General features: G+C 33.4%; 9 protein-coding genes, 2 long non-coding RNA genes and 4 pseudogenes across 15 annotated transcripts in view; 11 read left to right on the forward strand and 4 right to left on the reverse strand.

Annotated features, from left to right (window-relative positions):
- The window catches only part of LOC115992836, a 12,024-nt pseudogene extending 3,210 nt beyond the window's left edge, over positions 1-8,814 (forward strand). Inside the window, exon 3 of the transcript XR_004092683.1 lies at positions 8,491-8,814. The product of XR_004092683.1 is annotated as a cytochrome P450 76T24-like (transcript). The remainder of the gene's footprint in view (positions 1-8,490) is intronic.
- Positions 8,815-13,345: 4,531 nt separating this feature from the next.
- LOC115992636 lies at positions 13,346-16,584 on the forward strand (annotated as a pseudogene). The gene is made up of 2 exons (XR_004092583.1): positions 13,346-14,256; positions 15,818-16,584. The product of XR_004092583.1 is annotated as a cytochrome P450 76T24-like (transcript).
- Positions 16,585-19,406: 2,822 nt separating this feature from the next.
- LOC115992635 lies at positions 19,407-21,779 on the forward strand (annotated as a pseudogene).
- Positions 21,780-28,039: 6,260 nt separating this feature from the next.
- Positions 28,040-30,523, forward strand: LOC115991277 (annotated as a pseudogene).
- A 4,255-nt stretch (positions 30,524-34,778) lies between these two features.
- LOC115989112 (cytochrome P450 76T24-like) lies at positions 34,779-39,966 on the forward strand. The gene is made up of 2 exons (XM_031112777.1): positions 34,779-35,666; positions 39,358-39,966. The coding sequence occupies exons 1-2, from the start codon at positions 34,779-34,781 to the stop codon at positions 39,964-39,966; spliced, it is 1,497 nt and encodes a 498-aa protein (XP_030968637.1).
- Positions 39,967-43,834: 3,868 nt separating this feature from the next.
- LOC115989125 (cytochrome P450 76T24-like) lies at positions 43,835-48,270 on the forward strand. The gene is made up of 2 exons (XM_031112793.1): positions 43,835-44,751; positions 47,455-48,270. The coding sequence occupies exons 1-2, from the start codon at positions 43,867-43,869 to the stop codon at positions 48,061-48,063; spliced, it is 1,494 nt and encodes a 497-aa protein (XP_030968653.1). The 5' UTR covers positions 43,835-43,866; the 3' UTR covers positions 48,064-48,270.
- Positions 48,271-54,560: 6,290 nt separating this feature from the next.
- Positions 54,561-55,254, forward strand: LOC115991278 (cytochrome P450 76T24-like; the record flags this gene model as incomplete). Its single annotated transcript, XM_031114990.1, has 1 exon — positions 54,561-55,254. A coding segment is annotated over exon 1 (465 nt), but the record flags the coding sequence as incomplete, so codon positions are not given.
- Positions 55,255-57,134, reverse strand: LOC115992756. The gene is made up of 3 exons (XR_004092646.1): positions 56,842-57,134; positions 55,661-55,750; positions 55,255-55,362 (listed from the first exon to the last, which is right to left on the reverse strand). It is a non-coding gene; the product is annotated as an uncharacterized LOC115992756 (long non-coding RNA).
- A 4,556-nt stretch (positions 57,135-61,690) lies between these two features.
- LOC115991279 (cytochrome P450 76C4-like) lies at positions 61,691-62,050 on the forward strand. The gene has a single exon (XM_031114991.1). It carries the CDS (start codon positions 61,691-61,693, stop codon positions 62,048-62,050), a length of 360 nt encoding a protein of 119 aa, XP_030970851.1.
- A 7,230-nt stretch (positions 62,051-69,280) lies between these two features.
- LOC115991280 lies at positions 69,281-70,637 on the forward strand. The gene is made up of 3 exons (XM_031114992.1): positions 69,281-69,775; positions 69,855-70,080; positions 70,267-70,637. The coding sequence occupies exons 1-3, from the start codon at positions 69,281-69,283 to the stop codon at positions 70,635-70,637; spliced, it is 1,092 nt and encodes a 363-aa protein (XP_030970852.1).
- A 2,708-nt stretch (positions 70,638-73,345) lies between these two features.
- On the forward strand, positions 73,346-79,263 carry LOC115991591 (probable serine incorporator). Of its 2 annotated transcripts, none has more exons than XM_031115401.1 (7): positions 73,346-73,464; positions 73,978-74,219; positions 75,384-75,623; positions 77,627-77,738; positions 77,862-78,036; positions 78,274-78,514; positions 78,655-79,263. In XM_031115401.1, the coding sequence occupies exons 2-7, from the start codon at positions 74,036-74,038 to the stop codon at positions 78,945-78,947; spliced, it is 1,245 nt and encodes a 414-aa protein (XP_030971261.1). In that variant the 5' UTR covers positions 73,346-73,464; positions 73,978-74,035; the 3' UTR covers positions 78,948-79,263. The 2 variants fall into 2 exon arrangements, with proteins under 2 accessions (XP_030971261.1, XP_030971260.1); XM_031115400.1 differs by having other exon boundaries at positions 73,347-73,458; positions 73,974-74,219.
- An 8,018-nt stretch (positions 79,264-87,281) lies between these two features.
- Positions 87,282-87,917, reverse strand: LOC115988968. Its single transcript, XR_004091726.1, has 2 exons — positions 87,882-87,917; positions 87,282-87,331 (listed from the first exon to the last, which is right to left on the reverse strand). It is a non-coding gene; the product is annotated as an uncharacterized LOC115988968 (long non-coding RNA).
- Positions 87,918-90,749: 2,832 nt separating this feature from the next.
- Positions 90,750-95,198, reverse strand: LOC115991825 (ACT domain-containing protein ACR11). The gene is made up of 10 exons (XM_031115769.1): positions 94,878-95,198; positions 94,281-94,335; positions 94,056-94,193; positions 93,802-93,896; positions 93,229-93,313; positions 93,046-93,105; positions 92,164-92,219; positions 91,850-91,955; positions 91,679-91,747; positions 90,750-91,086 (listed from the first exon to the last, which is right to left on the reverse strand). Exons 1-10 carry the CDS (start codon positions 95,009-95,011, stop codon positions 91,024-91,026), a joined length of 861 nt encoding a protein of 286 aa, XP_030971629.1. The 5' UTR covers positions 95,012-95,198; the 3' UTR covers positions 90,750-91,023.
- A 5,237-nt stretch (positions 95,199-100,435) lies between these two features.
- LOC115991935 (ubiquitin receptor RAD23b-like) lies at positions 100,436-106,954 on the reverse strand. The gene is made up of 12 exons (XM_031115925.1): positions 106,749-106,954; positions 105,779-105,940; positions 104,167-104,205; positions 103,998-104,071; positions 103,868-103,912; positions 102,611-102,788; positions 102,405-102,536; positions 102,243-102,314; positions 101,666-101,713; positions 101,439-101,548; positions 100,834-100,912; positions 100,436-100,731 (listed from the first exon to the last, which is right to left on the reverse strand). The coding sequence occupies exons 1-12, from the start codon at positions 106,812-106,814 to the stop codon at positions 100,615-100,617; spliced, it is 1,122 nt and encodes a 373-aa protein (XP_030971785.1). The 5' UTR covers positions 106,815-106,954; the 3' UTR covers positions 100,436-100,614.
- A 9,809-nt stretch (positions 106,955-116,763) lies between these two features.
- LOC115992491 (serine/threonine-protein kinase dst1) lies at positions 116,764-131,381 on the forward strand. 2 transcript variants are annotated; one of them, XM_031116695.1, is made up of 21 exons: positions 116,764-117,287; positions 118,721-118,975; positions 119,950-120,074; positions 120,335-120,379; positions 120,488-120,569; positions 120,660-120,728; positions 120,822-120,992; positions 121,083-121,148; positions 122,191-122,259; positions 122,379-122,498; positions 122,656-122,726; positions 122,947-123,063; positions 124,533-124,645; positions 124,794-124,888; positions 124,956-124,997; positions 127,125-127,283; positions 127,362-127,410; positions 127,499-127,560; positions 130,846-130,907; positions 130,997-131,048; positions 131,123-131,381. In XM_031116695.1, exons 1-21 carry the CDS (start codon positions 117,129-117,131, stop codon positions 131,126-131,128), a joined length of 1,989 nt encoding a protein of 662 aa, XP_030972555.1. In that variant the 5' UTR covers positions 116,764-117,128; the 3' UTR covers positions 131,129-131,381. The 2 variants fall into 2 exon arrangements, with proteins under 2 accessions (XP_030972555.1, XP_030972554.1); XM_031116694.1 differs by having other exon boundaries at positions 130,997-131,381.
- The last annotated feature ends 12,798 nt before the right edge of the window (positions 131,382-144,179 follow it).

The raw sequence follows: 144,179 nt of genomic DNA on the forward strand, positions 1-144,179 counted from the left end.
AGAGCCTAACTGACTGACCAAAATATAAGGGAATTAGTTACAGCACGTGTAGAGATTAGTTACAACACACGTGTGATACAATATGAATTAAATTAACATCTAAAACTACATGTCGTTTAGCTACTGATCTAAATAAACTAGTAGCTTATCTGTTGTGTCGTTTAGCTCTTCTTTTCTTTCTTCTTATTCTCTGATCCTTTCTTCTTAACTGCCTGATACTCCCCCTTGATGTGAAATCCTTGAGGTAATTGCATATATACTTCTTCATGGAGATCACCATTAAGAAAAGCATTGTTCACATCAAGTTGAACTAAATGCCAACCTCTCACAGCAGAAATTGCAAGCAAAGTTTTGACAGTAGTGAGTTTAGCAACAGGAGAAAAAGTGTCAGTGAAGTCTAAACTAGCTTGTTAAGTGAAACCCTTGGCAACAAGCCTAGCTTTGTATCTGTCCAAAGAGCCATCAACATTATATTTAACCCTATAAACCCATTTACACCCAATGGCCCTTTTATGAAGAGGTAAAGGTGTAATGGACCAGGTCTGATTTGCTTCCAAAGCAACAATTTCAGATGCCATAGCATCCTGCCAATTATGATCTTTGACTACCTCATGGTAAGATGTAGGTTCAGGGATGGCAGATATGAGAGAGCAAAAATGTGCATAATTGGAGGATAATTTGGAGGAAGTGAGGTAATTAGACAAGGGAAAGGGTGTACCTGACTTGTTGGTAGAAAGAGAAGGGAGATTATCATTGACAACTGTGCTACATTTGAAGTCAGTTAAGTATGCAGGTGGTTTAGATATCCTGGAAGACTTTCTTAAGGGAACAAAAGATGGAATAGTGGAAGGAATGACAGGTTGGATAGATTGAGAGGGATTAGAAGTTGAAGAATCTACAGAATTTGCAACAAGTAAATCTGCAGAATTTTCAACAAGTAAATCTGCAGAGGCTGAAACAGAATTCTCAGTAGGTAAACTATCTAAAAGAGAAATGGGATCAGAAGGAACATCATGAGTGGAAAGGTTATCAGAAATAGGAACCTGTGGGACATAAGTAGGAGTACTAGAGGTGGGAAAATCAAATAAGGAGGTAGGTGGTTGAGCTACTGAAGGGAAAAGGTGAGATAAAGGAATATTTGTGTGAGGAGAAAAAGAATGGGAAGGTGAAATGAAAGGAAACACAGTCTCAAGAAAATGGACATCCCTTGATACAAAAAACCTTTTGGTAGTTAAATCAAGTAATTTGTAACCTTTAACTCCAAATGGGTAACCAAGAAAAACACAACGAGATGATCTAGGATCAAATTTTGATCTGTTATGGGATAAAGTGGAGGCAAAACAAAGGCAACCAAAAACTTTTAAATGAGCAAAGGAAAGAGGTTTGCCATAGAGTTTTTCAAAAGGAGTTTTCTAGTTCAGGATTTTGAAAGGTAATCTATTGATGATATGGACAACAGTCAACACACATTCACCCCAATAGGAAATAGGAACATTAGATTGAAATTTCAATGCCATTGCAATGCTTAAAATGTGCTGGTGTTTCCTCTCCATAACTGAGTTTTGTTGTGAAGTGGCAACACATGAATGTTGGTGAATAATTCCCTTATTTGCATAAAATTCTTATAAGAAAAATTCAAGGGCATTGTCAGTTCTAATGACCTTAATATTGGCATGAAATTGTGTATTTATCATGTTATAGAATGAAATCAGCAAAGGTCTAGTGTCAGCCTTTGATTTCATAAGATAAACCCAAGTGGATCTTGTGGCATCATCCACAATGGTAAGAAAGTATTTGAAACCATCATGAGTGAGCTTGGCAAATGGTCCCCAAACATCACAATGGATCAAATCAAAAGCATTATTTGAAATGTGATTAAAAGATGGAAATGGAAGTCTTTTCTGTTTTGCAATTGGACAAAGAACACAATTTTTATTAATATGAAAAGTTTGTACATCAGGGATATAACTGTGTAAAGCATGAAATTTATTATTAGAGGCATGTCCTAACCTCATGTGCCAAAGATAAGGCTTGGTAACACTAGGAATTGACATTGAATCAGACATAAAGTTAACAAAAGATTGAAAAACATACTCAAGAATTGAAGAATCTTCTGAAACAAATTTGCAAGATGATGCAGTGTGCAGTAGATACAAATTGTCATGTAATTCACCCACTCCAATCGTTTTCCAACAAGTAAGGTCTTGTATAAAGCACAAATTTGATAGAAAAAACAAAGCAACATGAAAGTGTTTTGGTTAATTGGCTGACAGAAATCAGGTTGAAAGTGAAAGAGGGAACACAGAGTACATTTTCAAGTTTCAAGGTTGAAGTAACATGAATTGTACCTATATGTGTAACAATGACCTTTTCACCATTAGGTAATTGAACAAATGTGGAAATGGAGCTAGTGATATGTGTAAACAAAGATAAGGAATGAACTATGTGGTCTGTGGCTCTGGTATCAAGGATCCATACATCAATACCATAAGCAGTTTTATTAACAGGATTAACAGCAAAACTGAATGATGCAAATCTAAGGAAACAAAATCTAACCAAGTGTTACACACATTACCTGAAAGAGCAGAATTGGCTGAGTGTAATGCATCATTAGCAGCACCAGATGTGGATGCATGATGAGAGCTGAGCATTGAGATTAGTTGTTGATACTGCTCTGAAGTGAAAGGAAAGGAATTGACTTGTTGAATACCAAAATTGCCTTGATCATCTTCAATCAAGACTTGATTGGCCATAGCCACTCTGCCTTTTTGCTTGTAACCTGGAGGAAATCCTACCAATTTGTAGCACTTTTCCATAACATGACCAAGCTTCCCACAGTGACTACACACAGGCCTTCTTTTTGCATTTATTCCTTTGGTGTTCTTGTTGTGTCCTGGATATGAATTTCCTTGATTGAATCCTTGATTCTTGACTGCAAGAGCAGTTGATTCAACCAAAGGAGCAACAGTAAATCCTGAATACCTTTGTTTCCTCTTGAATCAGTAAAGAAAATGCCTTATCAATGGAAAGACTAGGCTCCATCATGAGTATTTGTGTTCTGACTTGAGAATAAGAATCATTCAAGCCATTTAAGAACTGCATGAGGGAATCTTGATGTTGGAAGGTTGTGATTTTATCATTCACACCACATGTGCACTTTCCACATGAGCAACAAGGTGAAGGCCTAAAATTCAATAGTTGATCCCAGGCAGCTTGAAGATTAGTGAAGAAACCTGTTACCATAGCAGCACCTTGCATCATAGTTGAGATTTTTTTCTGAAGTTGAGAGATCCTTGGTCCATTTGCTTGAGAGAATCGTTTCTTGAGAGTATTCCACACTTCAAATGTAGTGTCTCTATAAATCACACTAGCAGTAAGGTGAGGAGAAACTGAATTCAAGATCCAAGAGGAGATCATTGAATTGCATTTGGACCAAGCTTGCTTCTCTAATGGTGTGATAGCCATTGATGCATTAACAGTACCATCAACGAATCCAAGTTTGTTTTTGGCATCCAAAGCCATTCTCATTGCTCTGGACCACATAGGATAGTTATCCTCAGTTAATGGTTGAGTAACCAGAATCGCACCTGGTGTTTCACCATGATGCAAGAAAAATGGACTTCGTGGATCTTCCATCGGAGTCAATTCTCGTTGAGAAGAGGAAGATGAACCAGTTTGAGTAGCCTGAGTATTTGATGCCATTGAAGAAGGCTCAAGCTCTGATACCATGTAACAAAATAGAGATGAAGGAAAGGAAAAGATGTATGAACACAAAGAGAGAAATTGAGAGAAAAGATGAGAAACTTTCTCTAATTGATGTAAATGAATGAACCTGTACACAATCTATGCTTATATACACCTCTGAACCTAAACACCCAAACAGAGCCTAACTAACTGACCAAAATATAAGAGAATTAGTTACAGCACATGTAGAGATTAGTTACAACACACGTGTGATACAATCTGAATTAAATTAACATCTAAAACTACATGTCATTTAGCTACTGATCTAAATAAACTTGTAACTTATCTGTTGTGTCGTTTAGCTATTCTTTTCTTTCTTCTTATTCTCTGATCCTTTCTTCTTAACTGCCTGATAGCCTTCACCGTATTTGCTAAGGCAGCACAATATCAATTTGTTGTTAGCTTTCACATGGTATCAGAGCTTTTTTTGACTAAGCTTGCACCCCCACAATCTATCACTAGCCAATCTTCAAATGGTGTAGCCACTATCACTACAAATCCTGAATTCCTTCAATGGCACCTTCAAGATCAACTTATCCTCAGTGCATTGACACCATCATTGTCAAAATCTATACTCACCCATGTGGTAAAATGCCTCACCTCTCGAGATGTTTGGCAAACTCTTGAACACATGTTCTCTTCTCAAGCTAGAGCACGTCTCATGCAAATTCATTATCAAATTGCCACACTGAAAAAGGGCAATCTCTCTGTTGCAGATTATTTTCAGAAATCCTCTAAATGATTATGAGTTGGTCTCATATTTTCTGTCCGATCTTGGCTCGGAGTATGATTCCTTTGTAACATCAGTTACAACACGAGTGGATCCAATGACTCTTGATGATCTTTATGGTCATCTTCTTGCTCATGAACTCAGGCTTGAGCAAAACCAACCTGCTATTGACTTAGCTCTTGCAAGTGCTAACATTGCAGCAAAGAAAGGATCATCATGAGGGGGTCGTGGTGGTCGGTCTCAACAATTTTTCTCATCTGGTAGAGGCCATAACACCAACAACAATAGCAACAGAAACTTCCATGGCAGGGGGCGTGGTCGTGGTTCGACCTCTTTTTTCTGGAGCTCCTCGCACCATCTGTCAAGTCTACCTCAAACCTAAACATGATGCACTGGCCTGTTATCATCAATTTGACAACTCTTATCAAAGGGATTCGAATCAAAACATGCAAGCTTATTTTGCTGCACCTCAACCCGTAACAGATCCTTCCTAGTATCTGGATTCTAGCACAACACATCACATAACTACTGATCTTGCCAATCTGAACATGCAAGCTAAAGAGTACACAAGTTCAGACCACATCAAGATGGGTAACGGTACTGGTAGATATTAAACAAATTGGCCAAACCAAAATTCTCACACCTACTACTTCTTTTCTTCTACATGATGTTTTGCATGTTCCTTTAATTAAAAAGAATTTATTGTCTGTTCACAAATTTACCAAAGACACCAACACTTATCTTGAATTTCATCCTTCTTGTTTCTTTGTGAAGGATCGAGCTACGGGGAATGTTCTGGTGCAAGGTCTAAGTAACCATGGGTTATATTCATTTCCATATTCTCTATTCCGTCATCGTGGTCCTTCTTCTCGTCTAGTTTCCTCTGCCTTTGTCAGTGAACGCGCCACACTCACACAGTGGCATTCTCTTCTTGGACATCCAACCTTGCGAGTCGTCTCTCATGTGGTTTCAAAGTTTGGTCTTCCAGTGTTTGCAAATAAAATGGACAGCTCTTGTCCAACATGTCTTAGTTCTAAGAGTCATGGATTAGTTTTTCCTTTATCTAATTCTCGTGTAGCAGCTCCTTTGGAATTGATTTACACTGATGTTTGGGGGTCGTCCCCTGTCTATTCTAGCATTGGAAATAAATATTATGTTTCTTTTGTGGATTCCTTTTAGTCGATACACATGGCTCTATCCAATGTCTTGCAAAAGTGATGTTTCTTCCATATTCCTTAAATTTTAAAAATATGTTGAACGATACTTTGATCTAAAAATAAAAACAATTCAATCTGATTGGGGTGGTGAATATTGCCCCCTCCACCAAATCCTTCAAAGTAATGGCATCTCACATCGGTTATCTTGTCCTCATACACCTCAACAAAATGGGGTCATTGAGCGTAAACACCGTCATTTAGTTGAAATTGGCCTTGCTTTAATGTCTCATGCTGGTGTTCCCTTAAAATTTTGGGATGATGCTTTTCAAACGACTTGCTATCTCATTAATCGATTGCCCACTCCACTTCTTCAAAATTCCTCTCCTTATGAAACACTCTTTTGTTCCCCTCCAGATTACTCTCTCTTACAAGTTTTTGGTTGTGAATGTTGGCCTAATCTTCGTCCTTATACTGCCCATAAACTTCAACTTTGTTCTCTTCCTTGTACATTTCTGGGCTATAGTTTGTTGCATAAGGGATACAAGTGTCTTCATTCTTCCACAAGCCGAATATATATCTCCAGAGATGTCATTTTAAGGAGACCCATTTTCCTTTTCTAAACTCTTCACCATCCAATCCAATTTCTTCTCAGTCCACTGAGTCTGTCATGCCTATGGTTACCAAGTCTGGGCCGGCCCATTCACCTATCTCTACAAGCCCGATTCCTTCACTCACCTTACCAACCCACTTCACCATACCTAGCCCAATCCTACAAAACTCAACACAATCTGCTCCAGATACCCTTCATCCTCCACCTGTAAACCCCATCTCTTCTTCCTTAGCTAACACCTAATCAGCTTCTTCTATAAGTGAACCAACTATCCAACCTCAAAGTGAACCAACTATGCAACCTCAACCCACTGTTTAGCCAACCCACCCAATGACTACAAGGTCCAAGAACAATATTTCCAAACCCAAAAACCACACCGATGGCACCATCCGTTATCCCATCCCCACAGCTCTCTTGGCTGAACATGATTTTAGTGATTCTGAACCTACTTGTTACTCTACAGCTTGTAAGTTTCCAGAATGGCGAGAGGCTATGAACAAGGAGTTTGATGCTTTGCTCAAAAACAAAACATGGGTCCTTGTTCCTCCAATGGCTACCACCAATGTTATTGGCTGTAAGTGAGTGTTTCGCATAAAACGGAAAGCTGATGGTTCTATAAAGCGCCACAAGGCCTGACTTGTTGCCAAAGGTTTTCATCAATGATCTGGAGTTGATTTCATTGAAACTTTATTGAAACTTTCAGTCCAGTTGTGAAACCTACAACGGTACGTATTGTGCTCTCCATTGCTATTTCTTTGGGCTAGCAAATTCGACAAATTGATGTCCATAATGCCTTTCTACATGGTTTTCTCTCCTCAGATGTTTTTATGCACTAGCCACCGGGATATGTCCATCCAAACTATCCTAATCATATATGTAAACTTCAAAAGGCTCTCTATGGCTTAAAGCAGGCACCTAGAGCATGGTTTTCTAGACTTACTTCCAAGCTTATCTCACTTGGTTTCAAGGGTTGTTGTTCAGATACTTCACTTTTCATCTACAAAAATCATCTTTTTACTATGTATATTTTGATTTATGTAGATGACATCTTAATTACATGCTCTAACTCATCTGCCATTACTGAGTTGATTTCACTGCTTGGTGTGGATTTTAGCATTAAAGATTTGGGGTCTTTGAATTTCTTTCTCAGCATTGAAGTTCTTCCTCATGAAAATGGTGTTCTTCTTTCTCAAAGGCGATATATTCTAGATTTATTGAAGAAAACTAACATGCTTGAAGCTAAACTAGTCAATACACCTATGGCTGCTTCAACTAGTTTATCTGCCTTTGATGGAACTTCTTATGAAGACCCCACACTTTTTCGTAGCACAGTTGGAGGGCTGCAATACTTGGCTATTAAACAGCTTGACATTGCCTTTGTTGTTAATAAACTCTTTCTATTCATGCACCGCCCAACTGTTACTCATTGGCAAGCTACTAAATGCCTTCTCCAATACCTCAAACATACACTCAATTTTGGTCTTCACTTCCAACGTTCCAATGTTTCTTTCCTTCAAGCATACTGCGATGCTGACTGGGCAGGTTCTCGCGATGACAGAAGATCAATTGGTGGCTATTGCATTTATCTTGGCATTAATCTCATCTCTTGGAGTTGCAAGAAACAAGCTATTGTAGCTCGTTCAAGCATTGAAGCTGAATATAAAGCTTTGGCTAACACTGCAACAGAAATATCTTGGCTGACTTCTCTGCTTTTTGAACTCGGCTTTCCTGTTTCACCTTCACCTCTTTTATGGTGTGACAACATTGGTGCTACATATTTATCCTCCAATTCTGTGTTCCATGCTCGTACAAAACATGTTGAAATTGATTTTCACATTGTACGTGATATGGTGGCGCGCAAGTCAATTAATACTCGTTTTCTTTCTAATCGTGATCAGATTGCTGATATCTTTACAAAGCCACTGTCCTCCTCTAAATTTGTCTCTCTTCGGACCAAGCTCAAGGTTGTTCCTCTATCCTTGAGCTTGAGGAGGTGTGTTAAGGATAAGATTACCTCTGCCATTCAAAACTCAAATATCAAGATCACACAACTGGAGGATAACAGCCAAGATTATCACAACAGCCAAGATTACAACAATCCAGCTCACAGATAACATTTAGCTGTTGTATATTTAAATTCAAACTCTTCATGTACATCTGAAACTATGTAATTGATCAGTGTATAAATGCAAAGAGCCTTCACCGTATTTGGTAAGGCAGCACAATATCAATTTGTTGTTAGCTTTCACACTAATAAATGTGTGGGCAATGGGACAAGACTCAAGCGTATAGCAAAATCCAAATGTATTTATGCCTGAGAGGTTTTTAGCGCAAGACATTGACTTTAAAGGCCAAAATTTTGAGCTATTCCATTCGGAGCTGGAAGATGGATATGCCCTGGATTGCCATTAGCTAACAGAATGGTGCACTTGATGTTAGCTTCTCTTCTTCACTACTTTGCTTGGAAGCTCCTAGATGAGATGAGGCCAGAAGACATGGACATTAGTGAGACGTTTGGGATTTCCTTACAAAGGGCGGTGCCCCTCAGAGCTATTCCCATAAAATCCTTATAACTTTGATTGTCTGTTCTTAGTCAGATATAAATGTGAATTTTTCTATGCTTAAACTAATTTATTCAATATTAGGATTTTGCTTGAGCATAATAAAGGAAAACAATTATATATCACGCACCATTAGTTTTCAGTTCTATTATGGATGCTAGTTAACTCAATTAGTAAACTCATTTGTTGTCGGAAAAGGTTCGAATTCCACCTAGTGCCCGGTAATCTTGCTTTCAAAATGGAGTTAATCGTTGGCATTTATCTTGGCCTTTGTATTTGTCTTTCATGTCTGTCCGAACTTTTGGATGAGAGATTGCCTCATATGGAATTGGAGGTGATGAAATCAAAGATGGCAATAAAATGGAAGAAAAAGTAAAAGAGAGGGAGAGAACGCAAAGAGATTATGTAATTCAGCTCGAAAGCTTGCATCCACAGGATAAAGTCCTAAGTGATTACAACTTTTATATTCTTAATCGTATTTACAATAAACTCTAAACAGGTATAAAATTATAAATAGAGACTACAACAATAAGGTTGACCCTAGATGGATTTTACAATATATAATTGGACCACTCGAAGCATTAGACATACTAAATCAATAAAGCGAATGCAAAAATGATTTTTCAATATATAATTGGACCACTGGAAGCATTAAACATACTAAATCACATAAAGCAAATACGAAACCACTTTTACAGGACAATTTGGATCCCTTCAATAGCAAAATCTTCTAATTAATGGATCACTTAAATTTTTCATCTGAATCATGTTCTAAACAATAGTATAGATACATGTACCATATCATTGCATTTAAGTCCATGCCTTTTTTTTTTTTCTTCCTACTTCCTAACTTCGTACAAAGTAGATACTAGACACTAGACAGGTCTGATAAATCTTCAAGAATTATTCTACTTTAGGACACCGAAGCATGTTCCATGTTTTTCATTTTAGACTGTCTTCTTTAATATTCTCAACGAAAATATATACACAAGAAACATAAACCAACATCAAGAATTAATGGACTACTAACTAGTATTGTTGCTCATACTTCCCTTTGCATGTGTGGGCATCAATTCGTGTGCTCAGATCCAACCTAGCTTGCAAGCCGCAAGCACTTTGTTGTAAGTTTGATTGTTTGTTCTTAGCCCAATATTGACGTGAATGTATCTTGCTTAATCTAATGTCTTCAATATTATGATTTTGCATAATCATAATAGAGGAAAATAATTATATATTGTGCATCATTAGTTTGTAGTTCTGTAGTAAGTTCTAGTTAACTCAGTTTGTAAAAAAAATTTTGTTGTCAAATAATATCCAAATTCTGCCTACACGTGCCCAGTAATATTGATTTCAAAATGGAGATAATCATTTGACATTTATCTTGGTCTTCATATTTGTTTTTCTTGCGATCTTTAGCACCATTGGTAATGTTGAGGACTGACAATTACTGACAATTACATGCACACGATAAAGTCTTAGGTGGCTACATCTTTTCTATTCTCAATTGTATTTACAATAAACTCTAACCAGGTATAATTAAACAGAGACTATAGCAATAAGGCTAACCATAAATAGGCTTTACAGTATAATTGGAAAGGTCAGAGCATTAGACATACTTTTTTTTTGTTTTTTTGAGAAGAAAGAGCACTAGACATACTTTATCAATAAAGCGAATACGAAAATGATTTTACAGTATCATAATTCGACTACTCGAAGCAATAGACATACCCTTTTTCTTTTTTTCTTTGAGAGAGCAATAAACATGTATAATCAATACAAAATAGACTCTTCAACGAATGGTTGATATTATCTTTGGCCGCCCCGCTTGACTTTTGCTTCAGAATCATGTTCTAAACTTCTAATCCTCAATCAATGCTCAATCAATGTCAGGGACACCTCCCAGCTGCCTCCCAGCTGCCTTATATAGATAGGTACATGTACCATTATCAGTGCATTTAAGTCCATATATCCTTATTTTGTTTTCTTTCTAACTTCTTACAAGGTAGATAATGGATAAGTCTTCAAGAATTATCCAGTTTAGAACACCGAAGCATGTTCCATTTTTTTCCTTTTAAGATTGTCTCTTTTTTTTTTTTGGGTTTCAATTAGCTCAACTGATAAAGTCTCTCATAAAAACTTTCTAAAAAAAAATTGTCTTCTTTGTATTCCATTCTTGTATCCATCGAAAATATAAATAAAAGAAACATAAACCAACTTCAAGAATTAATTAATGGACTACTAATACCTAGTATTGTTGCTTATACTTCCCTTTGCATGTGTTACTTGATGTGTGGGCATCAACTTCAACAAACAATCAATTTTTGTAACTTTGATTCTTTGTTCTTGGCCCAATATAGATGTGAATGTATCTATATGTTTAATCTAATGTCTTTAATATTAGAATTTTACATAATCATAATAGAGAGGGAAATAATTATATATCGTACCTCATTCATTTGTAATTCTATAATGAGTTTTAGTTAGCTCAATTAATAAAACCTGTTGTTATCAAATAAAGTTCAAAATCTGCTTGCACTTGCCCAATAATATTGCTTGCAAAATGTAGATAATTGTTTGGCATTTAACTTGTCCAATCTTTTAGACGAGAGACTACCTCATATGGACAACTCCTATTGTATATGTTGAAAACTTGAAATTAAGGGCCCATTTGGATACAGAGATATAAAAGTGGAGGTGAGAAAATGGGAAGAAAATGGAAATGTGGGAGTAGAAGAAATTTTAATTTTCTTTCATGTTGTTTGGTTGGGAGAGATAAAAAATCATTTGTTTGGTTGATAAGAAAAGTAAGAAGATAAAAAATGTAATATGTGTAAATATGCTCTTATGTTCTTATTTCATTATATTTAAAATAATTATTTTAAATATTACTTATTTATCAACTAAAATTAATAAATTAACATTTTATAAAAATTAAAACATTATACATATTATATTTTTTTTTTCTCTTTGTTATTATATTTAAGCGCAGAAATTGATACTGAACAAAACGAAAAGGAAAGAAAAATAATAATAAAAAATCAACGACGTCAAGAAGCTTGTGGTTTTTGTTTGTATAGTTCAGGCTTTGATTCTGTTCAAGTTAAGAACACTGTGGTAATGTTTTGCTGTGTCCTGTTGTTGTAAATTTTTCTAGGACTGTTTGTTGTATCTTGTTGATGTAAAGTGCTCTAGATCTTGTTGTTGGATTTGTCGGTCTTCCTTTTTTCTTTTTTTCTTTTTTCTTTTTCGAGAATCTTGTCGGTCTTCTTTTAAGTGTGCATTTGGATTGCACTGACATTTTGCATTTGCATTTTAAATGAAGACAAACGCACAGGTAGCATTATAGACAAAATATTCAACAGTATTAATTAATATTATATTATTATATATCCACATCACAAATACACTAAACACTAACCATTCATTCAAATATAATTTTTAAATCAAAGTAAATTTCAACTATTCGTTCTAGTAACTTTTTGGCTCAACACCAAACCATTCACTATAAGTGATAGCTCCATGTCAAGAAGTAATACTTTAAAATTATTTTCGGTGCAATTTGTCTTGTCATGTCATGTCATGTCCGTGTTAGGATCTGCATTTTAAAATTATTTTGTTACAATATTTTTAGTTTTCAACAAAATAAACGATATCCAAACAGACCATAATTTCTGCTTTCCATATTTGTGGTATGTACTATACTCTCATTCAATAAAATTCAACCTTTTATTCACACAGAGAGAGAGAGAGAGAGAGAGAGAGAACCAACAGAAAAGAAAAGGAGGAAAAAACAATAAAAAAAATCAAATAAAGAGAGATTTTCAATGATACCGATGTGTTAGAGGGGTAGAGAAATTAGTTATTTGGTTACATCAAAATCACCGAATTTTCTCTCCAAATCTTCGATATAAGGTAAAGATGAAATTATTTTGTGTGTGACTTTGATGCATGCTGTCTGGTAAAGATAAAATTATTTTGTTTAAAATTTTGTAAAGGTTTAGGTTGTTTGTTTTGGGAAAAATTAGCTAATAAGACTTAATTTTTTTAGCTTTATTATTGGTAATTTTTTTTACTAGACTAATTTTTTTCGACTTATATATTTAGTTTTAGATTTTAGATTTATAAGTTTTTTTTTTTTATGGTTTTTAAAATGAAGAAAAGAGTAGAACTATAAACTTTTTTATAAATTGTTGATATGGTAAGTGGTTATTGGTAAGTAAAAAAGTGGTGTAAGTGATGGGCTCAAATGGAAACTAATATGAATTTGCTAGTTTTGTAAAAATGTAAAAATGTTATAGAAAAATTTGTAGCTATAACATTACTCTTAAAAAAATTAATGATATTGTTAAAATGGCAAAGTATAATTTTATAAAATAAAATTACTAAAATTAATACCTAGCATATATAGTAATATTTTTAAAATAAAAAAAAAATTGGGAAGGGGGGGGGGGTGGGGTTAGTATTGCCTTTATATATATATATATATATATATATATATATATATTCTCCATTCTTCTACCAAACGAAAATATAAACACAAGAACCACAAACCATCTTTGAGTTAACAATGGACTACTACCTTGTATTGTTGCTGATGCTACCCTTTGTGTGGGCATTCATTCGTATTGTCACCTCCAATAATCTATCAAGCCAGACTCTTCCCCCTGGACCACACCCTTTTCCAATCATTGGTAACATCTTGGAGCTTGGCAAATTACCCCACCAAGAAATTGCCAAGCTCTCCAAAACTTATGGTCCCTTAATGACTCTCAAGCTTGGGAGAATAACCACCATAGTCATTTCCTCTCCAACCTTAGCTAAAGAAGCACTTCAGAAAAATGACCAAGCTTTCTCTAGCCGAACCATCCCAAATATGGCCCATGTATTCGACCACCACAAACTTTCAATGGCTTGGATTCCCACAAATGCTAAATGGAAGAACCTTAGGAAAGCTTCCGCCACTCAAATATTTGCTACAAAACCTCTTGATGCCACACAAGCCCTTCGACAAACAAAGGTACAAGAACTACTTGACCATATTAACCAAAGTTGCAAAAGTGGTGCACCCATTGATATTGGTCAATTAGTGTTCACAACAGTTCTTAATTCAATATCAAACACTTTTTTCTCTATGGACTTGGCCCAGTACGACTCTAATTTGTCCCAAGAGTTCCGGGACCTTGCGTGTAGTGTAGCCAAAGAAGCTAGAAGGCCAAATATTGCTGATTATTTCCCAGCACTTCGTTTGATTGACCCCCAAGGTGTACGCAAAAGGACAAGGATTTATTTCTCAAAAGTATTTGGGATTTTTGATGGAATCATCAATCAACGACTCCAATTAAGAGCTTCATCAAAGGGTTTTAAAGAAAGCAACGATTTCTAGATTCACTCCTCAATCTCACTGAAGAAGATAATTCAGAAATAAGCCTCGTCGATATCAAACATTTGCTTCTGGTAATTAACTACCTCTTTAAAACTTTGGTTCGAAGTAAATATTTGAATAACAAGAATTCTTAAAATATAATTTAGTACTCTATAATGCTTCATGTATGTGGTTCCAAGTTTAGACTTGACTATCTTCTCAAAAAAAGAAAGTTTGGGCTTGACTATTAAACAAGCCTATCTCAAACATAACATTGCATTCATGAATAAGCTCATGAACATAAGCTGTGGCAGAGCCAGGAGGGCCAGGGGGCATGGCCCCCCAAAATCCAGCCCATTCCCATTCATTAGCCCGTAGCCCTACTCTACTTAGCCTTCCAGCCTCCGCTCGCTGACTGGTGCCACTCTCTCTAGATCATTCATCCAATTTCTGTGTGAAGGGGCATCACTGTGAGTTTAACTGTTTATGTTTGAGATAGCTTTTTGACTTTTGAGTTTTGAATCTCTGCTTTCTATATATTTTGTTGTGGTCTACAGCTTGCATTATATATGTTATAATATTATAATTAGTGTTGATAATAGTGTCATTTGCATTGGCAACAGAGACTAACCGTTGTTTTTATGTGTTGTGGATATGGGGTTTATATCTTTCACTATTGATGTTTTATTATTTCAATTTATATTTAGTTTTTAGTTTTGTATATTTGAGATTGATAATAGTAACATGTGTTCTTATTTATTGAAGTACTGAATTCATTTTATTTTATTTTATTTTATTTTATTTTATTTGTTTATTATAAATAATTTTAGTACTATATAAAAAAAGTAGGTTACAACTTTAATTAAGTTAAAATTAGTTTATGACATAATTTTTTTATAGAATAGTATTTCAAATATGGATTTGTTGTATGATGATTTCTTTTATTATTAGTTGGTTTTCCATGTAGATGGAAATCAAATTCCAAATCTCTTGTTCAACTACAAAAGCCTTTACTAGTTGAGATAATAAAACCACAAAAACATTTAATAATCATGAAAATTTTTTGTTGCTATAAAAATTATAAATATTCAAAATATTACCTTAAAATTCAAGTTTCAATAATATAGAGAATATACTTACATTTGGAAAGGAAAAAAATATATGCAGTTCTAAACCTATATAATAATTTAAAGCTAATATAACATTTTACATGTGTTCTATAATATAAGGGTGTACATTTTTTTTTTCAATATTCTTGGATATGTTTAAATTAATCAACGGATACCAATTTGGTATATTTAAAATAAATAAATAAAAAGTCATTTTATTAATATCTTTTCAATTTATATATAAAGATATTATAATTATGTAATTTAAATATATTTATTTAATTACATTTTTCACACACACACACACACATATATATATATATAAATCACTATGTATTATTATTATTGTTGAATGTAAAATACATTATATGTTTTATTACATAAAATAAAATAATAAATGCATTTTTAAATATTACATTTTCTTATGCATTGCGTGTGTTTAGTTTGCGACTATTTTTTTATAATTGTCAATATGATTTGTTGTTATTAAAGTAACACTGGCCATAAACTTAGGCAACTTAGTTCTCAAACACCTTTATTGCAGGACTTATTTCTTGCAGGAATTGACACAACGTCAAGCACAGTAGAATGGGCAATGGCAGAGTTATTACACAACCCAGAAAAAATGACAAAAGCCCGAGATGAGCTTGAAGAAGTCCTAGGTAAGGGCGGGCATGTTCAAGAATCAGACATCTCAAAGTTCAATTATCTTCGAGCTATAGTGAAAGAAACCTTCCGATTGCACCCATCAGTGCCTTTTCTACTTCCACGTAAGGCTAAGACAAACATAGAAATATGTGGCTATATCGTGCCAAAAAATGCACAAATACTAATAAATGTGTGGGCAATGGGACAAGACGCGAGCTTATGGCAAAGCCCAAATTTATTTATGCCTGAAAGGTTTTTAGAACAAGACATTGATTATAAAGGCCAAGATTTTGAGCTGATTCCCTTTGGAGCTGGAAGAAGGATATGCCCTGGATTACCATTAGCTAACCGAATGGTGCATTTGATGTTGGCTTCTCTTGTTCACTACTTTGCTTGGAAGCTCCCAAATGAGATGAGGCCAGAAGACATGGACATGGCTGAGATGTTTGGGCTTACCTTACATAGGGCAATGCCCCTCCTAGCTATTCCAATCAAATCCTTGTAACTTTGATTGTTTATTCTTGGCCCACTATGGATGTGAATTTGTCTATGTTTAATATGATGCCTTCAATATTAGAATTTTCCATAAGTATAGTAGTGGAAAACAATTATAGATCATACATCATTATTTTGTAGTTTTATAGTGAGTTTTAATTAGCTCAATCAATAAAGTCTTTTGTTGTCAGATAAGGTTTGAATTCCACCTACACTTGACCAGTAAGCTTGCTTTAAAAATGGAGATAATCATTAGGCATTTATCTTGGCCTTTGTATTTTTCTATCTCGTTATGGTCGATTCTCATTGGGCATGATGAAATTAAAGATAGCAAGAAAACTAAAACAGAAGTAAAAGAGAAAAAAAATTTAAAAAAAAAAAAAAGAACACAAAAAATTACGTGATTTTGTATGACAACATGCGTTCACATGATAAAGTCCAAAGTGGCTACATCATTTAAATTTTCCATTTGATAAAGTCCAAAGTGGCTACATCATTTAAATTTTCCATTGTATTTACAATGAACTCTAAGTAGGCATATACAGTGATCGTAGAAATAAGTTTAACCATAGATAGATTTTACAATATAATTGGACCGATCGAAGCGTTAGACATACTAAGTGTCTGTTTGGATACCGCTTATTACTGAAAACTGAAAACTAAAAATACTATAGCAAAATAATTTTTAAATGTGTGAATAGTATCGTGGGACCCAATTTTATAGAAAAAGTTACTGAAAAAAGAGATTTGTGAATCCCGTGAACAATGCACGAGACCCACCAAAACGCTAAGTTTTTAGCGTTATCCAAACGCTCAACTGAAAATACTATAGCAAAATAATTTTTAAATGTGTGAATAGTACCGTGGGACCTAGTTTTAAAGAAAAAATTGCTGAAAAAAAAGGTTTATAGATCCCGTGAACAGTGCACAGAACCCACTAAAAACGCTAAGTTTTCAGCGTTATCCCAACGCTCACTAAATCAATAAAGAGAATACGAAAATGATTTTACAATATAATTGAACCGAAGTATTAGACATACAAAATCAATGAAGCAAATACGAAAATGATTTTACGATATAATTGAACCACTCGAAGCATTAGTCATACTATGGGTCTGTTTGGATAGAACTTATTTTGCTGAAACTAAAAACTGAAAACTGAAAACACTGTAGCAAAATAATTTTTAAATGTATGAATAGTACCGTGGGACCCATTTTTAATGAAAAAATTGATAAAAAATGAAATTTGTGGGTCTGTGAACAGTGCACGGATGCACTGTTCACGGAAAACTGGTCAAATGTTGTGACTACTGTTCATGTACAGTACATGAACAGTAGCCGCTTGTGAGGGGGAAAACGCGTGGAAAAAAAAAAAAAAAAAATTGAAGAAGAAGAAGAAGAAGGAGAAAATGCCAAAATGGAGCAAACGCACTATCCAAACATTACCTATATCTCATAAAGCTGATACGAAAATATCTTTAAACGAATGGTTGATATTATCTTCGGCCGCCCCACTAGACTTTTGCATCTGAATCAATTTTAGGGACACCTCCAGTTGACTTTTTTGATAATCCCCAAGCTGCCTTATATAGATAGACGACAAATGTGCCATCGGGCCGCATTTAAGTCCATATATCTTTATTTTGTGCCCCAAAGGTAGGATTATAAACGAGCTGAGTTTTGTCAAGTAATGCATATTCAAGCTTGATTTGTAAGGAAAATTCAAAAGGTCAAGCTTGACTCGAGCTCATGACAAGCCTAAAAATAGTGTTTGAGCTTGAGCTCTTGGGAAAGCCAAAAAACTTGAGCTTGACTTGGTTTGACTTGATTAATTAGTCAAGCCAAGCTCAAGCTTAATATCAAGCTCAAACTCGAGCTCAGATCAAGCTTTTGAGGTTGAGATCTAAAAAAATTACATTATCAAATGCTTAAATCTCTAAAATTAAGAAAAAAGAAAATAGTATACCTATTTTATTATGCATATAGTTCTACTTATGATTAGCCACTATTCAAATTAAAAATTTACATAATTAAATTTATTCATTCATCATTCATTGTTTGTAACTATTATGAATGAGAAAATACTAACATGTTTTATAACTTTACTTTAAATGATTGATAGGAAAAGATCATATGTGGCCCACTTGATTAATATATTTATTTTTAAATGTAACTATAGTCTAAAGTGGTTCTTAGTCAATTTAGAGGGAAGGAAAAAATTAAAGTAATGGGTAATAGTCCCATGTTGTCCATGTATTATTAAGATATGTATAATGAGTATAGTTAGCCAACACATATAAACTTATAAATGAGTTTATATTTGAATTGTTTTATATCAAGCCTAATAGCTCACGAGCTTGTTTGTGAACAAATATTTTTGCTTGGGCTCGGCTTGTTAATTAAACTAGCCTAAAACTATGGCTCAAGCTTGGCTTATTTATAAACAAACAAACATGGACGAGCTTTTTATCGAGCCAAGCCCGAGTTGTGTTCATGATCAGCTTAGTTCATTTACAACCCTACCCAAAGGCCCACATTAGTCATCTACTTTTAAAAATATTTTATAAGAAATTGGAAAAGCTGTTAAAAAAATTGTTAACTTTTTCATTTTTTTCATAAAAAGTTTCTTAATGTATGTCCTAAAGGCACACATTAGTAAACCCTATCATAGTTTAATTAGAACACTGAAGCATGTTCCATGTAGAGCTAGTATCTCATGCGCTAGGCGCATGAGACCTATCTCTCACAGGCAGGTGGGCTCCACACATATGAGGCCCACCTGCTTGTGAGAGGCTGGTCTCATGCGTCTAGCGTACAAGAGATTTTTCCGTTCTCATGTATTTCCTTTTAAGATTTTCTTCTTTATATACTATTCTTGTTACCCAAAGAAAATATAAACAGGCTAGTATTGCCTTTTTATAATATATATTGTATTCTTGTACCAAACGAAAATAGAAGCACAAGAAACATAAACCATCTTTGAGTTAACAATGGACTACTACCCGGTATTGTTGCTGATTCTTCCCTTTGCGTGGGCATTCATTCGTGTTGTCTCCTCCAATATATCAAACCAGACTCTCCCTCCAGGGCCTCACCCTTTTCCAATCATTGGTAACATCTTGGAACTTGGCAAATTACCCCACCAAGCATTTGCCAAGCTCTCCAAAACTTATGGTCCCTTAATGACTCTCAAGCTTGGGAGCATAACCACCATAGTCATTTCCTCTCCAAACATGGCAAAAGAAGTACTTCAGAAAAATGACCAAGCTTTCTCTAGCCGGACCGTCCCAAATATGGCCCATGTATTCGACCATCACAAAGTTTCAATTGGTTGGATTCCCACAAATTCTCAATGGAGGAACCTTAGGAAAGCTTGTGCTACCCAAATATTTGCTCCACAGCGTCTTGATGCCACAGAGGCCCTTCGATTAGCAAAGGTACAAGATCTACTTGACCATGTTAACCAAAGTTGCAAAAGTGGTGCACCCATTGATATTGGTCAAGTGGTTTACACAACAGTCCTTAATTCCATATCAAACACACTTTTCTCTATTGACTTGGCCCAATATGACTCAAATTTGCCCCAAGAGTTCAGGGACCTTGTGTGTGGTTTAGCCAAAGAAGCAGGAAGGCCAAATATTGCTGATTACTTCCCAGCACTTGGTATGATTGACCCACAAGGTGTACGCAAAAGGACAAGGATTTATTAGTCCAAATTGTTGGGGATTTTTTATGGAATCATCAATCAACGACTCCAATTAAGAGCTTTATCAAAGGGTTCTAAAGCAAGCAACGAAAACATTTGCTTCTGGAAATTGACTACCTCTTTAAAACTTTGCTTCAAAGAAAATATCTGAAAAAAAATTCACTTAAAAAAATATAATATTTAATAGTAGGCTCAAAGAAGTTTTCTGATAAATGATTTTGAGTTTTGTGAATATAAACTTTGTTCTCCGCGGAATGTTGTTTTAAGTCCTAACAACTTTTGCTTTTAAAGAGGTATATATTTTGATTTTGAGATATGTAAAAAGATATATGAATTGAGAGTTGAGACAAGGAATCACTTAATTTCACAAAACCTGTTTTAACTTTTTGTATTTCCTTTATCTTTTCTTTTTCTCTGTAAATTATGAATTTTATTTAAAGAATTAATAAAAAAATTCCATTCATTCAGGAAATGAGTAAAATATTTCTTGGCTTCTTGTTATTGTGACATTGTAGTAGCTCATCATCGTAATCGATTGTTTGAAGTCAACATATATCATCGTAATTTTTGACTATTACATAAAGACATTTATGACCCCAAGAACACATTTATGACCCCCATTTTGCCAAGTATAACCATATTTTGATTTGTAATGCACATGTATATGATCACAATTTTAAAACGTTAATTGGTGCAACTTGTGCAACTATCATCAGAATGATAAAATCTTTTTTTTTTTTTTTTTTTTTGAGAAAAGATAAACTCTGTTATTTATGTGTTCAAACAATTCACATATTTGGGAATTTCATAGAACATTTAAAGCAAGAATGAATGTTAATCACTCTATATGACCAGTTATCCATCCTCATATAGTTTCAACAACTTAATGCCTAGTTAAGAGCTTTGTTAGTTTGTGGGCCTTAAACTTTAGCACCAATAGTAACGTTAAGGACAACACTTTTTTATAATTGTCGATATTATTTGTTGTGATTAAAATAACCCAAGCCATAATCTTAAGCAACTTAGTTCTCACACTTCTTTGTTGCAGGACTTATTTCATGCAGGAATCGCCACAACGTCAGGCACAGTGGAATGGGCAATGACAATGTTATTACAAAACCTAGAAAAAATGACAAAAGCCCGCGTTGAGCTTGAAGAAGTCCTAGGCAAGGTTGGGCGTATTCAAGAATTAGACATATCAAAGCTCAATTATCTTCAAGCTATAGTGAAAGAAACCTTAAGATTGCACCCATCAGCACCATTTCTACTTCCCCATAATGCTATGATAGACGTAGAAATATGTGGCTTCATTGTGCCCAAAAATGCACAAATACTAATAAATGTGTGGGCAATGGGAAGAGACTTTAGCATATGGCCAAACTCAAATTTATTTATGCCTGAAAGGTTTTTAGACCATGCAATTGAGTTTAAGGGCCAAGATTTTGAACTGATTCCCTTTGGAGCTGGAAGAAGGATATGCCCTGGATTGCCATTAGCTAACCGAATGGTGCCCTTGATCTTGTGTTCTCTTGTTCACCACTTTGCTTGGAAGCTTCCCGATGAGATGAAGCCAGAAGACATGGACTTGGGTGAGATGTTTGGGCTTACTTTACATAAGGCAGAGCCCCTCCGAGCTATCCCCATTAGATCCTTGTAACTTCGATGTTTATTATTAGTCCAGCAATATATGTGAATTTTTCTGTGTTTAATCAAAAATTATGATATACTAAAATTAATTCAATATATGTGATACTATCAAATTTTTATTAAAACCCAAAAATTATAATATATTAAAATTAATTCAAAATAAATAATAAGACTTCTTTTAAAATTCTTAATTGGGGGATGAACATGAGCTCAGGCCGAGAGCCAGGGGCCCAATAGATCATTTCTTAAAAGATGGATCTGGCCCAAAGATGTAGATCTGAATGAAGAGGCCCAAGGAATAAAAGATAACTCTCCGGGGTGGATCTAGTGGAGGACCGAGCGGACTTCCATCACTAAGGTCCACTACCGAGGTGATAAGTAGAGCCTTTCCTACAACAAATACGCAAGGAACCATAGGTGACCAGTTCCCCTCTAAACCGAGATGCCACCTTCCATCAAATTCACCTCGAGAAATGCTATGAAGAGTTAAGGACCACTAGAGCAGTTACCTCCGCATTAATGAGATGTTTTCACCTAATCTCTACCACATTAAATGCTAATTGACTGACCTGAATAGTGGAAACACCTCCAAAAGTCCTCTTTCATGATGAAAGAGTGGAAAGCATTCCCCAAAACCAGTTGGGAACAGACTAGTTGGGGAGAGAGGGAAGGGGGAAATGTCTATAAAAGGAGGAACGTTTAAAAAAGAAACGTTTAATATCGACACATGTAACGTTACTTTTCCAATTCCATATTTTTATGCCAGTACAACACATATAACGTATCCATCTGTATGTTTACCGTAACCGCTCTTAATGATAGTTATTTATCATTAGAGTAAGTCATCAATTAGTTTTTGGTGAAAGCGGAGATTGAATTTCAGATCTTTTATTAAACTATCAAAGACATTACCAGTTGAGTTAACTGGAACTCTCAACGTGTACTATCAAATTTTTATTAAAACCCAAAAATTATAATATATTGAAATGAAATCAAAATAAATTCTAAGACTTCTTTTAAAATTATTAAAATTGATGATAATTAAGTTTCCAAAGGGAATAGTATTATCATTTTGCAAATTTATGGTAATAGTGTTTCAGTGAAAGTAAACTACATTAATTAATATATTATAATCTTTTTCTTTTTATACAAATTTGATCGTAAAGTTTTACATCAAAATGGCCAGCATACTAGTACCAATAGAAACATCCTATTATCCCCTAATTTACTCCAGAAAGAGCATAATACCCTCAAGAACCCCCACAATCACTATTTAAACTGCAAAATTCACTAAAATATGTATGATTCTTGTTGGACGTGATAAAATTAAAGATTGTGAGAAAATTAAAGCAAAAGTAAAAGAAAGAGAGCACACAAAGGAATTACATAATTCAACTTGACAACCCATGTCCACATGATAAAATCTTAGGTGCTTACATCTTTTACATTCTCAGTTGTATGTACAATGAACTCTAAGCAGGTATAAACAGAGACTATAGCAATAAGGCTAGCCTTAGATGGATTTTACAATATAATTAGACCACTCAGAATACGAAAGTGATTTTAATTGGTCCTTTCTTTCACCTTTTGCGCATTAGAGGTAGAGTATTAATTTTGCGTGAGTTCACATGACCCTAACCATAAAATCCATATCTTAAGTGGCAGGGGTAAAGCCAAGAATTTGTGTTTGGAGGGAGGGAGATAAAAATATCATATTGATTCCGAGCCAAATGAAAAGTTAGTTTTGTTGATGGCAAGTACCAGGGAAATGTGTTGGATCTAATGGTGGGGGCCGAAGGAAAGGGATTGAGAGAGTCAAAAAATGATGAGTTACTAAATAAATAAAATAAAATAAAAAGAAGCAAGGCGAAGAGGTTAGAAAAGGGAGGTGAAATAAAAATAAAAAGAAGATGAGAAAGATGACATGCGACTCGCGAGAGTTAGAAATATATAGTGCATGGTGAAAGAGAAAAAAGAAGAGAATATGAGTAATGTGAGACAATAGAAGAAATAGTACCAAGAATTGATAATTAAGAAAAGGAAAAATAATAATTAATATTTTCAAAAAATTAAACGCACTAGTGTTGTACCACACATTTTCTCACAATTGTCCTATATGGCAAATTATAATCGGCCGTCTATCATTATCACATAAATCCATCATTTTTTTCATCATTCATAATTTGCTACATAGGATAATTGTGAAAAAAGTGTGTGTAAAAATGTGTAGTACTAGCATTATTAAAAAAAAAATAAAGGAAAACAAAATTACAAAGTTGATTTATAAAGGGGTAGAGATTTTAACAAACTCTATTGGAAGTTTCCTTTTTTTTTATAAATGTCATTGAACACTTTTTCATTTACAAAAATACATCTTTTTTATTTCTTTTTCTTGGGGGGGGGGGGGGTGGACATACATAACTTGAGATATTGAGGAATGGAAAATGACAATAAAGTGAAAAGTTGGGATTTGGGGGAGCCAAATTCGGATGACATGTTGGAGATGGGAGACCAAAGCTTTGTTATTTGTGGTGGGGGGGAGCTGAGTGGATTTTATTTTTACCTTATTAATGGATGGTTCAAAATAAATTTGGGGGTCCATGCACACAACATGGCTCTGCCCTTGCTAAGTGGTCCTGGTGCAATTAAAAGTAAATTGATATTTTTTCCTCTTTTTTTTTTCTTTTTCTTTTTCTTTTTTTGAGAGAGAGTGAGAGTTTTAACTTATGGCGTCCGTTTCTAATGGTAGCTCTTTATTATTAAACTAAGACACTAATAAGTTTTTGGTGTATGCGAGAATTGAACTCTAGATCTCTTATACAATCATCAAAGACTTTACCAGTGTTCAAAACAATATCAATGTCTCATATGGACTTCAAAACTTAATTAATCACACCACTCATATTCAAGGGTTAAAATTATTGCACACTAATTAACTAATTTACACGTGTATAATAAACAATACTTCACCTTTAAATATCTCGAGCATTTATTTAGGCCATTCCCATTCTTTTTCTTTTTTTCTTTTTTTTTTCTTTTTTTTTTTTTCTGAATAAATGCTTTATTAAATCTGACACAAAAGATCTTACAAAATAGGAGAGTGGTTAAATTCATCTTTTTCTTTAGCTTGAATAACCAAGAAGGGCTGAGAAGAGATGAGAACTGGCCTGGTCCAATTGTACAAAGCCGCCCATTTGGCTAGTAAGTGAGTAGGGAATTACCCTCTCTAACTACAAAAGAAAGGAGACATATTTACAAGATTTTACAAGAACCAAAATATATCATCAAAAACAACAGAAATTCTCTAGTGGAGTCTGAGATTTGGGTTGGTTCAACTAGTTTTAACTTTTAATCATCACCTTCCACAATTATGTTTTTAAAAGCCTTCAATTATCGCTCTCTTGACTGCACATAGAGCGGCTTTTGCTTCTCCCAATAGGAATCTACAATAATCAACCTGATGTGGAAAACTATTATTGGACTATTTGGATCCCACTGACAACAAAAACTTTACCGTTAAAGTTCGACTTTCTACATCAATACAAAATAGACTCTCAAACGAATAGTTGATATTAACTTGAATCTTTATCTTACCCTCAATCAATTTGAATCATACCCACTTCATTTTTGGTAAACATCCACCACTTTCTTATACCCAACAAAAATATAAAAATAGAAACAAAAGAAACACTAACCAAATTTAAGTTTTTTTTTTTTAATATTTGAGAAACACACACACACGTATATAGGGGAAGGGAGATGAGATAAGGGAATATACATACACGCCAACACCAAAACTGCATGCAACAGTTAGTATCGCGGAGCAAGTGATAAACCCCTTCTCAATATCACACCTTACCGATGTGGGATGACTCGACAACATTGAGTATCTTTTTTTTATTTGAGAAACACACACACACATATATAGGAGAAGGGGGATGAGATAAGGGAATACACTCACACACCAACACCAAAACTAAATGCAACAGTTAGTGTCGCAGAGCAAGTGATAAACCCCTTCTCAATATCACACCTTACCGATGTGGGATGACTTGACAACACTGAGTATCTTTTTTTATTTGAGAAACACACACACACACACACACACACACACACATATATATAGGAGAAGGGGGATGAGATAAAGGAATACACTCGCATGCCAACACCAAAACTGCATACAACAATTAGTGTCACGAAGCAAGTAATAAAACCCTTTTCAATATCATACCATACCGATGTGGGATGACTCAACAACACTGAGTATCTTTTTTTATTTGAGAAACACACACACACACACATATAGGGGAAGGGGGATGAGATAAGGGAATACACTCACACGCCAAATTTAAGTTGATCGATTACTACATAGTACTTTTGCTGGTACTTCGATTTGTGTGGGCATCCATTCATGTCTTCACCTCCAACCTAGCAAGCCCGAAGTATGGCTTGCCCACACTACCCCACCCTTTTGCAATCATTGGAAACACCTTCGAGCTAGGCAATTTACCCCATCAAGCAATTGCCAAGCTCTATAAAACATATAGACCTTTTAAGATTCTCAAGCTTGGGAGCATAACAACCATAGTCATTTCCTCTCAAAACATTGCTAAAGAAGCACTTCAAAACTATCCCAAAGATGGCCCAAATTTTTAACCACCACAAAGTTTCAATGGGGGTGGATGCCCACAAATTCTAGGGAGACCATGGGGTTATGTCTCGTTACACTTTGCTACATTAATTTTTTGTACGCTTCACCAAAATATATTTATAAAAAAAAAAAAAAAAATGTTAAGGTCATGTTATTCTTATTTAAATTATCTTTGGTGAAAATTTGTCCCTCTTAAAAGTCTAAACCCATTAAAATTTATAAATATATAAAAATATTTCAAGTTGCCTTTTAAAATGTTGAATGTGTTCAACATACTTCACAATACATCCCCAAGTTAAGAACTAAATTTTTTTTAATAAGAATATTTTAATATTTCAAAATATACATAAACCAAAAAAAACGTATATTTCATGAAAATATACGTAAACATCATATTAAAATTTTATTAGAATGATATTTCATTTAAGCTACCACTATAATACTCTAATAACATAAACCTAATATCATAAAAATTCTATGATATTTCCATATGCCAACTAAACATTAATATGATATCATGAATATCTTATGCTAACTCAAATGTATTAAAGAAACAAAAACCTATGATTAAGTGAACACATAACTTATTAGACAGCATATATAATAAAATCAATATATGGAGTAGATTAGAATGCTTTTATCATTATTAAACTACAATATTTCTACATTGTTCTTTTATACTTTAATGGCACTTTAAGTGAAAAAATGTAATGGACATATGTGTGCAATTTTAAATTTTCGCCTTCCAATGATGAATTCGTTACTTCAACTAATTTCTATGACTATTATGCAATAGTCTAAATTCTTTGTCCTCTTGAGACTAAATTAAACTAAAATAAAATATTTTTTATGTCCTTAATTTTGTTTTACTTTAATTCAATAAAAGCTACACATTACATTATGTTATTATTTTAATATATTTTGAACATTTTATATAATCTTTTCCCATAACAATTTAAAACATTAACGGTGTGCATCACGTGGATGCTTCGCTAGTTTCACTAAAATATGGATAGCATGACTACATCTTATACATTCTTATTGTGATTACCAATTATTGTTTCGCATGGTACAAATAGAGACTATAGAAATAGGGTTTGCCCTGCCCAAGATAAATTTTACAATATAATTGGAGCACTGGGGCCATTGGGTAAGGTTTCTAATTTTAGGTTTTCCTTTAACTTTACCATTTGATGATTGATGAATCGGCAGACGCGTATTCATATTGGGTTTTAGTTGATTGGTTGGTTGGTTGGTTGGTTTTTTTTTTTTTTTTTTTTTTTTTTTTTTTTTTTTTTTTGAGAATACGTTTGGGTTTGGGTTGGGCCTATTGGGTATTTAGTTAATAATTATTTTGATTTAAAAATCTGGTTGGGGTTGGTTTTGCTTAGGATTAATGTTGGGTTTTTTTTTGGGGGGCTTGCTTTGTTACAATTTTTTTTTTTTTTTAAGATTTTAGTTCAAAATTTATTTGGCATGAAAATTTTGAGGGTGTTCCTATTTTTTTTAAGGGTAAACAAATAAAAAAATTTAAATTACTATATATAATTTTTTTTTTTTTTCAGGTCAGGGTGTTCCTGGGAACACCCTGGCTTCAACGTGGCACCGCTACTGAGTGAATGGACTACTACCTAGTATTTTTGCTGATACTTCCATTTGTGTGGTTATCAATTCGTGTGCTCACCTCCAAACTAGCAAGCCAGACTCTCCCCCCAGGCCCCAAGCCTTTTCCAATCATCGGAAACTTCTTGGAACTTAGCAACTTACCCCACCGAGATCTTGCAAAGCTCTCAAAAACTTATGGACCATTAATGGCTCTCAAGCTTGGGAGCATAACAACAATAGTCATTTCCTCTCCAAACTTAGCTAAAGAAGCACTTCAAAAAAATGACCAAGCTTTCTCTAGCCGAACCATCCCAGATATGACACGTGTATTTGACCACCAAGAATTTTCAATCGGGTGGTTGCCCGCAAATTCGAAATGGAAGAACCTTAGGAAAGCTTGTGCTATCAAAATATTTGCTACACAACGTCTTGACGCCACACAAGCCCTTCGACAAACAATGAAACAAAGGTACAAGAGCTAATTGACCATGTTAACCAAAGTTGCCAAAGTGGTTCACCCATTGATATTGGTCGAATAGTGTTCACAACAGTTCTTAATTCAATATCAAGCACTTTTTTCTCTATGGACTTGGCCCAATATGACTCTAATTTGTCCCAAGAGTTCCGGGACATATATAGTGTGTGGTGTTGCCGAAGAAGTTGGAACGCCAAATATTGCAGATTATTTTCCAGCACTTCGTTTGATTGATCCCCAAGGCGTACGAAAAAGGACAAGGATTTATTACACAAAAATATTTGGGATTCTTGATGGTATCATCAAGCAACGACTACAATTAAGAGCTTCATCAATGGGTTCTAACTTCTAAAGCAAGCAACGATGTACTAGATTCACTTCTTAGCTTCATTGAAGAAAATAATTCAAAGATAAGCCTCCTTGATATTAAACATTTGCTTTTGGTAATTGACTACCTCTTTAAAACTTTGGTTCAAAGAAAATATCTGAAAAACAGTTATACCTAATACTATTATTTAATACTTGACTGTGATGTATTTCTCTCAACAAGAAAAAAAATACTCTATGATGTATCATGTATTTGATTCAAGTCTCATCTCTTCCTCCTCCATTATTTATCTATAACAAAAATATTAATATTTAATACTAGGTGAACAATTTTGAATTTTTTGACTATAAACTTGTTCTGAGTAGAATATTATTTAAATTCATTATAATGGATCAAGAACTTCTGCTCCTACAGGAGATATATAATTTTTTATTTTGAGACAAGGATTCACTTAAAAAATAATAGGTCTTTGATAAGACGGATTAATTAAATGAGACCTGTGTCAACTTTTTATTTTTGTTTTTCTATATTTTTTTAATTTATACATAAATTTATTACTTTCAGGAAATGAGTAAATATTTTCTTGGTTTCTTAGTATTTGTGATTGTGACAATGTACTAGCTCCTCACCGCTATCGATAGTTTGAAGTCAACATATATCATCATCATTTTGACAATTATGGAAAGTCTTTATGAATTATATGACCCCCCATTTCGCCAATCAGGCCATATGTTGATTTCCAATGCACATTTATATTAGTAAGTGCAATTCAAAAATATGTGAATTTCACAGAATATTTAAAGCAGGAATGAATGCTAATCAATCTGTATGACCAGTTTTCATCCTCAAATAACTTCAACAAACTTGATGGCTAGTACTCCTTGGGATCTTTGTTAGTTTGTGGGCCTCAACCTTTAGCACCATTGGTAACGTTATTGACTGAGAATTACTAACATGAATTGTTGTGATTTGATTGACATTATTTTTATCGGGTTCACTACTCAATACTATTTGTATTAGGCACTGATGACAATAGGCCATAAACTTAGGCAAACAATTCTCATACTCCTTTATTGTAGCTGTAGGACTTGTTTCTAGCAGGGATCGGAACAACATCAAGCACTGTGGAATGGGCAATGACAGTGTTATTACACAACCCGGAAAAAAATGGCAAAAGCTCGAGATGAGCTTAAAGAAGTCCTAGGCAAGGATGGGCGCGTTCAAGAATCAGACATCTCAAAGTTCCATTATCTTTAAGCTATAGTGAAAGAAAATTTTCGATTGCACAATCCTGTGCCTTTTCTAGTACTCCATAAGGCTGAAACAAATGTAGAAATGTGTGGCTTCATTGTGCCCAAAAATGCACAAATACTAATAAATGTGTGGGCAATGGGACGAGACTCAAGCGTATGGCAAAATCCAAATGTATTTATGCCCGAAAGTTTTTTAGCGCAAGACATTGACTTTAAAGGCTGAGATTTTAAGCTCATTCCATTTGGAGCTGGAAGAAGGATATGCCCTGGATTGCCATTAGCTAACAGAATGGTGCACTTGATGTTAGCTTCTCTTCTTCACCACTTTGCTTGGAAGCTCCCAAATGAGATGAGGCCAGAAGACATGGACATGGGTGAGACGTTTGGGATTACCTTACATAGGGCAGTGCTCCTCCGAGCTATTCCCATAAAATCCTTATAACTTTGATTGTATGTTCTTAGCCAAATATAAATGTGAATTTTTCTGTGTGTTTACCCTAATTTCTCCAATGTTAGGATTTTTCATAAGCATAATAAACGAAAACAATTATATATCATGCACCATTAGTTTGCAATTCTATTATGGGTTCTAGTTAACTCAATTAATAAACTCATTTGTTGTCGGATAAGGTTCGAATTCCACCTACACATGCCTAGTAATCTTGCTCTCAAAATGGAGAAAATTGTTGGCGTTTATCTTGGCCTTCATATTTGTCTTTCTTGTCTGTCTGAACTTTTGGACGAGAGATTGCCTCATATGAAATTGGACGTGATGAATTTAAAGATGGCGATAAAATGGAAAAAAAAAAAAAAAAGTATAAAAGAGAGAGAGAGAACACAGAAAGATTACATAATTCAGCTTGAAAGCTTGCATCTACAGGATAAAGTTCTAAGTAGCTACATCTTTTATATTCTTAATTGTATTCACAATAAACTCTAAGCAGGAATAAATAGAGACTATAGCAATAAGGTTGGCCCTAGATGGATTTTACAATATATAATTGGACCATTCGGAGCATTAGACATACTAAATCAATAGAGCAAATGCGAAAATGATTTTTCAATACAGAAGGACCACTTGAAGCATAAAACATACTAAATCACATAAAGCGAATACAAAACCACTTTTACAGGACAATTTGGATCCCTTCAATAGCAAAATCTTCTAATTAATGGATCACTTAAATTTTTTGTTGAGACTTTAGTCAAGAAAGAAGGCATGAAGGAAGGCAACGCCGTAAAGAAGAAACAACAAGAGCACAATTGCAGTGATGTAAAGCCAGAGCAAAACAACAGAGTTTATTAGGAAAGAAAGAAAGGGAAGTTAAAATCAAACGGTGGCGTTTTACTTAAGTGACTAGCACGTGAGATTGTTTAAGTGCTGTACAGCTGTCAAATCCGGATTGCTTAGGAAGTTAGTTGGTTAATAGTTAGTTAGACTTGTTTCTTTCCCTCGTTTCCAAGGGAGTCAATACCGTATCGGAGGCTGTACCGATTTGGCCAGCGGTACGATATATTTCGGATATCAGTCAATACCGGTGTACTGTTTCGGGTTTACCGCTATTTTTTATATTTATAAATAAATTAATATATATATATATATGTATGTGTGTGTATATATTATAATAAATATAAAAGTTTATCATAAAACATTTCCTCAATTAAGAACTAATTATTCATGGTTTTAGACTTTAGTATCAATTATAAAATAAAAATAAAAAAAATTAAAAAAAGCACACACACAATATGAAAAATAGAAAGCTTAAAAGTTACCATTACATACTAAGAAAACAAATAATACTAATAAGTTAATGCAAATAAGTTATCATTCTACCTTAACAAAAATTCAAAAATTACAAAACTTAAAAAAAAAAAAAAAAAAAAAAAAAAAAAAATTTTTTTAGTACCGGCCGATATTACCCGAAATAGACCGGTACGGCCGGTATTTAAACCAGTATGAAACGTTGATATTTCGATACCGGTATACATACCGACCAGTATCGGTACGGTATTGACTTTCTTGCTCCTTTCAAGTAAAACAGTTTCTCTCGAATCAGTTTCTAGAATCTTTTCTTTAACGTTTTTCATCTGAATCACGTTCTAAACAAATAGTATAGACACGTTTACCATATCATTGCATTTAAGTCAATGTCTTTTTCTTTTTCTTCCTAACTCCGTACAAAGTAGGTACTAGACACTAGACAGGTTTGATAAATCTTCATGAATTATTGTACTTTAGGACACCGAAGCATGTTCCATGTTTATCATTTTAGACTGTATTCTTTAATATTCTCAACGAAAATATAAACACAAGAAACATAAACCAACATCAAGAATTAATGGAATACTACCTAGTATTGTCGTTGATACTTCCTTTGCATGTGTGGGCATCAATTCGTATGCTCACATCCAATCTAGCTAGCAAGCCGCAAGCACTTTGTTGTAACTTTGATCGTTTGTTCTTAGCCCAATATAGATGTGAATTTATCTGGGCTTAATCTATTGTCATCAATATTATGATTTTGCATAATCATAATAGAGGAAAATAATTATATATTGTACATCATTTGTTTGGAGTCCTATACTGGGTTCTAGTTAATTCAGTTTGTAAGATATTTTGTTATTGAATAAGTTCGAATTCTGCCGACACGTGCCCAGTAATATTGCTTTCAAAATGGAGATAATCGTTTGGCATTTATCTTGGTCTTTGTATTTGCTTTTCTTGTCTGTCCTAACTTTTAGACGAGAGACTAGCTCATATATATAGACAACTCTTATTGCACATGTTGAAAACTTGAAATTAAGGGTTCATTTGGTTGGTGATCGAGATAGAAAAGTGGTGGATAAAAAATGGGGAAGGAATGAAAGAGTTGAGAGATAGAAGAAATTTTAGTTTTTCTCTTGTTTTATTCGTTGTTTGGTTGGGAGGGATAAAAATTCATTTGTTTGGTTAACAAGAAAAATGAGAGGATAGAAAATGTAATGTGTGTAAATTTGCTATTAATTATGTTCTTATTTCATTATATATAAGAAATAATTTTTTTAATAAAATATTACTTATTTATCGACTAAAATTAATAAAATAACATTTTATAAAAATTAAAACATTATACATTTTTTTCTCTTTGTTATTATATTTAAGCACAGAGATCGATACTGAACAAAAAGAAAAGGAAAGAAAAATAAACCTCGTCAAGAAGCTTGTGGTTTTTGTACGTATAGTTCAGGTTTTGAGTCTGTTCATGTAAAGAATACTGTGGTAATGTTTTGCTGTGTCTTGTTGTAAAGTTTTCTTGGACTGTTTGTTGTATCTTTTTGATGTAAAGTGCTCTAGATCTTCTTGTTGGATCTGTCGGTCTGCTTTAGTTTCTGTTTTCCAAATCTGTGGTCTGTATTAAACTTTCATTAAATAAAATTCAACCTTTTATTCAAACAGAGAGAGAGAGAACCAACAAAAAAAGAAAAAGAGGAAAAAACAAGGAAAAAAAATCAAAGAGAGAGAGAGAGATTTTCAACGTTACAGATGTGTTAAGAGTGGCAGAAAAATAAGTTATTTTGGCTGCATCAAAATCACCAGAATTTTCTCTCCAAATCTTGATAGAAGGTAAAGATGAAATTATTTTGGCTGCGTGTGTTAGACTTTGATGCATGCCGTTGGGTAAAGTAAATTATTATGTTTAAACTTTTTTAAAGGTTTAGGTTGTTTGTTTTGGGAAAAAATTAGTTAATTGGACTTAATTTTTTTAGCATTATTGTTGGTAATTTTTGTTATTGGGCTAATTTTTTTGGGCTTGTATATTTAGAGAGAATTTGGATTGCGTTAAAAACTTCTTTTCAATGCATTTGCATTTTAAATAGTGGATCTCATGCACTGTTCACAAGACTCACAAGTAAGGAATTCAACAAAATTTTCATTAAAACTAGGTCTCATGGTACTATTCACATATTTAAAAATTATTTTACTACAGTGTTTTCAGTAATAAACGGTATTCAAACAGACCCTTAGTTTTAGATTTATAGATTTTTTTTTTTATGATATTTAAAAGGAAGAAAATGCTAGAACTACAAACTTTTTTTTTTATAAATTGCTAATATGGTGAGTAGTTACTGATAAGTAAAAAAGCGGTGTCAGTGGTGCGCTCAAATGCAAACCAATATGAATTTGGCAATTTGCTACCTCAACAGTTTTGTAAAAATGTTTTAGAAAAGTTTGTGGTTATAACATTACTTTTAAAAAAATAATTATATTGTTAAAAGGGCAAGGTGTGATTTAAGTATGCAATGGAACATCTTTCATCCACACTTGAAAACTAGTGACATGTCGTGCATGTCGAGCTAGGTTGTGGGCTACACTGTTTCCTTCTCTACGAACATGTGAAAACTTAATACAATGAAATAAATTTGTAAAATATTTAACACCTTGAATCGGTAAACCAAAGGATGCCAAAGAGTGAGGGTCTTTATTCAAAGCGTTTATAACAATCTCTGAATCTACCTCTAGGATGACATCATTCAAACTCAGATCAGCAGCACACTGTAAAACCTTTGATGCAATCAGAGTTTCAATATTATAAAAATAAATAAATAATAAAAAAATAAAATAGGGGGTGGGGTGCTGGGCCATCCATATATATTCTCCATTCTTCTACCAAACGAAAATATAAACACAAGAACCACAAACCATCTTTGAGTTAACAATGGATTACTACCTAGTATTGTCGTTGCTGATACTACCCTTTGTGTGGGCATTCATCCGTGTTGTCTCCCCCAATCTATCAAGCCAGACTCTCCCCCCTGGACCACACCCTTTTCCAATCATTGGTAACATCTTGGAGCTTGGTAAATTACCCCACCAAGCAGTTGCCAAGCTTTCCAAAACTTATGGTCCCTTAATGACTCTCAAGCTTGGGAGCATAACCACCATAGTCATTTCCTCTCCAAACATGGCTAAAGAAGCACTTCAAAAAAATGACCAAGCTCTCTCTAGCCGAACCATCCCAAATATGGCCCATGTATTCGACCATCACAAAGTTTCAGTAGGTTGGATTCCCATAAATTCTCAATGGAGGAACCTTAGGAAAGCTTGTGCTACCCAAATATTTGCTCCACAACGTCTTGATGCCACAGAGGCCCTTCGATTAGCAAAGGTACAAGAACTACTTGACCATGTTAACCAAAGTTGCAAAAGTGGTGCACCCATCGATATTGGTCGAGTAGTGTTCACAACAGTCCTTAATTCCATATCAAACGCACTTTTCTCTATTGATTTAGCCCAATATGAATCAAATTTGTCCCAAGAGTTCAGGGATCTTGTGTGTGGTTTAGCCAAAGAAGCAGGAAGGCCAAATATTGCTGATTATTTTCCAGCACTTCGTTTGATTGACCCACAAGGTGTACGCAAAAGGACAAGGATTTATTACTCCAAATTGTTGGTGATTTGTGATGGAATCATCAATCAACGACTCCAATTAAGATTTTCATCAAAGAGTTATAAAGCAAGCAATGATGTTCTAGATTTACTCCTCAATCTCACTGAAGAAGATCATTCAGAAATAAGCCTCCTCGATATCAAACATTTGCTTCTGGTAATTAACTACCTCTTTAAAATTTTAGTTCAAAATAAATATTTGAATAACAAGTATTCTTAAAATATAATTTAGTACTCTATAATGCTTCATGTACGTAGTTCCAAGTTTAGGCTTATCTTCTCAAAAAAAAAGTTTAGACTTGACTATTAAACGAGCCAAACTCAAACATAACCTTGCATTTATGAATAAACTCGTGAACATGAGCTGTGGCAGAGCTAGGAGGGCCGGGGGCCATGGCCCCCCAAAATCCAGCCCATTCCCATTCATTAGCCCGTAGCCGTACTCTACTTAGCCTTCTAGCCTCCGCTTGCCGACTGGTGTCCACTCTCTCTAGATCATTCATCTAATTGCTGTGTGAAGGGGCATCTCTGTGAGTTTAACTGTTTATGTTTGAAATAGTTTTTGACTTTTGACTTTTGACTTTTGAGTCTCTGGCTTTCTATATATTTTGTTGTGGTCTACAACTTACATTAAATATGTTAAAATATTATATTCAGTGTCTGTTTGGCACAATTAATTTTGTCAACTTATTTTACTATTTAACTTATTTTTATTACTATTCATTAGCCTCACTGCACTTTTTGGTACTATTCATGGATCTTACTTTACTATTTTAGCTAACTTTTACCTTTATCTACAGTACTTTTAGTAAAAAGTTTTTAGTTTCAACAAAATAAGTAGATCCCAAATAGAAACATATTGATAATAGTATCCTTTGCTTTGGCAATAGAGACTAACCGTTATGTTTATGTGTTGTGGACATGGGGTTTTTAACTGTCACTATTGATGTTTCATTATTTTAATTTATGTTTAGTTTTTAGTTTTGTATATTTGAGATTGATAATAGTAACATGTGTTCTTATTTATTGAAGTACTGAATTCATTTTAATTTTCTTTTTTTGTTTATTATAAATAATTTTAGTACTATAAAAAAAGTAGGTTACAACTTTAATTAAGTTAAAATTAGTTTATGGAATAATTTTTTTTTATAGAATAGTATTTCAAATATATGGGTATATTCTATGATGATTGCTCTTATTATCAAGTTAAGATATCAATTGGTTTTCTGTGTAGGTGGAAATCAAACTCTAAATCTATTGTTCAACTACGAGAGCCTTTACTAGTTGAGCTAATAAAACCCACAAAGACATTTAATAGTCATGAAATTTTTTTTGTTGCTATATATAACTTGGCCCTCGGCCCCTAGAAAAAATTCCTAGTTTTGCCACTGAATTTGAGGGTTCGGTTTAACTATATATAATATATATGTTTATATGTATACATGTTTAAAAACATTTTCTAAACCAATGTCCTTAAAGTATTCGCTAACTATAATTTCCCTTAAAAATATACCTATATAGAGTCATAGACTTTAGATTAGATTGTATAAGTTTGTAAATTGGTTTATATAATATCTAATTATAATTTGTAGTTTTGATAATCTAGGTAGTCAGTTTGTAATAAAATTCATAGATTTGTAAAGAGGTAAAACATTTTAATCATGGTTTTAATATACGTTGGAAAAGAATAAATTAATCAACTAGCTTGTGAAGATGCTTGAGCTTATTCAACAATAAAATGAACTAAGCTTAAACATGTAATTTTGTTTGGTGATAAGATCATGCTCAACTCATGTTTGAAATAAAAATAAACAAGAAGTCTAAACTTTTAATACCCGACTCAGCTTGACTCGTTCAGAAGCTCACAACTTTTGCTTTATAGGAGCATATATTCTGATTTTGAGATTTGAAAAAATATATATAAATTGAAACAATGAATCGCTTATATATATAGAGGTTTTCATAAGGGAGATTAATTTCACGAGACCTATATCAACATTTTGTTATTGCTTTTCTTTTCTTTTTTTATGTAAGTTATGAATTTTTTTAAAAGAATTAATAATAAATTTTCATACTTTCAGGAAATGAGTAAATATTTTCTTGGCTTTAGTGTTTTTGATTGTGACAAAGTAGTCGCACCTCATCATTATCGATAGTTTGACGTCAACATAATATCATCGTAATTTTGACAATTACATGGAGAACGTTAATTGATTTGTAATGCATAGTATATGATCACCATTTGAGAACGTTAATTGGTGCATCTAACTATCTTGAAAATAATCAAAGTCTTTTATTTGTGTGTTCAAGCCATATTCACACATTTGTGAATTTCATAGAACATTTAAAGCAAGAATGAAGGTCAATCACTCTATATGGCCAGTTTCTATTCACATATAGCTTCACACATCATCTATATAATATATCTAAAAGTTGAAACGTAGTATTTATTGTTGTTATATTCTTTTTTAACCACTTCAACATAGCATTTTGGTCAAATTCTTTTGTAAAATCTATCAGTAAATAATTAAATGAGTTAATTTAATTATTTTGTGCAAAATCCATTAGTACATAATTCATTTAAACTCAATTCTTAAATAATAAAAAATAATAATAAAAAAGAAGACATTTAAGCTTTTTTTAAATAAATATTAATTAATCATTAAGATCTTTCAAATAATGCATCTTATGAATATTTCCATTTAATTTTTTAAAAGCAAAAAAACATTTAAATAATATCGTTTATTAACTAAAAAGTTTACAAAGTGATATGATTAGTTTGTTTCACATCAACTACATAATAAACAACGTGTGGATCAAAATGGACCGAAGTTAATCAAAATAGACTAAATTGGACCAAAGTTGACTAAATTTAACCGAAATGATATGTTGACGTGGCTTAAAAAGAGTGTAGCTATAATAAATAATATGATTTAGCTTTCAGATATTATATATATTTGTAAGAATTATATGCAGTGAAATTTGTACTAACTACAATATTTCTAAAAAATAATTAGGAATTTGTTTATTATGTTGTTGTTCTATCCAATTCAGTCAACTTCAGTCCACTCGGTCCACTTCAATACACTCAGTCCACTTCGGTATATTCCTTCGACTTCGGTCCATCCAGTCTACTTAAGTCGGTATAGTTCAGTCCATTTGCTCCAATCTGATCCACTTTAGTCCATTTTGGACAAATTTGACCTCAAATTGATTTTTTTTGTAGGTTGTCTTTTTCAGTTTTTGGCTCAAATTTTATTTTGTTTTTCTTAATTTTTAGCATTAGCAGTACCTAAAAATTCAAGTTTCAATAATATAGGCAATATACTTATATTTGGAAAGGAAAAAAAAATTGCAATTCTAAACCTATAAAATAATTTAATGTTAATATAACATGTTACATGTGTTCTATAGAATAAAGGTGTACATTTTTTTTTTCAATATTCTTGTATATGCTTAAATTAATCAACCGATACCGATTTGGTATATTTAAAAAAAAGTCATTTTAAAAATATCTTTTCAATTTATATAAAAAAATATATTATAATTATGTAATTTAAATATTTTTATTTAATTACATTTTTCACACACACATGTATATATATCACTATGTATTATTATTATTATTATTATTATCATCGTTGTTGTTGTTGTTGAATGTAAAATACACTATATGTTCTATTACTTAAAATACTTTTAAATAATAAATGCACTTTTAAATATTACATTTTCTCATACATGTTTGGTTTGCGACTAGTTTTTTTATAATTGTCAATATGATTTGTCGTTACTAAAGTAACATTGGCCGTAAACTTAGGCAACTTAGTTCTCAAACACCTTTATTGCAGGACTTATTTCTTGCAGGAATTGACACAACATCAAGCACAGTGGAATGGGCAATGGCAGAGTTATTACACAACCCAGAAAAAATGACAAAAGCCCGAGACGAGCTTGAAGAAGTCCTAGGTAAGGGCGGGCATGTTCAAGAATCAAACATCTCAAAGTTCAATTATCTTCGAGCGATAGTGAAAGAAACCTTGCGATTACACCCATCAGCGCCTTTTCTAGTTCCACGTAAGGCTGAGACAAACGTAGAAATATGTGGCTATATCGTGCCAAAAAATGCACAAATACTAATAAATGTGTGGGCAATGGGACATGACCCAAGCATATGGAAAAGCCCAAATTTATTTATGCCTGAAAGGTTTTTAGAACAAGACATTGATTTTAAAGGCCAAGATTTTGAGCTGATTCCTTTTGGAGCTGGAAGAAGGATATGCCCTGGATTACCATTAGCTAATCGAATGGTGCACTTGATGTTGGCTTCTCTTGTTCACTACTTTGCTTGGAAGCTCCCAATTGAGATGAGGCCAGAAGACATGGACATGGCTGAGATGTTTGGGCTTAGCTTACATAGGGCAGTGCCCCTCCGAGCTATTCCAATCAAATCCTTGTAAATTTGATTGTCTGCTCTTGGCCCAATATAGATGTGAATCTATCTATGTTTAATCTAATGTCGTCAACATTAGAATTTTCCATAATCATAATAAAGGAAAATAATTAGTTTGTAATTCTATAATGGGTTCTAGTTAGCACAATTTGTAAAGTTTTTTTTTGTTGAATAAAGTTCAAATTCTACCTACAAGTGCCCAATGATATTGTGTTTTCAAAATTGTGTAATCGTTTGGCATTTATCTTGGCCTTCGTTTTTTGTCTTTCTTGTTTGTCCAACTTTTAGAGGAGAGACTACCTCATATGGACAACACCTATTGCACATGTCAAAAACTTGAAATTAGGGGTTCATTTGGATGGAAAGATAGAAAAGTGGAGATATAAAATTGGGATGAGATGGAAAAGTTGGGAGGTAGAAGAAATTTTAATTTATTCTCATGCTACTTTTTTGGGAGAGTGGGAAATGAGAGTCATTGAAAACTCATTTGTTTAGTGGAGAAGAAAAATAAGAGGATAAAAAATATAACTTGTATAAATTTAATCCTATGTCCTTATTCCATTATATATTAGAAATATTATTCGTAATGATATATTACTTATTTATCGATTAAAATTAATAAAATAACATTCTACAAAAATTAGAACATTATACAGATTTTTTTTTCTCTTTGATATTATATTTATTACACTTTTTTTTTTTTTCTGAAGAAGAAGAGCACAGAGAATTATACCGAACAAGCATAAAAAAGAAAGAAAAAAACAATGAAAAAAAAAAAAAAAAGAGTAAACGATGTCAAGATGCTTGTTGTTTTTGTTGTATAGTCAGGTGTTGCTGTGGTCGTTTGTTCAAGTTAAGAACTCTGTGGTAACGTTTTGTTGTGCCTTATTGTTGTAAAGTTTTCTAGGACTGTTTGTTGATGTGAAGTGTTCTCTGGATCTTTGTTGTTGAATATATCGGTCTCCTTTAGTTTCTATTTTCTATATATGTGGTCTATATTATACTTTCTTTCAACCAATAAAAATCTACCTCTTATGGAGAGAGAGAGAGAGAGAGAGCAGGAAAAGAAAAGGCCAAAAAAAAAAGGACATGGCTTGTGCCCAGTGCAGTAATGCATTGGACACATTGGAATTCAGACACATATCCGCATCTTAACATGTCCAATATACACTGAAGTCTGAACACAAGCTTAATCCAAAAAAATGACAAAAAAGAGGAATAAAACAAGGAAAAATAAATCATAGAGATAGATGTCATTCAGCGTTACAATAGGGCATAGAAGGGGCAGACCAGTAAGTTATTCAACTACTAGAGATATGTTCAGCAATGGATTCACCCGAGTTTTCTCTCCAAATTATAAAGAAAACATTTTGGTGGACCCAAAGGGAAATTACTTGGGCCCCTCTAAAATATCTCCAATTTTCCACCCTAACCAAACAATCCAAAAAACCATTTTCTCACGCTCATTTTATATTCTCCTTCATTTTTACCTCAACCAAACAAACCATTGAAAAAAAAAAAAAAAAGCACACCTATGAAATTACGTGATTTGGCTTAACACCAGCATCCAAGGGATGAGGTCCTAAATGACTACATATTTTATATTCTCAATTGTGTTTATAATATAATTGGACCTCTACTAATCACATAAAGCTAATAGGAAATATATCTTTAACAGGACCATTTGGATCCCATCAGCAGCTAAAGTTCATCGGTAAAGTCCAAATTTCTAATCATTACAAAATAGGCTCTTAAATGAGTGGTTGCTATTATCTTCCGCCGCCCCACTTGAGTTTTGCATTTGAAATCTGAATCATGTTCTAATCGTCAATCAATAGGGTGGTGGTTGATAAGCCACCCGGGTGAAGATGAATAGGCATATAAAACAAGGATGATAAGTCTAGTAAGTCTTGGGACACCTAAGCATGTGGGCATAAACCATCTTTTTGAGTTAATGGACTACTATATATATATATAGGGTTGAATTCAAGTTACACCTGGTGTAACTATAAGCAACGTTACACTTGGTGTAACTATAAGCAACGTTACACTTGGTGTAACTACCCAATATTTTTTAATTGAATGAGAATATTAACAAATCCACCGTTAGATTACATTATTTTTGTATATTCTTTATGCTTGCAAAATTTCAAGGTGATCAAAAATTAATATCCGTGTCATCAATCAATTGTTAAAATTCAAATTTTTGTAGTTTAAAATAATGCATAAAATATGAGTTTATGGATCAAATGATAAATAGCATCCGATTGAATGAAAATTGGCATGCATGTTAAGAACATATAAAACATGTAATTTAACGGTTGGATTTTCAAAATATTAATTCAATAACAAGTTATTATGTGGTATAACATTGCTTAAAGTTACACCAAGTATAACTTGAATCCAACTGATATAAATATATAGACAAAACTTAAGTATAGTACCTTAAAGTTCCCCTCTTAAAATTTAGTCATCTGGCTATTTAACTAAAAAAAACACTTTTATCCCATGAGAAAAAATCCACATAGCAGAATCTTAAAAAAAAAAAAAAAAAACATAAGGAACAGCACCTAAATACTCTCTCTCTCTCTCTCTCTCTCTCTCTCTCTCTCTATATATATATATATATATATATATGGGTTTTGCTAACGAGTGCCCTAAGTGCACTCATTAATAATCCACTTTAGGAAAGTTTTGATACTACTTTTATGGGAAATGAAAAAAGCTGTCAAAATATTAATTACTTTTTTTTTTCATTTCCCATAAAAACTTTATTTATATGGATTATTAACTAGTACCCTAAGGCACTCGTTAGCATTTCCCTATAAATTTGAGAAACAGTCATTAATACTAGGATATCCTCTAAAATCTAGCATTAATGACTCTATATTAATGGCATGAGAAGTAGTGATTTATCACCGTTAGATCTAATAAAAATCTACGGTCTAAAAAGGGTGTAACTCTTGTGAAGTTACACAAGGTGTAACTTGAACCTATCTCTATAATATAATATATATAACTTACATCAAAATGGCCAGCATACTAGTACCAATTGAAACATACTTTAAATTACTCCAAAAAGATCATAATATAATCAAGATTCCCTACAATCTCTATTTAAACACCAAATTTCACTAAAATATAGACAACTCTTATTGGATGTGTTAAATTAAAGATGGAAAGAAAATGGAAATATAAGTCAACGAGAAAAAGAGAACACAAAGAATTTATGTGATTTGCTTGACAATCTACGTCTACAAGATAAAGTATTAGGTTGCTACATCTTTTATATTCTAAATGTGATTAGTTACAATAAACTTTAATCATGGTACGATTTTTTTTTTTTTTTTTTGGAAAAGGAAATCATGGTATAAAGAGACTATAGAAATAGGATTTGCCCTAGATTGGATTATACAAATATAATTGGAATACTTGGAACTAATAAGGGTCCGTTTGGATTGAGCTTATTGTTGCTGAAACTGAAAACTGAAAACTAAAAACTAAAAACACTGTAGCAAAATAATTTTTAAATGTGTGAATAGTATCGTGGGACCTATGAACAGTGCATGAACACTATACGGATAGTGTTTTTTTCCCTGCACAGTGATTTTACTGTTCACTGCAGAGCCAAAAAAAAAAAAAAAAAAACTTCACCAGCCAAACCTTTTCCAATCAACAGCCAAAACTTCACCAGCAAAGTCCAAATTTCTAATAAAAACAAAATAGGCTCTTAAACCAATGGCTAATTTTATATTCGACCGCTTTAGTTGACATTTGTATCCGAATCTTGTTCTAATCCGCAATCAATTTGAGGCACACCCCTAGCTTTCTTCTTCTGGAATCTGGATGAACATCCACCACTTTCTAGTGCCCAACACAAGAAATACAAACCAACTTTGAGTTAACGATGGACTGCTACCTAGTATTTTTGCTGATACTTCCCTTTGTGTGGGCATCAATTCGTGTGCTGAACTTCAAACTAGCAAGCCAGACTCTCCCCCCAGGCCCCAAACCTTTTCCAATCATTGGAAACATCCTGCAACTTAGCAACTTACCTCACCAAGCACTTGCAAAGCTCTCCAAAACTTATGGACCCTTAATGACTCTCAAGCTTGGGAGCATAACAACAATAGTCATTTCCTCTCCAAACTTAGCTAAAGAAGCACTTCAAAGACATGACCAAGCTTTCTCTAGCCGAAGCATCCCGGATATGGCACATGTATTTGACCACCATAAATTTTCAATGGCGTGGTTGCCCACAAATTCGAAATGGAAGAACCTTAGGAAAGCTTGTGCTACCCAAATATTTGCTACACAACGTCTTGATGCCACACAAGCCCTTCGACAAACAAAGGTACAAGAACTACTTAACCATGTTAATAAAAGTTGCAAAAGTGGTGCACCCATTGATATTGGTCGATTAGTGTTCACAACAGTTCTTAATTCAATATCAAACACTTTTTTCTCTATGGACTTAGCCCAATATGACTCCAGTTTGTCCCAAGAGTTCCGGGACCTTGTGTGTGGTTTAGCCGATGAAGCTGGGAGGCCAAATATTGCTGATTATTTCCCAGCACTTCGTTTGATTGACCCCCAAGGTGTACGAAAAAGGACAAGCATTTATTTCACAAAATTATTTGGGATATTTGATGGTATCTTCAATCAACGACTTCAATTAAGAGCTTCATCAGAGGGTTTTAAAGCAAATAACGATGTACTAGATTCATTCCTCAGTCTTATTGAAGAAGGTAATTCAGAGATAAGCCTCATCGATATCAAACATTTACTTCTGGTAATTGACTAGCTACCTCTTTAATATTTTGTAGTATATCATGTTTGTTTGGGTTCGAAGTTCGAACCCATCTCCTCCTCCCTCGTTATTTATCTATAAAACAAATAATTATGTTTAATATTAGGTGAAAAATGTTGATTTTTGTGAATATGTATAAACCATGTTCTAAGTCGAATACTGTTTTAATTCATGGTAATTGATCAATAACTTCTTCTTTGATAGATGATATACATATATATATCTTGATTTTGAGATATACAAAAAGATGTATAAATTGAGAAAAGGAATCACTTGAAAAATAGGTTTTTTCATAAGGGGAACTAATTTCATGGGACCTGTATACAAAAAAAAAAAAAATTCATAGGAGACCTTTATCAATTTTTTTTTTTTTTTTTTTTAGTAAGTTAGAATTTTCTTACTTTCAGGAAATGAGTAAAAATTTTCTTGGCTGCTTACAATGTACTAGCTGATCATCGTTATCGATAGTTTGAAGTCAACATATATCATCATCATTTTGGCAATTAGGGAAAGGCTTTACGAACCCCATTTTGACAATCAGACCATATATTGATTTGTAATGCACATGTATATGGTTACCATTTTTTACTATTAATTAGTGCAAGTAACTGTCTTGAAAAAGAAAAGTGTTTAAAGCAAGAAAACATAGGTAGGGTGACCATCTTTCTCCTTTTTTGTGCTGGCCATAAAGGTGTTTAGTGCTAATCATAGATGATAGAACATTTAAAGCAAGAATTAATGGTAATCACTCTGTACGACCAGTTTCCATCCCTCAAATAGCTTCAACAACTTGATGGCTAGTACTCCTTTTTTTTTTTTTCTTTTTTTTATTGAGAGTTTCACAATTTATAATGTCCGTTCCTGATAATAACTCTTTATCATTAGATCAAAACACCATAAATACAAAAACAATTCAAACATAGCAAAAAAACAATAAAAAAATATAAACAATGTAAATATTAAAACATAAAAGTATAATTCAATAATACAATATATGAAAACATCATAAATTTAAAGTTAAAAGACTAAAACACATATGTATTTCTTAAAAAAAAACCTAATAAGGAAAAAATTTAATTGTTAAAATATAAACAAAGAGGGTGCGAGGGAAAATATTAACCCTCATCCGTGCCCCATTTGTTATGTGGGTCAAGTAAAACCGGACCATTAAGGGAGGGTGAGGTGAGAACCTGCAGGTGCGGGTTTAAATGGTCATCCACTCATCCTGGCTTTTCATAAATTCTACTTACAGTGCTACTAAATTTGAAAATTATCTTAAATTTGCAAATACACCCACTGGCACCCCTGGCATATCAGGGGAAAAAAAAATAGTACTGGTTTAGAATCTTCTCAGGAAATTGATTTAGGCCTCCATCGAATTTTAAAATTGGTTTAAAAAAAATAAACTAAAGAAAAAATTATATAGGAAACCCAAAAAAAAAAAAAATCGAGCCCATTCATTGACCCATATCTGGTCATCCCTCCAAATAGATACAAACAACAAAATAACTTTAACTATACCCAAATTAGTAGCATTATCAAACAAAACCTTTGTAAATAAGGACTCCTATAAATTCAAAAAAAAAAAAAAATTTATAAATCTACGGTTTAGTAAAAAACCCAAATCTGAATAGTAATAAAACCCAACTTTAGTTGCCACCGGAGCCATAGCCAGACCTCACTCCAGCCCTACTCGAAGACCTGTGCCGGATTCCTGCAGACCTATTCATCAGTTACTGTATGCATTGGTATCACTCCCTCTGTTTATGTTTGAGATGTAATAACTGAGACTAAACTTTGTTGGTGATGCTGGGTAATAATTAATCATTCCACGAATATAAGTTCTTGTGGAGACTAAACTTTGTTGGTGTAATAAATAATCACCCCATAGGAATAAGTTTTTGTGAAGGGAAGGGAAATGGTAAATTTGATTAAACAAAAAAAAGATTTCTATCTCATATAAAAAAAATAGAGTCTATAGACTTTTGACAGTTGAGCAGATATTTTTTGTGGTTTACAGGTTGAACATATAGAATTATTTTATTATTTTATATTTAGGTTCCGTAATAGAGTCTAGTGCTACAAACTTTTTCACAATTTTGCCACAACTTTACTACGTGACAAAGTTGTAAGTGGTGGAAATAAAATAGTAGATCCATGTGGGTTTATAATTTCACTACTCACAAGTAGTCATATAGCAAAGTTGTGAAAAAGTTTGTAGCACTAAACTTACTCTACTACCTATCTATTCTGTGGACAAAACCGTGTAAATGTTTGTAACAGGGTAAATGTGCGTGGTCTACAACTACAACTTCTTTTTTTCTTGTTTTTTTCAGTAATACACTTCTAATGTTTTACTATATTTTATATTATATTTAGTTTTGATAACAGTGCATTGTTATTTGTTGTTTTTTTTTTTTTTGGATAAATATTGGTATACCGTATACTTATATATGTTTATTTATTTTATGTGTAATTATTATAATGAAGCATTGAGATAACTACTGATTCACTTCCTTAGGATCTTTGTTACTTTGTGGGTGATAACCTTTAGCACCAGTAGTAATGTTAGGGACTGGACTAACAATTACCAACATGATTTGTTGTGATACACTATTTTTTTTTATTCACCGATTATAATAGGCCATAAATTTAGGCAATCAGTTCTCATCTCCTTTATTGTAGGACTTATTTCTTGCAGGTATCGACACAACATCAAGCACAGTAGAATGGGCAATGGCAGTGTTATTACACAACCCGATAAAAATGGCAAAAGCCCGAGATGAGCTTGATGAAGTCCTAGGCAAGGGTGGGCATGTTCAAGAATCAGACATCTCAAAGTTCCATTATCTTCAAGCTATAGTGAAAGAAACTTTTCGATTGCACCCTCTAGTGCCTTTTCTAATTCCCCATAAGGCTGAAACAAACATAGAAATATGTGGCTTCATCGTGCCCAAAAATGCACAAATACTAATAAATGTGTGGGCAATGGGACGAGACTCAAGCATATGGCAAAACCCCAATTTATTTATGCCCGAAAGGTTTTTAGAGCAAGACATTGACTTTAAAGGCAGAGATTTTGAGCTAATTCCCTTTGGAGCTGGAAGAAGAATATGTCCTGGATTGCCATTAGCTAACAGAATGGTGCACTTGATGTTAGCATCTCTTGTTTACTACTCTGCTTGGAAGCTCCCAGATGAGATGAGGCCAGAACACATGGACATGGGTGAGACATTTGGGCTAACCTTACACAGAGAAGTGCCCCTCCGAGCTATTCCCATCAAATCCTTGTAACTTTCATTGTTTGTTCTTAGCCCAATATTGATGTGACTCTATTTGTGTTTAATATAAAATGTCTTCAATATTAGGATTTTCCATAAGCATAATAGAGGAAGACAATTATATACCATACATCATTATTTTGTAGTTCTATAATGAGTTCTAGTTACCACAATTAGTAAAGTACTTTATTGTCAAATAAGGTTCGAATTCCACCTACAGCCCAGTAATTTTTCTTTCAAAATAGAGATAATTGTTTGGCATTTATCTTGGCCTTTGTATTTGTCTTTCTTGTCTGTCCAAACTTATAGACAAGAGACTGCCTCATATGGTTGACTCTTATTGTAGGTGATGAAATTAAAGATTACAAGAAAACATTAAAAAAAGTAAAAGCGGAAGAGAGAACACAAAGGGATTACGTGATTAAGCTAAACAGCCTTAGTCCACAGAATAAAATCCTAGGTGGCAACATCTTTTATATTCTTAATTGTGTTTACAATGAACTCTTATAAACAGAGGTGGATTTTACGATATAGGATTTTACAATATAATTGGACCCCTCGGAGAATTAGACATACAGAGTCACATGAAGCGAATTCAAAAAAATCTTTAACAGGACAATTTGGATCCCATCAACAACAAAAACTTCTAACCAGCACTAAATAAAATATTAAATGAATGGTTGATATTATCTTTTTTTTTTTTTTTTTTTTGAAAGGAAAATACTATCATTAAACCAGAAAAGGGCTACAACAGAGAGCCACCAGCACAAAGCTCTAAATCTGATACAATCAAATGAGAAACAAAAGGTGGTGTAACACCTTTCCATACATGAGAGCAAAGATTAGACTTGGCAAATTGAACAAGCTTGTGAGCAACCATGTTGTAGTCCCTTTTCAAGTAGGAAAAGGAGCAGCAAGAGAACAAAGCTTTGGACTGCAGAATGCCTTCCACTAAATGACCAGCTTCACCTTCAAAGTTACTAGAATTAATAGCAAGAATCGCTGAAAGAGCATCTGATTCCAACATGATTTGAGGGAGGTCCATTTCTTGTGCTAACAATAGGCCTTGCTCAATAGCAAAAAGCTCCGTCCATTCGGCAGGGAAATATGAAGGCAGCAGCTTGCAGAGAGCTGCAATAACCATGCCGGATTCATCCCTTATAACAACACCAACCCCTGAACTCCCCACAGGATCTATAGAGCATGCCCCATCTACATTTACCTTGAACACACCAGGAGGAGGGGCAGACCAGCCCCTAAGAGTGGACTGCATAGGGGGAAAATCCAATTTAATGGCGCCATGGTAGTCATCTATCAATCTTTGAGCCATCTCCCAAGTTTGGAGGGGCGAAAGACAATCTTCATCATGAACACGCAGGTTCCTATTATGCCAAATTGCCCAGGAAATGGCAAAGAAGATCAGCAGGTGCCGAGGAGGAGAATTTGCAAGGAAATGAAGAGCAAGGGCCTTAACGTCACGGGATTCTAGCAGCAAACCAAGCGGACAGTCTTGCCAAAGGGCCCAAACAGATAGGGCAAAGTCACAAGTGAGAAGGCAGTGATTTAAACATTCAACCTCCTCATCACAGGCCGGACAGAATATGTTGGCATTCAGGCCTCTCATGTGCATATTAGCCATTGTTGGTAGGCCATTTAAGCAGGCTCTCCAAGCAAAAATTTTTACTTTTTCAGGGAGATCAAGCTTCCAAAGATTCTTCCAAAGAGGCAAAAAGGGATCCCCCGAAGAGCATTCCACAATCTCAGCTGATTCAAGGAGATTAACAGCAACAAAGTAGGCACTTTTAACAGAAAACTCTCCTTTTTTATTTCCTATCCAAATGATTCTGTCATCAGGCAGATTGAAGCTCAAGGGAATCTTGAGAATAGCTTCTGCATCTACGGGAAGGAAGAGAGCTCTAATAGAATCAATTTTCCACCATCTAGTATCCGGGTCAATTAGAGAGGAAACCATGGGGTAGTCTTTAGTGATTCGTGGGGGGGTAATGACTTTGTATGTCAAGGGGGATGGAAGCCACTTGTCATCCCAAATATGAATCCTCCGACCATTCCCAACTCTCCATCGAGTGCCTCTTTTAAGTACCTCAAGGCTATTGTAAATACTCCTCCATGTGTAGGAGGGGTTGCTACCCAAGCTAGCATTAAGCACATCTCCATAGGGAAAATATTTTGCCTTGAGAATACGAGCTGCTAGAGAACCCGGATTTGTGAGAATTCTCCAAGCTTGCTTAGCAAGAAGGGCAAGATTGAAAGCATGAAGGTTTCGGAACCCTAAGCCTCCAAGAGATTTTGGCTTACACATCTTCCTCCAGCTAATCCAGGCAACTTTCGACTCTTGGTTTTTCTACCCCCACCAAAAGTTCCTCATCATTTTTTCAAGCTCATCACAAAGGCTTTTTGGGAGAAGGAAGCAGCTCATTGTGTAGGTGGGGATAGCTTGGGCCACCGCTTTGATGAGAATTTCCTTCCCACCCAAAGAGAGCAACTTCCCCTTCCAACCCGCCAATTTCAACCCCACTCTCTCTTTAATCTCTGCAAAGACTAGCTTTTTGGATCTACCTATGATGGAAGGGAGACCCAAATATTTATTGTGCCTTGAATCTTGCATAGGCCCTAAGATGTTAAAGATTGTTTCCTTAAGTTCAGGGGTTGTGTTTGGGCTGAAGAAAATAGAGGATTTGTCTGAGTTGACCTTTTGCCCAGAGGCTGCCTCATATTTCTCAAGAATCTCCTTGAGCTTCTCACATTCTTCCCTATTAGCTTTACAGAAGAGGAGGCTGTCATCGGCAAAGAAAAGATGAGTGATCCTAGGGCATCCTCTGCATAAAGATATGCCATTCAAAAGCTGGTTTCTAGCTGCATCATGGAGGAGAGCCGAGAGACCTTCAGCACATAGAAGAAAAAGGTAAGGTGAGAGGGGGTCTCCTTGTCTTAGCCCTCTAGTGGGGACAATATTACCAAAGGATTCACCGTTGATAATAACAGAATAAGAAACAAAGGAAATACATCTCATAATTAAGCTAATCCACCCCTCATTGAACCCCATTTTGCTCATGACCCTTTCTATAAAACCCCATTCAACCCTATCAAAGGCTTTGCTCATATCAAGCTTCGTTGCCATAAAGCAGTCTTTCCCATCTTTTTTATGCTTTAGGTAGTGCATTAGCTCATAAGCTATGAGGACATTATCAGTAATGAGTCTGTCTGCAGTAAATGCACTTTGATTTTCAGTGATAATAAGAGGAAGAAAAGCTTTAAGACGATTAGCTAAAGTTTTAGAGATGAGCTTGTAAATTACATTACATAGACCGATAGGCCTAAAGTCAGTCATTCTTTTAGGGTTGCTTGTTTTAGGGATGAGGACAATATTGGTTTTGTTGATAACATCTAATGACATGCCATAATTAAGAACATTTAAGATCATGTTTGAAACATTAGAACCAACAATATCCCAATATTTTTGAAAGAATATAGCAGACATACCATCTGGCCCTGGAGATTTTGTGGGGTGGATCTGCTTGAGGGCAGTCACAATCTCTTCCCTGGTGAAGCATCTAGACAGCTCCGTGTTCATCTCCTCAGTTATCATGGTGGGAATTGCTGCTGTAACCTCATCAACCATACTCGGATTAGAAGTGGAATAGATGTCTTCAAAGTAAGTGACTACAGCGTTGGCAATGCTATCTCTGTCTTCACACCACCGCCCAAACTTATCCCAGACTCCAGAGATCGTGTTTTGCTTCCTTCTTTCAGATGCCCGAGCATGAAAGAATTTTGTATTTCTGTCCCCCTCTTTTAGCCAGTGAACCTTAGAGCGTTGCCCCCAAAAAATTTCTTCATCATCCAAGAGCCCATTGAGCTCTCTCCTAACAATGTTAATTTCCATCCCAAGAAAACCATCCCTGTCTTGCTCGGTCAATTTGGATAGCATTTTCCTTTTTTCCTGAATCAGCTTTGGAATCTGCCTAAGGGTAGAGGAATTCCAAGAAGCCAGCTCAGAAGCACAAAGCTTTAAACCAGAAGCCATGCCCTCAGGAGTGTTCATATCACTGGTAGAGCCCCACACCGATTCAATGATTCCTCTACAATCCTCTTTCTTTGTCCAAAATGCTTCAAAATGGAAACGTCGTGATCTGGGTCTTTTAATAATCTGGGAGTTAGAGATGAAAAGAGCACAATGGTCTGAAGTAGAGTCAACCAGGTGATGGACTTTAACTTCGCCGAATTTCTCTATCCAATCACACGTGGCTAAAGCTCTGTCCAGCCTTAAATAAATTCTTCCAGCCCCTTCTTGCATATTGCACCAAGTATAGTCAGGTCCACTATAACCCAAATCTTTGAATCCACATGAGTTGATGACATTACGAAAACCGTCCATCTGAATTTGTGTTCTGTTCGCACCTCCCCAATTTTCTTCCACAGAAACAATCTCATTAAAGTCTCCAAAACAGAACCAAGGGAGTTGCATTTGACCACAAAGGAGAGAAAGTAAATTCCATGAATTGTGGCGTAAATGAGTATGGGGATGACCATAAAAACCAGTAATTCTCCATTCTAGGCTAGAGCTTACCTCTGTAACAGTTGCATCAATATGGAAATTACTGAAACTTTTTACGTTTAGGTTTACTTCCCTCTTCCAAAGAAGGGCCAGACCTCCACTACGGCCTCGGCTTGGCACAAGAAGACCATTTGCAAAGCCCAATCTGTCTCTAACTCTCTCCATACGTTTTTTCTTAAGCTTAGTCTCTAAAAGAAACACTATTTTGGGATCCAAACGTCGCACCATATCATGCAACGCACGAACTGACCGGGGGTTCCCAAGCCCCCGGCAGTTCCAACATAACGAATTCATGGCTCCCGGCGGTGCTGCCTAGCAGCTACCGCCGATATCTTTATTTCATTCAAACTTTCAGAGAAGCCACCACACTGCTTTTTGTAAGCTATATTTTCTTCATTCTCAGCAAAAATAACAGAGCCTAGGCGTTTAACTCCTAAAATTTGGTTTTTATTTTCAGCCCCTTGGGATTGGGCCTGCCCTTTCTCCCTAGCAACCCTTTTTAAACGCCCATTCCTTTTTTGAATTTTACTTACCTCATGGGCCGAATTGTGATCCACTGCTGTGACATTAGCCTGCCATTGCTTCTTGGGCTTGCTTGGGCTGGTTACTTCATTGGAGTTTTCGGCCTTTTGGCATGGGAAGCCCACTTTAGAAAAAGCATCCTGCGCTTCTTTCTCTAGCTCTGTATCCACGCAAGTTTCTGAACTATGTGCTTTCGTGCCATCTCGTTGGTTTAACCCCAAACTCAAAAGTTGGTCACCTTTTCCAAACCCGTCCCATCTGTCTCCACTATCTACTGTTTGACACATTTGGCCTTCAGAGACATCACCTCCGCACGTGTAATCTGCAGATTTTGAATTTCGAACATTACCAATTCCCACTGTGTTTCCTCCGCCGTCTACAATATCGGAAAGGGGGTTCCGATCCATAGGCTGTCCATTGCCTTTCGTGATGTTCACATTCTCCCCATCACGCCTATCTCTGGAATTACTTCTTTGTTGGCTTGAGTTCCCTTTGAAAACCCCGCCTGCCTTCAGCCACTCACCATATTGCTTAGGAGTGGACTGCCAGTTTGGGAAATCCAGGCAGTGTTTATCATCGTGGCCAAGCTTGCCACACAAGAAGCAGAATGTGGGAAGCCTCTCATATTTAAAGCTAACCCAAAATTTTTCTCCATCAAGACTCACTACATTACCCCCTCTGCGAAGTGGTTTCTCAATCGGAAGCTCAACTCTAATACGCATAAACAAAGCTTGATCCGATTGGCAATGACGTTTGTCCATTTCTAGAAAGCGACCCAAACTGTTTCCGACGTCCCTACCCACATCTTCACTCATATATTCAAAGGGTAAGCCCCAAAGTTGTACCCAAAAGGGAGAATGGGTAAAGACTATATTTGCTGTGGAGAGCCCCTTCTTGCACCGGCAAAGGAGGAGCAAATTATTCTCAAAATTCCAAGGGCCACTGTTCTCCACCCACTCCAACTGATATTTAGAACTGAACTTGAACTGGGTAATACCATTCCCTACATCGACCATTTTCAGCTCCGAACCCATCTTCCAAGCGGATCTCAGAGTGTTCTTTAAAGCCCTTTGATTTTGCTGCCTATCTGAGAGTAGACGACCAAAGAGACTCAAAGAACATTCTTCCAACAGGTCTGACTTACTTCTTGTTGTAATGGGTATTCCTTCTTCTTCTTCTTTCGTGAGACACAGATTTTGCAACCCATCAATCATTTCCTGTTCCATGGCATTCTAAGAGGAAGTAAGGAAAGATTAGAAGGGATGGTTGGGAAAGACTACGGAAAAGCCCCACAGAAAATGGGGGAGAAGATCTCGTCTACAGGGAGAGAGGGAAATTGCTCTTACCGAAGGGAGAGGGAGAAGCTCCTACTGGGGAGAGAGAAAATTCTGAATGGTTGATATTATCCTTGGCTGCCCCACTTGAATTTTGCATCTGAACCATGTTCTAAACATCGTACAAAGTAGACAATATCTTCGGCTGTCCATATCCTTACTTTGTTTTCTTCCTAACATCGTACAAAATAGACAGGGCACCGAAGCATTTTCCATGTGTTTCCTTTTTGATTGTCTTCTCTATAATCTATTCTTCTACCAAACGAAAATATGACTCACAAGAAACGTTAACCAACTTCAAGAATTAATGGACTACTACCTAGTATTGTTGCTGATACTTCCCTTTGTGTGGGCATCAATTCGTGTGCTCACCTTCAATCTAGCAAGCCAGACTCTCCCCCCAGGGCCTCACCCTTTTCCAATCATTGGTAACATCTTGGAGCTTGGCAAATTACCACACCAAGCTCTTGCAAAGCTCTCCAAAACTTATGGACCCTTAATGACTCTCAAGCTTGGGAGCATAACCACCATAGTCATTTCCTCTCCAAACTTAGCTAAAGAAGCACTTCAAAAAAATGACCAAGCTTTCCTTAGCCGAACCATCCCAAATATGGCCCATGTATTCAACCACCACAAAGTTTCTATGGCTTGGATTCCCACAAATTCTAAATGGAAGAACCTTAGGAAAGCTTCCGCCACTCAAATATTTGCTACAAAATCTCTTGATGCCAGACAAGCCCTTCGACAAACAAAGGTACAAGAACTACTTGACCATACCAGATACCAAGATACCAATAGCTGGAGTTGCTGGGGCTGAAGAAGCCTAAGGCAAAATTATTTTCTTCGGAAATCAAAGATTTGCCGTCCTTGATGGATTGGTCTGGTGTGAAGGTGTTAAGGGAAGTGCAAAATGGAAACAAAAGAATGATCAGAATCAAAGACATGACTATTTTTTCAGCATCCATGCTTCAATTAGTGCTTCATCCTACCAAAAATTAGCATGACAAAAAGGATAGGATTGTGAAGTCTTCCTACAGAGAGAGAGAGAATTATGAAGTCTTTTCTCTCTGATCCCTGTCTCTGACTATTTGGTTTGATTGAGAATTATGACATCTTTTTTTCAACAAAAATGTAGCGTATCAAAATGGATATTGCATCAAGTCAATAAGCCAGCTTACCTTTCACTAACCATCACAAGTCAACCAGAATTGAGTCTTAGGGACTGGAGGCATTCTAGGCATCAATTTTTCAGTGAAGGCTTCTTTTACCTGAAATGACTAGCAAATTAAATATCACAATACCTAATCTTAAATATCTTTCTGTTTATTTAATGGATGGCTAGAGCTACATGTTAAAATATCATTAACTTTTTAGCACATATTCCCTACTTAAGTGAGTAGTTGATAGTATGATGATGTCCAGAAAATTGGCTGAGATTAGCGTATTGGGATCTAAAGAGTTATCAAGGCGGGGGCCAAATATACTGCAGCCTCAGCTGGTAATTGGTAATTTAGCATCATGATTAATCTTTGTCTAGCATCAGCAAACTCGGCCAAGCTTGATGCCCAGAGCTTTCTGCTGTTCTTTGGCTAACCTCATTTCGGCAAATCTCAATGGCTTTCATGAATCAACCTATTACTAGTTGATTACAGCCTTTACAATCTAGTACAGACTATGCAATCTACTAAATGATTTGATTGTATCTAAAAAGAAAAGGAAGAAAACCATGTCCTAAAAGGAAATAAGAATGGGACAAATACGGAAAAATAATACAGCTAATTCGAAGCACAATTTTTTAAATTTTAAAAGACTATTTAGATTCCTAACCAAGCATATGAGATCAAAGTATATTCTCTGGCATGTAAGCCTTAAGTACAACGTAGTGGACAAGGTAAACTGTATTGCATAACTAAAACACATGGATTTCATAATTTCTTCTATTGACCCATCAAAAGTGTAACATAATAGTTACCTCATTTATCCTACTATATCCCCCATCCATTGCAAAATTTACTATATGAAGATAGCAGATGTAGAGAATTTCAATAAATGACTGATTTTTGGGCCTCAAGTTAGTAGAAAGACCAAAGCTAATCAAACTTATTATTGAGATATGAGTTGCATTGCACAGATAGCAAGAGTTAGAACTATGAATTTAATATCTTTGAACACAAAGTTTCTTCTCCAACTCAATCTACTGCCAATCTAAATCACACACACACAAAAAAAAAAAAAAAAAAAAAAAAAAAAAAAAAAAAAAAAAAAAACACACAGAGAGGGGGTCAATAAAAACATTAACTAACACAGATAATCATAGAAGTTTCACAGTTTAGGGAAACACAACCACTGATTCTCTCACCTGCTGCTGGTTGCTTCTCCCTGCGACCCACCCTTCTCTTTCAGTTTCAACATACCACAAGGCAGGCACAAACTCTCTCTCTGAGCTCGCATTTTCCTTCAAGAATTGATTTGGGTTTATCACAAAGGACACAAGCTGGTGAGTATCCCAGCTTATCTTGACTCCAAAAACCTTCATTTTATTTTGTCTTTATGGCCTTTGTGTTGTGTCTCTTGCGCTTCTGTATGGGCTTTTATGATTTTGATTTTGATTCTGATAATTTTGATACTGTCAACTTGTGGATACTGTGGATTAGGAATCAAACACTTATTTTATTAAAACCGTGGAAAACATATTATTTTCTAAAAAAATATTTTTAATTGAAAAAAATTTCGGTGAAACAAACACCTAAATTTGCTAATCTAGAGCTGCATTCACTATCATATTATTTAAAAACTAATATGTAACCCATGCTACTGCACGAGAATAGTTAATTATAGTGATGCTATTGGTTCTTTTTTTTCTTTTTTTGGTTATCATGTAGAGGATAGAACTAGACAAAACAATGAGAAAAAATATTGCATTTTATTATTTACGGGATGCTATTGGTATTTTTTTTTTTTTTTTGGTTTATTACTCGGAGGATGGCATTAGATAAAATAATGAATAAAAAAAAATATTGCATTTTATTATTTGAGTCATGCTACAATGAAAAAAAAAAAGAATTAAAAAAACCTATTAACCAACTTAAACATTTCAAGGTCAATTGAGCATCTGCTTACGCATAGGAATGGTCAATAGTAGTGTGGTATTATTAATATTAATTTGGGTTATTAAACATACAAGACATGAGAATAGTAGTGTGGTATTATTAATATTAGTTTGGGTTATTAAACATACAAGACATGAGAGAGAGAGAGAGAGAGAGAGAGAGAATTAATGTCCATGTTACTTATTAAATTATAGCAACCCAACTACCCTTCTTAGCAACCAAACATTAAGCTGAATTAGATACCTTAAACCTTTAATTCATTCTTTTGATGAATTTATGGATTTATCACTCAAGAATCATATACAATCAGTTCAAAACAATATAAAACACCGAAAAGGTAAAATACAAAATTGACCCCCAAGTAGGGATGGCAATTTTGCCCCGCCCCACTTAACCCGCCCTCCCCGCTTCGCCCTACGCGGGTTTTTCCCGCCCCGCAAAGGTGGTGGGGCAGGGATGGGTTTAGACTTTTTAGACCCACCCCGCCCTGCGTTGCTAAGGGTTATAATTGTAAATTTTTCATACCCTAAAACCCTACTATTTAAACAAACATATCAATATTAGCTTATTTTATTCTACTCAATGAAGTTCTCTGCATTTATTTTATTATGTGTTATACTATGAGTTTTTTCTTTTCTTTTTTTGTGATTGTCTAGTTAAACACTTGGATATATTATTCAATTTTTTCTAAAAATTGATTTGATCTGATAGGATAAATTTAGTTGTAATTTCAAGTATATTTTTATTAATGAAATAGGTTTCATTAAAAGGATTGTACTAGTTGTAGGGCAAATTAACAAAAAGTGAAGTTTTACGGGTTGGGGTGAGGCTTCGCAAGGCTCCAAGGGGCGGGGATAGGGTGAGAAAGTTTTCTCAGTCATGCGAGGCGGGGCAGGGATAGGACAAGACAAAACCATATGGGACGAGGATGAAGACCCCATCCTTCAGCCCTATCCCGCCCCATTGCCATCCCTACCCCCAAGGTGTACGCAAAAGGATAAGCATTTATTTCACAAAATTATTTGGGATTTTTTATGGTATCTTCAATCAACAACTTCAATTAAGAGCTTCATCAGAGGGTTCTAAAGTAAGCAATGATGTACTAGATTCACTCCTCAATCTCATTGAAGAAAATAATTCAGAGATAAGCCTCATCGATATCAAACACTTGCTTCTGGTAATTGACTACCTCTTTAAAACTGTGGTTCAAAGTAAGTACTCCAAAATGACTCATGGCTCTGGTTCTAACCTCAACTCCCCTTCTCCTTCCCTATTATTTACCTAAAAAATAATATATTTAATAGTAAGCTCAAAAACCAGTTTTCTGAAAAATAATTTTGTGAATAAAAACTTTGTTCTCAATTAAATATTATTTAAATTCATCAAAATAGATAAACAACTTCTAGAGCTGTAAATGAATTAAGTTATTTATGAATAGCTCGAAGTGGACTCAGGATAAAGCTTATTTATGTGTTTGTTTCACAAATAAGCCAAACTCAAACTCAAGTTTAGGCTCAACTAATAAACGAGTCAAGATCAAATATAATACTAATATGAATAAGCTTGTGAACATGATGACTCAATTTAATTATATATAATAGTATATATTTATATGTATACATGTTTAAAAATATACCTATATAAACTTGAGATTGGATTGTATATTTGTAAATAGGTTCAAATAATATCAAATTATTATTTGCAGTTTTGATAATACAAACAGTCCATTCGTAGTAAAAAAAATATATAGATTTGTGAATAGGTAAAACATTTTAGTTGTGGTTATAATAAATTTGAGAAAAGAATAAGCTAATTAAGTAGCTCGTGTACAAGCTTGAGCTTGTTTAGCAACAAAATGAACTAAGCTTGAATATGTAATTTTATTTAGTGATGAGATCAATCTCAGCTCATGTTCTAAATTAAAATAAATGAACAAGTCTAAATTTTGATAATCGGTTGGACTCGTTCATAATGCTAACAACTTTTGCTTTTGTAGGGGTATATATTTTGATTTTGATATATATAGAGAGAGAGACCAGGAATCAATTAAATATATATATATATATATATATATATATATATATATATATATTTATAGATTTTCTTAATGGGGATTAATTTCACGGGACCTGAATCAACTTTTTGTTATTGTTTTTTTTTTATGTAAGTTATGATATTTAAAAAAAAAAATTGAATTAACAACAAATTTTCATACTTTTAGGAAATGAGTATAAATTTTCTTGGCCTCTTAGTATTTTTTATTGAGACTATGTAGTAGTTCCTCATCGTTATCGATAGTTTCATGTCAACTTATATCATTGTAATTTTGACGAGGAAAAAATTGGCAAATGGTTTGAAGGCATCGGTTTAGAAAATATTTTTTAAAATTTTTATGGAAAAAGGGAAAAAAACTGATTTTTTTAATAATTTTTTATATTTCTTATAAAAGTGATAATAAAATTTTCCTAAAATAGCTCGTTAATAAATGCCCGAAGGCCCCTATTAACCAAACCCTTTTGCCAATTGCATTTATGATCCATGAAGACATTTATGACCTCCATTTTGCCAAATATACAATATTGTTATTTGTAATGCGCAATGTATATGATCAGTTGATCACCTTTTAGAACGTTAATTAGTGCAAGCAACTATCTTGAAAATGATCAAAGTCTGTTATTTATGTCTTCAAACAATTCACATATTTGTGGATTTCAAAGAACATTTAAAGCAAGAATGAATGTCAATCACTCTATATGATCAGTTCCCATCCTCATACAGCTTCAACAACTTAATGCCTAGATGGGATCTTGTTAGTTTGTAGGCTTTAACCTTTAGCACCTATAGTAACCTTTAGGACACCGCATTTTTATAATTGATTATATTGTTTGTTGTTATTAGAGCAATATATAGACATGGTAAAATGGGTCAGAATTTTTTGACCCAACCCGACCTGAATCGAACTTGATTTTTTTCACCCGAAGCAAAAACGGATTAACCCATGACTCAACCTGTGTTTTTTTTGCGGGTTAACCCGAACCACAACCTGACCCATGACCTGAACCATTTTTTAAAACTTTTTTTTTTGTAAAAAAAAAATAATAAAATTAAGACAATATTGGTTTAATTGTTTTTTGTGAGCTTTAAGGAAACAATTGAGACATTTATATAACTGCAAGCAAATGAATTGAAAGATAAATGGTTGAGCATTCTATAATGAGTAAAGATTTTTAGGTATCAAATAGTAAAGTACATGCCAAATTAATCTGGTTACAATAGAGTTAAAAACATAAATTTAAAATTGTAGACATATGTGAGAAACATTCATAAGTGTGAAAATAGTGAAACCAAATTGTCAAATTAGCATAAATTATAAATGCTTAGACTTATTTTTTAACAATTTATGCCCAAAATAAACGACTTTTCAAAATAAGTTAAATAATCAAACTTTAATGTATATTCTCAAATTGAAATAGAGTGTCAACCACAATTGATAATAGATTATAAAATTAATTTTTTAAGATTGTAAATTTCTTATATGTTTTTATTCTTTGTCAAATTATCCAATAAGTCATTTGTAATTTTGTTTTATATTTTGAGATGTTGATATTGTATAGAAATAAAACTTGTGTATTTGTTTTACTTATCTTTGTGTTATTTTGTTCAGTTAGCAATGTTGGGATTTGTATAATTTTAAAATTATTGAATAAGTATTAATAAATTTAACTGAGTTCATTTTTGATAGAAATGGTAAATTCAAAGTAATGCATTTTGCATTAAGTAATTTGTTGCATGACTTTTCAAATGGCAAATACATGTTGTTTTCTTTATAAACCCAAAAAAAAAATCAAGTGAAAAAGACGGGTCAACCCGACCCGACCCAACTCAACTGGTAAACCAATTGACTCGAACATGTTTTTAACTCACTTAAAATGACTCATTTTTTACCCGCAACCCAATTGACCCGACCCGACTGTTTGCCATGTCTAAGAATTAGACATCTCATAGTTCCATTATCTTCAAGCTATAGTGAAAGAAACCTTACGGTTGCACCCACCACTACCTTTTCTATTTCCACGTAAGGCTGAGACAAACATAGAAATGTGTGGCTTCCTAGTGCCCAAAAATTCAGAAATACTAATAAATGTGTGGGCAATGGGACGAGACTCAAGCATATGGCCAAACCCAAATTTATTTATGCCTGAAAGGTTTTTAGAACAAGGCATTAATTTTAAAGGCCAAGATTTTGAGTTGATTCCCTTTGGAGCTGGAAGAAGAATATGCCCTGGATTGCCATTGGGTAACAGAATGGTGCATTTGATGTTAGCTTCTCTTGTTCACTACTTTGCTTGGGAGCTCCCAGATGAGATTACGCCGGAAGACATGGACATGGGTGAGCTTTTTGGGCTTACCTTACATAGAGCAAAGCCCCTCAAAGCTATTCCTATCAAATCATTGTAACTTTGATGGTATATTTTCAGTCCAATAATATGTGAATTTGTATGTGTGTTTAATCTAATGCCTTCAATATTAGAATCTTGCAATATGTAGATCTATGGTAAAGTCCTTTGTTGTCAAATAAGGTTTGAATTCCATCTACACCAAAAACTAGTTAGCGTTTTGGACTTATGGTAAAAGGCAATCATGTAATCAGTACTATAAGTTTAAATCCTATCATATCTATCGAAATACATGGAGGTGCATGGTCCAACCCACACTTTGTTGTAGTATAATTAATGATTTTGTGACTTGGTGTCTAGCACTAACAATGATTTCTAATTCTATTTCAAATAGTATTGTGCACTATTTAGACAATAATCATATCTAAATTAAAGAAAATATTTCAATAATATAATTTAAAGTGAATTATAACAATATAATTACAAAACTAGTTTGTAACTCGTGCTTACACAAAGAAAAATTGAACAATAGTGAAAAAATAATGTTATTATTTTTATGTTACATGTGACTTCATTATTTGTGAAGAATGACAAATACAACCACTGATGTGATGCAATCTCACATTTGTTGCATTGGATTCTATAAAGGGATCCTTCTCCATTCTAAAAAACGTAAACCAAGACATTGTTTCTGTTAAGCAATTCAAAACTAGTATTCATGTATATTTCTTTCTTTAAATGTTATATAAAATTCACAAATTTCAGATTTTTTTGGAAGAAATTTCAGAATTGCATGAACACAAACAATATATACTTCAATCTTTTTAAAGATATTTACTTGCACCCATTATCGGTCTAAAAGTTACTGTATACTTGTGCAATGCAAATCAAAATATGGTCCAATGAAACTTTCATCGGAACTCAAGTTTGACAAACTCGAGTTCCAACACACATTTTACATAACTAAATAAGTTTAACCCAGTGCTTTTTCCTAATCTATATATATATATCATATCATATCATAAAAGTTGAGTTTAGAAGTCGTAGTTGCACCAAGTGACTTCACCAAATTGCAGAAATTTTTAAAAAAATTTAGATATAAAAAAAAAATTCTTCTCCTATAATTTTTAAGTTAATAAAAATCTTAATTTGATTATAATCTAAATTCTTCATCAAATCCTTTTATTAATATTGTGGGGTACAAGAATTTAAATAAGACACCTGTGCCATGTGTCATATCCATGGCTGAGGAGTCCATTGCCAAGCCGAGGAGGCCACACACTCGGACAATAAGGCCACATCAGTGGCACATTGCCAAAGGAGGTCCTACCGCTAAGAAAAAGCTTCGGAGAGGGATTGGCCCTGACATGACTGAAGGGGTGGTGGCTGCTCCCATATTTAATGCATCCCACCAAACCCTTTGGCTGTATTTATGTGGAGAAGACCCCTGAACAGTGCTGCCTTAGCCGCCGCAACTCATAAGGGGCTTGGGAATGTATTTGATGGGACAAGCACTCAAGTGGTGTACTGGACAATCAACAAATGGAGGGTTAAGATCGCCTGAAGGGAGTTATATAATGTGAGAGACCCTCTAAAGGCCGGGGGACACAAAATTTATAGTAAAAACACTGTAATATTAAGAAAAGTGACATATTTAAGAACTACTCTCCTCAGATATTGCCAAGGAAGAATCTCTGTGAGCCATATTTGTCTATTTATTGCTTTTTCTAGTTCTCTTACCATCCTTAGCCCATTAAAGGCGTCGTCCACTTAATTGAAGCCTAGCTTTTCAGTCCACTCTCTACAAATTTATTGTACTGGGCTCTTTAGGCCTTAGTCCATTCGTCTTTTGGACTTAAGAGCTAAAGCCCGCCCCTACAAATATAATTTAGAAGTTGATAAAAAATCTTAATTAATAAAAAAACTAGGTAATTATCAATTTTTCATATGTACTACTCTAATTTTTCTTATCTTTTTTAATAAAAATTCTTCTTATCAATTAATTTACTTGTTTTTCCATCCACCAAGGTACCAACACTAACTGCCTTGGTGTTGGCATGTGAGTGTATTCCCTTATCTCATCCCCCTTCCCCTATATATGTGTGTGTGTGTGTGTGTGTGTGTATTGTTTATCAAATAAAAAAGATATTCAGTGTTGTCAAGTTATCCCACATTGGTAAGATGTGATATTGAGAAGAGATTTATCACTTGCTCTGCAACACTAACTACCTTGGTGTTGTCGTGTGAGTGTATTCTTTTATCTCATCCTCCTTCCCCTATATATGTGTGTGTTAGTTAGTATTGTTTATCAAATAAAAAAGGTAAGTTTATATATTATTATATGCACGGTTTTTCATTTATTTATTATCAATAATTTTTTATTTTGTTTTCTAATTAGTACACTATACACACCTATGTTTTTACTCCATTAGTATTTGACTAGCCTTAGGTTTCTCTTCACTACCAAATTCTTTATTTACATACATTCTCTTTATCTTATTATTTTAAAATTAATTAAAAATCTTAATCTCATTATAATTTAAAATCCTACATTAGTTAGACCTCTTTTAAGTTGATATATCATCTTTGGAGTATTTTTTTTGGAGATTAGAAACTCGCGCCAATATATAAATCCTTGAATCCCCAGGACATAGCCGGTATGCATTTCTCTTCTCTCAAGCTTCTTGCGATTTTTAATTATAAAATTCAAACCATTTGCAAACATGGTTGATTGAAGTTTGATTTTTTTTTTTTTTTTTTTTTTTGGGCTTACCATTATGTTTTGATTTGGACAATTTGCACTATTACATCCTATCTTCGTGGTTTGTTTAAAAGCTTTTTGTTGTTTGCTTTTGTAAATATTGTATTTTGATCAAAGTTTTTGCTAAATATGCAGTTGCAGGTTAGATGAAATATTGTATTAATGCTACAAGTATGTCTTATCAATAGAAATAGATTAATTTATTAGAGTATATTCCTAAAAATGAATTTCTTGATTATTTCTAAATACTTTGTTAAATGATTGTTGCAACATCACATGATTATTTTGATAATTTGTTAAATGATTGTTGTTGTTGACCTCACATGAATAACTATAGAATTATTTAAATTAAACTCTTCACGATTTACATATTTATTGCTAATATATCTGTACATCTTACGTTTAATTAAAAATTCTATGTTCTACACTTCTACTTCTATTATATGAGAACATTTTACTTTTTAAAATTTTTGGCATGCATCAAGTGATTAGGTCTTTCTTTCGTATATTATTTTTTGTATTATGAAAACATGCAAGTCTATAAGGACTTTCCCATTATATTTCGAATCTTAAATTTTAATGTCTTGCAAATTTAGCATATGTTAGCTATGATTTATGTTGATTCATATTGGTGGGTATGGATGCCCTAATATATGGTTTATACTCTATAACATTTTCCTACCAGGTTAGAGACTCAACTACTTCTCTCTCTCTCTCTCTCTCTCTCTCTCTCTCTCTCTCTCTCTCTCTCTATATATATATATATATATATATTTGGGCATGCATAACCTTACCAAAAAGTATCACTTCTTAATTTTCATCACATCTAAATGCTAATGAAGTTATGTTCAATTTGGCATCTCCTTTTATATTAGTTATATAATTATCTACCATCTTCCATTCAATTAATTTTGGACTTATATATGATTTTTTTAAAAGAAAAATTTTACTTTAGTTTTATTATCTATTTTAATTTCATTTTTATTAAATTAATAAAATATTTTCTTTAATATACACATGATTCTTGATTAAGCCGTGCATCACACGGGTATAATACTAGTATTATATATAAACCGAAACCTCTAACTTTTGGTTGACCTCTTTACATTTTACACATCAGCATTTTTTAAAAAAAAAATTAAAAATTGATTTAAAAATTAAAATTTTGACTAAGTTTTTACTTCTCTCCTGAGAAACTTCCTCCCTCGTCCCGATAAACTCTTCCTTCTAAGTTCTTACTTCCCTGAAGTATATCTCTTCTCCCCCAAACTATTTCTCCCCTAAAACCCGATACTTCCTACCTGTGGATGTCTCCACTCAATCTTTGTCTCTCTAAAGGTCTCATGGTTGAAGCCTTCTTCCTCTATCACTCTTTCTCAATTTCTCCTCAATGCAAACCTAGTTTGATACTCTGAAATCGCTCACTCCAATCATAGATATAGTCCCATCCATGGTGGGTTAATCTATACATATATATATATATAATAATAGGTAAAGCACAGAGAAAATCTAATTAAGTCAAATTGGAATTTAATTAGAGTCTAATTTTGCGTCATGTGTCTCATTTAATCTAAATTTTAGAATTTTGTGTTAAGTAAGTTAATTTAGTGTAAAAATTGAATTTCAATTAGAGTTTAATTTTGTGTCACGTGTACCATTTTATCTAAATTTTTGTGCCAAATTAGTTAATTTAGTGTAGAAAACGATGAGTCCAATATAATAAACCATCAAAAACATAATCATATAACTAAAAAAAATTCAAATTTATAAGTCATCCATATATATATATATATATATATATATTAATAGGTAAAGTTTAGAGAAAATTGAATTAGAATTTAAAATTACAATCCAATTTTGCGTCATGTGTCTAATTTATGTGGGAACTATACCATAATTATTCACTTAAACTTGTGCCATGTGTCTACTTAAGTTTTTTAATCTTTGTGTCAAGTGAGTTAACGAATGCAAAATATTAAGAATCTAATATTAATAAACTATAAAAAAAATAATAAAAAAAATCACATATACTTAATAAAAATCACCACATGTTTCTCAAAAAATGAATAAAATAAAAATCACCACATAACAAAAATCACCATATGTTCTATCTTATTAAAAATTAAAAAGAAAATGATCATAAGTAGTATTAAATTTAGATAAGAATTTTAATATGTGACTAATTACGTTTAATTTAAAAAAATTTGACTAATTATCTATATTTTATGATAAAAATTGTGTTTAATTTTAAATGTATCAATATGTATGCATGAACGCATGTATTACATGTTTTAAAAAAAAATTAATTTGACTAATTTTTTATATTTTTATAATAAAAATTTTGTTTAATTTTAAATGTATCCATGCATTTGCATGGAGTTACATGCAAGTTGTGATAAACCACTACCACGAAATTTTGATATTGAGATCTTGATTTTCCACACCATGATATTACACCACCGTGGACCATGAGAGAGAGAGAGAGGGCTGCTTCTACGAAAGAGGGGAAGGAGTTTTGCCTTTTTTTTGTCTTTTATTATTAAGAGCATACAGCTTACAATATATATTTTTGGGCACTAGGTGCTGTTACTTAGGTTCCCTCTTAAGGAACAGTACTCAAGGTACTGTACCTAAGTTTTGTCCTATATTTTTTATCTCACACGGTCCAGGGCCATTAGTAAATTGCTTTTTGCCTTTTTTTTTTTCTTTTTTATAACTAACTGTCAAATTGATAAGAAAAAGATAATTGAATGAATTTTTTTTTAGAGAATAAGGCATATTTTTAATTTAATTATTTATTATGACATTATCACGATTTGACTACGGTTTAACCTCAAAAATCTTGAACCTCTCCATTTTTCAGTTCTGTGAACAGTCTAGGTTTCAAAACTGTGAACTAGGGTGATTTCTAGTATTAAAGTTTTTGAGATTATTCAAAAGTTCTATGGGAAGTGGTTTAATTGTTTATACTCATGTAAAATATCTCGACTTAATTGTTTAATGAACTTTCTTATAATGATCGAAATAAACGACATGGGCTTAGGTTGCAATAAGGTTATTCTGATGTCTATTTATTTTGTTGTATAGGTTTCTAATTTTTAAATTACATTATTCTTAAAGTTTTTAAGCTAAGATTTAAGCTAAGTATTTGTACCAGTTTAACATCTCGGGTAGTGTTGGGTAGTGTTATCTTTCATTGTTTGTGTTACAGTTGAATTTTCAATTGACTTTAAAATAAACCTTGATTAAGGGTGCATTTGTTTTGGTGGTAAATGATTTCAAGAAATCATTTTCCCCCTAACCTGCGTGTTTGGCAGCTACGGAAAATTCTATTTTCTGGAAAATCATTTCCTTTTGACCAAAATTTACTCCTTTGACCCGGAAATGATTTTACACTTTCATTTTCACTTCAAATCATTTCCAGGTCACGCGCAAAAGAGAGAGAGAGTGAGAGAAAGAAAGAGAGCTCAGCCAGCCACTCCCTCCGATCCAGCCACCGACACCAATCGAGCTCACGCCGGGTCACGTCAAGCTCAGCCAGTCGATCACCGATCCCTCATGGTAGTCCGATCACCGAGCCAAACGCCGTAGACCCACGGTGAGTGAGAGCTCAGCCACAAACTCACACCGATCCAGACAAACACACCCGATCCAGCTCACTCCGGGTCATGCCGAGCTCAGCCAGTCGATCACCGGTCCAGCCAGTTCGATCATCGAGCCAAACACAGACTCATGGTGAGTTTTCCAGAACCGGTTAACCGTTTTACACCTCCGATCCACACACTCACCTCACCTCCGATCCACACACAAGTTCGATCCACATCCCCTCCAACTCAGATATGCCAAAATCCACAACCCATCCTCTCGACCCACCTCCTGGATCCGATCTTACCATTTTATATATATATATATTTATTTATATAATTATTTACTTTTTTTATTAATTTTTTTAATTATCCATTTTTTATTTAAACTGTGTATTATTCATGGGTTATGCGTATGAAATTTTGGAGCTTGACTGGTTCTTGTTGGTTATTCATGATTGGTTTTTGCTTTGATTGTTTTTAGAATTTTGGAGCTTGACTGGTTATTCATGATTGGTTTCTGCTGTGATTTTTTTTAGAATTTGGCTAGTTAGGTTATGTGTAGAACTTTTGCTGTGATTTTTTTTTTTAATTTGGCTAGTTGGGTTATGTGTAGAAATTTTGCAGCTTGACCCATGATTGGTGTTATTATGTTCTTGCAGTAGAATATGTGTGTGTTTAAACCTTAATTGAAGGTGCATTGGGTATATAGGTGATTGTAAATAGAATGCAATGTGATGGTATTGTGATATATCAATGTGCAGTTATCAATGTGATGGTATTGTGATAGTGTAAATATTGATTGTAAATAGAATGCAATGTGATTTGGTACTCGTTATCAATGTGGTTTGGATGTTTTCTGTTTATGGCTGTTTTTATTTACTGTGTAATCAATAGCATGCTTGTTTACATATCTCTTAGACCACAGTGTTTGTGATTTTGTTAGATGAAGAAAAAAACCAAAGCCACAATTCTTGCCTCAGTTGCATCTGTCCTCCTTGTGGGGGTTGCATTGTTAAGGAAATTGCGACGTAGACGTAGACAATTGCCCAGGGCGCCTTATGTTAACCATGCCGCCGAGAGAGAGGAATACATAAATAGTGTTCTGCATGGAACTGAGAGACATTGTGTGAATCAACTTAGGATGAAGCCTATAGCTTTCCACCACTTATGTCACATCCTCACTGAGGGGGAGCACGTACGCCCGACTATTCACATGTCTGTTACGGAGCAAGTGTTCATTTTCTTACACATTATTGGTCATAATGTGAGGTTTCGTGTAATGAGTAGTCGGATCTATAGATCAACTGAGACTGTTCATAGATACTTCAAGGTCATCCTTAGAGGGGTCCTGAAATTATATAGAGCTCTAATAAGACTGCGTAGTGAAGATACACCCCCAAAGATAAAGAATAGCAGAAGGTTTTACCCATATTTTAAGGTAAACATTGCGACTTGTGTATTTTTGTAAATTGTGAAGATTTGTGTAATTTTAAACCATTATGTCTGTCGAAAATTAGGATTGTGTTGGAGCAATAGATGGTACACATGTTCGTGCATCTGTGCCACCTGAAATACAAGGAAAATTTCGTGGTCACAAAGATGGAACCACGCAAAATGTGTTAGCTGCCATTAGTTTTGACTTAAAGTTTACTTATGTATTGGCTGGATGGGAAGGCAGTGCATATGATTCACGTGTGTTAAATGATGCATTTACTAGGCCAAGGGGATTTTCAATTCCCAATGGTATTATACGATTACTTCACCTTTTTGGTTTATTAGTTTAATAAATATTTTGCGTTTTCCTAAGCATAGTAGTGATTTGGTTTTATTTTTTAATATATGTAGGTAAATATTATCTTGGTGATGCTGGGTATGGTAATAAAAATGGAATATTGTCACCTTATCGGAGTGTGCGATATCACTTGAAAGAGTTTAATGATCGCCCTCCTGAGAATGAGCAAGAATTGTTCAACCTCCGACACTCTTCATTGAGAACTACCATTGAGCGAGGGTTTGGAGTGTTGAAGAAATGTTTTCGAGTGTTGGATGCAGAACCATTTTGGTCTTTCCCAACCCAAGTGAAAGTAGTGTTAGCATGTTGTGTGATTCATAATCACATCATGGGGGTTGAACCAAATGACCAAATTATGGAAGATGCAATGAACCAAGTAGAGTCTAGTGACCACCAACAAGAAACACAATCACATCGGGAGTCCGTTGAAGACAGTAGATCGTGGAATGCTAAGAGAGATGAGATATGCCAAGCTATGTGGTCTAATTATACCAGGAGTGGAGAGTAGTATTTTATTTAGATTTCTATGATTGTAATGTGTTTTTTCTCTCTGTTTACTATAGACTTTTGGTGGTGTAATGAAAAAGTATTTTCAGCATTATACTGTTATTTGATGATATTACATTGTCATTTCCAGTGTTAGCATGTTTCATTCTGTTGTGCACGTTTATAAGCGTGGTTGTATGTGTGTTTGATTTGTTGTTCATGTTCCGAGCGTAATTACTAAATGCTACTCTCACTATACTATTTTCATATGTAGTAATTTCAAAGGGCAAAGAGAAATTTAGCAGCAGCAGGTAATTTAGGTGTCTGCCACCCATGCATGAAATGATGCTTAGGATACTTACAGAGGAGGTTGCAAAGGGCAATAAGCCCTTTAGTACTTTCAAGGCCGGCTCCTTTGCTCTTGTAGCGAAGGAGATAACGGCCCAATTCGGGGTTGAGTGCCACCCGTTCTATGTTGACAACCGGATGCGAACTCTAAGGACCACGTGATTCACTATTCAGACTCTTAGAAAGAAGAGTGGATTTGGTTGGGACAATAATCTAAAAATGATAACTTGCGACGCTAAGACATACCAAGAATAAGTCATGGTATGGCTTCCAACTATATTTTCTTAATATAGATGATAATATATGTTTTTTCCTTTTATATGAAATTTATAGTGTCATTCTTTTTAGGATTCCATTGCTTTTATAAGGTTTTTCAAATATAACTTTCATGTGCGGATCTATTGTAAAATCTGGGCTTAGCTATGTATTATATCTATACATACCTATGTGTTTTCATCTATCTATATGTGTATATGTGTCTGAGCTACAATTTTCTTTAGTTCTCTGTTTGGTTGCTAATAAAATGTTGGAAAAGTAAAGAAAAGATTGATACTTTCTTTTTAAGGTTATTTTTGTAATGGGTTTTTCTCAGCAATGACTTGGGAATAATAGGAAATTAAGGACCCACTGTTTTCTTTGATCTTTCTATTTGGTTGCCAGGAAAAAGTGAAGGAAACAAAACAAAGTTTTTGACCAAAAGATTTGTGCTTTCTGTTGTATTTTTTTTTTAATTAAGCTCTCTCAGCAGTGAAGTGTGCATAATAGTAACACAATGTATTGACTTGTTCAATACTTATTTGAGAGTTTTCTTGCATTACTTGTTTGATTACTAAGAAAATGTAGGAAAAAGTATGGAGTCTTTGCTTTAATTGTTATTTCATAGCCTTTTATATTGAATTTATGAGTGAAGTTATTATTGCATTGTTATATACGTTCCTTTCTCCCTTACAGACGCATCGAAAGCATGCGGACTATCTAAACAAAAAAATTGACATGTATGATGAATTAGCGATTGTTGTGGGGAAGGACACAGCCACGGGTGGCTTTTCTAAGTCCTATGTGGATATTAAGAATGAGCCAGACAATGGGGACAGTGCGAAGTTTGTTGCAGACAATGTGGAGGAAGGTGTGGTTGAGAAAGGGAAGAATGCAGTCGAGTCATCCACCACTGGGTCGATAATTTCCAAGTCCCGCAAAAGAGGGCGTGCACCTTCTAATGCTGATGATAGTGTGCTGACTGATCTATCTGATCAGCTGAAGGAAATAGCTGTGGCTCTGAAAGAAATCAATCGGGGCCCGGTAGATTGCACAGCTCTGTACAATGAGGTAATGGCTATGATGGCAGATGGATATAGCGAAGATATGCTCGCAACTGCCTTCAACCATCTTTGTGAAAATGAGAAGACAGCTCGTGGATTTCTAGCCAAGAATGCTAGGTTGAGGAAGCTGTGGTTAGATGGTTTTTTGTTCTCACAAATTTGATTTGTTTATTTCATGTTGACTGTGATGGTAGATTTAGGAATTAACTTTTGTTGTAGTACTAGTATTGACCTACCATTGTATTATATATGTAATCTTTTGTATTATTGGGACGATACAATTGCCCAAATTATGTATTTGTACTGTTCAGATACCACGAATAGGTATCATTTTTGTACACCATGGAGGTGTAATGTTAATGGTGAACGATTAATGTGGCTGTTTTTATATAAATATTATGGGTATATTCAAATGATTATTTTTGATGTTGAAGTTGATGATTATTTTTATACTATTACAGATATGTCTAGGCAATGCATGTTCTTGAATTTGAATGATTATTTTTGATGTTGAAATGGATGATTAGTTTTGTACTGTTATAGGTTTGTCTAGATAATGCAGGTGCTTGAATTTGTAACACGTTTCATATTTTCCGTAAAATGATCCACAAACCAAACACCGGAATTGATTTTCCGTAAAAAACGAATTCCATTTTTTGTAAAATGTTGATCGAACCAAATATGGGAATTGATTTTCCGTAAAATGAAAATCATTTTCCGTAAAATGTTTGGACGAACCAAACACCGGAATTGATTTTCCGTAAAAGGATTTCCGAGACAGCCAAACAGCCTGAATACATTTTCCTTTTCCGAAAATTAGCATTTCCGAAAAATATGTATTTTTCAGAAAACATTTTACAGGAACCAAACACACCCTAAATTATATATGTACTCAATACATTTCCGTGCACGAATAATTTTTTCCTAAAATTATACTTTTTTTGCCAAAAAAAATGCCTAGCATTACTCATGGTTTCATTATAACATTCCTCCCACACGTGTGACCTCATCTCAAAAAACCAACTCGGCCGAGGACTGGACCGACCGAGTCAACTTGGACCCATATTTCCCAAAAGACAAAAAGTCAGTCTTTCTCTCTCTCTCTCTCTCTCTCCAAAAATACAAGTCCCGACTCAGAAGCAATTCTCCATTCTATTCTTTTGCTCTCTCTCTCTCTCTCAGGTACACAAACACAAACCCAATAATTTTTTTCTTCTGAAAACATCGTGGGTTTTTTTTTTAAATTTTATTATTATATTCAATTTGCTCTCGTTTGGCTCCCGGAAAAAGCTGAAACAAAAAGAAGAAAATTAATTTCCTTTTTCTCGGCAACTAAACGACACTATTAGGGTTTGTGATCTCTTTCAATTTTTATTCCGAATTCATCGTGTCTTGAATTTTGGGTCTTTTATTGTTTAATCAGAATCGCTCATCTGTATCAACTTACTACTTATACTCATGAGCTCAATTAACATTGGAAAATTGATGATTATTGTTGTTGTTATCTTATTGTTTATATATAAAAAATTTATTGACTTTGAAATAGAAATTCAATCAGGGTTTTAGATGATGATGATCATGGTGATGATGATTGTTATGATTTTTTTTTTTTTTTTTTAATATTTGTGAACTTAGAAATAGAAATTCAATCAGGGTTTTAAATGATGATGGGGTGATTTTGTTTTTGATGAATAGGGTGTTAAAAGGAATCTGGTGGGGTTGTTTGATTGTGAAAAAGATAAGATAAGATAAGATGTGGGCAGCATCTTGCCTCGCGTCGTGCTGTGCGGCTTGCGCGTGTGACGCGTGCCGGACTGTGGTGTCTGGGATTAGCCGCCGCTCTGCTAGAATTGCGTACTGTGGACTCTTTGCACTTTCTCTCATGGTTTCGTGGATTCTCCGTGAGGTTGCTGCGCCTCTAATGGAAAAGATCCCTTGTAAGATACCTTCTCAAAAAAAAATTTCAATGTTGTTTGCTTTTGTTCCTCTTTTAGTATTTTGGTGGTTATGAATATGTTTTATTCTTTATATGATCTGGAAAATGTGTTTTCTTTGGGGCATTCTGTTGTAAGTGATGTTGAATTTGTAACAAATAGAAACATTGCCTTTGTTGTGATCGCACTATGGAAGTTTCATGTATTCCAGCAGCTAGCAGATAAACCGTATGACAACTTGGCATTGGTCGGTTCTGTCATACGTAAGGAGAATGTAAATGGTTTAGTGCCATTGGTCTTTGCATTTTTTCGCCTAAAATTATTTTAGGTTTGAATTGTATATAAGATGTTGTTTATTATACTCTGTTGCGTGTGTACACTTGGTAAGGGGTAATGGATAAATGGAAAAGGGCTGGCTTTGTCTGCAGCAAATACAAATAGCTGTAGATGCAATGTATTGAAAACAGCTGAGAGAAGATACAAAAAAATTGAAAGAAACCATGGAAATGTATGAAAATGTTGGGAAACATAATATAAGATCTCATTAGAATACAAAAGTCAGTGCAGGAGTAATTGCAATTGATCACTATTTGACTGTGGAGCTAATGCTCATAAAAAATAAAAATAAAAACCTAGTATGATGACAGCTTTAAAAAAGAGAGGTTGCAGAAATGTCAATCAAAATTTCTTTATATTTTAGGGAGTTAGAAGTAATAGAAATTTTGATAAGGAAAACGTAAGTTATAACTTAGACTTTTGCCCATTTTTATTCTTATATGAATTGTGTAACTTGTTCTAAATTATATAATATACATTATTCACATAGATAACTGTCATCTAAGGAGGCTGTAAGATTTCCATTAATAGAAAACTTGGATATAACTTTTTTTTTGCTAGGTAGAAAACTTAGGTATAACTGTCATAATTTTGGTTTTAACTGTAAAAAATGTACCCAAATTTTCCTTTCATATTTGAATGTTTTTATGTCTGTAACCCTAATGGAATGTCTACAAATGGGCAAAGAAATCCTCTTCGATGGAAGTTTGATAACAATTTACATAGTTGATGAATTTGACTCAATAATTTAAAGGAGCTAGTGAGTTATTGGTTTTTTTTGTTAGTTAGTCTTTAAAGCTGAGTCTAATGCCATCTTGGTCATCAATGCAGGGATTAATCATTTTCATCAGACACCTAACAGGGAGTGGTTCGAAACAGATGCTGTTCTGCGTGTTAGCTTGGGAAATTTTCTCTTTTTCACTATTCTAGCAGTGATAATGGTTGGTGTGAAAAATCAGAAGGATCCTCGTGATAGTTTACACCATGGTGGATGGATGATGAAAGTCATTAGTTGGTGTATTTTGGTAATCTTGATGTTTTTCCTTCCGAATGAGATTATCAGCTTCTATGGTAAGCAGTATTTTCATTAAGGATTTTATCTAAGCACATAGCAGTTTTCCTTCTTTTTTTTCCTTGTTTAGAAATTTTATTAGACTGCAAAGCAGGTCGTGATCTCTATGATTAGATAAATTTTTAATGTATTTGGGTTTAATGCTCAAATTTGATAAAATACAAATTGTTATGGAATTTCAAGTCTGTCACAATGTTAAGGACAACTTCTAGTTGTTGTTAATGGTGGAAAAGGGTATTATTGCTCTAAGCTTAAATAGTTTGAAATTTCTCAAGGTCAAATCCCTACTACCTTCAAGTGACAAAACTTGTAGGCTTCTCAGATGGAGAGTATCAATGATTTAGTATCTGGAATGGTACATTGATTAATATGTACATGACATTCACCCCTATTGGATGTTCAAGTGACAAAACTTGTAGGCTTCTCGGATGGAGAGTATCGATGATTTAGTATTTGGAATAGTACATTGATGAATATGTACATAACATGCACCCCTCTTGGATGTTCCTAAACTTCAACAACATTATTTGTTATAAAGGAAAAAACGTAATGCAATATTTAAGATAAAAATTTTAGTTAAGAAAGCTTAAGTAAAGGACATTGCTATATTTTTATGGAAATCAATAAAGTGTTTCTGAGAAGAAGTGTTGTACTTTCCCTTTGATCTGTTTGTATCCGCTTTTTTGCAGTGAGTTTACTATCGTATACTCATTGTACTTTTCTTATCAATAAAGTTTATATTACCTATCAAAAAAAAAAAAAAAAGTGTTTCTGAGAAGAAGTTAATGCTTCTTTCCACTATACTGGTACAGGCACTTAAATTTGATCCTATATTTTATGGAAATCAATAAAGTGTTGTACTTTTCATGTTTAATTTTTGGGTACCTGTTGTATATGTCCTGCGTACAGGGGTGGCACTGTTTTCGTTTACTCATTAAAAAAGTGATGATGATAAAAAACTTCATCTTAAATTTTTGGACTCTGGGGGTATAGGTTGTGCTATTCAACATATACAGATTATTAGGATAGGATACATATGTTAGTGTTTTTTTTTTCCTGTTTTGTGGAGATTCTTTTTCGCTATCTCTGTTCGTCTGGACTGCTTCAGGTGCTACATCTGACAAATAGTAGCAGTAGCAGTGATTTTGGTGATGGTATGTATGTAAGTGGTGTCTTAGACCCAGCCACTGGTCATTTCAGTTGTTCCTTTTTTTTTTTTACACTAAAGTAATTTTTGTTGCTAACCTTTAAATTCTTTGATGTTACAAACATGTTATACTTTACTCCCTTTGATCCATTTTGTATGTCCAATTTTAAGGGAATATCATTTAATACTTTTGTCTATTTAAGAAAAATATATAAGCTTTCAACTTTGCCCTTGCGACACCTGAATAGGAGAAGGGCAGGGTTATATTAGGAAATTGGTAAATCAGTGACCATTGACTTTTAAAAGTGGCCAATTATTTTGCCCCTGCCCACTCCCCTTGGGACCAAAACTTACTGAAAAAAATAGACAAGTATTTTGGGACAACCAAAAATGGAATATTGGAAAACAAAGTGGGATGGAGGGAGTAAAGATTTTTCTTTCTGAAAACATATAAAGATCATGGGAGACTAACTCTAGGGTTTAATGATCTGGTTTCATTTGATTAATCATGTCAGCTGCCACATAGATCTCTCTAGTGAACTAATCAGTAATTGCATTTTGATATGTTTTTGTGTGCATATAGTTCCTTGCTAGCCCTGTGCGACTAAATTAGTATGAGGCAAGTGGCCAAGACATCCGTCTGGCCTTTCTTAGAGTGATCCCAGGAGAGGTTACAATATTCAGCTGTTATAGCAGAAATGTTACGTAAAGAAGAGCAGATGAAGATTAAAAGAATAACTTGATTCACCAAAAAAAAAGAATAACATGAGTTATCTTGTCCTATGGACATCATTCCATGAGATTCTTTTTTTATTAATTTGACTCAAGCTAACACAGAGATTTTACATTTTGCAGAATCAATATCAAAGTTTGGCTCTGGATTGTTTCTTCTTGTCCAAGTTGTGCTTTTGTTAGATTTTGTTCATGGATGGAATGACAAATGGGTCGGATTTGATGAGCAGTTCTGGTTAGTTTTGGCTTTTGTTATTTCCTTTAGCATATCTTCTTTATTACCTCTCATAGCTTTTTGTTTACTTATTGAGTATATTTTTACACCCCTCAACCAGATTTATCTTCTTTATTTGTATAGGTACATTGCCCTATTTGTTGTTTCGCTTGTTTGTTATGTGGGGACGTTTGTCTTCTCGGGATTCCTCTTCTATTGGTTCACACCATCTGGACAAGACTGTGGGCTCAACACCTTCTTTATTGTCATGACCCTGATCTTTGCTTTTCTCTTTGCTATAGTTGCCCTGCACCCTGCTGTAAGTATACACTTAACTTTTGAAGGCATCCTCAAATGCAAGTCTGTTTGTATATCTCATGCTTGCCTTGCTTGTTGCACATCCTCTCATATTGTGGTAGTTTTAGCTTTGATGTTTATAGTGCAGAATTTGTTATTATGATGTTCAGAAAAGTGTCTCTGTAGTATGGTTGTGCTAAGTTCATTGCTAATATGAGAATATCTGTGATCTTTTGCCCTTTTTTTTTGTGTTTTTCAGGTGAATGGAAGCATTTTGCCAGCTTCAGTTCTTTCTTTGTACTGCGTATACCTCTGCTACAGTGCACTTGCTAGTGAACCAAGGGAATATGAATGCAACGGTCTTCACAAGCATTCAAAAGCTTTTTCCACTGGCACTCTTACCCTGGGTCTGATTACTACAGTTCTTTCAGTTGTCTATTCTGCTGTCCGTGCTGGATCATCTACAACTTTGCTCTCCCCACCAAGTTCACCACGTGCAGGTAAGGCTTAACATTAAATTTTTGTGGATGTGCAGTACTTCATGACTTCAATGTGTTCAAAAGAGTATTATTATGTCCATTTTGCCTCAATAACTGACATTTTCTCTTGAAATATGACAATTCTGGTTTCCTGAATGAAGGTTCAGGGAAGCCTCTGCTTCCATTGGACAACAAGGATGAAGAGAAGGAAGAAAAAGAGAAGTCCAAGCCAGTATCATATTCATATTCCTTCTTCCATCTCATTTTCTCCCTGGCCAGTATGTATTCAGCTATGCTTCTTACTGGGTGGTCCACTTCAGTTGGTGAGAGTGGGAAATTGGTCGATGTCGGTTGGCCTTCTGTTTGGGTCAGGATTGTGACTGGGTGGGCAACTGCAGCTCTGTTCCTCTGGTCACTGCTTGCTCCTATTCTGTTCCCAGAGAGGGAGTTCTGAGCACCTCCAAAAGAAGGGCCTGGATATTGATATATAAGTAATACCATCATATCCATTGCTACATAAACTTATTGTATGTATGTGTGCTGTTTCTGACTTAAAAGGTATATTTCTATCCACTGTATAAAAAGAATGGTTTGTCTTGAATCCAGACATGATCAAGATACCTGTGTTTCTAATATACCATCTTAAACTGATTCTCTTTTCAATAACTTCTTAAAATTGAACTTGGAATTTGTGAATAATGGAGTCCTGTTATTGTAAAACATGTATCCATTGCTGCTTCAAATCTGGCTCCAGATAGGCTTTTTTGACCCATACCAGCCACTAATTTGCATCTTGGGGTGTTGTATATTTCTACTGGATACTAGGTATAATTTTATTATTTTTGGGAATCGGATATTAAGTATAACTTGATGCTGCCTATATATATTATAAATCCTACAAAAATATTGAATAGCTCTAAAGTAATTTATTCATGCAAACATGTAAGACTGTCTATGAATACAAGAAAATCTAAAAGATGGGGCTACCAAATTCAGTAATTTCTAGATCGGCTTGTATCATATTTGTCATCATAATGATAAAATAGCGATTACCATAGCAGTCAAACACAGAGTAAGTGAGCCAGCGTAGATGATTGCTATTGACCAGTTGGTCGAGTTCCCAAACCAATAGCAAGAAGTACAAACATGTCATCGAAAGTATGAGTTAAATTTTTATTGTTTAATCAGTTCCCCAAAAAAATTGTTGTCGTAGTATAATTTAAAATAGTGTGAACTTTTTAATTAAAGAAACTATTTTAAGTGGACTTATCCTACTATGAGACCAACCTGTGGACGGGAAAAACCAGTGCTAATTCAACCGTATCATGAGAAGATAAATCACTCCCTGATGTAATTGGTCGCACCATGCTCACACCCTTGCTTTCCTTTTTGGCAAAAAAAAACAGTTCAGATTTTTACTTTTTGTCTCATATTAAAAAATAAAAATAAAAATAAAAATAAAAATAAAAAAAGGAAAAAAAAGAGGATAACTTTAATCTTTTTGTCTCACATTTAACAAATAAACTACCATAAACCATAGGATAGCATTGCATCCAACATATCTAGCCAATCTTTCACAACATGTGGATTTCTCACACATAGTAGAATGACTCTCATAGCATATGAATCCCACAATTATATAAGATCCACATGTTATCAGATGCATGCTACATACGTTGAATACATGAAATAATTATTCTTCTAGTGGAGAGGTTAAGTCCTTTATGTAAAAGACTAAAAGAAGGAAGCTAATATAAGTCCACCATGTAAAACACATTACATATTACCTTCTGTTTTTTTTTTTTTAGATAGTTACTATATGCTTCGAACTCTGCAGCTCGAACCCTTTCTTCTTAGGACCTCCAAGCACTTTGTGCATAAGGAGATGTCCATTCAACTACAAGGCCCTTGGCATCCCTTAGACAACATTGATTTTATACTAATTCCCCAAGGTTTCCATTTGAATTTTAAATATCTGAGGTTCCATAAATTATGAAATTAATCCATCAATCTCACTTTTAATTGGAGTCGTTAGAAAGTGATCATGTGCACCCCATGTGACCCCAAAATTTGTGCCTTTAACAAATAATAATCAATTGGGGATCACGTTTAAAACAGAGGTCACTAAATTGAATATGACATTTTGATATTTCCTTATGCTAAATGATAATATTGATGACAAAATGTCTCGCCTCATCCTAACCCACCTTATGTATATTTTATCCGTGTCAAAACCACCTCATTAAGGGTTGCAAAATGCATCCATTCTGCCTCGCCCTAACCTGACTTACATCATTGACCTCTATGCAAGATTTACTACCCCCTTTCAAGCTAGGAACAAGACACCCGTGATCTAGTCCTGCCCTGCTATCAACATTGTGGATTGCATCCTCTCAACTGAGCTTGTGTCCGACTATCGTTATATTGGTCATTGCCTGCAAATACATGTCCCTGACATTTTCTTTTTGGATAGCGATACACTCAATAAGAGATTAATTCAAGGAAAAAGTAGATTCCTTAAAAAGTTGGGATAAAAGTTAAGTTACTAGTTATAACCATCTACTAGTTGGTATGGAAGTAGATTCCATATATATATGAAAAATATAATTTAATATAAAAATTTATATTACATAATTATAATACTGTTTTATATAAATGGAGAAAATTTTATTAAAATTAATTTTTTTAAATAATATATATATATATATATATATATCATAATTGGTTGACTAATTTGAACATATTCAAAAATATTTTTTTTAAATTACAACCTCATTTCATGGAAAAATATGTAACATCTTAAATTTAAGTGTAAATTATTATATAAGTTTAGAATTTTAGTATTTTTTTTTTCCCGAATATGAGTGTATATGATGTCTATATGATTGAAAGTTGAATTTTAAGGTAATCTTTTAAATATTTATCGTTTTTATTGCTTTTTTATGGCTCATATCTCTATTTCTAATATATAATTTGTTTGTATTTTTTAACCCGAAATTAAAGAGTTTAGCCCAAATAAATAAAATTTCATATTTTTCAACCCAAAAAATAAAGAATAAGAAAAGGAATTTTGAGCACAAAATTGAAAAAGACAACCTACAAAAAGAATCTATTTAAGGCCCACTTAGTCCAAAATTGACCAAAGTGCACTGAAATTGATCAAATTGGACTTAATAGACCAAATTGGACTGTAATTGACCAAATTAGACCAAAATAAACTAAAAGGATTGAATTGACCGAAGTGGACCGAATTGGATTGGACCAAACGAACTGAAGTGAACTAAATTGGACTGAATTGATTGAAATGTACCAAAGTTGAAGGAATAAACCAAAATGCTACGTTGATGTAGTTCAAAAGAAGCATAGTTATAATAAATGCCAACTTTTAGACATTATATAGATTTGTAGGACTTATATGTAGTAAAATTTATGCTAACTATAGTATCAATAAAATGATTAGGAATTTGTTTATTATATTATGGTATTGATGTGATACTGACCAATTGTGGGGGGATGAACTCGATTCGGGGTCGAGGCCTAAATGCTCAGAAGATCATGCTTAAGTAGATGGGCTAGGCCCATCTCTATAGACAGTAAATGGAAACCTCCCAGGACAATTCCTGTAGAGTTCTGAGCATGCCACCAACTTTGAAACTCGTATTCAAGATCACAAGCACAAGTGATCCCTCGATGAACAAAAGAAGGACCACGGGAAACCTCCTACAAGGATAAGGATCATAAAGGTCATCACTTCCGCATTTACCTAATCTCTTCCACATTAAACATAGATAGGACAACTTGAACAATGCAAACAACCCCCAAAAGTCCTACTACATGATGAAAAGGGGAAGGAACCAAGGGTGATGTGACTAGTATCCCAAAAACTCCTACTAGGAGCACCTCGGGAAACGTCTTGAAAGGATAAGGATCACAGAGGTCATCACCTCCACATTAATGAGAGGTTCTCTACCTAATCTCTTTCACATTAAACACATTTAGGACAACCTGAACAGTGCAAACAACCCCTAAAAGTCCTATTATATAATGAAAAGGGGAAAGAACCAAGGGGGATGTGACAAGTATCCTAAAAAATCCGGCTAGGAGCAAGCTAGCTGGAGAGATAAGGGAAGGAAGACTGCTTGTAAAAGGGGAGGAAGCTGCAACAGAGAGGGGATTGAGAAATATTGAGAGAAAACCCTAGAGAAGAGCCAGAAAGAGAGTGATATTGTATTTCTCTTTTCTTGCTAACTCCCTGCACGCTGGGAATGCAATCAGTGTGTCACAACGCCTCTCATTTGTAATCCTACAATCAATTGTTTGAGTTTCCCATTGTAGAATTACCACCTTGTTTTTATGATAAATAAATTGTGTCAGTCAGTTGTCTAGAATCCTTACCATGTATCTATTTAGAATCTTGAGGTTCTGACTCCCACGCCAATCGTGTCACTTTGTAAAAATTTTAGTTAGTAAACAATATCATTCAAATGTTCTTTTTACTATTAAAAACTTAGATGCATTATTTAAAAGATCTTATTTTTTGATTAATATTAATAAATATAATAATAATTAAAAAAAAAAACCTTAAATGACTTCATGTACTAATATTTAGATTTGGACAAAATAATTAAATTAACTCGGTTAATTATTTACTTATTGATTACAATTGAAATGGATTTAAATTGACCGAAATGCTACTCGATATAGCTTAACATGAGTATAACAACAATAAATACTTCATTTTAGTTTTTAGATATAGATAACAAGTATTATTTAACAGTTTTAGTAAACAATATCATTTAAATGTTCTTTTTACTATTAAAAACTTAAATTAAAATATTCATAAGATGCATTATTTAAAAGATCTTATTGTTTGATTAATATTAATTATAAAAATAATAAAAATTTTATAAAAAAAAAAACCCTTAAATGACTTATTGTACTAATATTTAGATTTGGACACAATAATTAAATTAACTCGGTTAATTATTAACTAATTGATTACACTTGAAATGGATTTAAATGGACCGAAATGCAACTTGATATAGCTTAACATGAGCATAACAATAATAAATGTTATATTTTAGTTTTTAGATATTATTTAGATATAGATAACAGGTACTATTTAACAGTTTTTCAGATCAGTTAGTTATATCTCAAGTATGGAGTTTCCTTTATTGGTGGTGATTGGATTGTTGTGCTAAATTAGGAGACACATTATAAATTGTTAGTGATTCGGTCTTCCTAACTTTCTAGAGGCAATAGTTAGTCCTTAGTATTATTGGGGGATAAACTCTTGGAGTTTGTAACTCTTGGGTGTGCCAAACCAAGATTTGTTGTTAGGGTTGCATTTCTAGGGGGAACTATGACTTTCTATTGATTGATTTAGAGTTTTAGAATATGTTTATATATTTTGTGAGGTACATAAACATAAACATAAACATTAACATTAACATTAATATATATATGTAAACAAACTAACAAATTAAATGTTTATGTACCACAAAGGACAAATTTAATGAGTTTTGAATAGTAATTTTGAAGTTATTTTTTATTCTATGTTTTTTAAATATTTGATTTAAAATATCAAATCTTATTCACCTTTTTGTTCCCACTAACTTATTAGGATAACTATTAGGGGTATATTGATGTAAAATGTTAATGTTATAGCAAAATCATATAATTGTGAAGGAAAAATTATTGAAATAAATAATGAGAAATATTAATAGATGCCCTAAGGGGAAATTATTGGGTGGTCCAGGACTACAAGTTCAGCAAGCTGACCTTGTAGTCCCGACCAATAGATTCCTCACTAAAATTTGCTTACATAAACTTTTATGCCACATCAGCTGAATAAACTTCACCCACCTTAACGTCTGTTAACCCGTCAACATCTGAAGAACAAATTCAAAATTTTTAGAAAGGAATTAATTGGGCGCGTTAGTGAAAATTTTCAATCCCAAAACTCAAAACTCAAAACTTTCAAATTTCATTTTTCATTGCGCATCAAAACTCCAAGAACCTGCTCTGTGTCTCCAGTCCACCTCTTCTCCTTCAACTCTCAGATCACTTGCTTCAAACCCAAGCTCGATGAGATCTCCAAGGTCAGCAAGCTAAGAATTTCCCCCCTCCCTCACTCTTGTGCACCAAATGGGTCTGCTTTGTTTCCATTCAATCTACTTGAAATGCGTGTCCCATCTCCTTATTCTCTTTCAATTCAATCTACTTTTAATGAACAATTTTAGGAAATAATTTTTGAAAAAAGAAAAAAAAATTAATGATTTGACTATTTTTTCAAGTACCCATAAAAGTTGTGTTAAAACTTTCCAAAAATGGTTTATTAACAATTAACAATTTCCCTAAGGGCATCCATTACCATGACTCATAAATAAATAAGCAATAAAAGAAAATAAAGCAAAGTAACTAATTAATTTATTAGAATTACAACACCGTGCACCCTTGGTGTGGTGGTCACTCCACAAATATAAATGCTTGTGGGGTGTGGGGGGCAAGGGCCAGAGTTCAAGTCTCCAAGAGGGAGTTTCACACACATATACACTTAGATTAGGCTAGAGTAGAAATTCTATCTTATATAAAAAAAATAAAAAATAAAAAAATTATTAGAATTACATATCCATTGAAGAAATTTCCTAACGACTTATTCATTATATTTGCACAACTTAATATTATCGATGGTTTGTATTTCTTCATTCTCATTGAATAGGTTAGTTAATAGTATATATGATACACGTCTAAGTTAGCATTCATGGTGAAGATCGCAAGAATTACAGTCAACAAATATTTTCCAATTTCTTAACAATTTAACCAATACCTTCCACACCGTAACGTTGAGCAATTTTCATCATTAATATTGAGAGCCTTATTTATGGATTTTTTTTTTTCTTATTACACTTTTAAATGGATTATTTTCTTTTGTTTTACTCATCCTTGTCTTTTTTCAAATTAAAATTATCCTATTGAGAAATTTTAATATTTAATTGATTCAATGCAAGTATGGTTTATATAGCTTTGCTTTACATATGCAATGACTCTTTTTTTCTTTTTCTTTTTTGAGAAGAAACATAAGCAATGACTTTGATAATTCTATAAACAAAGATGCCTCCAAAGTTTGCGCAATATTCTTAGAGGATGATGATTATGTTAGTGGTATTTTTACTCCAAAGAAACACACACTAATGCACATACATACACTAACGCAACCAAACATAAACAAAACCTTTTAAAATAAATATATAAACATAACCATTAACATATGTATAAACACAAACTAACACACTAAATTATAAAAACAAAAAATTGAATGAATTAATATATACATTAATAAATTAAATTTAAATGCTCATATTCAAATATTCACAAAGTAACAAATTGAATGAGTTTTGAAACATAATTTTATATTTATTTACTCCTTCGCACTAACTTATTAGTATAACATTTAGTAGTGAATCAATGTAAAAGGTAAATGTTTTAGATGACAAAAACCCATAATTGTGAAGGGAAAAAAATGGAAAACCATAAATAAATTGGAGCAAAGGCATTCAACAAAAGAAAGATAATGTAGAGGGACAAAGAATATAGTCCTCTATTTTGATGAGCTAACCATGAACGACTCTATAATCTACTCAGCTCATTGGATGATAAACAAAAGCCATGGCTTCAATAGAATTCTTGACACCAGTAATTCCAACGGGAAATCATCTTATGTGCTGGAATTCCTCTATGGTTGTCAAGGATGGCGCCATATGGGAAATTGATGAGACCCATTTTTAAGGCTAGTAGGAGTGGTCTGTATTTTGTTCATACCATTTTTATAAATTTTATTGAATTGTTTTCTATAGGCTTTTGTATTTTGATTTTACTATTAACGAATTTGTTTGTTATAATGAAACCAAACAAAGAGAAAAATGGAAAATATGTGACATATCAAAACCATTATCTCTGCTAACTCTATACCACTATAGTAAAGGGTTACTATAATGTTATCACTATAACAAAGTATAGTTATAATAATAATAATAATATCAACATTTGAGTCTGAGTTTAAGTTGAATTTGTTAGAGAGATAGAATTTCACTCTGGTTAAGTTTGGATTAAACAAAAATAATTTTGCTTAAAAAAAAATAAGTTTGAGTTTAAATTGGACTTGTTAGAGAGATAGAGTTTCACTACTTGTTAAGTTTGGACTAAACAAAAATAACTTTATTTAAATATTGTACTGACGTGGAAAATTATGAGAGTTTCAAAGACTTCAGTTTTTTATATATATAGATAATGAAACCAAACAAAGAGAAAAATGGAAAATACGTGAAACATCAAAACCATTATCTCTGCTAACTCTATACCACTGTCACTATTTTGTATGTCTCACTCTTCCTATTGACTCCACGTTTGTGGTTGTGGGCCTTGTGGCCTTTCCAACTTTATATTTCTGGTTACATACATGGCGATGACCAGTATGCTTTTCCATGCAGATGAATCTAAATGCCATTTCTCTCTAACTTTTCATTGTCAGCAAATGCCAAAAAGCACCAAGGTTTAGTATAATGTTATAACTATAACAAAGTATAGTTACCATTTTACATTGCAGTTTTAGCTGGCAAATTTACCAATTTAAATGTGTTGGATTTTCAATTCACCATTCTATCTTCTTTTTTCTTTTTTTCCTTTTTCTTTTTGGTTATACATACATATCCCTTCAAAAGTGGAAACAACAACATCCCTTGAATATACAATCATAAATTTGGTCCCCTACAAGGCTCAAAAACTTGCCTCCTCTGTGAATGGACGCCTCAAAAAGTATCGCAAGCTATTAGCAAGAACCTGCAAAAATGGGTAGAGTAAATTATCCGTCAGTAAGTACTGCAACAAAAGAGCCCCAACAGACTCTCAGAGTTGTGATATCATGGACGGCTCAATCTGCTGTGTGCAAGCTCAGCGCAGCACGATTTGATATTATTTTGGGGAATTCAGTGGATAATGAGAGGATCGGAATTATCATTGAGGTTTAAAAAGGAATCTAGTGACTATGATCTTATATTCCTTTTAGACGGTGGAGTTTTGAGGATAAAAAGTTTTCATTTGACACTATAGTTTCCATCCAAATCTTATCTACTTTTAGGTGGAAGCTAAGTTGGAAGAGATAGCTAGTGGGCCTGGAAGGTAAATGTCAATAGAATGTTGATCAAAAAGTTTACAATCATGTTTCTCATATTCATTAAGAAAATTAAAAAACATAGGTAGTGGACCTGGGACAAATCAGAATGTTTTTTCAAGTGACACTAGTGACATGGATGTTAGGAAGGTACTTAAAATTCACTTGATATTAGAAAAAACAATTCTAAAGCTTTATTGTTAAAGAAGGCTAACTTACCAGCTGGAGAGGCTTGCTAATGGGTTTTTTTTTTTTTTTTTTTTTTTTGGACTAAAATGTAAATGTTTAGTTGACTTGTGGAAATATCATCTAAAATTTATGATGTCACGTTTATGCTATTGAAGTATGATACTAGTAAGTTAAACACTCAGTGAAAATAGTGATATCCTATTAATAGAATTTTATTATAATCCAAATATGTAAAGAAGTTGAGGTGTAAAGCTAAATGAAAAATTACTCTTACAAAGAGCCACATGACAAAATTGCATGATCTCTCACGTGATATTTTTTCTTTCTTAAATTTAAAAAAAAAAAAAAAAAAAAACCATATAAAATTCTTTTATATATATATATATATATATATATATAATTAGTGCATACTTATAGATAATTATTGTGCATTCACTTCATTGACACATTCAATGAATTAAAAGTTTTACATAAATGTAAACTTTGATGAGGTGGAAGCCTAAATGAGAGAAGCTCAACAAATGTGCCACTTGGCAGAATCTCATACTCTCCTCCCACATGAGGTCTCTACTTTTATATATATATATATATATTGATTGATTTGATTTAAAATATCAAATCTTTTTCACCTTTTTGTTCTCACTAACTTATTAGTATATATATTTGTGGTGTATTGATATAAAATGTCAATGTTATAGTTAGCAAAATCATATAATTGTGAAGGATAAATTATCGAAATAAATAATGAGAAATGTTAACAGATACAGCAATTAATGTTTTGACAGCTTTTTCTATTACTCATAAAAGTTGTGTAAAACTTTCCTAAAATAGTTTGTTAACAATTAACAATTGCCCTAAGGCATCCGTTAACATAACCCATAAATAAATAAGCAATAAAAGAAAATAAAGCAAAGTAACTAATTAATTTATTAGAATTACATATCCATTGAAGAAATTTTCTAACGACTTAGTTAATGGTATATATGATATGCATACACGATGGAATTCATTGTAAGGGTTGTAATCACCATACTCAATAGATTAGGTTCCAGTTTCTTAACGATTTAACCAATACCTTCCACACCGTAATGTTGAGCAGATTTCATAATTAATATTAGGAGCCTTATTTATGGATTTTTTTTTTTTTTCTTATTACACTTTAAAATGGATTATTTCCTTTTATTTTACTCATTGTTGTCTTTTTTCAAATTAAAATTATCCTATTGAGAAATTTTAATATTTAATTGATCCAGTGCAAGTATAGTTTATATAGCTTTGCTTTACATAAGTAATGACTCTTTTCTTTTTTCTTTTTTTTCTTTTTTTTTCTTTTTGAGAAGAAACATAAGCATTGACTTTGATAATTCTATAAACGAAAATGACTCCAAAGTTTGCGCAATATTCTTAGGATGATGATTATGTTAGTGGTCTTTTTACTCCAAAGTCACACACACAAACGCACGTACATACACTAACACAACCAAACATGAACAAAACCTTTTAAAAAATACATTAACATAACCATTAACATATGTATAAACACAAACTAACACACTAAGGACACATTTGGTAGACTATAATGGTAATTACATAGGAATAGGAATAGGTATTACAAAGAATACAAGATGTTATAATGTAATACTTATTACTATTAATTTGTTTAGTGACAACACTATAATAGAATTCTGAAGACGATGGAATGAAAGCATTTTAAATCAAACTTAAGATATATTTTAGGAAATATCTTACCCATATAATTATATTTCCTAAAAAAATAAAAATAAAAATAAATAAATTTGAAAGAGAGATTAGTTATTTTTTATGATTTTTTATTTTCATAATTGTTATGTGCATATGGAAAATTTGTTTATTTGGAAATATATTAATTTTAGAAATTAAAAAAAAATAAAAAATAGCTATTACAACCCTTTTAGAGATAAATAGTAATTCCTCATTTTAACAAATAGCTATTCATAATTCCCTGTAATAAAAACATAACCCAACTACTGAATGCTAAACCATATGAATAACTATTACATTATCATGTCTATTACAGTCTACTAAACATTCCCTAAATTTAATAACAAATAATTTATAAAAACAAAAAAAATGAATGAATAAATATATACATTAATAAATTAAATTTAAATGCTTGTATACAAATATTCACAAAGTAACGAATTGAATGAGTTTTGAAACATAATTTTATACTTATTTACACCTTCACACTAACTTGTTAGTATAACATTCAGTAGTACACAGATGTAAAATGTAAACATTTTAGATGACAAAAACCTATAATTGTGAAGAGAAAAAAAATGGAAAACCATAACTAAACTGGAGCAAAGCCATGCAATGAAAGAAAGATAATGTAGAGGGACAAAGAAAATAGTCCACTATTTTGTTGAGCTAACCATGAACGACTCTATAATCTACTCAACTCATTGGATGATAAACAAAAGCCATGGCTTCAATAGAATTCTTAACACCAATAATTCGAACGAGAAATCATCTTATGTGCTGGAATTCCTCCATGGTTAACAAGGATGGCACCATAAGCGAAATTGATGAGAACCATTTTTTAGGGCCAGTAGGAGTGATCTGTGTTTTGTTCATACCATTTTTATAAATTTTATTGAATTTTTTTCTATAGGCTTTTGTATTTGGATTTTACCATTAACGAATTTGTTTGTTATAATGAAACCAAACAAAAAGAAAAATGGAAAATATGTGAAATATCAAAACCATTATCTCTGCTAACTCTATACCACTGTCACTATTTTTTATCTCTCACTCTTCCTATTGACTCCACGTTTGTGGCTGTGGGCCTTGTGGCCTTTTCAACTTTATATTTCTGGTTCCATCCATGTTGATGACCAGTATGCTTTTGCATGCAGATGAATCCAATGCCATTTCTCTCCAACTTTTCATTATCAGCAAATGCCACCAAGGGTTACTATAATGTTATCACTATAACTAAGTATAGTTACCATTTTACATTGCAGTTTTAGCTGGAAATTTTACCAATTTAAATGTGTTGGATTTTCAGTTCACCGATCTATCTTCTTCTTCTTTTTCCTTTTTCTTTTTGGTTATACATACATATCCCTTCAAAAGTGGAAACAATAACATCCCTTGAATATATAGTCCTAAATCTGGTCCCCTACAAGGCTCAAAAACTTGCCTCCTCTGTGAATGGACGCCTCAAAAAGTATCGCAAGCTATTAGCAAGAACCTGCAAAATTGGGTAGAGTAAATTATCCATCAGTAAGTATTGCAACAAAAGAGCCCCAACAGACTCTCAGAGTTGTGATATCATGGACGGCTCAATCCGCTGTGAGCAAGCTCAGCGCAGCACAATTTGATATTATTTTGGGGAATTCAGTGGATTATGAGAGGATCGGAATTATCATTGAGGTTCAAAAATGAACTTGATTCTCAAAAAAAAAACAAAAAAAGGTTTAAAAAGGAATCTAGTGACTATGATCTTATATTCCTTTTAGACGGTGGAGTTTTGAGGATAAAAAGTTTTCATTTGACACTCTAGTTTCCATCCAAATCTTATCCACTTTTAGGTGGAAGCTAAGTTGGAAGAGATAGCTAGTGGGCCTGGAAGGTATATGTAATAGAATGTTGATCAAAAAGTTTACAATCATGTTTCTCATATTCATTAAGATAATTAAAAAACATAGGTAGTGGACCTGGGACAAATCAGAACGTTTTTTCAAGTGACACTAGTGACATGGATGTTAGGTAGGTACTTAAAATTCACTTGATATTAGAAAAATCAATTCTAAAGCTTTATTGTTAACAGAATGCTAGCTTACCAGCTGGAGAGGCTTGCTAATGGGTTTATCCCTGTAACTAACATGAAACTTTGCCTTGGCCAACAACCCCTAGGTCCAAAAAGCAAAACATACAAATAAAAATAATGTCACTCAATGTCCAAATAAAAAAATAATAATTAAAACTTGCAGAGATGAATGAGAAATAACCACCTCAGTGTCAAATTCTCCTGATTGAACGGCAATATTGATGTCAGTTATGATCTTTACAAGATCCACCAATAACCCTGGGCGATCAGCTGTTTCCACAGAAAGCAAACTGCAAAAATAGCATTATGGAGGCGGGCAGGGGAAGGCAACAGGGAAAATATATTTTTTGCCAGCTGCTTTTGCACGTAATGATGTTATCATTCATGCTTAGCAGGCAACTGCTAATGTGAGGGCTTAGCCTCCAAAATTGTCATGGGGAAGATGTTGGGTTGCAGGACTTTAGTTGCATGAGAAAGTAAAACTGATAAATGCATTACCTCCGGTTAGGACCATCATCATTGATTCTTATGCGGGTTGCTATATCCACATCAACCTGAGGAATAACAACACAACAAATTTGAATCGGGACAAATACGTGGGACTTCATTAAATGCATTTATTTTATATGCCCAGGAAATCTCTCAGGATGCATCAACACAATGTAGCACTAATAAGATTTGGAAACAAAGTCAATCGGAATATACCATCTTACCTCTACCAGGTTCACACAATTTATAATGAACAAAAACTATTACATGGCACAAACAACTCAATATGGAGTAAAAATCATAATTTTGTTAATTTGATACAATACTACATAAGAAGTCTCAAGCGACTGCATTACACTACACATAAGGAGCATAAAAATACATGCAGAACAGTATTTACTTGAATACATTTCTTTCTTTATTCTATCTATGTGTTTAGTTTTTTCTGCTGAAGGGGGGCGACAGGGGGTGCTTCCGCTTCCTGCAGGGGCAGATCCAACTATGACTTCTTGAATGAGAACATTTCTACCATGACTATGATGTGAGAAGGTGACAGTCATTGTAAAAAACTGAAAATCATCACATCATTAATTCACTATCAAATGCACATTTTCATGTACTATTGTGCCTGCATATTGGGAGTGTGGAAAAACTCAGAAACACATGCAAAGTGCACATGCACCCTCAGCAGTAGAGACCTCTAACTACTGGTTTGTATAATCGTATTACATGCTTAACTAAGAAAGGTAAAATATAAAAATAATGTTCTATATATGACAGCTTAATTAACTCGGCTAGTTAACTTCGCAACAAGAAGTGCTTCACACAGACAAAAATAAATCAACATTACAAAAATATATATAACAATTAAAAAAAAAAAAAAATTTGAACCTGTTGTTTTGGTGGCACTATTCCAAAGGCTGCTCCCATTGCTAATTGGGTACTCGATTCCTGGACCATCGGTTTGACATGTTCAGGAAGATGGAACTCCAAGAAGATGTTCACTACCAGAGGTTAACTTAATAACATTCTTTTTAAATTAAAAAAATAAAAAAATAAATAAAAATGAAATACCGGATGATACTCTATCAAATTGTTTATAATTGTCAAGCGAATTGCCTCAAGCAACTCTGGATCATCTACTTTTCTACCTGTGTCACTGCAAACAATCTCCACAAACAAATGAATCAAATCAACAAAGAACAGCTAGTGCAATAACTAATTCAATACTAGGAATGAGTCAAATGTCAAATTTTAAAGGTTTTTGAACTCATGTAGGAAACTAAGATTTGAAATCATTCCAGAAACTGCTACCATTTTCTTATCCATGTACTTATGACACCACCACTCTCTGCATCTTTAGGCATTTGCATTTGTTCAAGGATCATCAAATTTGTGATTTAAATACCACTGGCTGTAAGGAAGCTCACTTGAATACATATAAGATAGTATTAAACCTCTCAAGAAAAACCAAGATCTGAACTTTATAGTGAATGAACAAAGGAGTATGAAAACATATTAACCCGAAAATGAAATAGGAAGCAGAAAGACCAGAGTGTAATTTGCAAGTATGAAAACTGTCAAGACAATATACAAAAAGAAGACAAGGCCCCATGTTCAAATGTACATGTAAGGAGAATAACTTACGCTCTAGTGATGGCAAACTTGTTGTGCTTCCCAGAAGAATCCAAGAAAACATTTGCTTTAACAACATTGAGTCCAAGATTTTTGAGTGCATTCATCTGCAACCCATTTGCTGATAGTTAATGTCCACTAGCAGACACATTCTTGAAAACGTATGAAGATAGATCATACTGAATGAAAAAATTTCTCATTCATCAATATACTAAAGACTCAAACATCAAATATCAAACATAAATAACAGAGGTAAGTCTTCATACAGTGTCAAGAAGAGCTCCAAGCCGATCCCCAAAAGTTATCTCCACAACAGTCGCATCTGGATCAGAGTCTTGGTCGATAATAACGACTGGAGTTGGAACGGTATCACTTTCACTCTGACTTGCATCCTGTTTGCCGTCCTATTCCAAAAAACCAAAAGAAAACAGAGAAGTAAGCCACTTAATATGGAAAAATCCCAATCACATAGATCAAAATTTGTTCAATACCTCCACAGTGGAAGTCGATGCTCGTGGAGTGATTGTAGTGGCTGAAGATAGCCATCTGACAGAAACCACACAGAAACTTAACACAAAGAATAGCAGCAATGCACTGCCTAAGTGTACTCTAAAAGGCAATGTTAGATAACATTGGTATTATCTAATGATCTCTTTGTGTGCTTATATTGCTTCTTCTTTTTTCATTGCACAGTTTGCTGGGGTATGACCCCTTTGCTAGCTTCTGTAGTTTTCTCTCTTTAACACAGATTCTTACTTACCCAAAAGAAAAAAAGAAACAGCAAAACTATAGAGACTACTTCCAAGTCATAATTTGAGGAAATAAAGAGAATACAATACAACCCAGAACATAAAAGTGAAAAAATTAAGTCATATAACTAACCAAAATAGTTACTTTGATAAAATAAAACAAAAACAACACAACAAAATCAGTACACTAGTATGATCACATAGAAGCAAAGTCTTAAGTTTTACAGAGTTGTGCAATGACATTACAGTTCAAAAGATGTAACAACACCAACAACAACAACTACATCAAATTAAATAGAAATGAAGAAAGAATGTAAAAAAGTGAAACAAGGGGCTTACTTTCTCTGATGAAAAATGGAGAAACATTTGGCGCCTCTGATGAAAAACCCACTTGAAACTCGAGTTTCAGAGGCTTTCAGAATAGCATTACTGAGGTGAGCACCGAGAGCACAAGAAGCCATAGCTACAGCCATTTTTGAATAATTTTCTCACTCAAAAATACTATTAAAAATAAAAATCACAAACAGAAAAAAGAAGAAGGAAAGAGGCTAAAAGAGAAGAAACAAAAAGAAAGTAGGCAAGACAAGAACAAAGAGCATTGAGAACTGGCAGTAGATAATGTAGTGAAGAATAAATGGATGTGTGATTTTAGGTTGGTTAGCCTCTAGGAATATACGCCATTGGATTATTTGATGGATGGGATGGTGTACACAGATTGAAAAAACTTTTTTTTTTTTAATATCCTTAATTTTTTGGATTCAATGTTTTGCTTTCTTTCTTCTTCTTTTTTTTTTAAGGTTTTTTTAAAATTGCTGACTTTCAAGACATTTTTGTGTGTTTCAATTAACTTAATTAATAAAAAAAATTTCTTAAATAAAATATTTAAAGTGCAATTCTCACCTAAGCAAAATCTTTTTCTTTTTTTTTTTTGAGAAAGTATCCAAAATCAATTGATCACTTATTTTGATGATAAAAGATAATGATTAGATTCAAATATTAGAGGTCGAGCCATATTTAAAATTAGATGAATTAAATATAGAATATAATGCAACTAGATCAAATAAGTCTAATAACACAATATTGTTTAAAGTTTATTTTATAATTATTAATATGATTTATTCTAATTGATTCAAAATACAAACAGTGTTATAAAGGTGAAATGTGAAAATAATATTATTCCAATTGCAATTCTACATGTAATAATTTCAAAAAATAAAAATAAAAATGTGCCCAGTGAGTTATTGGCGTTCATTCCTCATCTGATATATGGATTTATTCTCTTTTTATATTTAATTATTATTATGTTCCCACATTTCTTTTTTTATTTATTATATATATATATATATATATATATATATATATAATGTTAGGTATATTTTGTTCCCATTTTTGCATATACCACTAGTGGTAGTATCTAGTATCTACTTCTATCTACTGCTACAAATATCTGGTACCACAACAGTGACGCCTTTGGTTCAGAGTTATGGATAGAAAAAAGTTAAAAGAGACATGAGTTTTGTGCTTTCTGAGTCTGTTCCCACCCTGGCGAGGGATGAGGAATCCATTCGTTTCTTGTCCTTTATGAACCAAACAGGGCCCCAGGCTTCTATCTCTAGGCGCAGTTTTTTCCTCTCTTTTTTTCAATAGATAGTGGGAGATTTGAATAATTTTAATGTATTTCCAGTTTTTGTTAGCATTTAAAAAAATTAATAAGTAAAATTAGGATATTATTTTTCAATCTTTATTAGTGGTGATTTCAAGAATTTTTCTCAAAGTGTTCCTTAAAAAGTATAAATTATACAATCTAATAAAAAAATAAATTCATATATTGACAACAACAACAACAACAATAAAAAAACACGCAAATACATAAAGTTTATAATTACCTTCTACCAGTTTTCATATTTTGAAAATCAGTACATTATAGTCTTATTATCAATGCTACAAGTTATGTCTCTTTCAATGTACACAACCAAACAATCATTCATCCACTAAATGTAGAACAAATTATGGTACAAAATTTAATTTTATTGGCATAAAAAAAAAACTGAGGGTGTTTCCAAATTTTTTTTTTGATGGGTAGACAAATAAAAATTTTTAAATTATTATATATAAAAAAAAATTTCAAGTCAGGGTGGTCCTGGGGCCTTAAGGTGGCGCCACCCTTGGTATTTATAGAAATTTTTTTTTTGGGTAAAATAACTCATTTTTTTATATAAAAAAAAAAAACTTTAATATTACTATCACGCACCCTTGGTGCGATAGTCATTCCACAAGTATAAGTACTTGTGAGATGTGGGGGGTAAGGGTCGAAGTTCAAGTCTCCAAATTTTACATACATATGGACTTAAATTAAGCTAAAGTAAAGTTTTTATCTTATATAAATTAAAAAGTAAAAAATAAAAACTTTAACGCCCAAAAAAATAGAGCACAAACATCTCTGTTAGAGACACAAGAATGTATTAATTGAACTATAAAACTTTTTACTGCCTCTTATAGCAATTAACATTTCTTTCAATACCATGTTCTATATTTTAAATGGAATGGAACATAATGACTCAAATTTTAAGTAAAATCTTAAATGAATAAGATTTCATTATAAACACGATTTAGACCGCGGGATCTTATAGCATCATGATATTTTTTATAATTTTACCGATCTATAAATTATTATCTCTTTGTTTAAATCTAGATGTATAAAAGCTATAAAGTTGTAAAAATTACACAAATATTTTAAATTTATTAACCAAAATACATTGTTGATTCTTAAATTTAACTTTTAATAAGGGATTTTAGTCAAGTTAATTGACAAAATATTGCTTTAATTTAATTTTTTTTTAGAGTTTTGAACCTTTGGTACACAATTAAAGTAGTTTGCGGAAACTCGAAACAGTGCTAATTATAACACTTTTTAGAGCCGAAAAGAACGTATGGCATCCGGTGGCTTAAAGTATTCAAGTAAAAGTTGCTTGAGAAAAGTTTATTCAAGTACCCGGTGGCTTAAGTAAACTTGGAGCAATTTGCATTATCATCCAAAAAAAAAATTCATTTTACACTTTAAAGTAAAAAATTACTTTATCTATTTTAACATATCATTTTATAACTCATCTAACATCTTGTTTTTTATTTTAACATGCAAATGCAACACATTAAAATAATATAAAACTAATCCAAAATAAATAAAACTAATTTTTTTATTTAAAAATAAGAAAGAGAGTTTATCAAAATAAGTTTATAACTCATCTACAATAACTTCTAAATTTAAGAAGTTACTGTAGTAAGGATATTAAAAATTATAAGAATACTCACCTGCATGAGGAGTTTAGTGTTTGAGGATGTAAAATAGCAATTTAGATGGTATATATTCGTGTTTAATTCTAGTATCTCTCATCTCTCAGTTCTCTAAATTCAAAACTCTTACTCTAACTTACATCTCATAAACTAAGGTGAATGTGTGTGTGTGGAGTAATGAGACTAAACTGAGTTCTGGTGCAACTCAGAAAGAGCTATTATGGCTCTTAAGTGTGGTCTAACTTGATAGAAACAAGTCATGAGACTGGATCACAGCAGTTTGGTTTTAATTTACAAATCTACCAATGTAACTCAGTTTTTATAACCCAAAAACTCATCAAATTTATTCTCAGTTTTCACAATTTTAACTCAGTTTTTTGGGTAATGAGTTATGAGAATTGAGAACAAAAACTAAACCAAATAATCAAACAAACTTGAGGTGAGCCCCCACAAAATTTGGGAATTGAACAATGAAAATTGAGAATTGAGTGCAGGTTTTGGCTACACCAAACATTGCCGGATGCTAATAGGTAGTTTCTCCTATCAACTTCCTTTTGGATTTTTTCATCATTATCCCAAATGCCTTCCTTCTCTTGTAATCTCTCGTATCTATTTCTCTATTTAGACTATATGGTCTTCTCGCAATAAAGTACAATTTCATCACCTTTCACTACCACCACAACCACAACCACCTTCTGCTCTTTCTTTTTTTATCATTTAAGTACCATTTCATCAAGACTTTATCTCCCTCATTAATATGCATTCAACAGGAAAACGTCTCTCTTTGGATTTCTTTTGACCCCTCCTCCCTTCGACCAAGTCAAAAGCAGATAGCAGTTGAAAAAGTAACATCGGTCACTCAACTACTCGAGTCCTTGTAGTCATATCCAAGTTCATAAAAAAACATCTCTTTAGCTAGTCTTGCTTTGAATCTATAATGATTTTGTCTCCTCGCTAAATTAGATGCTATTCATGAGAGGTTTGGATTGCATAAGCGACTAATCGTTTATGCAGATAAGTCAGCGGCCATGAGTGACATCTCTTAGGTGTGATGTACTACATTTTTTTTCTTTGTTCTAGAACTAGCTGCGCATCATAGCGTCAAATCTTATAGAATTTGTCCTTTCACTTGCTCATAACATTTTATATATATACACACAAAAAAATAAAATAAAACGAAGGGGGGTAAATATAGTATTAAAATTTTCTTACCGTTATTATCATTTTGAAAACAGTTGATAATAATTTATCAAGGGTAGTTTTTGTAACTAAAATATGTATTCAGCTCACAATTTCAATATTGAAAAATAAATAAAAGTGTGTAACATTTTTTATCCATTTAGAGCATTCACATCAGCTCTTGTATAAATGTGTAAAATACACATTTTGGCCACTTTTACACATTTTGAAACAAAAAACACTCCACATCAATCCGTTTTAAAATGTGTCTCTTCTAAATTTTTCAACGAGCTATAGTACCCATGTAAATTTACACGGGCACTATAGCATGTGTATTTAGTTTTTTAATAGTTTTTTCTCTCTCCTCTCCACCTAACTCTCACCTCCCTCCCTCTCTCTCTCAAGCGCTGTACGCTCTCTCTTTCTCTCACAAAAAACCCACCTCATCCTCTCTCTCTCTCTCTCTCTCTCTCTCTCTCTCGTTCAAAGCATGTCACCGGAGTTCACAGTGTGGCAAGATCAAGGCTGTGGGTCACAACGTGGCAAGATCGACGCATGGCGTGTTGTGTGGTCTCGATAGAGGCGGTGTGGGTTTGAGTCGATGATCGATGGCGACGATGTGGGGAGGTCTCGATGGTGGTTTAATCTGAGTTTATGGTGTGGGTTGGTCTTGGTTTGTGTGGGTTTGCTTGGTCTGGGTTAATTTGGGTTGTGGGTTGATCTGGGTATGTGTGGAGGCGTGGAGACGATGGCGTTTTGATCGGCGTTGATTTTTCTTTGTGTGGGTTGATTGGTGTTGGTTGATCTGATGTTGAATCTAATTTTTCATGTGGGTTGATCGGTATGTGTGGGTTGATCGGTATGTGTGGGTTGATCTGATTTTTCTTTGGTTTCTGATGATGGTGGTGATGGTGGCTGGGTAGTGATGGTGGCTGTGGGTCTGTGAGAGAGGGACAGTGAGGGAGTGAATAATAAAAATTAGTAAAATAAAGAATATTTTATTGAATAAATATGTAGAATAGATAAACTGATGTGGATGTTTTGTAAAAGTAGATGTGTAAAATAAAAAAATTAGGTTTTTTTCGTGTAAAATAGACAGAAAATTTAGAAGAACTGATGTGAATGCTTTTATCATCGTATTAGCACAAGATCACTAAAAGTAGCATTTCTCCCTTTTATACTTAAAAAGGGAAAAAAAAAAAGTTTTTCTTCTTTTTTTTCTTTCTTTCTTTATTTTTTTTTTTTAGAATGAAAAGAGTAGCATTTTATTTTGCACGACATATTTATAGGTATTATTTCATCAAGACAAAAAGATGAAAGTAGCCTGGTTACCTGATTTCTGGAGATATTATGATCATGTGCTCCAGAGCTCTTGATTACCCACCATATTTTTTACCAATAATGTATACTTCATGGGGAACAAATAATTGTAAAACTTAAAATTAGACACCACTTTTGTCACGTTCTCTATACTCAAATTGATAAAAATGAATTTCCTTAAAGAATTTTAGAGTACATAGTTTAATCCAAACACTACCCAAGTAAAGAAAGGGAGAAAGAAATGAATCCAAGAAACCAAAACTATCAACCCAATGAAGGTATATCATCAATCCTCAAAATCTCCAGCATTCTCCAACAGGTAATTGGCAGCCAATTCTTCATTGCGATCGCATGCCAAAAATGCCTCAATGACTAGGGCTCTATCGAATCCCATTCCCTCCAGCTACAGAATGTGAACATAAATCAATCAATACATATTAATAACATTTAAGGGAACAGAAAGAAATGAAGAGAGTATTGTATCACATAGAGAAGGAATCCATACTCGTTCAATAGCTTCCTGTTCAGCCGGCGTGACATGGACAGCATGAGGCAAATCTTGCTCGGGCTGATCAAATGCATCCCTGCAATTAAAAAGAAAATTTATGCTGCCTTGTTGTTTAACAGTTCCAAGTGGAGGTTAATTTGCAGGGGTCAAAGGCGCCTATATCACAGTACATAAAAGCATTTTATCTCAAATCAAAACAAACAAAATCAAGTTTACACCACACACACACAAAGGGTCAAGTTCCCCAGGTCTCAAAAAATAAAAAAAAGGTCAAGTTCCCCAGGTCTCATCCCTGTGCTTCAGAAGAGAGCCTGATCAGGCTTGATACATTGAATTTATCTGTTTATTAGTATAAGTCCACAAGTACCAAAAAAATCTCCAGAGCAATGATTTTAGACATCAACATTGAAAGGAGTATTAACTAGAGACGATGACAGCATTGGGTGATCAAGGAGACAAGGACAATGATTATGCCTATAAGAAAAGGAAGGAGGATGACTGCAGCATCTAAGGATTTCTATAAAATTGAAATGAATGAAGACATCTGACTCTTTTACTTTCTTTTTTTCACTCAAAGATTTACTGGATATGCATATACTCACCCTTCAGAACCCTCTAGAGGTTCATTTATCAACTGAAGAAACTCTGCATGGTGCTCCTGAATTAGTCTTAAAAGCTGGGGATTTTGCTTTCCGAGCTCCTGAAGCATGGGCTGTACCAGAAGCAGTAGTTTTAATAATGAGACATTACTTGCCAAAAAAATAATAGAAAATAAAACTCTAAAGACATCAAAAAGCCAGTAGGAATACAATAAAGAAATGATACAGACCTGTAATATCTGTGGATTTGCTTGCACCATTGATCGCAGTGCTTGAAACTAAAAGGCAAAGTGAAAAAATAAATAAATAAATATATATATTCAGTCACATCATAAGAGTTCATTAAGTATAACAGGATGTAAATCAAACAGAACATTTGGTATCACAACTAATTGGCCATAAATCGATTTCAACACAATGCAGAATTGGGCTTAGACAAATCAATGAAAGTAAAAGTCCAAATGACAAGAGTGTGCTCTAGTTTGAGTCAGATGGATGCATGCTTCAATTTTACTTCTAGTCATGTCCTCTCGACCATATCCATTATAATATTGTTGAGGTTATAAGGTAGAGATAAAGAAGCTATAATTGAGAAGATCCAATCCATTTTATCATCCTTATGGGAAACAATTAGCACAAGTATCAATAAAAAAAGAACTTAAAGAGTGTCAACCTCAATATAGAAAGAAAAAGGTGCCAACAAGTTAATTTAATTAGAATGCCTATGCTTTCTTAAAATCCCATACATAGAACTCAAAGATTCTTACATAAAAGGGCAGAAGGAAATGAATATAACAGCAATCCAACCTGTTGATTGTTCCTAAGAAATTCAAGGGATCCAAGTCCTCCGCCACCGGCACCAGCAGCAGCAAGTGTCTCCTGGAAAATTCCAGCTTCTTAAAGTTAGGGACCGGATGACAGTGAGTGAGTATAGGTCATGAAGTCCCAACCAAATTTAAAATATTTTACCTGTGGAAACATATTCAAGGGTGATGAGTTAGGTGCTCCAGAGACAGGTGCAGTGGCACCACCTGTTTCAGTTGCCAGACTTTCTGGGATTTGAGCCACTGGTACTGCAACTTCTGCTGTTTCTGGAATACCCTGTAGTTAGGCCAACATTAGTATCTAAATCAAGACTACTGCTACAGCAGAACAATTATCGATTTTAAACATACTGAGTATAAGTAATCCACAGCTCGCTCTGGGTTGTTAAAAGCTGCTCGAAGTGCACGGGTAACTGTTTCTCTGTCCCAGTTGCCACCACCCATATCCATTATTTGTTGAATAGTCTGCTCAAGAGTATTACCAGCAACTAGATTTGAAGCAGCTTGTCCATAGGCAACAGTAGGAGCACTGTAACAAGATATCATATCATGATACTATTATATTAAATTAATAAGAAATTTTGTTCTCTGCAACTAGAAAGGAAGTCCATTTATGTAGATTTGTTACTGAAGGCCAAAAAAATAAGAGAAATAAGAGAAAGACATATCAATCCTACTAAATTTCACATTATTGGTGCATATCTATGATAAACAAGCATGAAGTAAAGCATTTGATCTGGATCATGCATTGTCAAAATTAGAAATAATAATAATAAATAGACCCTGTCAAATAGCACACCAAAAATATATCTGGGGTTTAAGATTTGATTGGAAACCTTGGAATTCAGCCAGGCAATATAATGGGTAACTGACCTCTGAATTTCAGTCTGTGCCAATGACAAGATTGGACTGGCCTCAAAATTTCAACCCAGCCACTTGAACCAACCAAAGTATCAGTAGATAGAAGCCATCTACTGGTTTTTAGACACTAAACCGTGGTGGACATGGTTTTGGTACTTAATTTAGGAACAAAATATATACACACTTCAATGTGTACCATTCTTTTTTTTTTCTAATGAATACATAAACTCCAGTGTTTACCATTCTACAAAATATATACCCAAGAGCTGCATTCTAGTAGTCCACACTATCATGCATTCAACACAGATTCAGCTCCATGTTTGATCCCAAGGCTGAGCATGGATTATACCATGCTCTTAATACATGGTATCAAAAATATCGCTTAGTAAAAGGTATATATGAATATGCCACATGTCCAATGAAAAAACACATTTCTGATCACACCATCACTCAATGAAATATCATCTTGTATGTGATCTAATCAACTTACCAATTATATGATGTTGATAAGCTAAAGAAAATAATATACTCAGAAAGAAAACAGGAAACCCTTGTCAAGCATTTAAATTAAATGCAAGCAATTTTTACTGTGGCTGAAACTTGACAGAGCATCTTCTCATCTCCACTCTTTTTTTAAGGTAACTGATCAAAGGTTGTTTTCAAATCTTGATCTTCATGTTCACCAATTTCAAAGCCATTTGTTCTAACAAAATACTAAGATGAATATCTTAGAGATAGAGCCCATACTTAGCTGCTCCTGTGTCTGAAGCAGATGATGTGCTCTTCGAGGCCCTACAACACAAATAGCAAAGTGTATAGATTAATCCAGCAGATCCCCAAAAGCAACAATTGAAAGAAACCTGTCATAGAAACTCACAGTGCTTGTACAGGAGCTTCAAGTGCAGGAGGGATTGAGGTAGGTGCCGTTGTAGGTGGATTTGTAGAAGCAGGCTATCATACAGAGGTAAAATAAGTGGTTTATAAAGAAAACATAAGAAATCAGATGTGATCATTTTGGGGCAACAAATAAAAATGAGCAAGAATACCTGAGTAGATGAGGCCCCCGATGAGCTCAATGTTTTACTCTGCCAAAATGGCAATAGGATATAAAATTAGGGTACATAAAAGTATCAAGATGTAGTAAGTATCTAAACTTATGCAAACATACCAGACAATAACAAGCAGAGAATTTTCTTAAGATCCTTAGTAGTATTGGCTAACATTTAGGAACATAATAATACACTCAAAAGTGGAAATTCAATCACAATGATGCCAAAAATAGCTCATCCAATAGCCAAAAAAGAAAAAGCTATGGTCTTTAAAACTAATCTAGAATTAACACAAAGTACTTTTTCATGATAATAAATAAATAACAACCATGCACCAACTGGGGGGAAAATCAATGATGCCAACACCAGACCAGGTAAGGCAGGAGAGCAGGGTTCGGAATCCAACACAGGAGTTCAAAACTCTTTCATGTTTGGTGCAATATTGAAGAAAAGCATAATGCTGCTTCTTCAGATTTGTAGTGACAGCCATATGAGACTTCTGGTAACGAGGCTACTCTGCATACTTTTAGATATGTCGAAATATCTAATTGAGTGCATTCATGTCAGCATACTGCCACTCAAGTTGACTTACAAATCATACTGTTCATAACACACAGAAAGGTAATGAAATAGGTAGTGAGGCTGCTCATTTTTTTAGGTATAACCAGGTTATACCCAGTGATGTAGTTGGGAGCATTCAAATAGTCATATATGTCTTCTTTTATGAAAGTATACAAAATAAATATATAAATTCATACTGTTCATAACTAATTTAGGCAAAAAATCCCCAAGGAGTATTGCAATTGGTTGGGGACCACACCTCAAGAAGCAAAATCACTGGTTCAAATTTCCCTCCCAAATCCTTGCATTCAAGGAAGAGGGGGAATATTAAAATAAAAGACAAAATCCACCAATTCTTGATACAGAATGCTCAGCAAAAGCCTTAACTAGTATGTAAAATATTCACAGAGATGGAAGATATGAAATTATAGCACTGGAAACTAACTTACCATCTTCTAACTTTGAGGAAAGGTAAGGTGTAATGATTAACTTACCTTAAATTCTGAATGCGAATATTAACTAACATGATGTGATAATCACAAAATATTAATTACTGATTTGTTTGCTTTCATAATTTCATTAATGAAATAGCCTTTTTCTTTTTTTACCGGTAGGTGTACATGCACCATTTCAAATATGATGAAAACTAGGATATTGTTCATACTTTGGGTATTTATTAATTTTTTTTTTTTTGATAAGTATTTATTAAATATATTCCATATAAACACATGGAAATAAACAGAAGCTGGATTGAATATTGCATTAATCAGTCAAATACCCAAACTTATAGTGTAGAAGCATCTGTAACATGGTACCCATGTCATGTATCATTTTGAGCAACCTTAAATATTTTTCTTATTATGGAACATATAATATCACATACCATAATATGCACTACCTTAAGTCTCAGTCTCACATAGCTGTAAATAATCTTTGGAATTCACACTTGTTTTACGGAACTTAAAATATAATTAAATATCATAACAAAAACCAAACATGTTAAATTCACAATACAAACAAAATAAAAGCACGTTATGAAAAAATATACCTTGCTAAGCATGACAACAAGAAAACCATCTTCGGAAACATTGTTGTCCGCTAGCGTGGTTTCGTCCTTCAAGACCTTCCCATTGTGAATCAACAACTGCTGTCCACATGGGTAATTGTCTTTTCCTTGCACATCTTCGATGTTCTTCTTGACAGCCATAACCTTTCAAAAATACCACCCGTTAGTTGACTAATTAATCAATAAAGTCCTTTTTTCTGATAATTCAATTATTACAATAAGTAGGGGAGAGGGGATTCAAACCCTGGTTTCCATTGAGTAAAAACACTTTTGACTAATCAATAAACACATAAACAATCCTTTCTTAGTACACCACGTGTCCGTTTTCCATGAGCTCTATTTGTTAATGTACAGATTTTTAAAAGCTCGCCTTTTCAATTACAAGAATACTTCAGCTCAATTCTAGCAAAAAACCAAATAGGTTGATGCCGAACGGACACGTGACCACTATCCAATCAGACATTAAAAAATTTCCCAATTTTATCTCTTTTCCTTATACTAGAGATCATAAAATACCCCTTTAGCTCATTGCCTTAGTGAGGACTACCCTTAAATTCTAGTTATCCATAATTTAATATTAAAAGATAACAAATCACCCACTAGTCCTGCTTTTTTTCTCAACTTACTTAATTTATGTATCCCCATAATCTTTTTTACTTTAACAACTTTAACTTGATCACATTCTGCATTATAATTCTGGTCAAAAATTATTTCTTTGCCACAAATTTAAATTTTTGAGCACCAAATCCTACTCTCTATATAACAATCACAAAAGCAATAAACTGAATTAATGAATAAACAACAAAAATACAAATGTGAAACATCTACTGCTCGTTAATTTGGTTAAAAAAACCTAAAAAACATCAAATTTTTTCTTAATTTTAACGAAACAGATTACATGTAAAGCATTCAAAATTTGAAATTTGAAAACAAAAAAGTTTAAGGAACTCACGGTGTCGGAGGGTTGAACCCTAATTTCAAAATGGCTGCCTTTGAGAGTCTTCACGGTGAGCTTCATTTTGGCGAGTTATCGATCGAAACGACGGCGTTTCGATAGAGGAAAACCCTAGGAAAGAAACGGCTCTGAGAAAAGAGAGAGAGCGCAGAGAGAAAGAGTGCCTTGTTTGTGTTTGCTGCAGGAAAATAAGGCACACACGCAAAACGAAAAGTAACAGTCTCTCAAAACGTATATAGGGGGACCAGCACGGGCTATGCACGTGACTTTGTCTTTATGATTTTTTATTTTTTATTTTTTTTCTTTGAACTAGAATTTATGATTTTGTCTTTTTAAGATGTAAATAAAAATTGATTATTGATTGTTATTGATTTTCTTATTAAAAAGAATTGATTATGATTTCAATGAGTTTAGACAATATTTCACAATCTTTCAATGTTTTGATTTTATGCTAATGAAAGTGGTATTAGTAAGTTAACGTAGAAGTGACAATATTCTAATCATAACTAATTATTTTTTAACAAAATATTATGTTTTTGACATGACCCTAGTTATTTATTTGATTTTGTTACTTTTTTATGAAAATATTTTATTTATTAAATAATATATATAGGGAAGTGTTGTATTGACCAAACTATTCCATTTCTTACAATGAAACACCTCGAAAACCTTACCTGAGGAACCAATTTTATGGTCTCGTTTGACTTTGTAGTAGGCTTGGTAGCTTTAGGGAGAACACAAGCTAACAAATTTGTCTTGTTCGAGTCTTTCTTTATTTCTATTTTTAGCTTTGCTGTTTTCGATAATTCGAAGGATGTTAGCTTCAGCTTGTCCCTATTGTTTGGTTATTTATGCACTGGTTATGTACCCCCCTAAAATAAAAAAACCAACATAGCTAGTAATTAATGAATCTTCTTATTCCTAAGATGGAGTAGTTTTTTTTCTTAAGTGTATTTTTTTTTTTTCCTGAATGCATATCTTTTTTAAAGAAATATAGAGGGGTAGGGTTTGAATTATTATTATTATCATATATATTTATTGTTGAGAAGAAGGTATGGTTCGTTACATACGTGGACATCACAAAGAATGCCTGGATTATTACTTAAACCCTATAAATGCATATCTAGTACGACTCAAAGTCCATATTCAACATAAATTGTAATTCTTTCTCAAAAAAATATATATATAAATTGTAATTAATAAATAAATAAAAATGTTAAATTAACAACTGCATAGTTTAGGATTTAGTTAAGAGTGTAGAGTTGATTTTTTGACTATTATTTATAAGAAAAAGTTTGATTTCAACACGTTTAAAGTTATTTTTTTTTCAACATACTACTTGACAATTGATGAGTTCAATTATATGTAGTTTTAGTCACATTACTTTTTTAATGAGTTATGTGATTTGCAGAGACGGAGCCAGGACTTAGAGTTAGGGAAATGGCTCTGTTGCTAGTTATGTGCGGCAGCTTCGGCCTTTAACTCTACTACTTTATCACTAAAGATTTTTGTTTAAAACTTTTTAAATGGCCAAGTTGTTTGTTTTGGGTAAAATAAATTAATTGGGCTTAATTTTTTTTTTTTAGTATTATTATTGGTAATTTTTGTTGTGGGGCTAATTTTTTTGGACTTGTATATTTTGTTTTAGATTTAATCTATTAATTTTTATGGCCTTAAAAAGGTGAAAAATGTTAAAACTACAAAATTTTACAAATTGCTAATATGGTGAGTGGTTATCGATAAATAAAAAGTGATGCAAGTGTGGGAACCAATAAAAATTTGCTACTTCAATAGTCTGTAAAAATATTGTAAAAATGTGTGTAACTATAACATTACTCTTAAAAGAATTGACGGCATTGTTAAGGGGGGCAAAATGTAATTTTGTTGAACAAAATTACTAAAATTAGTACCTATTAATATACTAATATTTTTATTAAAAAAATTTAAGGGGGGCCATTGCCCCCCTTAGTCAATACATAGATCCGTCCCTGGTGATTTGTGTAAAGAATATACATGGAAAGTCTTATAATTTGACATATGATGGATTGGAAATGACAACTCTATATTGGTTTGGAACCAAACTTTGTCCTTTTGTATAATTGCAGTTGATTTTCAGGTTTGGTATACTAAGATCTTCAAGAACGAAACCAATATTTTAGTTTTGGGGTCCACGTTATAAACCAAAAATTATTAGAATTCAAAAATGAAACATATAGTAAGATTTAAGAAAAATATACTTTGAAATATAAACCTAGTATATATCCATTCAATGTTAACGAAATATGGACAAAAGAAAAGACACAAAGTATTTATTTGTTAACATATTATAAATCATTCATTTATCAAAGTGGAATAAAACATTTTTTTTAAATCCCAAAAATTAAGTTATGACTGATTGCATATTTTATTCACAAGAATTTCCCTTTCAAAGGACAAAATTAAATTCCCTTAGAAACCATCTTCTGTTGTGTTAAGAAACCGAATGAAAAATTACCATTTTATAGTTTTAATAAAAACAATAAGAGTAAATACGAGTACAACCACTCTATAAACAAGTTGGTAATAAGTTGTTAATATGTTTATACTTGCCAACCATTCAACATTATTCATAAATAAATTATGATAATAAAAACACGTGGGCTATGAAGTTCGGACATGCTACTATTTTGGTCAAAATTTTGAAGAAAAACTAACTAATATCAACACCACAATTGTTCCTCCACCCTTGTGTGTATATCCTATCATAGATCCATCCTCATCCTCAGGCTCTTCCTCTACAGCCCCTGATGATATCCTTAATATGATATAAAACCTTCCCCCAGAGATAAAAGACCAAATAAAGACATTGACCCTTGAAGCTAGATCCAAAAAAATCATTAGAGTCCTCCATAATTACCTTAAAGAGCATCAAAGCCACATCCTTGCCATTTATCCTGACATAGACCAACCATGGAAAACCTCTTTTGCTTTTTGGGTAACCAATTGGATGGTCATACATTATCTCTACATGTGGTATTTATTCAATGAGTATTATTTGTGTCTTCATTTTGAACCAGAGTTTTACAGTTTTATTTTCCCTTGGAAAATAGATATTTTCAAAAATTCTAGTTTGAAATTCTGAAAAATGATGCTCATAATGGAGATTGGAAAAAGTACCCATCACAGTACATCCAAGATTTGGTCACAAGATTAGTAAAAGATGTTTACTTGCTAAGCTCAATTCCAAAAATGATATCCAAGTAGAAGGAATCTTTCACCCATCAGAGATGCATTGGGTCACTAACCCAGATGACAGACTCCATTCACACATGGACACTTCTTGGGTATCTTGTTACCAAGCTCTTACAAAGGCAGAATCCCTTAATAAGGGAATCTTATCCGAAATAGTACCAACTGACCCAGTAGTTTGTAGACAACAATGGTCACATAAAGATCATTGGAAAATGCCCAATCCCCTTATTGATTACGATGACCCCTATTTATGATAACCATGACCCAGATGTCAATGCTGACGTCGACAAAGAATGGTTCCAAGGAAGAGATGGATGGGACCAAACAACTTTAACACTTAAAAAAAAAAAAAAAAAAAAAAAAAAAAAAAAAAAAAAAAAAAAAGGGTCACCTTACAGGCACACTTATTGCTCTTGCAGAAGAAATGTCCTAATTCATCTCAGCCTTATCTACATTTGCTAGAAAAGCTTATTACCTCTGCAGAACCTTATCCAAGAGCAGCTAGCCAGGCCCTTACTACCATCAACACTTGTTAATCAGAATCCAAGCCCCTACCATCTTGTGAAAAACAGATTGTAAATTGTATGTGAATATGGTTTGAGTTCCATTGCCTATAAATAAGGTCTTTGTGTCTTTGTAATGGCAAGAAATAGCCTCCCTCTGATGTCCTTATGTCCTATGTAAAATATCTGTTGAATCTAATAATATCAGTCAGTTTGTTGTATATAGTTCTCTGTTCTATTCCATGCTTCCAAGTAATCTTCTATATTTCTTTAGCATTATATTTTCTTAACCAATTTCCATAATCTTCTTACACCCTCTTCTTCTCATGTGTATAATATCGAGAAAATATTAAGATTTTTTTTTTTTTACTAAATGATTTTAGCAAGATAAAACACCAAAATGCAAAAAAGAAAAAAAGAAAAAAAAGAAAAAGAAACAAAAATTCCTGTTTAAAGTTTATTATTTAGTAGAGGGCCACAAGTTATAAGCTAGCTAACCATTTTTTAGCATATTATAACTAATTTAAATTTTATGAAATATATATATATATATATTTTTTTTTTTTTTTTTGAGTTTGGAAAGTAAATGAGTGAAGGGGTATTGGTGCACAAGGTTGTAAATGAGTCAAGTATGAAAAATTCAAGATTGTCTGTTTAATTTTATTTCAAACACAAACCGATCTTGAGCTTGTCACCAAAATAAATCACCTGATCAACTTGGTTTATGTTTTTTTTAAACAAGCTTGAGCTTGTTCACGAGTTACTCGAATAACTTATAATACTTTTAATATACAGTAAATATAAAACTAAAGTGTTGTTTAGGGATTATGTGAATTATTAAAGATTCCCATAGGTTTAGGGATTCATTCCCCCCTAACATGTCCATAGCCATTTCCGGGTTCTCCTATAATGTAGTTTAGTGTGATACTGTTTCCCCTCTATGCTAAAATGCTGCTAATTGACAATATGGTTTAATTGTTTAATCTATAATTTATATAAAATCATTTTTTAAAAGAAAAGATGTTTGAATTTTGGTTGACATAATAATATTTTGCCACATAAATTTAAGTTTTTGAGCCTTCACAAATTTACAAGTCAATATTTTAATATAATTTTTTTAATTGAATTTAAATTATATTATATATTTAAACCCTTAATTAGAATGCTTTTAAATCATATTTTCTTTAAATAATAGATTAAATCGTTCTATATACATATACAATCCAAATAAATATCTATTAATGATTACCCATAATTATATGGTTAATAGTTGCCATATAAAAATACAACCATAATAAATATCCATTAATAACTACCATAATTATCAATTTTCATATTTAATGTTTCATATACAAACAATCAAAATAAATGTCTAATAATAATTATCATAATTACCAAATTTAATATTTATATACAAAATTAAAGAGAGAGAGAAAAAAAACAGTTTGTATATAAAATCATATTTTATTAAACTTTCCTATGTATTGCACAAGTGACCATGGTTGTCAAAATCTCAATCTGGATCTTAGGATTCTACGATTTTACGGTCTCACCTATCCAAAATGATCCAAATCTTTTAAGGATCTTAGCGATCATTCAGGATCATACAATTCTAATTATTCCAAACGATTCTAGTTTCTTGTAATCTTCTTTAACTTGATAGGAGACTTAGTTGGAACCAAATGAAAAATAACATCTCAATAGATTAAGTTTTGCTATTTTAATATAGAGAGATAGAGTATTAGTTGAACCCAAATGAAAAATAACATCCTAATAGAGTGGGAAAATTATTAGGTACTCCCGAAGTACCATAAATGTGTACTCCCTCCTCTCACATGAATGGTGGGTCCCACCATGAATTTAATTAGTAGGACCCACCATTTATGTGAGAGAAGGGAGTACGCATTTATGATACTCCAGGAGTATATAATAATTTCCCAATAGGGTGTCATGTATTAAGATTGTTGGCCTCTTTAAATGATGCTTACAAATGGATGTAATGATGTATGGTAATTACATCAAATGAATGCAAATTTTGGTTTTTTATGAATGTATAATTTATGTGATTATTTTACATACCAATTTGTTTTTTTTTTTTTTTCTCAAATAATGTAGGATCTTATGATCTGATCCTACAATTCACGATCCTACCTACCTCCCACGATCTTATTTTGGATCCTGATTTTGACAACTATGCAAGTGACTGAGTTAGATAAGAATGTCAGATCTGAGACTTGTTTGTGCCAATGATCAAGACCAAGGTTAAAACAAGAGTTTGGCATATTAAAAATGGACCCAAAATTACATTTTCACAATTCACTTTACTTGAGTCCACCACAAAGCAAAGGCAAAGAGGTAACCTCTGGACTTTTTGTTAAAAAAATAAAATCTTACAAAAGTTTTACATCTTCAAAACGAAAATAACTTAAGTAAATTCTATGGGTTTTGCAAGATTCAATGGCCCCATAGTCGGGTTTTAAACAAAACAAATTGAGGTCTAAAAACCAGCCTATCTATTAGCTAAACATGTTGTAGGCATAGATGATTTTATTGTTTGGATGGAAGAGAATCCTTACTCTATTGAGCAAGCTCTTTCCCATGATGTATTTTCAGTTTCTCTTTCGGAATAAAGTTTCAGTTTTCCTATCAAAAAAAAAATTGGGATCTAAAAAATTCACTCTCTTGTCTACACTTAGATTTGTGTACTTGTGTGTCCTTTTATACACGAGACATATTTTTCCCCAACCAAAAAAAGAAGAAGAAGTTTAAATTATATATAATTAACTTCGTCAAATTATTGAGCAAAGTTTCAATTTGATTCATCAATTATTGTCCTAAATTTTTTTATTATATTTTCAAAAAGAAGGGTAAGTGTGTTTACACTATACGCACACTAGTCTCACTAGAAGTACAGGAAAGTTTCAATTAGTTAAAATTTTGTAATATTAACGTTTTAAAGTTGATTTATTTGTGAGGTTTTTGATTTAAATGTAATATGTTCCTTGATAATATTTAATTCTCATTGGGCTGGAGTCATTGTTGAAGGCATGGGTTAGTAATTTAACACGCCGACACAAACACATTCCAGCCCAATATGCTTTGAATTTCATGAGTTATTGGTGCATATTGGGCTGGAGTCATGGGTTCAAGCATGGGCTAGTAATTTAATACACACACTCTAGCCCAATATTATTTGAATTTGTTTGTAAGAATTTCATTAGGACTCGAAGGCATGAGTTAGTCATGTAACACACAAGTACTAATTTGTGAGGAAAGCAATTTATTCAATAATTAATCAGTTAGCATCTTATATCCATAGCCCAGGGCCGTAGGGTCTCAACTATACCAATACAGGCCTGCCACATCCTAGTGATGCTACCTAGTCATGTATTGGGTAAAGTTCATTTTGGTACTTTTGACTATTAATTATTACTATAATTCAGTTCATCAACTATTAGATTAAAAAAAAAAAACTATTAGGTATGTCAATTTAATCCTTAAAATTTCAAAAATTATAACTACTGTTTGGTTGTTTTTTCAAAATAGCCAAAAAATTAAGCCTATCAATTCGGGTTCAAAGTAAGGTGGAATCAAGTCCACAACTCGCTTTTAGATCACACAAAGACTAGTTGTGTAAAGCAAAGAAAAACATGCCAAGACACAAGCTCATAATGAAGACAAATGGGACATTTATTAAGAGTCCGTTTGGGAATAGCTTATTTAGTTGAAACTAAAAACTTTTTGCTGAAAGGTAGTTGAAATAGTATGGTGGAACCTATGAATGGTAAAAAAAATGCAATGAGACCTATAAATAATAGTAAAAATAAGTTGAATAATAGTAAAAGGCAAATGTTAACAAGTACCGCATATGGTGGGTTCCAGTTAACTCAACTGGTAAAGTCTCTGATGGTTGTATAAGAGATCTGGGGTTCAATCCCCGCCTACACCAAAAACTGATTAGTGTCTTGGTCTGATGATAATGAGCTATCATTAAGAACGGACGCCATATGTTAAATACGTCTAAAAAAAAACAAGTACCGCATATGTGCTTGTTAAGGTTGTGCAAAAGTGGGTCCCATTTAATAATAAAATAAAATAAATAAATGAAAAGGACACAAAACTAGTCATTTTGGTTATTTTAATATTTATTCTCTCTACAAAGTTGACTCCACACTGAAAAATATGACATAAAACTCCAAAAAAAGAAAAAAAATTGTACAAAAAAAAAGTCAAAAGTTACTAGCCGTTAACACAATCCATAGTAAAATTATACTAAATAGTAAAAAAAGCTAGTTTTTTAAGTCAATACTAAACGCAACCTAAGTATTCAACAAATGATACAAATAATTGTCTACTTGTGCCGCCACCCACACAAAACACCATTTATTTGAGTTGTTGTATTTATCCCAAGTCATAGTAGTAACGTGTTTGAGAATTAAGTAGAGTTGATGTTGAAAAGTTGGTCCATAATTACCTCATTCTTTTGGGGTTTATAATAGATTAAGAAAGCTTTTGTTGCCAAAAGCATTTTAGCTGAATTGGCACATCCCCATGCACAAAGTACTTGAAGGTCTAAGGGGGAAAGGGTTCGAGTTGCGGAACTAGCAACATGTTGTAATTATGTCTATATAAAAAATAAAAAGAAAAAAAAGAAAGCTTTTGTTATCCATCTCTCTATAAGAACTAAGTCTAGTTAGATTTTTTTTTTATAAAAAAAATGGCAACTTTGAACTTTGTTCTTGGTTGGATAATATGAAAATGATATGAATAGAGATAATGGGCCTATAAATAATTTGGGCTTTATTTTGTGTAAACCTGTAGGAAATTCCCAAAATTTACCAATAATTATTTTGTTTCTTTGGTATAAACTTAGACACATAGCAATTTTTTAGGTTTTCAATTAAATACAACTAAATAACTATAAGTGCCGTGGTCACTTCATAAATATAAGTGTCTGTAGGGTGTGGGGGGCAAGGGCCGGGATTCAAGTCTCTAGGAGGGAACTTCACACACATATACACTTAGATTAGGCTAGAGTATAAATTCTATCTTATAAAAAAAAAAATGATAATTTTCACAACAACAATTGTTCAATAAAAATCTCTCTCTAAATTGACATGCAACTTAACAATAAAATTTGATGCCATTTTCTCAAATTTCATCCTAAATCAAATAAATTTATAGTTTGTGGTGAAATTACAAATGATGTGAAATTTAAGATGAAAAAGTGTCATTCATCTAAAACATAGTATTGTAAACTCTTTTCAAATTACTGAAAAGAAAAGAAAACAAGAAACCAAAAAAGAGAGGAAAACAAAAAATTGACAAAGGTTTTAGCATTGTAGCTTTTAGTGGGTTCATTGGCTTCCAGTTTGACGTACAGCCATGTGACAAAGAAAATATAAAAGATGTTGCCAAATCATAAAAATTTATATACTAATATAATAGTCTCATGTCATGAATTGTGATTATGCTAATGGCTAAGTGCTTATCTTTGATTTGCAACAATCTTCTTCATTATTATTATTAATATTGTTTACCTTAAATTAAACTCTCTATATATTTTTTAAAAAACTCCACCATCAATAGTTTCCTCTAACTAAAACTCTATTACCTTGAGTGTCATAACATTCTATTTCAACTAAACATCTATTACCAAAAGTTTCAAATAATTTAAAAAAAAAATTTAATATTTATTTTAATTATTTTGATTTATATCATAATTTTATGATTTAATAATATAAGTAAAACTCTTACCTTACACATTAAAAAATTGATATATTTTTTTCCCAAAAAATCAGAGAAGAAAATTCATTATAATTAAAATTTTTCCCATTTAAAAAATATTATTATATTTTTTTTTTGAGAAAAATATTATTATAGTTTTAATTTATTTACAAATATAACTTTTAATTAAACCCTATCTTGTACCGACATAATTTTTTTTTGGAGAACCCTATCTTGCACCGACATAATACTCCCAAAGCTAAAAATAGACTAATCCATAAATGATAGATTTTAATTTTAATGACTAATTTGAGTGTATATATCTTCTAGTTATACAAAACAAGAAGAACAACAATGGCACACGTAAATTTTTAATTAATTAATCTATCCAAAAAAAGTAAGCAAATATACGTAGTCACATGCGCAGGTCACGTGGAAGTTAGTTGGGGAAAAGCCAAAATACACAATTTAGTCTTTTTTCTATTTTTAATTTTTTAATTTAGCTCCATAATAAATTTGCAAACAAAAGGAAAACTAACTAGTGGCGGGATTTCTGCTTACAAACGTTTTTCCCCTATTTTCCCTCTTTCCCCAGTTCCACCGCCGATCCGATAGCTTCGTTTCCTCTCTCTCTCTCTCTCTTTTTCCCAAAAACAAACAAAGGAAACAAAAATCACGAGAAATCTGGGGATTCGAGAAGAAAAATTAAAACGAACAAACAAACAAACCACACAAAAAAGAGAGGAACAAAAATAAAAATCTTCGTCAATCGTCATCATTGATCACTGAATAGCCACTTTTTTTCCTTTTCTTTGCTTTACCGTGACCTTATATTAATAATCACAGCCCTAAACTTTTTCTTCATTTTATTCACTGAATTCGAAATTCTCAGAGAGATTAGAGAGAGAGAGATACAATGGAGAAGAAGAAGTATCCGATTGGAGCTGAGCATTACACGCTTTACGAAGAGGTCGGTGCCGGCGTGAGCGCTTCGGTTTATCGTGCTCTCTGTACGCCTCTCAACGAGGTCGTCGCTGTCAAAATCCTCGATTTCGAACGTGACAATTGCGATCTGGTATTTCCTATTCTATATGTATATGTGTTTGATTGAAGAAAAGGAAACCGGAAGATTTGAATGTTGAGCTCTGTGAATTATAAGTGAATTTCGTGATATTGAAATAGCTAGATCCAAAAAAAGTTGTTTGATTGCTAATATTAGCTAATCTAGGCTTCGAGATTTGGTTTCGGTGTGTTTGATTTAAGGAAAATTTGAATGTGAGCTCTGTCAATTAAGTGAATTTGCATGATTGCTACTATTAGTTAATCTAAGCTTTGATGATTTGGTTTCAAAACCGGGAAATTTTGAATGTGAGCTCTGTCAATTAAGTGAATTTTAAGATATTGAAATTACTAGATCCAAAAAGTTGCTTGATTGCTCATATTAGCTAATTTAAGCTTTGTGATTTTTTTTCGGTGATATCAGAATTGTAGATGTGGTTAGAAAATATTCACGGTTATGTGTAGGAAAAAGGAAAATAGAAAATTTGAATGTGAGCTCTCTCAATTAAGTGAATTTTAAGATATTGAAATATCGAAAAATGATGCTTGATTGCTACTATTAGTTTATCTAAGCTCCGATGATTTGGTTTCAGTATGTTTGATTTAAGTATGTTTAATTTAAGCTTCCAGATTTTGTTTTGGCTGTATCAGAATTGTGGACGTGGTTAGAAAATATTGACGGTTATTTGTACGAAAAGGAAAATAGAAAATTTGATTGTGAGCTCTCTCAATTAAGTGAATGTTTAGATACTAAAATGATTAGATTCAAAAAAAGGTGCTTGATTGCTAATATTGGCTAATTTAAGCTTCGAGATTTGGTTTTGGCAATATCAAAATTGATGTGATTACAAAATATAGTCTAATTTTTGTGTAGGAGAGAGGATTGAATTTGCGCTTATGTGTGGTACTGATTTAATGGTGTTAGTGGCAATACACTAAAAATATAATAAAAATTACAAGAAATTCAGAACTAGAATGAAATCAAATAGAAACGCAAAGATAAAAATTAAAGCAAGAAAAATTTGGTTGAGGCACGAAAATCTCGTTGTCTTTAAGGAGATTCAAGCTCTCTGCAGTTAGTAAAGCTAACAAACCGATATCAATTGAAATTAAAATGTGCCAACAAATGGTATTATATGATTTATATCTGTGTTGCAACTTGGATTACATAGCTCAAATTACTCCAATATGGTCGTGCATTTGCTATATATTTTCTTAAGAATGAACTTTTTGTATAGAATTTTATGACCAAATTTTGTCCCTTAATTTCATGTAAACCTTTTTAGGATGAATGCAGTTGGCAGAATGTTTTTTAGGTTTGGTAAAGCCATTTTGTATTAGAAAATATTTGGGGATTGAAATTTGCACCATTCATACTGTCTACCCTTATTATTGTTGCTATTTGCGAAGACTTGTTTTGACATATTCTTTCGTGTGTGTTCTCCACAGAATAATGTTTCTCGTGAAGCACAAATAATGAACTTGGTTGATCATCCTAATGTCCTTAAATCACACTGCTCGTTTGTCAGTGACCATAATCTGTGGGTTGTCATGCCATTCATGGCTGGGGGATCTTGTCTTCACATACTGAAGGCTGCATATCCTGATGGTTTTGAAGAGCTAGTTATAGCCACCATTTTACGAGAAGTGTTGAAGGGTTTAGACTATCTTCATCATCATGGCCATATACATAGAGATGTAAAAGTGAGTATTGATCCTTCATCACGATTCAGTTACTTGTTTCACATATTTGGGCTAACTACTATCCATCTTTGTATAATTTTGCATGCCTAGAATTTTTATTAGGCCTCCTTGTTTGGATGCTCAACTATTGTTTCATTGTTCTGAACCTAAAATGTTTTTGCTGATATGATCTATCTTATCCATAGTTTTGTATCACTAATATCTAATATTAAGTTCCTACAAATTGTTTTTAACCAATGAGCTATAAAGCTCAATTGGTACTTCCTCCAATAATAATGGGATGGAGGGTGAGGTCGTGGGTTCAAGATCAACTAGGTGTGTGTGTAATTTACCAATCAAAAAACATAAGGTGATTTTCTTTTACTAGAATTTGCACAGTATTATAGCTTAACCCTAAATTTCTTGACATGAGCTATCAAACAATGGAGGTAAGGTTGTGCTCCTTAGTTCAATATGTTGGAGGCAAGGCAGGTTTTAACCAATTCAAACATGCCTGCTCTGACATATACTAATATGTTTGGTAGTTCTAATTTTGGATGATGCCTGATAGTGGGCTATAAATATGAATAATTTAAATTTAGACCCCTTGGATGCCAAGATTTCCAGTCATGTTAATAAAACATGTAGCTTTTCCTGCAGAATCGTTGATCCCAGCTAGCTTAGAATGCAAATAGAATGGTAACACAGTGGTATGCGACCAAACTTCTTATAGAAAGAGGATAAGGCCAAGAAGTATACTTTTGGTGAATTAAGGGATGAGGAAGTTGTGACTCTTTATGGGATTTTAAGTTCTTGTGCCCAGACAGAGATTTTGAGTTATTTGGTATTGCATGTTGCTACTTCCTTTAATTCCTGGCAGTGTGTAGTTAGTTGTTATAGAGCTCACAAGATTATTAACAATTGTTTTCAAAATTACAACATGTATATTTTGCTTCTAATTCCTTGCTCATCATCTTATATTATATTTGTCATAGGCTGGGAATATTCTCATTGATGCACGTGGTGGAATCAAGCTGGGAGATTTTGGTGTTTCTGCCTGTCTTTTTGATTCAGGTGATAGGCAACGCATGAGGAACACATTTGTTGGCACACCTTGCTGGTATTCTCTCTCTGCATATACTCATTCCTTCTAATTGTCAGTTCTGTTCTTCTTCAAAATCAAGATTAATGCCATATTAATATAACTATAGAAGTACATCATGATTGAATCAACTAACATTTTGAAACTCTAGAAAATTTTCATTTAAATTAGAAACTGAAGTGAATGTTTAAACAGCATAAGGCTCCTTGGTTTATTGCCTTATTGTTTCTTGCCATGAAATGCTCAAGGATCAAGAATTTTGAATCTTTGTTTTGCAGGATGGCACCTGAAGTTATGGAGCAACTGCATGGATATGACTTCAAGTCTGTTTAAGTGTCCATTACTTTTTTTAAAAATTCCTCCTTTTTTGACCCCACCACCACTATCCTCTTATTAGACAATTATGTTTACTCCACAATTTCTTCCTGTAGGGCCGATATCTGGTCATTTGGTATAACTGCTTTGGAACTTGCCCATGGTCATGCTCCTTTCTCAAAGTATCCTCCAATGAAGGTGCATAGACTAAAATGTGACATGCTTTTATCAGCATCTTTTTTGAAACACCCAGAAGCTCATTGAACCTACGAAGTTTACTGTTGCCAGGTACTGCTCATGACCTTGCAAAATGCACCCCCTGGCCTTGATTATGAAAGGGACAGGAAGTTTTCTAAGGTACGCTCTCAACAATATTTTTGCTCCTCCAAAAATGCCTTTTGGTTATGGTTCTGTCACTCTAAATGCTTTTTGGTCTTTCTTTATCTTCAGTCATTCAAGCAGATGATTGCTAGTTGCTTGGTAAAAGATCCTTCAAAACGGCCTTCCGCAAAGAAGTTGTTGAAGCACTCCTTCTTCAAGCAAGCTCGGTCAAATGATTATATTGCACGAACACTTTTGGAGGGCCTGCCTGCTCTTGGTGATCGCATTAAGGCATTAAAGGTTAGCTTATCATTTTCGAGGATATGACCATAATCATTCTATGTTGTTTTGATCTGTACTACCATTAGTAACGTCTTTTTCCAATCACAGAGAAAGGAGGAAGATATGCTTGCACAAAAGAAAATGCCAGATGGCCAGAAGGAGGAAATTTCACAGGTTGGAATTCTCCTCTTAAATCAAGAAGAGTAAATGCTGATATATTGCTGATACGGATGTGTGTCATAAAATTTCTTCTTGTCTTTTTATATGTGTTATGCTACATCTTTTGATATACTTAATCAATATGTGAACAATTTGATCAATTTACAGGTCCAGGAGTCATCTGACCGAGATTTAAAGAATAAGTATAATATTATTCAGTTGGGAAGATAATTAACCATGACCTGTGAAAACTATTAGGTGTGTTTTCATAGACTAGAGGAAAGCTTTACAAGAGTTGCCAAGAAAGTTGCTGCACCTTAGATAAAATAAAGGTCAAATTGCATATTTGGTCCTCAACTTTTGACCTCTGTTTCAAAATCGTCTTTGTACTCTAAAATGTTTCAAAAAAGTCTTACTGTTATTTGATAGATTGAAATGCAGACATAGCAAATGGAATACATGAAACCAATGTCACTTTGATGTGGAGCCTATGACATGGCATGAATTGTGTTCGCCATATTAAAATTTTTGTCCATCAAATAATGATAAGGATTTTTTTGAAACAAGGTTGAAAGTATAAGGACTAAAGTGACTAGGAAATAGAGATAAGTAATAGGTATGTAGACTGGATAACGTAATCTTTATCCGTGTGTAACTTATTAATTAAAAAACATTGATATCACAAAGCTTTTCTGTTTTACTGTTAATTTCTGTCAGTGTTGATGATTTGCATATTTACTCTGGGGATGAGTATCCTTTTTTATTTTTTATTTTAAATATATAATTTTATGGTTTCACTGTATTTGTATCATGATCAGTGATTTTTTACTTAGGGTATGATCTTTTGTATGCAGCCTGTATACCTAAGTCACTCCCTATGTTTTTATCATCTTTAAAATAGTCTTTACTCATCAAAAAACTGTTTGTATCATGATCAGATTGTATTAGTGTCTGTATATGGACATTCTTAGACTTCTTAGAAAGGTTTTTATTTTTTGATGTTGGTGTCATCATTATGTTGTACGAGCCTGTAATACATTCTTGTAATTTTTTGTAGAATGAATATAAACGAGGAATTAGTGGTTGGAATTTCAATCTTGAAGATGTGAAGGCCCAGGCTTCCCTGGTACTGCTGTCTATCTTTTTTTTTTTTTTTTTTTTTTTTTTTTTGGGTGATGTAATCATATGATATCTGAGGGCTCCTTAAATTTCATGATTATATGAATATGTTTCTCATTCTGTCAGATCCAGGATGTTGATGACCCTCTAACTGATTGCAACCAAGGGAGCGCAAATTCTTTGTCTGCGCTTGATGTACCTGAAAAGCAATTGCAGTTTCAAGACTCTTTTCAAGTTGCAGAGCTGGTATATAGTGAGAATCATTTACTTTAGTTGGATATAATGTTTCAGGAGGTTATATGTGTCTTAATACACTCGCCCTTGAAAAATTACCAGTTTTTTTTTTTTTGTTTGGTAAATTCTTGTAAGAGTTTCTGTGTGTTCCTGATCTAATATTTCACAGGAAGATAATGATGTGATCCAGAACCAACCAATGCTTTCTCCATTAGTTGACTCAACTATAAATGAAGTCAAGTATGTTATCTGAAATGGTGTCTGCAGCTTTTCTACCATAATATGTTACTTGCTTAGTTTCTTAATATTCAATTGTAAGAAGTGTTCTAGAAATACAATGGCATTGCTTTTCACTGGGAAGCTTTGTTGCTGTTTTAAAATTTAAATGCCATTTCCACACCTTTTGGTTATGATAATGCTTAAATTAATGTTAATTACAGTCATGTTTTTCACTTTCCAGAGTCAAATGTGAAAAATCTGATGACGACTCCAGCATTGCTAGTTCATGCCATGAACAGCACATTTCACAGAATTCTTCACCCTGTCATGATGATCTTGCTGAAAGTAAAGGAGAGAGGTTTGACTCTGAATCTACATAATAATTGGGAGTTTTGGCATGTCTGAAACGGTTGGATTCTTGTAGTTACTGATTACCATCTTATCTGTGATTTTACTAGGGAAAAGTGTAATATTGCATCTTCTCACTATTTCTGACTACCTAACCAATATGAACCTATGTGTTTTTATATTACCTTATCATAAATTCTAGTTCACACACACAACTCACCATATGCATATTGTCTTATCTAGTTCTGTGCTATTCTACTTTCTGAGTGCTGGATCATGCTGAAATTTTGATCTTTCTTCCATATTTCTTTGTACTTTTTTTTTCTTTGAATGGAAAAACAAGTAATACATCCATATTTTTTTAACCTCCTAGCTATGGAGGAATCAACTGCTAAAAGTGGAAGTCTTAACTTGACATACAATGGTAAGGAATAAAATATTTTATTTCATAAAATCTCATACATAACTTGGTATTCTTTCAATGAATTGCTAAAAGTAAGAATTGGTCTAACTTCAAAATCTATAAATCTCAAATATCCAAATCTTGTTTGGTCTGAAGTCTCAAGATTAAAATGAGTACGGTATTCAACATCGAATCCTATATATAAAAATAGCACATCTGCCTATTACTCTTCATATGGTGCTTTCTCTTGGCAATTTCACCACTCAAAGTGGTCATTAGAAGGAGAATACAATTTAATGACACGACTATGGGATTTTTATATCAACGTTCATATAGATATTGAGATCCAGACTCAGTTATTCTGAAAGCTATGAGAGAAAATTTAATAATTCTAGACTTTGTACATTTTCATTTGTAACAATTAGAAGTCAATAATTTCAGAAGTTAGTATTAGAAATGAAGTGAAACTGCCTAGTCCTCTTGATTACTTGAAATTTCCAGTCACCTGTGGCCTTTGTAGCCAACTGGTACCTTTCTCCCTCAGAGAGAGGCAGGTCTGACACTCAACCTACTCATTTAATAGAAACTGACTTCGAAAAAATCTGTGTTTCTTATTAATGATACGAAGTGTCTACTTCTTCTTTTTTATTTTTTTTTATATTTATTTTTATTTTTCTTTTTTGTCCAGCAGTTGAACAAAATATATGAATTTGTGCACTTTATACTTGTATTTACATATATTGTTCAACTAGCGGTTATGATACTTGTTAGGATATTGGTTACTTATAAAAAAAAAAAGATACTTGTTAGGATATTGGTTAAGAAATTAAATTCACTATTTCCTATTAGCTTAAGCTTTTAGGACTAGTGGTAGTTTATCAATACTTTTCTCTATTTGAGTCCGTTGACAGCTTTACTAAACAATTCCCTTGTGATGATAACATTGACTTAACTCTTTTTGTTTTCTTTTTAAGGAAAAAGAAAATGATTACAGAATTGAATTATGCAAACATAATATGTGATATTTATTACACTCTTCTTCTGAAAGTTCTCATTTCAATTTTAATGAATTTCAGTGATAAATTGCAAAATCTATCCCAGAACACTACAAATTGCTCTGCAGCGACAGTTATGCAGGCAGTAGATGATGTGCTATCTGAAGTTCCTTCTAAATCATCAAAATCATCAGGCATCTGCTAATTTTTTTTCTTGATTTATATTTCATGCGGAAACAATTTTTTTTTGGTTTTGGTTTTGATGCAATTGATTTTTGATTTCTCTAATTTTCTTGGATGGTAATATCTGCCCCTTTTTCAATTAGCCAAATTATTGTGCAGCAAACAGTGATGAGTTTGATGAGAAAGCAAAGGCACCTGTTGTTCAGCAGAGAGGACGTTTCAAAGTTACCTCCGAAAATGTTGACTTAGAAAAGGTGATTTTGTTAATTGTAGTTTTGATTTACCTTTCTTGTGAAGGCTAATTTTCCCCCTTTCTTTCAGGTGGCCCCGAGTCCCATACTGCAAAAGAGTCACAGTATGCAGGTGAGGTTGGGTTAATTATGCCAAAGTACATTTAGGTTTCTCCTCTCTCTCTCTCTCTCTCTCTCCACAAGACCAAAGCCTATGACCTACTCTTACACCATCCCACACTTTTACCACTTGAGGTAAAACCCTGGGGCTTTATTTGCTTGTCTATATTATGGTTCTGGTGTGTTGCTTGAATAACTATCTATCCGAACATTAAAATAGGTAAAAGTTAATTTCTATTCATAAAGTGGACAAATAACTCTCTCTCTCTCTTATGAATTTATATTGGTTAATGAGATTGCGTGACTTTTAATTTCTAAAAAAGTTATTGTTTTACATATATCTATATTGATAAGTAAGAGAATAATTTATTAGGTAGAAGGTATGCTCAAATGTGAGCGCCCTTAAAGAATTTCAAATGGACACTCATTAGGTCCAAAAATCAATGAGGGAACTACATGAGCACACACCCCCCCCCCCCCCCCCCCCCAAAATTGAAGTGCAATTGTTCAAACAGATATCTCCAAAAACTATTCTTAATATCTTGCTCAATGATTTCTCTCTCTCCATATGGTTCACATAATGCAATGCGGAGTAGCTTGCCACACAAAGGTACCGAAATATTCTGTTCTAATAGCTAAGTCAAAACTGTCCCCAAAGTGTAATTCAAAATATTGGTGCATAGGGTGTGGATGCAAAACCTTCCTAAAGAAATATAAGATAAATGATCCTGTCTCTTGCAAGATGCTTGTTCTGGCCATACTTATCTGCATTCTTCTGCTATTTCTAGACACACAACTTAGCTATGGCATCTACAATTTTTTTTTCCAGTTCAAGATACCTACTTTGCTTACCCTGCGTTGTCTTATTTTTACTTTGAAATTCATCACTTGGTTTCGAAGGAGATCCTCCTAATTTGCTTGCAGGCTTGTAGCTTTAAGAACAAGCAGTGGCTCCTCTTATCTGAAATTAGTTAGAGCACTTTACATTGATATCCTTTGAGATCTTTCCCCTTCCTCTGTTCTGCAATCACTATCGCTTCATCTTACTTCTCTAAACACTTAAGCTCCGGCTACCAAGTGATTGAATAAATTTCATATCTATTTTTATTTTTGGGGATAAGATAACATTCTTTATTGAATTAAAAGAGTGTGTGGGCCAACTACTCAGAATGTATCCTATGGGTACCTCAACATCAATCACTAAAAGTACAATGATCAATCAAACCTAACATGGATAATAATGCCAACATACAGTTAAAAAAAAAAAAAAAAATCTGAAAAACAACATTTTCAGGTCTAAAACAGTCTGCTTGCATCCCTTAAAATTTCTAGCATTTCTCTCCTGCCAAAGGCACCACATTATACAATAGGAATCACCTCCCAAATTTCTATACTCCCCTGTAAACCAAAACACCCTTGCCAACAGGTTTTTGAGTTTCTTCTCTTAGTAACTTGCATATATTGCGATCTCTTTTTCGGGATTTATTGGAATGTTGGTGGTGATTAATCAATATTTTTGTCTTAAAATGTGACCCAGAACAGCATTTTCCCATATCTTCTGTATCATCTTTATACATCCTGTTTTACAATTCAACTATCCAGGAAGTTTTGATGGTTACCTTGTTTGAAAGGGCATAGATGTTAAGTTGGAGGCTCAACATTAGAAAATCAGGTCTTGAAGTATGGCATACATAATTTTCATGCCAATTCTGGACTTGCACTGTTATGTCTAAGGCTTGAACTGCAGGTGTAGCTAATAAGTCATATTTTATCAAAAATAGATGCACTGGTTTAGGGAGTTTCAAATTTATTAAGGCTAGTTTTATTTTCAAATTATGCTAGATTTTTCTTGGACTCTATAGGCTTTACATCTTGACAGGTTTCCTTTGGTAAATTTTAAGGTCTGTGGCTGTTGCAAAGCATGTTGTAACTGTTGCAATGGGCATTAGAGGATTATTATTTTTATTTCAGACCGGATAAGAAATTCATTGGATGTGAAAGAAGAGTGTTAAGCATGGGAAATTGACCATGGAGACTATATTTCTTTTAAATTGTTAAACTACTAGTTTGCACATTATATACCCTGAAGATATGTTTCTATCATATTTTACTAAATCTTTTGTTGCATTGGGCTATGTAGGTGATTACCCCACATCCTGCAATTCCTCTACCATCAACTCTACCGTCACCTCTACCATCACCTCTACCATCTCCTTGTGATGCTTCGTCATTAAATCTTTCTGGCTATTATCTTTTTCCAGCATTGAATACTGTTTTGCAGACAAATATTGTTCAAAGGGTATGATTAGCCATGTAGTTTTACTTTATATTCTAATTAGGATTGAAGTTTATTTATTTGTCATATTGTTTTCTACAGGAAAGTATTTTAAGTTTAATGAAGCAAGTTGCTGGAGGTGACACTACAGGTTTTGGCAATAAATGACCCTTCCATTTTAGCATTTGAAATTTCATTCAAATTGGTTGATTCTAATGTCATTCCTTCCTACACTGCAGCCAACCGTGCAGTCGATAGAGGAGGCATGCCTGCACAAATTGCTGCAATGGAGAAATCTTTGGTATGTAATATAGGGTTCATGTGTGCTTTGCGTTCCATACAAATCATCATGAAACTCCCAAAATTTGCATGCACTCTGTACCAAATCTTCTAACATATTAAAACTTGCAAGTATGGTGCTTAAGAGCACTTCAGTTAAAAAAATACTGGTGTACATATACTGCAATCACCTTAGTTAAGAGTGTAGATAGTCAGGCTTAAGAGCTACATAATCAAAGTTTTAATTTTTTAATTATTAAAATAATTTTATTAAATGGAGGAAATAGATCAAGTACATAATATGTGTAATGATCTACTGCTAAAGAATTACAAATTCAGATCAGAAGATCTATAAACTCTTGAAAGAAGTCAAAGGGATGCTGCCTCAGACAGTCATCCACTCGTTTAGAGACCTCAGCATTAATTGATTGATTATTTAATTAGGCTGTTCAACAATGTAACAAATTCTTGTATTGCTCTCCTTCCAAGTTCAACACCATAAAAAATTCTTCTATTTCTCTCCTGCCAAATGGTCCATAACACACACATAATGAGGTAGCCTTCATATCTTCGAATTCCTATGACCATTGCACTTTCCTTGCCAACATTCCAGCAACCAAATTACTGTCCTTAGCATGACCCAAGAAATCCGAAAGAGAGTAAATACAAAATGCCAAGTCTGATGCAAAGGAGAAATGTAAAATAAGGTGATCAACAAACTCTTTGTTGCTCTTCCACATGCAACACCAGTCAATAATCATAAGAGATCCTTTCTAAATATTATCCAAAATTTTATTAAATGCTGCTTTCCAAATGAAGAAAGCGATCTTATGAGATACCTTTACACTTCAAATACTCTTCCATGGATTTTGAGCTCTTCTAGATCCTTTGAGACCTCATAGAAAGAATGAACCTCAAACGTTCCAATTTTAGTTAATCTTCATGAAAGCTGGTCTTCGGGTTGCCGTTGATGTATGTGAGAGTACAAGTCAAAGAAACTATCCACAGCTTCCAACTCCCAATCATGGAGAGCGGCAAAATTGAGGATTCCATGTACGTCTTCCACCTGAGTACAAAGCAGCAGAAGCATAGCGTCCTTATTTACTGCCAATGTAAACCACTCAGAACATGTCCTAATACAAGAGTCACCGTGCCAAAGGTCATGCTAATACCTGACCCTAGAGCTAACCCCAATAGTAAATTTAAGAAAACTGCAAAAGACATCCCACCCTTTTTTGATGTTGTTCCTTAAGCTTACCCCATGTGATCTCCTAGATATCTTCGTTGTCCAGCACCTCATGTTTCTCCATATTTCATACAAATAAAAATTTCTCCGTAAATGTTCCCTTTCATTTGCAAACATCCATAGCCACTTGCCTAGAAAGCCTAGTTCAAAAACCGTTTTCTGCCAAAACAAATAGAGTGTAAAAATATAAAGGCCTGGTTCTTGTTACGTACGATTATGCTCTTGAGTTGATTTCTGTAGTGTTTAATGGTGAGGAAAAATTTTCCATGCTTGTGTTAAAATTGCCATTATTTAATGACAGCCAAAGTTTAATTTGGTGGCAAAATTTCTTTCCAGATTCCTGAGTTGCAACTTACAGACTTTCAAACAAAAAAAAGGTTCAAACTAGTGTGTAGGAGCATCACATGGGAACATGCTTCAAGTAAAAAAACATTGAAATTAGATTAGCCAAAAGTAAAAAATAGAAGATGCAATTTAGTTTTTTTTTTTTTTGGGCAGGCCGGCAAGTGTAGTATTTAGTCAAATATATTATATTCATGTGATCTTTCAAAAGTTTGATAAAAAAGAAGCAACTGAATATGATGACAAACAAATGAATAAAAACTGATTGAATTAAGGTGAAGAATCTTGGTAGAATTCATTCCAATGTAGCTAAGAATGATTTTGTAACATTGCAACCTACTATAGATCCTGTTGCAACAGCTTATAAACTGGAAAAAAGGATATGAATAAAAACTAAAATTTAGTTTGAAAACCTACTTCACATCCATGATGGATAAGAATCACCTTTACTTAAAAGGCCTTGTTGAAAAGAATTGATATATATACATATGTGTGTGTGCATGCGCTCGCGCGCGTGTGCACTTGTTGCCATTAGGGTTATCCTAGAGATTATACATTCAAAGATCAGTGAAACTCAAGAAAATGGAGAAATGGTTACTCACACTTGCAGCACTCAATCATAGAATGATTGTTGAAAATGGATTTTAGGACATTCATAGGAAGATCCACACAATTGAACGTCCAGTTATTCTGTTTTATCCATATATCCCACATAATGCAGTGCCATATAACATTACAAATATCTCTACTTTTATGGCATATAAACATTCCTATCCAACATCCAAAAACTTAAAAAACCTTCCCCAACCATAATCCAATGAACTCCAAAACAACTAAAAATGCTATCCACCACAACTGTTTTGCAGTTGTGCAATGTAGCAACAAGTGATCCTCTATTTTTCCACATGATTTACACATAACACCAATTCACTAGAGTGATCTCTCTTTTGGTGAGACCCTATGCACCTGTCCAAATGGAAAAAAACAACTTTCCCAGGAACTTCAGTAGTTGAAATACTCTTCCAAAGAGATTGGAAACCAATAAACCCAAGCAAAGTATGAAGAGATGTCCTTAGCATCCAACCTGTTATATCTTCTCAGCATTGTATAAAGAGACCCTTTCCAAATGATTAATAGTTTAATACCCTCTTCGCATTCCATACATGAAACTTCCTTGATACTTAGAACTTTGGACTATAGTTTGTAGCCCCTAAAACCCCTCAATAGGTTTCCGCCTGTAAACCCCTTCATAAACATAATAATATCTAACCCTTATGGCCTTATGTTCAATATAAACTAACCATCCTTGTCATAAAGCCTCAATCAAAATTTTTTTCCCACCTATATTGATTCTTATCTTTTAATTTAAGTGCCATCTTAAATCAGGGGCACTGCTGCCCTTACGTAAACCTGAATCATTTTATTCCCAGCCAGATGCTGTGTGTTTAAGATGTGTTTGGTTTAACCACCCTGATCATGCCTGTGTCTCATATTCAGCCCTTGGTATACATGACCGACCTCTATATACTCCGTAATATTCTTATGCAAATGCAATCAGTTTGCTTCCAGAATCTATTTGTATAATTAGATCGTGTTTTGATTTTGGTGATACAGCTGTTTAATTTGTAATTTGGAGCCTAGCACTGATGCTTTACTTTAATGGCTCGACCTAGTTTTGCTATGTTACTTCAGCTGAAGAGTGTTCATGTCTGATTGCAGCTTGAAGCATCCCATGATAGGGAAAAAGAGTTACTTCAAGAAATAACTGAGTTGCAGTGGAGGTAATTAGATTGATATACCACATGAAAAATCGGTAAATTAATTATCCTCAAATGCTAACATTATTTGAATTGTTGTTTGTTATATGTAGGCTCATATGTGCCCAAGATGAGCTTCAAAAAATAAAAACAGAAAATGCTCAGGTTAAAATGTGATATACTTTTATCACATGCCTTGTTTGGGTTGTAAAGATAGAATTCTAACATATCAGTTTCAGGTATGATTCCACTAACCAACCTGTGCTCGGGTGGATCTTGAACAAATTCTTCGAACTCCAGAATAAAAACTTAGTCTTAAAAGAAAAGGGGGAAAAAAAAGATACATTTACCAGTAGTTATATCATTTACTACTACAGGTTTATATTATATGTATTATAGGTTTGTTTTCTTGTAGTAGGTGATGAGAAACAAATTATTAAGAGTTCTCCAACTAGTGCAGATTCATTATTGATATAATCTTTGTACATGGTTTTAGTATCTTTTTTTTTTTTAATGTTCTGCTTTTAAGTTGTAAATATGAAGGACCTCTAAGTGAGTCACATTCTTTAACTCTCGAATTTGGTTTTCTTGCTCATTTATTAAATTTTGTTTAGCCTTATCTTTCCTAAACCCCCGAATTCTTGGCAGCTTCGTTTTTTCATGTAAAGATCAAGAAAATAGTGTAGACAAATTTCAAAATATAGATCATTTCTATCATTCTCCATGCGTAAGTGATAAATTCCACAAACTAAAACTTCCAAGTACATTCTGTTCTCACTATGTGACATATCATCTCATAGCCAAAAAGGCAGGATTTTATTTTTACTGTTCAAGATTGTTGAAAAAAAAAAATTCATTTGATTAGAGTGTCTTGGGTATTATGTGTCCTAAATTATTGGAGACATCTTGAAGTTGGGTTAGTTGTTGTGGGGCAACTAATTATCCACATTCCTAAGGTAACTGTGCACTCTAATGATGTAGTTTGCCACATTAGGAAAAATGTGCTCGAGACTTGCAATATAAATAGATATCCATTTAGGTCATCACACTTCAATAATAAATAGTAGAAGTATCATCTCCATAGCAATGTCTACAAACAATGTTAGTAGTGAAACCGGTTCAGGCTATGGGCTTGGGTCTGGTAGTGGTTCGGGCTATGGGGTACAATCAGTGGTTAGTTCTGCTGTGACCAATGTTGAATCTGTTGTTGAAACGGTTGTAGATACAGTTACTGGGTCAGAATCAGGTGGCAGCACAACTGGTTCAGTGTCTGATTCTGGTTATGGACAAGGTTCTGGTTATGGATCTACTCCAGTGTCAAGTGCGGATTCTAGTACCACCTCAAAGACCACTTAATCAGCTAATTGTACTTTGGTGTCTTCTAAAAAAAAGGTGTACTTTGGTGCAGCATACTTGTTAATAGCTTTAAGTCAAGAGAATGCTGGCTAAATTGTTGTTTGGGGCTTGAGTGTTGTATGAAACGTGTTCTAGATAAGCAGTTCCTGTGTTATGAGTCTTATGGCATAAAAATCTAAAAAAAAAATGATATTGTTCTAAATAACTAGGCTATATAAGATTGGAAGTGTTTCCAACTGGTGCATATGTTGCTTAGTGTAGCAAAATCAGTCCTAGCTTGACAGAATGAGGGTTATTGGCTGAAGAGATTTATCTCCATGGTATTTTATGGCTTTCAATTAAAATTCAAGAGTTACGATATCAAATGTGAAAAATAATATCATTCGTCAAATTAGCCAATTTGAGCAATTGCTATATGGTTTTATTTGAGTTTCTTCTACTTGAGCATGTGATCTCCGTGATCATGAGGTCCTGCTTCTTCTTCATTCTTCTTTTTATTTATTTATTTTAATTATGTCTGATCTGGTTTGATTTACAATTGCACCTGCAAACAGTCTCTCATGATCATGTCCTCAATTCCAAGCACTAATATATATCACTTCAGGACAAAAGATATAGAAGTACTTGCCTTCTTTTAGTAAAGTGAGCTTTTGTCCTCCCTTACCTTGTAACTCAAGTACCCTGCTTTTGATTTCCGAGTACTGCCATCATTGGCTTAAGATGTGGTTCCACAACTTTGAATTTTAGTTCACAAATCCATTAAATTCTTGAATTGTTCATTGGATGGTAATATTTGAAAGGAGAGATTTGGATTTTAATTTTAATTTTAAATTTAAATGACTTCAATAATACATGAGAGGATTTATTGTTTCTTAAATCGATGAAATTTAGAGACGGATTTCAGTTTTATTAATATGTGGATGTGAAATGATTAGATGTAAAAAACTATTCAAATCCATAACATTGCAAGTGTTTTTGTTTGATCAAAATCTCTAATTCTTAAACCATCTTGACTCGTTAATTTATGGTGGTGTTATTAACAATTTATACTAGCAATTGTTCTTCAAATCTAAGCTTGATCTAAAATTTATCAACTCATGCATGAAGTTGTTTAGGCACATCTCGAGAAATTCTTTATGTTCCTGAGTGAACATTTGGTAATTTGTAAAAACAGGAATGGAGTCCTAGTCGTAGTGCAATGTACTAAAATTCGGACTAGACTGGACAGTTCGATCGGTTTGAACTTGAATGATTGACTATTGAGCTTAGCTAATCCTATAAGTATAAATTCTCAACACCATACAATTTGGTTTGTGGGTTGATTGTCTTCCACTTCTAAACAATTCTAGTCCATCAAGCTTAACATCCCATACTGTAATGGGAAGGAGACACAAGCATTGGCTGCAGTTCATGCTGTGCGTTTTGCCATTGGGTTGGGTCTTGAAAGTGTTGTTTTTTGCTGGGTCCAATAGAGTTTAAGTCTCAGCATTCAATTCTTCATTGGTGTGCTTTGTGAGTAATGGTCATTTGTTAGATGGAAGCAAAGTAGCTAGCCCGGTCTTGTATAGATTTTAATTTTGAATGTTCAGCTGCTAAATGTATCAAACTTGCATACAACAAAGCAATGATTGCTTTATCTTGTACATCAGAATGTGTTTGGATGGAAGAAATTTCTCCACCCTTAATCAGCTAGTGGCTGAGGATATGATCAATGTGTAATTTCAACAATATATAAATAACTTTCTATCTTACCTATCAAAAAATAAATAAATAAATAAATAACTTTCTATCTTTGAAAGAAATATATAAAAATAAAAAGTTTCAATTATATTTAGGACTAGTTTAAGGTTAGTGTGTTGTAAGGTTTTAGTAAAAAACTTATAGAATATGAGTTTCAACTAGTTCAACTGATAATGTCTCTGATGGTTGAATAAAAGATCTGGAATTTAGTCCCTGCCTACACCAAAAATTGATTGGTGTCTTAATCTGATGATAAAGAGCTATCATCAGGAGCGGACGCCATAAGTTGAAATTCTCTCTCTCAAAAAAAAAAAAAAAAAAACTTATAGAATATATACTTTTATTGAGAAATAATAACTGAATGAATGATTATTACATAATTTATGTACAGGATATCTCGTAATTAAGACTTCTACAACTCCTTGTATGAAGAAGCCCTAAATTTAAACATTTACATTATTTGAAACAAATTTTTTTTTTTTTTTAAAATGGAGCCAGAGTTAAGTAGATTGAGACTCACATGTCAATTAGAATTGCATTGGAAGAGGCAGAGGAACTCAGGTAGATTTCACCCCATGAAGAAAAATGAAGTATAAATAAACCTGGAGGAATTCTATTAATTAAATGTAGAATTTTGATTTGTGATTAAGTTAAAATTTTTAATTAACTGTAGAATTATAAACAAGAGGAGGGTACTGAATGCTGATAGACGGCGTAAGAAAAAACCTAGTAAATATAGTTATCATGGATCTAAAATTGCATCAAACACCTTAAAATTAATTCATCTGCTAAGTTAATGACCAAGTGACTTGTATCATATCACAAACCCGTTGTCCATGTAATTGAATTAGATAATTAAGTGTGATTTGAGGCTGATAAACGTTAAACGTTACATGTTATATATATGTCGATTAGATAGGGTATGCATTTAACATAATCACAGTTTTTATAATTTAACTTTTAATATACAATATATGATTGTCGAAGAGACCACTTAGCAAGGCAACTGATCCGTATTTTTATGTTTTTCAACATGCAAAAGTAATCCGCTATTATGCTATTTTTCGATCCCAAAAGAAAAAAAAAAAAAATCACTTTTATATACCATTTTCGTATAGACCAGGTTAGCATAGCAACCGATCCATACTTCCATGTCTTTTTCAACATGCAAAAGAATAATATGTTTTTATGCAATCTCTCTATCCAAAAAATGCACCATTTTCGAATAGACCTGAGCAAGCTTAGGTAAGTGATCTGTACTCTTATGTCTTTCTCACATCCAAGGAAGTAATATGCTTTTATGCAATCTCTCTATCCATTTTTTTTTCACTTATATGTATCATTTTTGCATATAGACCATGGAGCAAGGTAAGTATCTATACTTTCATGTCTTTTTCAACATACAAGGAAGTAATATGCTTTTATGCAATCTCTCTATCCAATTTTTTATTTTTATTTTTTCACTTTTATGTATCATTTTCGCATAGACCATGGAGTAAAGTAAGTATTCATACTTTTTTTTTTTTTTGAGAAACCGACCCCAAAACCAGGGGAAGGGAGAAGCTATTCATTAATAATTTCTGCTAAATAGTCAGCAATAGAAAATACAGGGATTTCCTCAATCCAAGTACAGAGAGGATGAAAATTACAAGTTTTCAACATGCAAAGAAGTAATATGCTTTTATGCAATCTCTCTATCCATTCTTTTTTACAAAAATTTCACTTTTATGTATCATTTTTGCATGGACCATGGAGCAAGGTCAGTATCCATACTTTTATGTCTTTTTCAAAGTGCAAGGAAGTAATATGCTTTTATGCAATCTCTCTATCCAATTTTTTTTTTTTTTCCACTTTTGTGTATCATTTTTGCATAGACCATGGAGCAAGGTCAGTATCCATACTTTTATGTCTTTTTCAACATGCAAGGAAGTAACATGCTATTATGCAATCTCTCTATCCATTTTTTTTTTTTCACTTTTATGTATCATTTTTGCATAGACCATGGAGCAAGGTCAGTATCCGTGCTTTTATGTCTTTTTTAACATGCAAGGAAGTAACATGCTTTTATGCAATTCCTCTATCTCTTCTTTTTTTTTTTTTTTTTTTTTTTTTTTTTTTTTTTTTTTTTTTTTTTTTTTTTTTTTTTTTCACTTTTATGTCTCATTTTGCATAGACCATGGAGTAAGGTAAGTATCCGTTTATTTCTTTTTCAACATGCAAGGAAGTAATATGCTTTTATGCAATCTCTCTATCCCTTTTTTTTTTTTTTTTTTTTTTTTTTTTTTTTTTTTTTTTTTCACTTTTATGTATCATTTTCGCATAGAACATTAAAACAAGATAAGTTTCTGTACTTTTATGTGTGTCTCAACATGCAAAGAAGTAATATGCTCGAATGCTTGTTATGTTTTTTAAATGAATAGTTCTTTTGAATAAATTATAAATCGAGGCATTAAGCAATCCAAATGATGCACACTTCACCCTCGTCCAAAATTCTCTCATCCTAGGCTTGCATCAAGACGAATTAGAGGCTGAAGGATGCTGCTAGCGGGTATGTTAACAAAAATTAGACATTACATTGGCTAATATGTTCCATACCAAATTAGAATTAGGTACGTTATTTAGTTTATTAGGTGTTGTGCTTTAAGTTTTTTAATTAAATTCAAATATATGACTGCATTGACCAATAAAATAAAAATAGCATTGACCAATAAAATAAATTTCACCATATTAATAATTTATTGAAGTTTATGTACATGCTTGTATAAATTCATAGATATAATATAATTTTTTTCAGTATATGTACATGTTTGTATAAATTCATATATATATATATATATATATAACAAATTTTTGGATGAACGTAAGTGAAATTTTTTGCAGATTAACAAAGATAATATAATAGTTAGTTCAGCAAGTTCAAACAAACAAGTAGTACATTAGACTGTAAACTAGCACTAACAACATGACAAATTACCTAGATATAAATTGCAAATTGATGGAATAAAGTGAATAGGATAGATACATATAAATACAAATTGTTATAAAATCTATGTTTTATTCCTTTGATTTCATTTTAATTTTGGTTAAAATAACGTTTTAATTTTGTGATGAGTTTTGATTATCATGATTGTGTCCTTATTTCTTAAGAGATGTGAAATTTGAATAATAAATTTGAAACTTATAAAGTTTAGTTATATATATTAAGAAAATATAACAAACTATAATACAAGATAGAAATTAAAATAACATGAATCACCTTAAAAAAAATTAATAAAAAAGAATAATATATTTGTAGAAATAAAATGATAAAAAACATTATTGTAGAAGTCTTAAAAAAAAAAAAAAAGGGGAGACAATACTTGAAAAAAAATATATTATTACTTTTATTTTTTATATATATTACACCTCGTTACAAATATTAATATATTTCCTACTGCTTGGGGTTGCAACCAATGGAGTTAATTCTGTACAGGACCGAAACAGAAAAAACTTAAGTTTTAGATCTGAAACTAGCAGTGACTTACTGGCTTGTTGTGCTCATGCCACCGCCTCTATCATCAGAACGTTTCCGCCATGTTTCCCAGACCAGATGCCCTTTCTTCTTCTTTTTCTTCAGCCCATTTTGCAGATCTGTTCCTCCACTTTTTCTTCTTTCTTCGTTCACCCACTGCCTCTTATTTCATAGTATTTCTTATGTTTCTTTTTCAATTTTCTTCTTCAGTTTCTTTCTGTCATTTAGCTTTTTCGTTTTATGCGCTTCAACCACAACCACACACGTAATGACGTGAAGGTCATTCCAATTTCAAGCATTCTTTTTTTTTTTTTTTTTTTTTTTTTTTTTTTTTTTTTTTTTTTTTTTTTTTTTTTTTTTTTTTTTCATTTTACTTTTTTTACTTTTTCATTTATGTTTTTTTTTTTAACATGTCACATGCCACTTTTAAAAAAGAAAACAACTGACCTTTATCTAAATATATATGTCTATTATATATTTTATTAATGAACTTATACTTTGGTTAGAGATTAGGATATTAAAAGACATGGGCTTATAATCTTAAATCCTCACTAAATTCAAAAAAAGAGAGGACAAGTTCGGTTATTTCCAGTAACTTTTATAATTTTTGTGCAGCACACATTTTCTATAGAAGTTCATATGTATTTTCGGGGTTGCTATTTGCAAATATCCAGACTTTGTTGTATCTCGAGACCAATTTCCTGTAACCCTTAACAAATTCTTTGTAGTGGGGGCCGCAGTTTTAACATAAAAGACAGTGACGATGTGTCTCAAAACCTTTCAATTTTGTTCTTCCCTCTCCCACTATACCCAACAACAAGATATCTTTTTAAGCCTAGAAAATATCAAAGTTAAATACATCACAGTTTTTATTTTATTTTTTAAATTTAGAGAGATTTAATCAATAATGTTTACTTTTAATAATAACTATTTAATATCAAACCAATTTACTAATTAATTTTTGATGTAAAAAAAAATTTAATTTTAAATTTTTTATTCAAATATCAAAAACTTTACCGATTAAATCCACTAATATACATCCATCGTATATACTTGTATAGAAAGGGAGGGGAATGGCCGGCCAAGAGAGAGAGAGATATTTATGATTGTGTTGGTGGGTCCCGTGTGGATCTAAAAATCTGACCCTTTCTTATTTTTATTATTAATTTTTTTTTTTTATTTACTTAAATGGGCTGAGGCATTACAAGCATAGTTATATATACTTGGATTAGATAAGCTCATTTCAGTAAAATTTCTGTATTTTTTTCCATATGTGATTACCTTGTTGAGGCATATGCTAATCTTGCCAACATATAATAATTTGCTTTCATTTAAATCCTGGTGAAGTTTTTAACAGTTGGGTTTTCCTGGAGACGCGAAGGCTTACGCCATTGTTTCCGGAGCACGTGCAGAAATTATGGACTGATTGGGAGCTACGAGTGTTGGTTCTTGTTAGTCTCACCTTGCAACTATCCCTTCTTCACTTTGGCAGTCGCAGAAGATATATATAGTGTTAAAACTTGGTTAAGGGTCTTTCTCTGGCTTGCGTACCTAGGTGCTGATTCAGTGGCAACTGTTGCACTAGGTGTCATCTCCAATAATAAAAGAAACCGAAATTCTTGCGATTGCAATGATTCCCTAGTACAGAACGAGCTCATGGCATTCTGGGCACCGTTTCTGTTGTTGCACCTTGGCGGCCAGGATACAATTACAGCTTACGCAGTACAAGACAATGAATTGTGGTTAAGGCATTTGCTTGGACTAGTTGTTCAATCAGGAGTGGCACTCTACATCCTTCTCTTGTCTTGGAAGGTCAGTTGGCTGTCATTTTTAACTATCCCAATGTTTCTTGCTGGATTTATCAAGTATGCCGAAAGGACATTGGTCTTGAAATCAGCAAATAATCCACTGTCTACGATGGATTTAGCAGCGCCCTTTAGTTCTCTCCTATACCTGTTTGATTCCAGAGATCCGTCCATGTATTCATGGGATGAATCCGATACTGAAGCCAAAATAAGGGATGCATTTCTATTGTTTCGGGTTTTTAGTTCTCTCTTTTTAAATCAGAAGGTCTACACCTTTATTAGTCATTTTGGATATTACTCCAATTTTCCTAATTCTCAAACCGCTTGGAAGACGATTGAGGATGAACTCGGATATGCTTATGATGTTTACTACACCAAGGCTCCTTTGTTTTTCACAGCTTGGGGTTTCCTCTTCCGTCTCTTCTCTTTTACTTCCATCGTTTTTGTGTTTGTGCTTTTCCTTATAAAAGAAAGGCACAAACACCCTCAGATAGATTTGATTATTACTTATTTATTGTTGGTTGGAGCTGTTCTTATAGAGATATATGCTGTCATTTTACTGTGTGCCTCCGATTGGCCTCTGAGCGTCTTCGATTGGCCACGGTCTAGAAATGGATGGTTAATAAAACATATTACTCATATAAGAAATGGTTGTGCAAAATTGACTAGCAAACAAAGGTGGTCTAATTCATTGGGTCAACTCAATCTGCTTGGCTTGTGCCTCAAAGATAAGTCTCTTCAGGATGGCCATGGAACCCCAAAACTCTTTGCTAACTTGAGAAAGTGGGCCTTAAATCAAATGTTGCCAAGACTAAATAGAGAACTAGAGATGCTCTTCTATAGGACCAATAAGCAGGTCTCTGCTGAGTTGAAAGACTTGGTGTTCAACACGTTCTGGAAAAAACTACGTTCCAACAGCAATGGGTTTTCCGAAGAGTACGACAAATACATAGCAAATGGAACTGTAAATGTGGAAACTTTTCAAAGCATTATCATCTGGCACATTGCCACAGATCTCTGCTTTTACAAAGATAGTGATGGGAACGAGCCTAATTTAAGTCGGGACGTGAGCAAGGATGTTTCAGATTACATAATGTATATTCTTGCGATGTGTCCTCTTGCATTCTCAACAAGAGATGCAAAACTCGGTTTTGAAATCACTTGTCGAAGTGTTAAGAACTTTTTTCATAGGACAGAGCTCTCCAGACTGCCTAAAGACCAAGTTTGTGAAAAAATGATATCAGAATATACAGCTTATGACTTTGGGGATCGAAAGTTGTTGCACGGTGACGAACAAGAGTTGCGGTTTTTGCCGAATGACTGTCTGTTACGTTTAGCAGTTCAACTAGCAATAAAGCTAAATCAGGAGGATGGAAAGTGGGAGGTATTGAGTAAGTTTTGGGTAGAAAACCTAGCTTATGTTGCAACTCTTTGTCAAGGAAATTATCATGCTCAACTACTCAGAAAAGGTGGGGAATTTCTTACGCACGTCTGGCTTTTGATAGAACAATTCAACCTCAAAGAAAGTTTTCAAAAGTCACGTACAAGACCAAAAGAGGAAGAAGCAAATCCTAGTCCTGGGTCAGGGTCAGGTGGCAGAGCAACTGGCTCAGTGTCTGAATCTGGTTATGGACAGGGTTCTGGTAATGGATCTGCTGCAGTGTCAGGTGCGAATGCTAGCTAGTACCACCTCAAAGACCAATGAAGTGGACTTTAAAGGTGTACTTTGGTTCCAGCATTCTCCTTACTAAATAAATTAGTGTATTAATTCATATCTTTAAGTCAAGCCAATGCTGGCTAAACTGTGGTTTGGGGCTAGAGCGTATGTTGTTCTAGATAAGCAGTTCTGTGTTTTGAGTCTTATGACATAAAAATCTAAATAAAATATGATATTGCTTTAAATAACTAGGTTAAATAAGATGGGAAGTGTTTCCAACATATATATGTGTTGCTTAGTGTTGCAAAATTATTACTAACCTGACAGTGTGAGGGTTATTGGCTGAAGAGGTTTTTCTCCATGGTATTTTATGGCTTTCCATTAAAATTCAAGTTAAGACTTATGATATCAAATGTGAAACGTAATATCATATGCTTCCAATTGACCAATTTGAGCATTTGCTATATATGGTTTTAATTAAGTTTCTTCTACTTGAGCAGGGGATCTCTGTGATCATGAGGTCCTGCTATTATTTTATTTATTTATTTATATTGATGTCTGATCTTGTTCAATTTATAATTGCATCTGCAAACAGTTTCTCACGATCAAGTCCCCAAGTTTGGACACTAATTTCACCTTAGGACAAAAGATGTAAAAGTACTTACCTTCTTTTAGTAAAGTGGGGTTTTGTCCTCCCTTGCTTTCTAACTCAATTACTCTGCTTTTGATTTCCATGTACCTTGCAAGATGCCACCATTTGCTAAGATGTGGCTCCACAGCTTTGAACTTTAGTTTACAAATCCATCAATTTCTTTAACGGTTCATTTGGATAGATATATTTAAAATGAGAGATTTGAATTTTACTTTTAAATTTAAATAACTTCAATAATATTTGAGACTATGTGTACATGATCAAATTTAGAGATGGATTTCATTTTATTAATACGTGGATTTAAAATGATTTGATCTAAAATACTATTCAAATCTATAACATCACAAGCATTTTTGCTAGATCAAAATCTCCAAACCTTAAATCATTTTGTCTTGTTAATATATAACGTTATAACAATTTATACTAGCAATTGTTCTTCAAACCTAAGCTTGACCTAAAATTTGTCAACTCATGTATGAAGTTGTTTAGGCATATCTCAAAAAATTCTTTATGTTCGTAAGTGAATATTTGGTAATAAGTAAAACAAGAATGGAGTGCTAGTCGTAGTACAATGTACTAAAATTCAGACTGGACTGGACAGTCCAATCAGTTTGAACTAGCATAATTGAATATTGAGCTTAGAGCATTCTTATCAGGTGTGCCAAATGCCAAATATTTGGCATTTGGCACACCAAACACCAAAAACAGCCCCTCATGAGGTGTGCTAAATGTCTCAAAATTATGAGACATGCTACAGTACGCTTTCAAATATGAGAGCGTATGGATAGAAATGCTATAATTCTTTTGATTATTTTATTTACTTTTCTCTCTCCTCCCAACACATATCTCTCTCCATCTGCAACACAGCTCTCTCTCTCTCTCCTCTCTGGTCTCCATCTCTCCGTTGCTCCCTATTTCTTTCTCACTTTCATTTTTTTTATCTCTCACTCTCTTCCTCTCTCTCTGCATTTCAGTATTATCGCCGTAGATCCGATCCGTCTCTGTGCCTCTTTCTTTCTCTCTCTCTCTCTCTCTCTCTCTTTTTCCTGTCACTATCTCTCTCTCTTTCTTTTCCTGTCACAAAGAAGAAGGCAATTCTGATCTGAAGCAGAGCTCGCCGATTGAAGCTCGCCAATTTGAACCTCTGCTTACCGATCTGAAGCTCTGCTCGCCCAGGGGCAGTCGCTGATCTTTGCTTGTCGTCCTCCACAGTCGTTGATGAGAATGCTCTAAAGCTGGTTCTATATGTATAAATTCTAAATACCGTAAAATTTGAACGGTTCATTTGATTGTCTTCCACTTCTTGGAACAATTCTTGTCCATCAAGCTTAAACATTTCATGTGAATGATACATTGCCCTTCCATCCTTTTTGTGTTTGTGCTTTTCTTTTTAAAAGAAAGGCACAAGCACCCACAAATGGATTTGATTATTGGTTGGAGCTATTCTTATAGAGATATATGGCGTCATTTTACTGAGTGCCTCCGATTGGACTTGGCCTTGTCCTGATCATGATGGGTTAGTGAAACACATTCCGACACTATTTGCTCCTATAAGAAACCGTTGTGCAAAACTGACTAGCAAACAAAGGTGGTCTAATTCAATAGCTCAACTTAACTTGCTTAACTTGGCCTCAAAGATAAGTCTGATCAGGTTGGCCATGGAACCCCAAAACTTTTTGCCAACTTGAGAGAATGGGTCTTCAATCAAATATTGCCAAAACTAAATGGAGAACTAGAGTTACTTTTGTATAGGACCCATAAGCAGGTCTCTTCAGATTTGAAAGACATGGTGTACAGCACGTTCGGGCAAAAATTTAGTTCAAACAGCGAAGGGTTTTCGGAAGACTACGACAACTACATCTCTTATGGAAGTTTAAATGTGGAAATTTACCAAAGGATTATCATCTGGCACATTGCCACAGATCTCTGCTTTTACACAGATAGTGGTGCGTATGAATCTACAAATAATTTTCTGGAAGTGAGCAAGGATATATCAGAATATATGATGTATATTTTTGTGATGTGTCCTTTTGTATTATCAACAGGAAATGCCATACTCAGTTTTGAAAACACTTGCTCATCCATTGAGGATTTTCTTCTAGAGAAAAAGCTCCCTAGGTTGCCTAAAGCCAATTCTTGTGCAAGGTTGATCTCAGAATACGTAGCTTCAAGCAATGAGGTAGACATGTATTTGTTGAAAGATTCTCTGTCATCTTTAGCAGTTTTACTTGCAAACAAACTAGTGTTGCATTATATTAATTATTAGGCTAAAATCTAAAACTGAACCCTCTAAGTTTCATATTTTATCATTTCAGTCCTTTAAGTTTCAGTTTTGTTATTTCAGTCTTCTAAATTTTAAATTTTGTCCATTCAATTCTCCATTACCCTTCTGTTAAGTTAAGTGCTACTGTTTACTAAACCAAAACATTGTTGTTTTGGATGATTTTTTTTTTTTTTTTAAATTTCTTAATTGAATTTTGCTGAAAAAAGTTAATTACCAAAAAAAAAAAAAAAAAGAAAAAAGAAAAAAGAAAGAAAGAAAGAAACTAAGGGAACGACGTACAACAACGCTATC

Source organism: Quercus lobata, chromosome 5, assembly GCF_001633185.2.
Source record: "Quercus lobata isolate SW786 chromosome 5, ValleyOak3.0 Primary Assembly, whole genome shotgun sequence".
Taxonomy (NCBI): Eukaryota; Viridiplantae; Streptophyta; class Magnoliopsida; order Fagales; family Fagaceae; genus Quercus; species Quercus lobata.

Coding starts and splice junctions, on each gene's coding strand:
- LOC115989125 (XM_031112793.1), top strand. CDS start 43,867: ATGGACTGCTACCTAGTATTTTTGCTGATACTTCCCTTTGTGTGGGCA. Junction 44,752..47,454: donor ATATCAAACATTTACTTCTG/GTAATTGACTAG, acceptor CCTTTATTGTAG/GACTTATTTCTTGCAGGTAT.
- LOC115991280 (XM_031114992.1), top strand. CDS start 69,281: ATGAAGAAAAAAACCAAAGCCACAATTCTTGCCTCAGTTGCATCTGTC. Junction 69,776..69,854: donor GGTTTTACCCATATTTTAAG/GTAAACATTGCG, acceptor GTCGAAAATTAG/GATTGTGTTGGAGCAATAGA. Junction 70,081..70,266: donor GGGATTTTCAATTCCCAATG/GTATTATACGAT, acceptor ATCACTTGAAAG/AGTTTAATGATCGCCCTCCT.
- LOC115992491 (XM_031116694.1), top strand. CDS start 117,129: ATGGAGAAGAAGAAGTATCCGATTGGAGCTGAGCATTACACGCTTTAC. Junction 120,729..120,821: donor GGGACAGGAAGTTTTCTAAG/GTACGCTCTCAA, acceptor CTTTATCTTCAG/TCATTCAAGCAGATGATTGC. Junction 122,260..122,378: donor TGAAGGCCCAGGCTTCCCTG/GTACTGCTGTCT, acceptor TCATTCTGTCAG/ATCCAGGATGTTGATGACCC.
- LOC115991591 (XM_031115401.1), top strand. CDS start 74,036: ATGTGGGCAGCATCTTGCCTCGCGTCGTGCTGTGCGGCTTGCGCGTGT. Junction 74,220..75,383: donor TCTAATGGAAAAGATCCCTT/GTAAGATACCTT, acceptor TCATCAATGCAG/GGATTAATCATTTTCATCAG. Junction 75,624..77,626: donor TGAGATTATCAGCTTCTATG/GTAAGCAGTATT, acceptor TACATTTTGCAG/AATCAATATCAAAGTTTGGC.
- LOC115989112 (XM_031112777.1), top strand. CDS start 34,779: ATGGATTACTACCTAGTATTGTCGTTGCTGATACTACCCTTTGTGTGG. Junction 35,667..39,357: donor ATATCAAACATTTGCTTCTG/GTAATTAACTAC, acceptor CCTTTATTGCAG/GACTTATTTCTTGCAGGAAT.
- LOC115991279 (XM_031114991.1), top strand. CDS start 61,691: ATGTGTGGCTTCCTAGTGCCCAAAAATTCAGAAATACTAATAAATGTG.
- LOC115991825 (XM_031115769.1), bottom strand. CDS start 95,011: ATGGCTGTAGCTATGGCTTCTTGTGCTCTCGGTGCTCACCTCAGTAAT. Junction 94,194..94,280: donor CATCGACTTCCACTGTGGAG/GTATTGAACAAA, acceptor TTTTTGGAATAG/GACGGCAAACAGGATGCAAG. Junction 93,314..93,801: donor AAGTTTGCCATCACTAGAGC/GTAAGTTATTCT, acceptor GATTGTTTGCAG/TGACACAGGTAGAAAAGTAG.
- LOC115991935 (XM_031115925.1), bottom strand. CDS start 106,814: ATGAAGCTCACCGTGAAGACTCTCAAAGGCAGCCATTTTGAAATTAGG. Junction 105,941..106,748: donor GGGTTCAACCCTCCGACACC/GTGAGTTCCTTA, acceptor TATTTTTGAAAG/GTTATGGCTGTCAAGAAGAA. Junction 101,549..101,665: donor CAAATCCACAGATATTACAG/GTCTGTATCATT, acceptor CTTCTGGTACAG/CCCATGCTTCAGGAGCTCGG.